This window comes from Rissa tridactyla, chromosome 3, assembly GCF_028500815.1.
Source record: "Rissa tridactyla isolate bRisTri1 chromosome 3, bRisTri1.patW.cur.20221130, whole genome shotgun sequence".
In the NCBI taxonomy this organism is placed as follows: Eukaryota; Metazoa; Chordata; class Aves; order Charadriiformes; family Laridae; genus Rissa; species Rissa tridactyla.
Window position 1 is genome coordinate 19738308 of NC_071468.1, and position 132432 is coordinate 19870739.

At 44.6% G+C, this 132432-nt stretch overlaps 2 protein-coding genes across 9 annotated transcripts; one reads left to right on the forward strand and one right to left on the reverse strand.

Moving 5' to 3' along the window:
* The first annotated feature begins 31539 nt into the window (after positions 1-31539).
* On the forward strand, positions 31540-58007 carry UGP2 (UDP-glucose pyrophosphorylase 2). Its single transcript, XM_054194455.1, has 10 exons — positions 31540-31870; positions 37454-37581; positions 38133-38240; positions 50940-51125; positions 52572-52705; positions 53347-53644; positions 54742-54939; positions 55136-55378; positions 55811-55915; positions 56886-58007. The coding sequence occupies exons 1-10, from the start codon at positions 31852-31854 to the stop codon at positions 56991-56993; spliced, it is 1527 nt and encodes a 508-aa protein (XP_054050430.1). The 5' UTR covers positions 31540-31851; the 3' UTR covers positions 56994-58007.
* Positions 58008-58910: 903 nt separating this feature from the next.
* VPS54 (VPS54 subunit of GARP complex) lies at positions 58911-112660 on the reverse strand. 8 transcript variants are annotated; one of them, XM_054194442.1, is made up of 24 exons: positions 112534-112660; positions 111975-112075; positions 101683-101844; positions 100713-100818; positions 100577-100621; positions 99065-99143; positions 94546-94677; positions 91371-91756; positions 86751-86877; positions 85591-85698; positions 81328-81383; positions 79379-79475; positions 78537-78874; positions 76510-76639; positions 75869-76050; positions 74970-75082; positions 73573-73636; positions 71712-71817; positions 67967-68054; positions 66291-66412; positions 66099-66179; positions 62356-62463; positions 61312-61406; positions 58911-59306 (listed from the first exon to the last, which is right to left on the reverse strand). In XM_054194442.1, exons 3-24 carry the CDS (start codon positions 101816-101818, stop codon positions 59201-59203), a joined length of 2805 nt encoding a protein of 934 aa, XP_054050417.1. In that variant the 5' UTR covers positions 101819-101844; positions 111975-112075; positions 112534-112660; the 3' UTR covers positions 58911-59200. The 8 variants fall into 8 exon arrangements, 7 of the variants coding, with proteins under 7 accessions (XP_054050417.1, XP_054050415.1, XP_054050416.1 ...); XM_054194440.1 differs by adding an exon at positions 96026-96060 and having other exon boundaries at positions 100577-100818; XM_054194441.1 differs by lacking the exons at positions 111975-112075; positions 112534-112660 and adding exons at positions 96026-96060; positions 109939-110971 and having other exon boundaries at positions 100577-100818.
* Between the last annotated feature and the right edge of the window lie 19772 nt (positions 112661-132432).

Sequence of the window (132432 nt, forward strand, 5' to 3'; positions counted from 1 at the left end):
GACCACTTCCAATAACTTCCTGTTCCTCTATGTGTTTGGAGACGACATCCAGAATGAGTCGCTCCATTACCTTCCCAGGGACAGAGGTGAGACTAACCGGCCTGTAGTTCCCTGGGTCCTCCTTCTTGCCTTTTTTGAAGATTGGAGTGACGTTAGCCTTCCTCCAGTCCTCAGGCACCTCTCCTGTTCCCCATGACCTTGCAAAGACAATGGAGAGTGGTCTAGCGATAACATCTGCCAGCTCTCTCAGCACTCGCGGGTGCATCCCGTCAGGGCCCATGGACTTATGAATGTCCAGCTTGGCCAAGTGGTCTCTGACCCGGTCCTCCTCAACTAAGGGAAAATCTTCCTCTCTCCAGACCTTCCCCCTTGCCTCCAGGGTATGGGATGTGTGAGGGACGGCTTTATCAGTGAAGACCGAAGAAAAGAAGGCATTCAGTAACTCTGCCTTCTCTGTGTCTTCCACCACTAGGGCACCCGTCTCATTCATCAGTGGACCTATATTTTCCCTAGTATTCCTTTTTCTGTTGATATACTGGAAAAATCTCTTCTTGTTGTCTTTAACTGCAGTGGCCAAGCTGAGTTCTGATTGAGCTTTGGCCCTTCTAATCTTCCCCCTGCATAGCTTTGTTATATCTTGATAATCCTCATAAGTTGCTAAGCCCCTTTTCCAGAGAATGTAAGCCTTCCTTTTTTTCCTGAGGTCCAGCCAAAGCTCTCTATTTAGCCAGGCTGGCCTTCTTCCCCGTCGGCTCGTCTTTTGGGACATGGGGATGGCCTTCACCTGTGCTTCTAAGAGCACCTGCTTGAAGTATGACCAGCTTTCCTGGGCACCTTTGCTCTTCAAAACTGCCTCCCAAGGGACTCTCAACCATGCTCCTAAACAGGCTAAAGTCTGCCCTTCGGAAATCCAAGGTGGCAGTTTTGCTGGCTCCCCGCCTCCCTTCACCAAGAATTGAAAACTCTATCATTTCATGGTCACTCTGCCCAAGATGACCTCCAACCTTTACATCCCCCACAAGACCTTCTTTGTTAACAAACAGTAGGTCCAGTAGGGCATTTCCCCTAGTAGGTTCCTTCACCAGCTGTGTTAGGAAGTTGTCTTCCACACACTCCAGGAACCTCCGGGACTGTTCCCTCTCTGCTGTGTGGTATTCCCAGCGGACATCTGGGAAGTTGAAATCCCCCAAAAGAACAAGGGCAGATGATCGCGAAACCTCTGCCAGCCGCTTATAGAATACTTCATCGGTTTCTACATCCTGATTAGGGGGTCTATAACAAACTCCCATCACGATATCTGCCTTGTTGGCCTTCCCCTTGATTTTTATCCATACACACTCAACACTGTCATTTACAGTGTTGAGTTCCAGACATTCAAAACCGCCCCTAACATAGAGGGCCACCCCACCACCTCTCTTCCCTTGCCTATCCCTTCTGAAAAGCTGGTAGCCATCAATTACAGCACTCCACTTGTGTGTGTCGTCCCACCACGTTTCCGTGATGGCAACCACATCATAGTTTCCCTGCTGCACGATGGCCTCCAGCTCGTCCTGTTTATTCCCCATGCTGCGTGCATTAGTGTAGATGCACTTCAGTTGGGTTAATTGTCCTACTACTTTCTTGGGGGGACAGGCCCTGATTTGCACCTGATCATTTTCGGACACTACTGTAGTTACCAAGTTATCACTACTCCTTGTGTCTATGCTGCCACACAATTCACTATCCCCCACCATCGCTGGGACAGGCTGCAAGACCTTGGTGTCACTTATACCCATGAGCACTGCTATGTTGCTCCCAGGCACCACTTTTGTGATCCTGGTTTCGTCCCCATCCCCCATCAAACCTAGTTTAAAGCCTTATGGATAAGCCCTGCTAATTCTTGTCCCAGTCTCTTTCTTCCCCTTCGGGTTAGGCTTCCCCCGCCTGATGCCAGCATGCCTGGTTTCCTGTAGATCAGCCCATGTTCAAAAAAGCCAAAGTCCTGCCGGACGCACCAGTCGCGGAGCCAGGAGTTAATTTGCTGGCTCCTCCTATTTATCCCCTCGTCTACCCCTGCAAATGGTGGGATAGAGGAGAACACTATTTGTGCTCCCGATCCCTTAACCAGCCGTCCCAGGGCCCTAAAGTCATTCTTCATTGCCCTCAGACTTCTGGTACCTACTTCGTCACTGCCTACCTGAAATATCAGTAGCGGATAGTAATCTGATGACTGGACCAGGGAAGGGAGTTTCCTCCGTATGTCCTTAATTCTGGCCCCAGGGAGGCAGCTGACTTCCCTGTGGGATGGGTCCGGTCTACAGATAGGACCCTCTGTTCCTCTCAGAAGGGAGTCACCTACTACAATAACCCTTCTTTCTTTCTTTGTTGAGGACGTCCTGAGGCGTGGGGGTGAGTGACGAGCACTGTGCATTTCACTGGATGGATCAGCTTCTCCATCCTCAATCGCCTGGTCCTCAATTTCCAGAGCCTCATACCTATTACGTAAGGGCAGTTGTGATGGTGAGGGGGGCCGTGAGAGGTTTCGCTTACCTCTCCGAGGAGGGATCTGACTCCACTCACCCTTATCCCTTGAGTCCTCTCCTTCTGCCTGGTGACAGGAGGGAAGTGGGTCATCCACTTCTGATAGAGCTGATAGAGATTTCTTCCACTTTCTTATCAGACTCTGTTAGGCACACAGGTCTCCACAGAAGAAATCCTTGTTTTTTTCCAAATAAATCACTCGGTTTAATTAAAAAAAAAAAAAAGGTAAATCTTTGAGGAAGAAACAGCAAGAACAACAAGAACTTGAAGTCGTGCAGAGAAAGGGTAAGCAGCCTCCCCTGCAAAGGCTGAGTTTACACATACGTCACCTGGCTGGGCCACCTCCTTGACTTGTGTTGATGCTCTTGATGTGTACAACAGATCAGCTGCGGATGTGTGGGTGGACTACTCTGGTCCCCATCATCAGCAGGTTAGTTTATGAGCATGATGGTTCCTTAATGCCTTTGACAATCGCAGACTGCACCTCTAGTTGACTCAGGCCAAGGTCCATCAAACACCTGGGACCTGCCTTGGACCCATCTCTCCTCTCTGAAGCCAGGAAGGAGCCTCACACTGCACCTAACTTGATCATGCAATGTTGTGCCCATGAGAAAAATGCCTGTGGAAGTTTTGTGCAGGGAGGAGAGACATCTCATAAAAACAACGTGTGGTCCGAGACAATTAGTCTCTCCCGTGCTAAAGAAAGCAGCAAGAAGAGTTTGGACAGATGGGCTTCCACTAGGAGGCCAGCATGACAAATGCACCAGAAATTAATAGCATGTCACCTCTCTCCAGTATAAAAAATAAATAGGTTTTCTTTCCTGTAAGTCATCCCAACCTTTTCTTCATGCTCAGCATGACAAGAGTGAGTCTTTCACAGGTCTTCATCCCGATTGTATCATACCCCTACCCACTGCTGGCCAGCAATGAACACTTGTGCCATTGCTATCTGGGATTTTACAGAGGCAGGATGTTACTGCAGAACAGGGCTCCTGTTGCTGCTACCATCTCAGGAAAGCAAGAGTCCACTGTCAGGAGCAGGACCTCTCTGTGTCAGAGGCCAGCCTTTATCACAAACGCATGGCAGGCACAGCTCCAGGAGAGAAAAAATGTCTCTAGACATGCACAGGCATTGCTGATGCCGGAGGGATGAGTGCCTCCTGTAAACCCTTGAAGAAAGGGAATGTGTTCTGCAGGAAGAATACTGAGGGCTGTTCTTCCAGAAGGACAAAATGAGGGCTGGGATAGCTTCGAGGTGGGCAGGAGTTCTAAACACATGCAACAAGGGGAACGGAAAGCAAAAATAACATTTCTCCCTCCAGGTGTTGGAGTAATTAACTTCATTTTCAAATTTCTATCAGTGAAGAGCCCATGTCCTTGTCTGCTTTTGATCCTCTCTGGCCTAATTGCTCATTTCTCAAAGATGCATGTTTTAAAACCTCAGGAATTTGAAAATAACGGGTTCATGGCCTTATTATCCAGCACTGGGCCCATATGCCATGTAGCCATAGAATCACCCATGTTGGAAGGGACCTCTGGAGGTCCCTTATCTAACACCTGCTTCAGAGCAAGGATGACAGCAAGATCAGACCAGGTTGCTCAGGGCTTTATACTGTCAGGTCTTGAAACCAATGATGGACGCTGGACACGCTTCCTGGGCAACCTGCTCTGGGGCTTACTTAACCTCTTTGTGATACTTTTCCTCTAACAACTAGTGAGAAACTCCCTTCTTACAATTCACGACTGTAATCTCTCATCTGCTGCGCACCAGTGTGAAAAGCCTTTTTAGCATCCTCCTCGTAGGTGTTGGAAGACCCCATTTAGGTTCCCCTCTTCTTCTCCAAGCTGAACAAGCCTCGGTCCCTCAGCCTCTCCTCACACACCGTCTTGGTGGTCTCCTCTGAGATCTCTTCAATTTATCAACATCACTGTTGTACTGAGGGCCCCAAAACTGGATGCAGTATCCAGATGTGGGCTAACGAGCACCAAGTAAAGGGAAACCATTAAGGAAGCCCTCAATCTACTGGCTGTTTGTTTGATCTAAAAGTAATGAATACTTAGGGAGACCACATCTCTCATGCAGCATTTTGGGTTTTGTCTGAAATGGGCACTAGCTGCTAAAAAATCGTTAGGATAAGAGTGGGTATTTGATGGAAATTATAGATTAGACTTGTCCCCTTTAGCTCCCACCTCCAATTTTGACTTCACGTTTCACGTCCCAGCTGGCACGCTGGCAATTAAAATATTTTGCACGGATCGTAGCCCAATGAAGAGGTGCTGTTTCTCTGAAGCCAGACACCAGCACCCAAACCAAAGGTGCCATTCGAACCACGAGGTGTCCCCACAGGGCAGCTGCACGGGCTTGGGGAGGGCTTGCAGGGAAGCCACAGGAGAAGACACAACCCTGCGGTGCTGAGCATGAAGATCTGCCTCTTGACATTTCATACTTCTTTTTCTTTTTTTCTTTGTGTTGTTTTGGTTTGTTTTTAAATGGTGGATGTTTACTTTTTAGCTTATGGTAGAAACAGTGTCCCCCTTTCATTTGGAGAGAAAAAGACCCAATTTTTCCCAGTCTCCCTTGGATCCCTAACTGGAGCAGGTGCAATGTAGGTGCAGGAGAAAACAGAAGTGCCATTTACCTTGTCCTCCCCTATTCCCACTGCCCTGTTGTCTCAGGGTGCCTGCCAGGTGGAGGCAGAGAAGGGATCTAGAGAAATTATGCTTCTTGGCTAAACAGTAGCTTCACAGAAAGTGATCATTTTGGTGCAGAAAGTCTCCATCCTAGTTCACGGTCTTTTGATCCAGAGAGTAAAAGGTTGGCATAAGTCTATTTAACTCCTCAGGGAGATTACAGGAAACGGGTCTTGAGGGTGTCAGCTCCTGCTGCTGTATGATTAGTTCTACAAGGTGAGATTAGAAGTTCACTTTGTGTCCCAAAGTATGCGGAAGTCAGGGCATTTTCCTGAGCAGTTCAAATCCTCTCAGGCAAGAAGCAGAAGCAATAGCTCTTTGCAAAGCTTGATGGACACATCAGAAAGCATCACCGTGATGTGAAACTGGCCTTTCCTTTCTCTTCCATGTCACCTGAGCACAGAAACAAAATGCTTCATTTTGGTTCACAGAGAAACTTTTGATGATATAAGAAAACTCCAGAGATTTCATTTCTTTTGGTGAGTGGGGGGAAAAAAAAGGTGGCTCAGAGTTTCTACACTTACATTTCTACACTTCTACACTTCACTATCAGGACTCCCACCCTTACTGCTATTAATTGAATGAGGCTGTTATTCTAAAACGTAATACAGGATTTGGCTGATATTGATCTCTTCACAGTGCTCTTCAGCACTGATTGTTTTCCTTTCCAGACTAGAGAAGACAACAGAAGGAAAGTCCTGGCCAAAAGATACCTGCTGAAAGGTCTCTCCAAACCTACAAGCTAGCCGCTTTGAGACATGGCTCAGAGTAACCTGCACTGAAAGCCCTTGATCTTTCAACCAGGTTTTTTTAACCTGGATGATGGCCTTGGTCATGCGATGAGTAGGGAGTAACCTCTTATCTTGGATTTTGCCTGGGGAGTAACCTCTTATCTTGGTTTTTGGCACGGAAATCGCTGATGGTGTGTTCAGTGAATGCAGGGAGTTGGATAGTGTACGCAGGGTCACTGTTTTCCCATATTGGCCGTAGGGAGCATAGAGGTACCCCATGGCGGAAGGGCTACTGCAACTCCTCTTCCAAATTCCAGGCTGTCTTGTTACAAGCCACCAATGACACCGACAAAACTCTGGGAGCTGACGTTTGTCCCTCTTGGGGCACCCAAGCAACGTGCCTCATTGACATGTTTGTCAACACAGATAATCTTGGAAAAACTGTTTGAATTCCGTGGGGAAAAAAAAAAAGTCAGAAATACTGCTGACGAAGTTTACCTTACTATGTATCTTTATCAAAAATACTGGTCATAAAATACCCAAATACTTCACCATGGAGAGAAGGGCTGTCACATTCTGCACCCTCATTGCAAACGCCATAGCCTTCCCTTATGTCATGAGCCAGCTGGTTCCTGCTGGAAAGGAGATGATAAGGGGATGATAAGGCCCACACCTACCCAGGGGTATAATTTCTCTTGGCAATGAGAGTGATACCTGAGCAAATAAATGGGCCTCTGACTCATGGTGCTTCTACGTGATGCTCCATTGCCTGTGACGTGGGCAGCACTGCGGGGCTGCAGAGGCAGGAGGGAAATGTCAGGGAAGTGACTGCAAAAGAGTCACCCATCCACTTGTATCCTCAGGCACACAGTTTAATAAATAGAAGAGCAGTAAAAGAAGTAATAAATGATTACCCAATGTTTACCTCGGCTTTTCTTTTTTTTTTTTTTTTTTTTAATTTCTCTGGAAATGTAAACATTTGGAGTATCATAGCCCAATGGGGCTCCTGGATATTTTTTTAAGAAAGTTGAACTGAAAAAGGTCAAGAAACGCAGTTTGAGTGACCTCAAACAGAAAATCAAAACTACAGAGATGCAAGCTGATCAAAGCTGTCTTGTGGTTTACCAACCACTTTTGCTATTGATTTTGACTGGGGTTTGGTTATGGACTTTGATAAAAGCAGGGCCAGGCACAAAATCAATGCTGCTTCTCACTCTTATTTTCAGTCCATTATGTGCTATTGTTAGCACACAATATTTTTCAGTGAATCATAGAACCACAGGATGGTTAGAGTTGGAAGGGACCTTGAAGATCATCTAGTTCCACCCCTCTGCCATGGGCAGGGACACCTCCCACCAGACCAGGTTGCTCAAAGCCCCATCCAGCCTGGCCTTGAACACCTCCAGGGATGGGGCAGCCACAGCTTCTCTGGGCAACCTGGGCCAGTGTCTCACCACCCTCACAGTCAAGAATTTCTTCCTAATAGCTAATCTAAATCTACAAGTTTTTATCTTCCCCTGGTTATTTCATGAGATTCATCTTAAGATACCTTTTGCCTGCCCAGTCGGTAGACACTGTACTGTCCAGTCAACTTACATGTAATGAGAACCCTCATTTTCAGTTTTAGCATCCTTCCTTTCCTTTTTGCATTGTGTGCCATCATCTTCCATTTACTTCACATAAAAGATATGTTTTTTTTTTTTCTTTTTAGAATGGGTTGAGAATAATCTTTTTTGTGTGTGCTTAATACAAGAAGGAGCTTTCCTGCTTGTTTTTTTTCTCTCAACAGAAGGTGTGTTTTTGATTCTAGCACAGGTTAACCTACTTTTTGAAAGCAAAGTGAAGGAAGCTAGTCAGGAACGGTGATTAACGGTATGAATTTCAAGAGACAGGAGAAAATGAGCAGATGAGTCAAAGGAACCAGTAGCCTGAAGCTCACAAAACCAGTGGCTGAGCCCCAAAGAGAGGGGACACAAAAAAGAAGCATGTGACACTGGTTGAAAGACAACCTGGCCAGGTGGACGAGGAGGTCACCTCAACCTAGGAGGAGCTGATTAAGTGGAAACCAGAGGATCGGGAAGAGAGCCAGGCTGGTCTGAGGGATAATCACAAAAGCTACCGAGTCTGGAAGAAGGGGAATACAGGCAGAAACAGAGAGAATTTAGGGCAAGGGAGAAGGAAGGATGGATTAGCCCTGCGGTAAGGAGAAAGCAGGCGAGGAGACGGGACAGAAGGTGCCAGTGGGAGGTGGAAGTAGAACAGAGAAGAGGTCAGCGTGTGGAGGTGTTGGGTGGATGGTATCCATCTTTCGACCCGACCCTCTGCTCGGACAGGCATCAGACAAGCAACATCACGGCTGGTGCGTCTTTGAAGGAAGCCGGCGGGCCACCAAGGTCCAGCCAAAGCCGTGAGGAGACAGCTGCGAGAGCACGTGGCAGGAGAAGTGCCTGTGCCACACCGCGCCTCTGCCGCGTTTTCTTTGGCATTGGCGAGGCGAATGAGATTAACTGGGCAGAAAGCAGAGCACAGATGGCAGCCAGCGAGGCCGGGGAGGTGTGGGGGTGGGGTGGGTTATCTTGCCCCGCTGGAGTCACGGCATGGGAGCAGGGACAGAGGGGAAAAATGTCAGGCAACTCTGACTCTCGCTGCCATGAGGAAGTCTGGGCAAACGCCAGCAATTGAGGTTGCAGGAAAGGCTTAGGAGGAAATCATGCAGGTCAAAAATCAAGACTGAGGCAGCGACAGCAGGAGAGCCTGTGCTTGGAAGTGATCCTGGGTGCAGAGCTGGGTCAGGGCCGATGAAATGTTCCCACAAAGACGTGAAAGAGGATGTTCCTCTCATCACCGCTGAGCCAGCCCTTTCAGTTCAGTCAGGAGCACATGGGGTCTGTAGGGTCCCTCTGCGCCAGAGCAGGCCCTTATCCCTGTCCCCACCCGGCAGGATCCCTCTCTGGACCTAGCAGGGATCCAGCACAGCTCAAGGTGAAGGTCTGGAGGGGCAGAGGACACTCACTTCTTCCCTTTCTGGGCATAGTTTCAACAGTCAGCCGTCCGTGTCTAATGGCTGATTTCATCCGGGGGTGCAGCGGCACTGAAGGCGAGCAGCAGCCAGCCGGCTCCTTCTCCGAGGAGTGAATGCGTGGCGCATCCTACAGCAACCCTTGGAGCAGTGGCTTGCTTGGAAATCCAGCCGAAACCCCAACTTCAGCAAAAAAACCACCCTAGTGCACGGAGAGGCAAGAGTCCAAGTTGTAGAAAATAGCATCAGGCCGACCGTGCTGCTCCCACGCGATTTTCTACCGGTGTTTTTCTAAGCCAGCTCGTGTCCTTGAAAACCTGAGGAACACGGAGCAATCAGGACATGCCTCACCTTTTCTCCTGACTCATATCCTGCTGTGCGAGTGGGTACACAAGAGCAAAAAGGTTGGGATATTTTTCAGGCCACCGTCATTTAAACAGCTTCATCCGAGCCCGTGAGCTGACCTGCCAGAAGTCTGGAAAGCAGGCAGCTCCCAGGGTACCACGTTTCCTGAAAACACGGGCTCATTATATCAAACGGAGGGAGTGCTTTGGTACTTAGACTTACAGGCTTTTCTTCCATTTATGCCGCTTTGATGGAATCAATATTATAAAGATAAATTGTTTGGCCAAGCTAGTGTTTCCCTCCCAGCCTCCCCAGGGTGAGCACATTTGTGTTAGCTTTTGTACATGAGCATGGATTTTTAAGAGATTTATTACATTTATTGAAGGGGGGGGGGAGCAAATCGTTAATCCACACCGTACCCGCCTCTGTGCCACAGAAGATAAAGATGGGGCTGGGAAGTGAATTTGCAAAATCCTATTCTGTTTCTTCTCTCTCAATAACTATTTTAACATCCTCCCTGCATAGCTGTATAATTGCCACTAAGTTTGAGCTCTTGAAGGGGTCATCAATTTTCAACAGTGCAGAGAAATATAAAGATAGAAAGGCCTTAGCTATGATTGCATCCAGCATCTATCAGTGTTGAGTATTGTCAGTATATTGTCCCTTTCCAAGTGTTTCTTTCTTCTCTGTTTTTTATGATTTGATCCCAAATTCGCTTCATTGAAGAAGTGACTGTTTCACAGCTGATCCAAGTTTTTCTTTGCCATACATAGAACTGCAAGTGATGCTTTGGTGAAGCACATTAAAAGTGCTGTAAGGGAAATCACGCCAACCGGGGAAAAAGGAGAGGTTTGTGTCTATCTCCCTGGATAGTTTCATTCAAAGGCATGTAACAACTGTTCCCAAGCAGTCGTAGACAGAGAGAAAAGAACTGTAATTAAAAAAAGCATAGAAATAAATTTCAAATAGTTAAATCAGAGCTGGAAGGATAGATTAGGTGTTGTTATGTTACTTATGTAGCTATTCACCTTACTCAAAACGGGAGTACAGCATCAACTGAACTGAAGGCTTTATTCACTACCAGTACCCTGCTTAAAAACCAAGCTCCCACGTCATCCAGCTTACCATAACCACAGCATGCCTGTGAGAAAGAGCTCGCATTGGCTCTAGAACAAAGTGGCAGCACTGCAATAAACGTTAATATTTAATCACCTGGATTTTGTGAGCCCTCCGGCGCAGGCAATGGCAGAAGCTGGAGCCAGGGAGCAGTTCCTCCATTCACAGTGTGCACACGCTGCCCTGCTGATACCAAGGACGAAACATTAAACTTAGATAAGTCCCTTTGATAAGATGAACCGCGTCAACCCCGGAGCTGTTGTCTCAAAAAAAAGCATTTAAAATAGCGGGTTCTGATTTTTCTGCAACAGCCCCACTTGATATCGAGCTGGGCTTGAAGACAAACCAGGGGTTTTCCTGGCTATGAAGGGGAGAAAACCTACTCACCGTAACCACCTAATGTATTTCTAAAGCAATATTTCAGCATTTTTTATTTATTTCATCTGGCCTTTCACTCTGCAGGGCTGCCGGGTGATGGGCAGACATGGTCATCCACGGCCATCTGGGAAAGGCAGATCATCCGGGGCTGAGCTGGTCTCAGTTTCCAGCCCTGGCGTCCGCCCAGCCCTCGTCAGCTCTCACCTTCAGAGGAGAAGTGCCACTGAGTCACGGGTCTCGTCTGGCGGCACCCCGGCCAAAAATACTGGGCCTGACTTTTGAGAATTTAGAGAAGGAGGGGACGACAGGTGGAAGATGTATTGTTAGAAAGGAGACGGTATTTTTATAGCTTGTTCCTTTTCCAAGGAAGCTGTTGAACCAGGTGGGATACATGATGGGATAAAAAAGGGGAGATATGAGACACTTGGACAACTACAAGCTCATGAGGTCTGGTTCACAGCAGCTATCACATCCCTATCAGGGGGCTGCCAAAGTCAGAGCAAGATTTGGGGAAAAGGCATGTCTGGAGAAAAGCGGCAATGAAGCCTGTGTTTTAAGCTTACTGTCCAGGGACAAGCCACTCCATGGCGTGGGACACAAGCAGTTGCATCCTGAGTTATTGCTTTTAAGGGGTTTAGGCTGTTTTGTCAGCTCCCGTTGAGCAAACAGCTGCTGGGGTTTGTTACAGGGCTTTTTCAAGAAGATAGTGAAAGTCAGAAACCGATCTGACTGTCTCATTTTCCCCCTGCAAAGCTCCTGTCTTTTCTGCCTCGCCTCTACCAGCACGTGAGCATCTTCCAGGATCTCGGTGTATAACCTGACGCATGGCCACGGCTGCTCCCCCTTGTCCCTTTTGCTCCATTGAGAGAGTAACGTCAGAAAATGATTTCTCTTCCAGCGTTAGCTCTGGAAGCCCTGTGAGGGCAGTTTTGCGTGCCTGTCTCGCCCGGGAGCCGCCGATTAGCAGGTGTTGCATTAGAGCTGCTTACGTGGGCTCAGCCGCACTCGCTCAGCCCTATTTTTAGCTGGGGCTGAGTTCACCAGCCGGACTCTGGCACCCTGCGAAGTGATGGACATCAACCCCCGAGGTTTCTTACAAATCCTTGTGGTCCCCCCAAAGTCATTGAACAGCATAAGCCCAAGCAAAGGCAGCCTTCGGACCTCAAACTATTGCTCTTGGCTCTCCCACAAAACCACTGTGCTTTACATTCTGTGGTACCAGGAGATCTTTGGGTTTGCTCCCCGGTGGGTGGAAGGGCTCTGCCTCTTCTCTGGTGAGACCCCCACGTGCAGTGCTGCCTCCAGCTCTGGGGCCACCAACATCAGAAGGACGTGGACCTGTTGGAGCAGGTCCAGAGGAGGCCACGAAGATGCTCAGAGGGCTGGAGCACCTCTGCTGTGAGGACAGGCTGAGAGAGTTGGGGTTGTTCAGCCTGGAGAAGAGAAGGTTCCAGGGAGACCTTATAGACCCCTCCAGTACCTAAAGGGCCTACAGGAAAGCTGGGGAGGGACTCTTGATCGGATGAGGGGTAATGGTTTTAAACTGAAAGAGGGGAGATTTAGATTAGATATGAGGAAGAAATTCCTTACTGTGAGGGTGGTGAGACACTGGCCCAGGTTGCCCAGAGAAGCTGTGGCTGCCCCATCCCTGGAGGTGTTCAAGGCCAGGCTGGATGGGGCTTTGAGCAACCTGGTCTGGTGGGAGGTGTCCCTGCCCATGGCAGGGGGCTTGAAAGTAGATGATCTTCAAGGTCCCTTCCAACTAGCCATTCTATGATTCTGTGAACCCATCTGAGAGTCCTGCACGCAGCCCGTCTCTCCTCATGCCTGCACAATGGAGAGGTGGTTGGAGGTGATCACTAGCCCAACGTGAGCTAAGCAGAATGGGTGCAAGCAAGGGCAGGTTCAGAGCTGGCAGCATCCATTAGGATGTTACATGCGCATCTGCCTGGGGCATATCTTATTTTGGGAGAGGTGGCAGGGCTTGCTGCCGCATCTCCTGGGAGCCGAGTAAAAGTCACACCAACAAACAAGGATCTATTTTAATCACAGCCCTGACAACTGTCCCTCCTCTCCAGGGGTTTGAAATGTCACCTTAAAGACAGGGGGCTTGGTACATGCTGTACAGTTTAATGTAAAAGGTCACGTGGAGCCTTCGGGATAGCAGTTTGCTGAGTTATATTAGGAAAATTAAACACGAGTCACTCTCCAGCTGGGTTTTGCATCACTGCATTTATCATATCAAAACCTTTTTTCACGTGATGGTAGTGGAAGGCCAAATTCTGTCTTTGCATAGCCAAACACACATGCTGTTGTTGAACCCAGGACACCACAGATGGTTTCACTTACCTCTGCAGGAATTGCTGCTCTTTAGGAGCAGGGCACGGTTCTTTAAAGCAAGCTGGGGTGGATTTTGGTTAGTGTCCCTTGCACTTTTTTGTGGGTGCTTGTAAATCTGGACTTGCTTAGCCCCCTAATTTCCCAGGGAAATGGAGAATCTCTCAGCAGGTCTCATTATAGTCTGGATTTACAAGCCAGTCTTGGAAAAAATATTGCATTTAACAAGAAAAAATCCTGGTAGAATTACGGGTAGGGAGCGTACAATTCAGAGGGGCAATGAAGAGTTTTGTAACTCCAGCATTTTAAAAATTAAATTCCTCTTGGTGTTCAGCTTTTTCCCTTGCCTTATGCCATTTAACACTTAGACGGCAAACGCTTATGAACAGAATTAATTATAAAGGATTAACTTTTACAGCAGGACACAGGTTCAGTCCTAGTAGTTGCTCATATACAGAAAGTTGCTTGCAAACCCTCATTTGAAGGATTAGGAAATGAGTTGTCCCTAACTGTAGAGCACTGCCTATCTAATTTCCATTTCTCAAGCAAAACTTGACAACTGCTAAATATCAAAAGAATAATATATGGTAAGAATTAATGACATATATTTAGCATCCACTCCAAATAAAGCATTTGGGGAACAGACAACTGGATAAAAAAAGGAGGACAGGGACCACATATAATAATAGTGCTTCTTAAGAACTGATGACAATAGACACTCTGTCTCCTGTGCTAGGAAAATGTACTAGTGTTTTATTGCTGTGTTTATTATTTAACCACAGGAGAACTCACAGACACTGAAAATATTCCACTGAAGGCCTGAAGCATGCTGCCGGGTCTAACAAGGATATATTTCAAGGGGGAAAAAAAAGCAGGGAGTTGGCTTCTCCTCTCCATCTGAAAGGGGTACAAGAAGATCAACGCCACTGGAGCCAGCGGGACCGGGATGAGGAACGACTCAATGACCCTCCCCTGCTTCCCTCGGCAGCAGTGAGCGATGAAAAGCACACTCAGCATGCAGTGCCGTCAATGCAGGGATTGTAACGCCACTTTCCCTCCCTTCCCGAGGTCCCTCTGCAGCCCTCCCGTCACACAGCTGCCTTTTCAATAGCCCCTGCTATTTTCGGTGCCTTTTAACCATCTTGCCAGCTCGGCCTCAGAACGCCATGGGGGACACGGCCAAGGTCTGCTCCAGGAGAGCAAAATGGGAGCACTGGATTGACCCGGAAGACGTGGAGGGCCGCGCGTGAGGAATTACAAGCCATTACCTTATTGTATGCTTGATAAAAAGGTACAGAGAAGTTCAGCTAGCCAGAGCTCCCCCCAGAACACGTACGGGAAGAATTTAATGGGAGCGACGCACTGCCAAATTCCTCCCCAGCCAGCATCCCTCCTGCCTAGCCCTGTTTTTCTAAGAACAGGGCATTAACTTCCCTTCCACCAAGCATTATTGCCTTGTCTGGCATTTAGTGCTTAAGCATCCCATGCCCCTGAAAAGGCTGCGCTCCTGTGTGTGTACCCTAAGCTAATTTATATTTGCTCTTTATGCAGGAACATTAACTTGCCTAGCAACCCTAGATATTTTTTCCATGCTGGTTTACTATTATTTATGTGTGTTCGCAGTCACAGCTCTGCTATATACAGGTTCTCTTAGGGTTTGGCTTGGTTTTCCCCCATGCTGGCTCCTCCACAGCAGCTCAGCTGGGTGCTGGTGTATTTGTGGGAGCAGATGTAATCATACAAAACCAAGGCACCTATAAACTCAGCACCTCGTTTGCAGTAACAAGCTATTTGGCCCTAAAATATCAGTCAGGCAGGAGGAAGTTGTTGGGCTGCAGAGATGTTCTCCAGGTGGTATCCCAGGTAAAAGGGGTTTTTGGAGGCATTATGCTGCAGTGCCTGGCTGCTGATATCCCACTGGCTCCTGGTGTGTGTGGGATGTGGGACATGATTCCCCTTGAAGCCCTGCTAATGAGCCAGAGAGAAAAATGCCTCTTTTCTCACTTAGTCACTGCTCCACCTTGGCGCTTGCAGGTGGCTATTTTTAAAGTATTTCTCTTTTTATGTCAGTCCTGGGCAGGTCTGTCCCTTTCTCTTTAGGTGCCCCCACCAAAGGTACCAGAGACCTTTTCTGCATGCAAGATGCCCCCTCACTTTGCTCAGCGACCTCTTTGCCCATTGCAGAGCTAGAAGAAGTGCTGGGGAAATGGTTTGGGACAGGGCTGGTTGGCTTGGCTAAAACTGTTGGAGCTGTGCTAACCATTTACCCACAGGGGTGATCAAGACCCTGCACTTGGGAATATCCCTGGCCACCGATGTGGTATGTGTTAGTACAAGCTGGGGTAAAACCAGGCTGTGAGTCCAGGGTAGAGGTTTTGGACCTTTCCCTCCTGGGATTTTGGGTCTAGACTGGGCTAATGGAGCGGGTTCCTCCTGCAAACATGTTTTCTTGGTGAGGGAGCTGGCAGCCCGCATGTCCTCCCTCTGGGAAATGCGAAGCTGCTGGAATATTTCTGTGTCTCTCTTTCTTAAGGCTTTTGTTAGACACAGCTTCGCAGTTGTCCTGTCCAAGCTGGGAATGTGCGCTTGAGATGTTTTTTTAGCACCGGGGGCCAACTGGCAAGAAGCAGATTGTATCCACACTCTTAAACCCTTTTAGTCCCTGACTGTCACCAAGTTGCCTTGGAGGAAGGTCACCAGGCGAGCTGTGGACTGGGATGCTCTGAAGGGTTGGGATGAAGTCATGGGTGATCCACACCCTGTGCTGCTGACAGAGTCACAGCAGAACTGCAGGATTTACCACAGCGGCAGAGACAGCTCTGAGATCTTAAATTCTGTTTCCATGTTTTCTCCTTGCTACTCAGATATTGCTAGATGTCTCCAGTTTGGGTTGGGTGCAAAATCTCCCAATGATCTAAACCCTCCTGAGCTTTGGAGGAGCTGGATCATCTGGGTCTTTATTTTTAGGAGAAACCCCAAATCAGGCTCTGAGCATCCTGTGCATGGGAAAAGTACGGATTTGAATTTAGACGGCAACTTTGCCACTCTGGATCTTGCAGCTGCCACGCTGCAGGGGCTGGCGTAGCATCTGTCTGTGCAGCAAAATCCAGCCAGCACAAGGACAAGGGAGGCTTCTCCACTGTTCCCGAAAACATTGTGCTTCCCAGAGGACTGCTGTAGCTGTGGCGAACACGGAGACCACAGCCCACACACTGATGCAATGGGGCTGGAGCAGAAAGCCAAGCATGCTGCTGCTCATAAAGCAGAGGAGCAGATCTCCTGAGCTGAGGTCCAGCTTGCTAGTGACAACCTTCACAGCAAAGCTACAGGAGGTCTTGAAGTGCCTGCCAAGCTGCTCATGGTCCAAAATGCTCCTCTTGCACCTGGGACAAGGGCTGGATTCAGGACTCAGGTCCTTCTACCTGGTCCAGAGGAAAGAGGGAGGGAAGGTGCGTTGCAGCTGAAAAGGATGTGGCTACCTGGGGGAAATGGAGAAGGAAAGCAGGGGAAAAACATCATGGCAGAAGACAGAACCCAGGAAAGAGGGTTAAGAGTAGGAAATCTCTGCAGAAAGAAGGAGTGAAAGTGGGAAATCGCATGCTACCAAAATGGTTGCAGGAAGGTAGTCAATGTGCTTTTTTTATATTAGCTGCAATCCCATGAGTTCAAACATGTGATCCAAAAGTGTTTTGAGCTCCAGCTGTGCCAGTCCTTGGCTCCACTCTGCCTATCCTGGTGCAGCATTTCTTCCAGATCAGCCACTTGGACAGGCGAGGGCAGCAGGAAGGCTTCAGGACATGAAGAAATCTTTGCATCTCTTTTATTTGTTTTTAATATAAGATCGCAAAGCCATGTAAACATGGATTTTTCTTTGAATCCGAAAATGCTTGTCTACATACATACATGTATTTATTTATACACAAGCATCTTTTTCCCCATGCAGAAACAGGTTGCTTCTCAGTTCGTCATCCTACTTAACTCATAATTTCTCCCAAGAGAGCCATGGCAGCTATCCAAGCCCTAGTTTTGTTGACGGAGGGATCCACGCTGATCCCATCCCCTCCACTAACCCACGAGGCATGGGGCTGCTGCTGTGTTATCCCACGGCTCGTACCTGTTCCCCAGCAAAACCTCCCACTGCATGAGAAAGGTCCTTCCCAAGATCTCTAATCTGCCGACAAGCAGAGGTTTTCTGCACTCCCTCTTGTCCAAAACGCTGGAAGATGGAGCCCCGGTTTCCAACAGCCAGGGTCGAGCTGTTCTCCCCGATACCTGCCAGCTGGGCATACTGGTTTGGCTGGATTTTCACGTTCTTTTCCGTATCACAGGTTACCTTCATACAGCAGCTCTGCCTCCACACGTGAGAGGGCTGATCTGCCCTGGGGAGTGGGAAGGAACCTGTAGTATTTGGGCATCTCCGCCTAAACTCCAGTGCGTACCCCGATGCTGGTACCCAGGACCTTGTGGTGCCTTGGGTGAATGAAGGTGTCGCTCCCATGAGTTCAAACGCATGAGCTACCCACCCCCCCTTCCCTCCTTCCCTCTCTTCCCCTCCAAGCTCAGGGAGCTGCTGGTGCTGGATGGAGCACACTCACCGCCACAACGCTTTTCCTGCATTATTTTACTTGCAGGGAAACCTAAACCCTTGGCTGCACCTATTTGCTGACTCAAAGCCGTGACAGATGATGCTGTAATCCAAATGTCACAGCGGAGGTAATGTTACACTGGGTGACCGGGGTCACAGGTCTCATGACTATTGTCATATGTTTGGAGCTGTGCTTAGCCCAGAGGTAAAGCTTCCTTTTGCAGCTTCCTTCCCCTGCAAATATTACTGCCATGTGTGGTCCTCTGCCCTGGGACACGCCACCAGCGGCTTCTGGGAGGACCCTGTGGGTGGAGACAGAGCAGATCTCGGGCTGCTGGGGCTGGCAAGGTGCTCTCTGTTTTGGGGAGGCTGGTCCTTAATCCCTTTGGGGCCACCACTGGAACCTTGTCCCCACATGGTTGCCTCCAGGCCACGAGTCCATCGTGCACCCCTGATGCTTTGGGTTAAAAAGTCGTTCTGTGGACAGTGGGTTGATATTTATTGCTTCAAGTTATTTTAAAACAACATAGAAAGCTCTTTTCCTTTCTCTGTATCACTCATATGGAAAAGTTGAGCTCTTCTTCTCAGGCTTGCACAGAGTTTAAAATACTCCTGAAGTTTAGGGAGAGTCCATCCATGAATGTGCTGGCAGAATCGACCTGGAGGAGAGTTTTACTGACTTGTTAAGGTCTTAAGATACCCCCCGAGGCACCCGCAAATGGGCTCAGCAAGATTTTGTTATGCTTTTATTGGATCAATATCAGTCAGCTCTTCAGGTAGTTGCCTGAATGTATATTTTTTTTCTATTTGTTGTGAAAGACCTGTCTCTCTGTGACCAGAAAGATGCTTTCATCTCACTTGGGGGCAGATGGGGCCTGTGAGAGTCCCATCAGCCTCAGATGCTGGTGGTCTGTGATGTGTGCCGGTCCCTCCAAATGCAGATAGACTCATCCCATTTGCTCTAAGAGCACTTTACATCATCCCGGGGTATTTTAAGGCCAGGTCAGTGTAAAGTGGCTTTTGTATTAAGGAGTATCAGGCCCAGAGATTTTTTTGTCTCCACTTATTGCAATCCTCATAATCAGCTTGAAGTCTCTAATTAGCTGCAGTAATGACTCAGCCCTGTAGACAAAGCTTGAAGGTGAAGGGTGACATGCTAGAGTAGCTCCCTTATCTGGGAAAGGCTGAGATGTATTGTGTATTTTTTTTCTTTAAAGCAGCTAAGAAATTTACCCTTTCCCCAGGTTTCATTAATGGCATTAAAAAAGCCATTCGATATGTTCAAAAGCCATATCTGCTTCTCTTCTGACAGTATCAGGAGTCTCTCTAAATCAGCTTTAAAACATCTAATTGCCGAGCGGTCGGGCTTTCCGGATGCCCTTTGGGACACACCAGGTGAGGTCTCATTTTGCTGAGGATCACAGTTTTCGCCAGGGAACTGCACTGCCCGGTGTCCAATGGGTGATCCTGGCTGAATCCAGCTCTGGGTTGGTCCACAGAGAAGTGGCTTGGGCAAGAAAATATGCCCATCCTGGGCAAATTTGATTAAAGCCTGACATGAGAAAGGAGGAAATTCTTGACAAAGGGGATTATGAAATTTGAAGGGAAGGCTGCTTTGCCAGCCCTTGTTGAGTGAATAGCTGCTGGAGTTGCTTGAGTCCCCATAAATGGCTATAATTTGCTTTTCAACAGCTTCTACTAATGGTTTTGCAGAAGTATCTCATTAAAGTTTATGGGATCTTCCAATCTTCCGTGCCTCTAAAAAAGGCAAAATTTACTCTGTACCACCAGCTGAATTCATGAGCTGATCTCACCAAACTTCTGCCTCCAGGAAAAAAAGTCCTGTACTGATTTCCTGACAAGCTGTTGTGTTCCCAGCTGTGTGGCTTTGTGTCCCTACCTCCCAGCCATGTGGGTGAAACCTGCTGTCCCGCAGGGTTGTAACCAACAGACAGTGATGGGGTTGCTGGGAGAGACCCAAGAAGCCGATAAAGAACAGCACAATCCTTGAGGTTTTTGTCACTTGGGTATTTAGCATTTTAATGCCCGTTGCAAGGTCCTCTGCTGCCTGGTCCTATGCCGAGCAGGTAAAAAAGGATCCACAGCAGCAAAGGTGTTGCTGTGCTCAGCCCTGCTCAGCCATTGCAGCACCATGTAAAATATCCATGGGGGACTAGGCAGCCTAGAGGAAAAGTGGAAAGGGACTCTTGTTCAGGGAGCGGAGAGATAGGACGAGAGGTACCAGTTTTCAGCTGAAATAGGGGAGATTTAGATTAGATATTAGGAAGAAATTCTTTACTGTGCGGGTGGCTCTGCAGCTGGAGACAGGTTTTGGCCATGCCGTGCAGCTCCTGGAGCAGAGCCACCTTTGCATTGTTGCCAGGCAGAGGGCAAGGAGGGCAAGCTGGCACCTGCGCTGGGCTAGGAGGAGGTAGCACCAGCTGAGGAGCCGGTGGGATGCGGAGCAGCCCCTGGAGCTCCAGGCTTGTGAACAGCAATGAGGAAAAAGGGCCCATCCTCTAGAGAGGCAGCACCTGCCAGTTTAATGTCTTGCTTGGCCATATGGCTTTCTGGTCTTGATTTTTTTTTTTTTTTTTTAGCCTATTTCCTTTTAAATGAAAAAACGCCTTTTAAAAAAAACAAAAACACAACAAAACAAAAACCAAAAAAACCCACCCCAAAAAAAAAACCAAACAAAAAACACACCAATTTTTTTCAGTCCCAAACTTCCCAAAGGAGCAGAATGGTAAGCCCTGCCTTAAAGGCCAGTGTGATGATGCATGGACAAGAGATGCCAAAGGTGAGGCTAGCTTGGTCATACTATGCATATAGCCCATATAGAGCACTTTCAGCTCTGGCCCAGCCTGGCCCAGCACTGGCTCAAATCTGTGCGGTTGACAAAGACAATAGCATCGGCCCCTTGCTGCTAACCCAGAAATGTAGCCCATCACATTCACCATTGCAGTAAATCAACTTGTTGCTTTCCTTATTTGAGGCTTCCAGCTGGCAACCCTGCGAACCCCGTGGCTTGCCCTTCCTAACAAATCTGTTTCCAAGCTTTTTTTGCTGAAAGCTGCAGGATTTGGCTCCTCTGTGCAATTTGTATTCAGTGAGAGCCTCTCACTCCTGCTTGCTCCTCGCCGCCCTGCGATGCAGTGGTCCCACTGGAGTCTCTCCGGAGCCTGATCTTGGTGGCATGTGAGGTGGTTTCCCACAGCTACAGATAAAGCTCAGGCATCCAGAAGGGAGAAACTGCCCATGTTGTAAAGCTAGTCCTCCACCAGTATGGCCAATATTCCTGTAAAAGCCTCTTCACTCAAGCAGAGAATGCTTAGTGCCCTTGATAAGCTATAAAACATTTCTGGTTGTTTCTGGATTTATCCGGCAAAGTTGTGTAGTAGAAGATGAAAGTCGCTCTTGTTTCACCACATAGCTTAAGGAAACTAGGGCAAAAAAAGAGAACGTGCTCTCGGACAGCTCAGGTGTGGTTGAGGTGGGAAGCCTGGCTTTGAAACGACCACTTTTGTATGACCAGGACCCAATTGCAGAACAGCAAATGCTGTTGGCTTTTAGCAGCTGTTGATGGGGCAAAATACAGCTCTTGGAGTACACGTGCTCCCAAGGTCTCGTGTCCTTCAGTAGCTCTGGCTCTCTCCGATGCCTTGTATGAGGTTTTTCACTTGGGCTGCTCACTGGCCCCATGTTGTCCAGAAGTCACACCTTCAGGGACCTGGTTTCCAACCCTGCCCACTATTTCTGAGGTGCTGAGCAATGATGCTTAGCAATCATTGATTTCACTTACCTTGACAAGGGACTTCCTGGGGCAAGGAATACTTCTTCTGGGCTTGTTGTGTGCCTACATCAGGGGAGGTTTAGATATTGGGAAGAATTTCTTCACTGAAAGGGTCATCAAGTATTGGAACAGGCTGCCCAGGGAAGTGGTGGAGTCACCATCCCTGGAGGTCTTTAAAAGCTGTGTAGATGTGGTGCTGAGGGACATGGTTTAGTGGTGGACTTGGCAGTGCTAGGTTAATGGTTGGACTCGATCTTAAAGGTCTTTTCCAACTTAAATGATTTTATGGTTCTACCCCAATGCAATGTGATCAGGGTTGAAAATGGTAGGAGTCTCCATGAAAATGTACCAGAGACAGAAAGGTCTGGATTTATGTTTCTGATGTTTCACTTTTCACAGCTGCAATCAAAGCACAATTTCACTGCTGGGTAAGAAGCTTAGCCAGAACCTCAGGATTTAGCCTCCATTGCTACCCCTGCAAATTCAGCCTCCATAAGGACGTCCTCGTGGATACCCACTCCCGAAATTGGTCCACGGAGGTGTGGATGGCTTTGGAGAGGACGCTTGCAACACTTCCTATGAGCTGCCAGAGGTCTGCTGCGGCCAGATGAGGAAGATCTGCCTGAGACAGGCTTCCCCCACCAAGGAGGATGCAGACTGGAGCACAAACCTAATCTGCGCCTGGCTGAGTTTTAGTGCCTCTTACTCACACGCTACGTTAGGCAGCAAATCACTTGGGAGTCCTGCAGAAAACCAAAACATGTGTGCACCGGGACCATCCACTTCTGCTGAAGAAAACAGCGCTGTGCGGTAAATGATTAATGGGAAAAGTATTGTACCGCTCCCCCCCCGAGACTCCTCCGGTAATGCTGATGCCCTCCCAGACGTGATGCCGCTTGGCGCACAGGGCGCAGACGTGGTCCCCTCCCCTGCTGCCCAGCATGCAGGCAGCCCAGACAAGCACAGGGGGGACTCACAGGCCTTGGAGTCACTATTTCTGACCAAGAAATGGAAAATCCCTTCGTTGGGGAGGTGCCATTGTGTCTTCTCAAGAGGTTTTGAGGTGCAACCACGGCTCGGTCTCACCCATTTTTGCTGGAGACCTGCTGTATGGCTTTGGTTCGGAGAAGAGACTCCCACTGAGGCATGAGGCTGCTCATCTGCCCCTCTGCAGCCCTTTTCTCCACCAGCGCTGTGTCCTACAGCCCCCACCTAGCCCACCAGGAGGACCGCGATTGCCCTCAGGAAGCCTCCAGGATCTCACCAAAGGGTTGTACTTTGGTAAGCATCTCCTTGAAAATGGCTAAAACATAGTACATGAGATTTATAATCAACAGGCAGATTTATCATCCAAGAGATTTATCATCCAACATCTAAAGAACAGTACTGCCAGCAAATTTTAACCCACTCCACCCCACGCGTGGGTGGAAAGGATGGCAGCTGATGGTGCTCTGAGGTGATTTGTGCTGCCACCAGCAAAGCTTGAGCAGCTGTGATGTGTCGTCCAAACACACCTGAGACTCCGTGTTTGCCACCAAAATGGGATTATGGTGGCAATATGCGGTGTGGGCATTAGAAATAAATCGTTCGTTGACTTTTCGTCTGGCTTCTCCGTGACTATTTAGTACTGTGAAGAAAACGTTTTGGCAGGGGTTCCAGCTGAATTCTTTTGTTCCTCTGTAACTAAGGGATGCAAGCATGGCCTTAATTAAAAGGATTTACTAAGCTCTCTTTCTAGGGAGAGTCTGTAAAAAAGGATTGTTTCAGTGGAAACAGAGCAGGGAATTCTGCTGTGGAGCAGGTGAGAACTAAAAGGATGAAATCCACTGATTTCCAACAGAGAAGGGGGAAAAGCAGGGAAAGCTTTGTAGGGAGTCAGTGTCCCACCACAAAAATCATCCCAGGGGCTCTGGGGAGCTCGTGTGGCGATGTACAACTTGACTAAAAATACAAGACATGGGAGAGATAAAAAACATGCTTATTTCTAGCAATAAACACGTGATCTTCTTCCTAGCGTAGACTTCATTTTCGGAGAACACACCCAAAAACAGCAGGAAAATGAAAGCAGGAAGCCAACGATAACAATGCTATTACTTGAAATGGGTTAGCAGCTGAAGTTTCTTGCCTTCCTTCTGTATTTCCTTAAATATAAGCACCCAAAGGGACACTGGGGACCCAAAGGCCTATGCCTTCTTTGCAGGGGCAGGATGGACAGCCTCATCGAGCCGTGGCTCCAGCTCTGAGGCCGTCCTGACCTTTGGTCCAGCAAGAGCCAGCCAAATCTCTGCGAGGATGCCTCATTCCTCTGCTGTGAAATTCCTGCGGCATGACCTCACGGAGACGGTATTTACGCCATGTGTTACCTCTACGAGAAGCAGCTGTGGAGAGGCGTTTGGCTGTCGGGAAGCCTCACTTTGCTGATGAAGTTTTGGGATGTGGCAGCCTCGGTCGTGTCTTTCAATTGGATCTTCCTCATCCTGTCACCCCAACCTGCAGCCCACTAATACAAAACAAACCAGCGGGTCCGGGGTTTCTCAGCTGGCTCCCTCAAAGGCAGCACCGAGGACATGGCACAGCTGAAAACCTGGAGCTGACCACCGGCCCTTTGGGCTGCTCCATCCCCTGGGTGCTTGGTACCACCATCACCATGGGATACGGTTCCTTCAGTCAAACAACAGGGCCCCAGAAAAGATCAGGTAGCCTGGAGAATTTATTTTATGCTTGAGAATGGGTGATATTTGGTTCCTCACCCCAACAGTGGTGTATATTCCTGGCACACGCCAGGGAAGAAGGGTCAGTAAGGTGCTGGCTGGGCACAGCCATTGCAAGCAATGAAATGCAAGTGGATTTATTTTATGCATTTCAGGGGAAAAAAGGGTCACTTGGCCACACTGTGGCGTTGGCATTCTGATTGGTTTTGCAGCACTGCAGGACTAGGAGTTGGCCAAAGTGGACCATTCCCTCTCTGGGACAAACTCCATCGTGTTGCAGCTTGTGGGCTCCTGAGCGCAGGCTTCATTTTCCCTCAGAAACTCCCTGCTTCGGTAACGATGCAAAAAAAAAAAAAAAAAAAAATTAAAAAGTGTGCAAATTTGGGAAAAAAAAAGGTCACCTCTCTGGAAGGGACGTTTTTGGTGGGAAGGCAGTTGAGCAGAGCCGGGGCTGGCGCAGGAGCCCAGGGCACGGTCTCTGTTATGCCGGAGGGCAGGGCTGCTGCGCAGGTTTGGGCTGCGAGACAAACACGGTGTTAAATAACGCGAGCAGGTCTTGCCCGTGTGTTTCTTTTCCTTATTTAACTTGAGGATTAGCGTGCGTGTGTGTGTGTGTTATGAAAACTGGCAGCAGTTAGAAGGAAGCTAAGATCTTGTCTTGGTTTGGTTTTTTTCCTCTTGAAATTCGACAGCCCGTGGTTAATACGCTATCGCAGATGGAAGAAATAGATACAGAAGTGGTTGGTAAGTAAGTATACAGCCAGCCAAATTACATTTTTGTGATGGGTCAGAATAGGAAATGGATGTTTTTAGCATAGATGAATTTACTGTTCGAATTTGTGCTTAAATTTCCCTATAATTAAGGGTTATCCTTCTCTTTCACCTTAAGCCTCTGCTTCTGTTCAGCTCTGTGAGAATATTGTGTATTCCCCTTCTCATTCAGATTCTAATGTTATCTTAAATTAAACTTACCTTTAAAATAAATACTAAAATTCTGTGCACCACATTGCATGAATTATAAACTACTGTATTTAGGCATGTATCTCTTAACTACTGGAAAACGTGTTTGTTTTTTCATTGCCAGGTTCACTATGCCCCAGTGCACGTCCTTTCTTTCTGCAGGTCCAACATTTAAGACCTAATTACTTGCCAGTCAAACATTTCTTCATGCTCGGCTTGGCCAGGTGGAGCAAGAGAGGACTGGATAACCTTCTCTCTCCCCGATGCCTCCAGCTGCCAGTCAGTCACCAAAATCCTCCCAAGATGTTTCACCAAACCCCCAGGAGGAGTCACCAGCAGGGCTAGGACTTTAATCAAAGTTTCTCTGCTGACCTGACTAATCCAATGGGCCCGAACAGGGCCCTGGATGGTTCAGCATTAGAAAGCACAAGCTGTAGGTTGTGACAAAGGGCTACCAGGCCTGATAAAATCACTCATTATGTAGCGGACCTGTGAGGCCACTGTGACCCCATAGACACAGTTGCGTTGGCACACCAGGTGTCATGCCCTGCCTTGGGCTGGGTCAGGCCACCTGGGGCTCCAAGATGAGCTGTGCTTGGTAGCACAGCTGTGTAATTTCCCATCCTGGATGAGCGCTGAGGTTTGTGCTCCTTGCTGTACCTCCTGTGCCCCTGTAGTGGGTCTGCTGGTATGGAGGAAGAAGCTACGGCCGTCAAGTGTGGACACAGGGCCAGGAGGCGGCTGCCTGCTCTGCTCCTCCCCATCCTGATGCTTGAAGGGTTGCTTCCCTGACTCTTGCTGGCATGGAAATACCAACAGCCCAGCCTTGGTGCCTCCTAATATAGCCTCGTCTCCTACTTGGCTTCATCAACAACCCCAGAGCAGGATGTTTTGGTGTTAGCTTCCCCATCCAACCTGAACGGGGCAGCTAGGGATCATTGGAGAGCCTCACCATCCAGTGGCTCAGCCCCATCCCTTGAAGACATGAAGCATTGCTATCACCTCCAGACCCGCCTCAGCCCCCACAGCACCAGCATGACGTCCTCATGTCAAGGTTCACCATGCGCCTGGTTGCAGGGGACCTGCCTGATCTTGGCACAGACCCCGGGAGGTGAGTGAGCCTGGCATGGCACTGTGAGGCTCTCCCCACCTGGGATCTCTGAGTGGGTGCACAGATGTCCAACCACAGCCACGTTGTCTGAGCCAGGTCCTGGGTCCAGCCTTGAATGCGTGGGGAAAACGGGGAAGATTCTCACGCCGCCGTGGCCATAACAAGCTGTTTTCCTCCCCTCCCTCCAGTGCTTGGCTTCCAGCCCCGAAAGGAAGAGCACCGTGCCAAGAATTTCTACGGCCGTGTCCAATGGAGTGAGCTGACACCTGATTTGCCCTTAATTACAGTGCTGGGAACAAGCTCAGGGGCAAATGTGAAAGGATGATGACCGGCTGGTGATAAGGAAAAGAGTCAGCTGTCATTTGCTGTAAGGGCTTGTCCCGAGGGCTTTATTTCATAAAATCATAGAATCCTCTAGGTTAGAAGGGACCTTTCAGATTATGGAGTCCAACCATCAACCTAACACTGCCAAAACCACCACTAACTCATGTCCCTCAGCACCACATCCATATGGCTTTTAAATATCTCCATGGATGCGACTCCACCACTTCTCTGGGCAGCCTGCATTGCTTGACAACCCTTTTAGTGAATAAATTTTTCCTAATACCCAATCTAAACCTCTCCTGTCACAACTTGAGGCCATTTCCTCTTCTCCTATCACTTGTTACTTGGGAGAAGAGACCAACCCCAACCTGGCTACAGCCTCCTTTCAGGTAGCTGTAGAGAGCGATAAGGTCTCCCCTCAGCCTCCTTTTCTCCAGGCTGAACACCCCCAGCTCCCTCAGCTGTTCTTCTTTGATTAAATGTTTTTTTTTTCCTATGAAAAATCATTAGAAGGACTTTAAGTGTGCGGAGAAGCAGCTCACGGGACGGGACGTGTAGAAACCCTGCCTTCCCCTCTGCCACGCCAACCTCTCCACACCAGAAAGGTCTGGAGACCCCTCCCAGCCTTTCACTGGGAGTGACGCGTGCCGACGTGACAACAAGGTGCCAGGCGACGCAAAGTTACTGCCAGAAGGGAGTTAAAAATAGACAACGAATTATTCCAGAGCTTTTGTCCAGCCTATTTGTGAACAAAATAACCCCCCTCACCCTGTGACCCCTGAGCAGCTCCAGCGGTTCCCACCACTGCCCAAATCCTCCCAAGCCAGGAGACCCTGCCCCTGCCACCTCGGTTGTGCTCCCGGGGTGCTGCGTTACAAAAACTCTTGGAAAAAAGTGCTGCAGCTCTGAGCGGGAGCACCTGAAACCTCCTGAGAGTCCCCACTGAGGTTGTTAATGGGGGATTTTTAGCTACGACCGGGCTCGTTTCTCATCCAGTGGCTTTCGGCTCTTTCCCGACAGCCATACCGCAATTCCTTGGAAGGAATTTGAGCATGTAAAAGAAAGACAGAGAGCAAGCCATAGGATTAAAAAAACATTTTATTTTGTTTTGTTTTGTTTTAATTTCTTTATTACTTTATTTCTTTATTTTTACTTTTATTTTATTCTTATTTTATTTTTTATTATATTTTTATTTATTTAATATATTTATTCTATTTTATTTTATTTTTATTTTATTTTTATTTTACTTTTACTTTTACTTTTATTTTATTCTCTTTTCTTTTCTGTTAATTTTATTTTTATTTTACTTTTACTCCTTTCCTTTCCCTTTCCTTTCCCTCTCCTCTCCTCTCCTCTCCTCTCCTCTCCTCTCCTCTCCTCTCCTCTCCTCTCCTCTCCTCTCCTCTCCTTTTTTATTTTTATTTTACTTTTATTTTATTCTTTATTTTATTTTACTTTATTTTTATTTCATTTTATTTGTTTTAATTTCATTTCATTTTTAAAAACTGGAGAGGAAAAGCCCGCACAACAATCGTCTGAAGCACCTCAATGGTCTGCCTGGGATGCTGAGCCCGGCTTCCAGGGCTCTCCCGGCTCGCACAGCCCTGGCTCAGCTCCACCTGCTTCACCGCCGGAGCAGCCTTACGCTGCTGCCCGTACAGCCTGGATTTCTATGACTTCTTTTAACTGGGCTGCTCCCCAGCCAGCCCTTGAAGGGGGAAACTGGAGTGGGAACGGACAGTGCTCACTGACGAGCCTCTTCTCATTAGGAAATATCGCAAATGGGTGTTGGCCCCCGGAAAGGAGCCTCCAGAGCAAGCCGGGAATGTGTCCGGCGGGTGTTGGCACTCGCTGGACAAACAGGAGGCTCTGGCTCAACCCAGCCAAGGAGGACAAGAGCTTGGGTTTTACTATTTCCCAGCCGCTCACTGTCTCTTCCTGCCAAAACCCTGATTTTAAAAAAAAAAAAAAAAAGTCTCTATATAATTATATATTCTAAATATTTTATAAATTTTAATATATTAAATATTTACACATGCACATGTACATTATAGAGAATATATTTATATAATATAAAAAATCTATAAAATATGTATTATATACTTATATATAGTGATATATATTTATATGATAAATATATCTTTTTTATAAAAATATATACACACATATTTATAAAAAAATGTATATATATACACACACATCCTTGGGGATGTGTGTAGCATGTCTGCTTTGCTGGATGCCTGGACACATCACCTGGGATTCTATGTATGTAATATAAATGTGCTTATGCGTATTCCTGGATTTATATTATTTATTATAATACTTTAATATTTGTATTATATTTATACTTATAGAATTATATTATATTTATATAATATAAATTTACGTAGGTAAATTCCCAGATTTATATATGTATATTTATATTATGGATAATATAAAAATATTTATTTATATAATATAGAAAATACATCATGTATATAAAAAATATACAGTTATATCTATTTTTATATATGCACACATACATAGGCAGGAATATTAAACTGTGTGGTCACAAAGTGCAAGACCCAGGCGGCAACAAAACTGTGAGCAGACCATTTCAAAGCAAGGGCAGGCCTATAAAATTAGGAAAAATGCAAAATGCTGCAACCTTCATCCCGATTTCTCAGTCTCAGGTGCCCACCCAATGCCGGGCAACCAGGACTTTCTCTTGGGGCTGGGGATGCTGCTTTACCTTGCAGGGGGGGGAAAAGAAAATTAGCTGGGACGTCACCTTTTAGCTTAATGGGGAAATGGCCCAAGCATCGAGGTTACTATTTATATCATTTGGAGAGAAAAAAACAAATAAACAAACAAAAAACCATTTTTTTTGTGTATTATTCCCCATCAGTAAATTGAAATGTTCACACCTTCCGCCTCCTGGCCCCATTTCCCTGGTGTCTGTGCTGTGCCCTTTTCCCCCCTAAACACAGAGATTTCCTTGATCTGCAGGCCCCGCTCGTCTCGGGCGTGGCGGTTAATTGGCAATCAATGAAGTGACTGAAAAACAGACAGAAGGAAAAAAAGAGAAATGTCCCGGGTGGAAAACTTAACTGGGAGAGCTAATGAGAAGGAGATGAAGGGCTGATGCTGGGAAGATTTCTTCACTGCTTCCCACCATGCCAGAGCTGAGCCCAGCTGAAGGGTGACTGTCCCAGCCAAAAACCGCCAGCACGGAGCGAAAAGAGAGATGGGGAGAAGGGCTGGAGCAAAGTGGAGGATGGGACCAGCACTTTTGGCAGCGTCTCGCGTGGGTGTCGGCTTCTTGAGTGATGAAACTCTTATTTACGAGGCATCAAAACCAGGTGGTGATTTGGGTTTGATGCCTTTTTCTCATTGTGGTCCAGCCCCATTTTCCTGGAAGATGCTGAACCCCCTGGGTGAGACAGTGACATCAGGCAGGGAGAGATCAAAAGCTTTTTTTATTATTATTTTTTTAATTTGGACCATTTTGACCTCTTGTTGTCAGTTTTTCTACTTAATCCAAAACATTGGGTGGGCTGGACAGCCCCAGCTCTCTCAGCCTGTCCTCACAGCAGAGGCGCTCCAGCCCTCTGAGCATCTTCGTGGCCTCTTCTGGACCTGCTCCAAAAGGTCCATGTCCTTCTGATGTTGGTGGCCCCAGAGCTGGAGGCAGCACTGCACGTGGGGGTCTCACCAGAGCAGAGGCAGAGCCCTTCCACCCACCGGGGAGCAAACCCAAAGATCTCCTGGTACCACAGAATGTAAAGCACAGTGGTTTTGTGGGAGAGCCAAGAGCAGTAGTTTGAGGTCCGAAGTCTGCCTTTGCTTGGGCTTATGCTGTTCAATGACTTTGGGGGGACCACAAGGATTTGTAAGAAATGTGTTCAGCCTGGAGAAGGGTCTGGGGAGACCTTAGAGCCCCTTCCAGTCCCTAAAGGGGCTACAGGAAAGCTGGGGAGGGACTCTGGATCAGGGAGTGGAGCGGTAGAACGAGGGGGAATGGTATTCAACTGAAAGAGGGGAGATTTAGATTAGATATGAGGAAGAAATTCCTTACTGTGAGGGTGGTGAGACACTGGCCCAGGTTGCCCAGAGAAGCTGTGGCTGCCCCATCCCTGGAGGTGTTCAAGGCCAGGCTGGATGGGGCTCTGAGCAGCCTGGTCTGGTGGGAGGTGTCTCTACCCGTGACGGGGACCTTAAAACCCTCCACGACCACTCCCTCCGCCATGCAGCCCCGCTGCCCTTTCCCGCCACCGGCGGGGCGGGGCAGGGCGTGGCGCGGCGCTGGCCCCGCCCACTTCCGCCGCCGCCAGGAGCCCGCCGGAAAAACGGCGGGACCCCGCCCCCGCCGGGGGTAGGAGGGCGGAGGGAGCGCGGTGGGCGGGAGCGCGCGCGCCACCACCCCGCCCCTTCCCGCCCCCCCCCCACACCCCCCCCCGCGGTGCCGGCAGCGACGAGGTGGGTACGGCGGGACCACCGCCCCCCCCCCCGCTCCATCCATCCGGGCGGCCTGAGGGGGCGGCGGCGGCGGGGAGGGCCCTTACGGCTCCTCAGGCCCCTCACGGCAGCTCCCGGCCCCTCGTGGCTCCTCAGGGCCGCTCATGGCTTCTCAGGGCAGCTTATGGCCGTTCTCGGCCCCTCATGGCTCCTCAGGGCCGCTCACGGACCCTCATGGCCCCTCACGGCCGCTCGTGACCCCTCACGGCCTTCCCGCTGCCTGAGGGAGAGCCGGAACCGCCCTCAGGCCTAGCGGCGGCGGCGGCCCAGCCCATCCCGGCCTGTCCCGTCCGGGATCGGGGAGGAGCCGTGTGGGGAGAGCCCCGGGGAGCCGGACGGCCCAGCCCGGCGGGGAAGGGAGGGTCGGGGAGAGAGGGAGGGAGGGAGGGAGGTGGGTCGGGGGTGGTGAAACCCGGGGCGCGGCGGGTCCGCCTCTTTTCCATTGATGAAATTTAAATTCCTCGGGGTTTTGCCTCCCGCCCGCCGGCCCGGGAGGGACTGACTGCTCGGCGGAGGGGCCAGCGCGGCGGGCGGGCTGCGCCCAGCGGGGCCGGGGCCGCTGTCTCTCTGTCTGTCTCTGTCTCTCTCCCTGCCTCCATCCCTCCCTCCCCGCCGCTCGGCGGCAGCCTGCCCTCCCTCCCGGCCCTTCCCTCCCGGCCCTGGGGTAAAACCAGCCAAAACAAGTCAGCCTGTATTTATAAGAGCAAAGTATTTATTTTATTAAAGAGCGAAAATGGCATCTTTTGCGAAAGGTAAGCTGACGCGCTTTGTGATTTTTGGTTTTTTTTTGACTCTTCAGCTGTGTATGCATAGATCTCTGCTTTTTTTTTTTTCTCCTCCCTTCTCTCCTTTCCAGCAGCCCGGTAGCCTTAAGGCTTCCTCTAAGTGCTGTTATTTGGCAGTGGGGCCTTCGCTGGTCCTGCTCTTACCTGGGTGGATGCGCGGCTCTCCGGTGCCCGGTGGCACCGGGCGGTTGTAGTGGCAGAGCTCCTACCCACGGCTGGTGCACAGGCAGGATCCGGAGTACGCGGGGGGGAATCTTGCAAGTGCAAATCTCCACCACTTTCGCTAAGAGGTCTGTTAAAGTTGGGGGAGAAGAAGCACCGAGGTCGAGCGTCTACACTTTTATTTTTCCAGAGGCTTGAGTGTATTTTGGCGTTTTCTGATCCCGATAGGCTACGGCGCTCTCCTTTACTCTCCACATGTGTGAGCGTGTGTGTGTACGTGGTCTGAGTTTCAGATCCCTTTATTGCAAAACAGGGAACCAGCCCACAAGAGGTCATTTCGGGAAGAAAAATTACTTTGGTGCATTGCTGTGGGAGTTTTCTTTCCCTCCTTTCTGATATTCCTAATGGTGCATGTGTGCTTTCTGTAGTGAAATCTGTGCCTGTAGGTTTCCTCAGTATAAATCCATGCAGGCCTGTCAAAAACAGTGCCTGTAGAAAGAATATGAGTAGGTCTTTTGCAACACAAACGTGGATGTTGCAGGAAAGTGAGGGTCTTCGTGGGCTTTAGGAAATCGCTGTTGCTCATCCAGGACTGTGCAACACTTGCTGTGTGAACGCATCAACTGACTGCAAATGTCCTGTGGCACCTGGGCAAAATGCAGAGCGCTGAAGGTGTGTGTGTGGGGGGAATATTACGGCCATGCTGCTCAACTGTCTGCTCTGAAAGTTATCAAAAATAAGCCCCTTCTTGTTGTGAAATGCATTACGAAAATATGGTCTGAATTGTTCTTTTTAATTGGAATTGGCTTATCTCAGCCTACTGCTGAAGGTAGCCATCTTGCAGGCAAGTGATATTTTTTGTGAAACTGAAAGGTGGAGAAACCCATGCAAAGATCATAACCAGTTTTTAAAATATTACCAAGGATTTGACAATCCTAAAAGCTTTTTTTAAAAAAGTGTATCTGCTGTGTAAATACTCTTTTATCAAGTCAGTAGTACTAAAACATGTTGCCAATGTCAAGTGATATTTTTAGCGTGAGGATCAGCTGCTAGACTGAGAAATCCAGCTGTGTCTGACTCTAACACCTAAACTCTTGGTGCGTGCAGCTGGCAAGAATGGTGTCCTAGGTTGGAAACTTCTGAGTTAGCTCAGGCTAATGTGCTCATCCGTTAAGGAGAGAGAGAGAGTGTATAGGTTTCACTTCACGTATGCTTCAGTCCAACATAGGTTGACAAATTTTGCGTGTAGAACTAGGAAAAGAAAAATAAAGGCTGCGTGGGTATGTTCAGTTCTAAAAATCAAATGAAGTAATATTTATTAGCATTGCGCATTATAGTGTAGGTATTTAAAGAGATTTTTATCCTTGTCAGGGATAAAAATTGCCTTGAACTTTCAGCAGAGTTGGTGGAAGTTAAGGCATTCACTCTGTATCCTCAGCACAGAGTTCAAGGATAGAGCATTTAAAGTTCAGCTGCGTGTTTTAACTTACTGGTCACCCTTCTTGGGTTTTATGAAAGCAGTCAGGCTCCAAGGAGACCTGAATAATTTTCTGCTGTAAGTTTGTCTTGTATGTTACTTGGGTTGCAAAAGTAATTACAATTCTTAACCCTCAGCCCAAAAGTTTCCCAGCTTTTTCATGAGAGGGGACTTCTTGCTTGACTTGTCCCACAACTCCCTCCTGTGCTGGGTCCTCGTATACCGACTACTAAGGCACTGAAGTTCTCTTCTGGGTGAATTGATGAACAAAACTAATCAATCTTAATGCATTCTCTGCTTTTAATGTAGAATACGAGGGAGGGATGGCAGAAAGGAAATACGTGCAAACCCCTCAGTAATGGGTCACTGCTATTCTGTTCTTGTGCTGTTTTCCTGAGGACATCTGTCCCTTATTTGGTTTCCGATAGTGTAAGAAGGCCTCCTTTTCATTAGCTTGATCTGATTTACTGTATTTTATTCTTTCATATGTCAGTTATAAAGTTATGTATCATAAACCTGCAAATAGTCTGCCATACGCTGTAGCTCATGCTGTGAGGGCAGGGGGCAGGTTAGCAGTGAGAGCAGAGCACAAAAGCGTGCTAGAAATAACAGTGGGGGCAGGAAGGCTTGAGTGAAACTCTCCACGTGTCAGACACTGCTATAAACTTGATTAAAGACCTCTCTGTTCTCTATTAATTGAAGAAGCACTTTCTACTGAAGACATTCAAATAAGATATCCTGGGTGGTCATTTTTGCAAAGACCAGTGTTTTCCTGGAGCCTCAACTATTTAGTCATGCTCTGTGCTAATTTCCTGCGTGGGCTGGTCCCCCAAGACTCTCTCACTACCGTATCCCACCCTTTTCTTCTTTCAGATGAGTGTTCAAGCGTACTGATCCCATAAAAGTGGGCTTAAGCTGAAATCTGAGGCACTGGTTGTGAAATAGCTTGGAAGAGGCATTTCTTTTTAAAAATAATTTGTGAGTTTATGGCCGCATGTACCCTTAGAAATCTTTTCCTGCAATTATCCTGACACCACTGCCTCCCGTCTGAATTTTAGAGGTGCAGTAATGACTTTTCATTATAGCCTTAGGAAATTTTACTTGCCTGTAGGAAATAATTGCTTTCAGATATGCAGTTGCACTGGCCTTTCTACATCCTTGTTGCTGCTAGGGCGAAAAGGGAAATAAACCTTCACCCGGGCTGTTAAATTTAACAGTAGCTTATGTTAAAGGACTGCAGTTGTCTTTCTGCTAGCGGTAGACTGTGGTGTATAAATACCAGATTCTTCCCCAAAATTGAGGGGCAGCAACACAGGAACAACTGGCGCTGAGTTCATTTATGTTTGGAGGGGATGCACTGATGCTGTTGTTGTGGTCTTACTTTGGGGAGCCTTTAGAGAGTACCATGGATCCCATCCAGTCCAAATCCTAGTGGGCATCTCTTCAGATAAATGCTTAAAAGCCTCTGCCTTGCAATGGCATGTTAAAAGCAGAAAAGCTTTGAGTCGCTATTTCTCTTGGCTGCTTAGTTACAGTATTCAAATTCTTACGTATGCAAAGTAGATACTTTTCCTGCACCAGGCAAACGCATGTTTTTATGGACTCCAGCCATGTCCTTCCTCTCTCATTCCCCAAAATGATAATAATAATAATAGTACTAATAGCACTAATAATGCTCTCCCCAAGCAACCGTGCCCTGGCATGTTGAATCTGGATGAGAGCAAGTTGTTAAATGGTCAGTGTAAAGCCTGAATATTCTCTGTTGCCAATGCAGGTGCAGCCGTCAGCACCGGTAGCTTTGATGGTCTGGGTTTTGGGGGTAGATGGCTCATCTAGCTGCCTGATCTGCAAGCCTGGCACGTGGTTGGAAAAAAACCACCCAGGTTTACTGTGCTCCTCTTCGAGGACATTGGTGATCAAGTGCATTTAGCATTTGCTCATTAAGTTGTGGAGAATTTATAGTATAATAAAAAACCCCAACAAACTAGGACATTATCACTCATTTACTTTTATGATGGCTTTTTCTTTTGATTTTTTTGTGATGTTACTTAATCTCTAAATGCTTTTATCTGGTAGATATGAGTCTTTTGGCTTAATAGCAGTGAACAAGATTTTGCTACTTACATGGCAGCCTGGAAAGGTTGCTAGCTGGCTCTGTCTTATCTGGCCTAAACGTGCTTAACAGCACGAATGACAGTCTCTGTTGAATACTTGATATTTGCAGAGTTTCTTCTGAGATGCGTTGCATCATATTGGGAGGTTCACATGTTTTACAGGCTGATGAACTGTGAGAAATGGCCACTGTTGTTGCTGTAACTGAAGTCATGTATTACAGCATGTTGCAGAGGGAGGATTACAAACATCTGAAAGCATTTTCTAGCAGTTCTTTCCCTGGCAGTTTAAACAGGGTTTCAGTATGCATCAACCCAAAATGAGTGAATGAAAAGACAGTCCTTGTAGCAGTTCAGTGTGAAAGTATTAAGCTGGTGTAGAGCTTCTGGTTTTTCTGTAGGAGGAAGTGCTACCTAATGAAGAACTGTCCGTGTTTTTACGTGTTTGACCTGGAAAGATAGGCCTAACAGGCTTCAACTATTACCTGTTTTTACTACTAAATGAAGCATTTGATTAAAAAAAGAACCTATTGTTCATTGTACTGTTCATCTTGAGCTGGCATTTCCCCTGTGTTGCACGACACACAGTATGTGCACTGCAGCACTTGTCTGTCTTTTTTTTTTTTTTTTTTTTTTCTCCCCTACCTGCAAAACAGTGCAGTCAGGAAAATGGCTTCTGTGGGCTTCAAAGCAAGGATTAGATACTGTCACTGAGTCTGAGGCTGTGGAATACTTTGCTTAAAAGAATAAAATGAAATGAAAACTGTATTAAAATGAACTGCCCCTGGCTTTCTTACACATTCTCAATAGAACAGCCTTTCCTTTTAATGCTTGTGGTAAATAAGTAAACTTTAAACACAGGTCCATCTTCTAACAAATTTTCTGGCAGTATCACTCTGATCACTTGCAAAGTTCCCTGCCGTCCCTTTTTGCACTAGTGTTCAGGGTGTTTCTAAAATCCAGCTATGTTTGGCAATATATCACTCTCTGTGTTACAGAGAAGTGACTACTCAAGGGATTTGGCAGAAATTAAATTAACTGATGTCTTTAGAGAACATACTCAGAATGTCTTTTGAGAACACGTTCACTTCAAATGCTTTCTGGTGGAAAATAAAGTCATCTCCCTATCCTTTCTGTGATGTGGACTTCACTATATAGAGCATTTGTGTATTTACTCTTTTTCACTTTTATAGAGCTTATCATGTTCAAAATGAAAACAAATGCTGAAGTGATAGACGGACTAATTTTCTAGGTTGCTTAGTAACTGAAATGCATGCCGTAGTGTGAAAATACTCACAAGATAAAGTAAGGGAATATTTACTGGAACAAAATGAAGATCGTGTGAAAGTGCACTGTATAAATAATTAAAGCATATGTTTTTATTTGCTTGTGTGAACAGAAGGATAACCTTGATCACAATGTTCTACATAAAAGGTTTTTTTTTAAGTGAAAAACTTTTTCACACTCGTACTTGCTAAAGTATGTTGATGCAGTAGGATGTGAATTCTTTGGCTGTCTGGCAAAAAGGTGTACTGTGGATTTTCAGGCATCTCTTGAGATGGATCGTTGGCCTTTTGAGACTTTTGAGTTTTGAGAGAAGGGTCTTTTTTCTGTGGCCCCAGTTTAAGGTCTCTTCTCCAAGCTACTAAGAACAAAAACTTTAGATTCCTGGGGTGCTAGCATGGTAATAAAATGAGACTAGATTATATGAGTTTATTAATTTTTAAAAGAAAATTGAAGGCTGTTTGTAGTCTAAATAAGCTATTTTTCTTTTAACTCATGTTTTTATTTTTATTAAAGATTTCAGCAAAGCAATGTCTCAAGCTGGCAGTTCACAGTTTCAGGAAGTCATTCGACAAGAGCTGGAGTATTCCATGAAAGTAGAACTTGATAAGATACTTGCGACTGCACCTTCAAATGAGCTAGAGGTAAGGAGCATGATGTGGATGCAACTCAAAGCATGAGAAATTAGATGCAGGAAATTGAAGCAAATTTTATAGAGGGAGACAAATCACAGAATACCATGATCCTTATTTTTAAGACGTTCGCTAATCCTATGTGGAAGAGTAGCTTGGATACAATGTCAGTAGGAGACTTTCAGTTCCATATAAATTGGGTGACAGAGTTGTTATTAAGTGTTTAATCATCTTTAGTTATTAAAGTTTCTATGTAATCTTTAATGGATTACAGAAAGGGTGGGTAAAGCTGTAATCCTAAAGATTGGACCAAATCCTAACGGTTATGATTTTGACTGAAGACTTGTCTTTTAGGTATCCAAGTTGGTTTTGTACCTTGAATTTTAGTGAAAAAGAGCTTTTGATACCTTTTAGAATTTTACTTAAATTTTAGCATGTCTCTACTTCAGTGCTGGTAAAATTACTCTTGTGAATAGATTGTATGTCAAGTTTGTAGAAATGCTTCCGTGATTGAATAGGTATGCATTAAATACCACATTAACTAATGCATTTCTTCTCTATAGCACACTAAAAACGATCTGGAAGGATTTAAGAAGCTATTTCATAGATTCCTACAAGAAAAGGGACCATCTGTGGACTGGGGGAAGATTCAGAGGCCTCCAGAAGATTCTGTAAGTTGCAACGAAGTGGCAGTCTGTAAGGAACATAAAACTGATAATTGCTACTTGTAGCAAATGATGGAGTGGTCCATAGAATGGATACAACTGCTGTAGTACTGGTGTGTAAAATCACGTAGGACACCACTTTGGGTTCTAACTGAAAAATAATTATTTATTGACATATGTTGTATGTGTTCCCGAACATCAGATCCTGCTTAACATATGTGTCAAGTTGTTTGGTGTTATTTTGTTAGCTGCTCTTTGAGCAGGTGAACAGAATGGGACAGATGCCATCTTATCATTTGGTACCTTCTCTGGAGTAAATGTTAACTTGTGGTAGAGGGGAAGTAGGCAGGATTCTTCTTGTTCCCCTTTCCCTCCTGCCCGTGAAAGAAGGTTGTGTGTCTCAGATGGGACTGTTTCCAGCAATCCAGTGTGCTAAATAATTTGAAAGGGACATATGGCAAGTGGGATGGGTTATATAGCTCACTTAACAACTTCTGTAATCTACAGCAGCTCAGTAAAAGCAAGGAATCTGAAACAAGTAGTTGACTGTGGGGGTTTTTTGAGTGTAATTTTCTAATGTCAGCTATGTTGTTATAACTTACAACTTGCCATTGAGCTGCTGCTGAAAAAGCACTAAATATTTTTTTCATCACTGTTCAGTATTGAAATAAACACTTCCTATTAAACCTAACCTAATTTTATTGATTCATCTGTGGCTCTAGGCTGTCTTTTGACTCCTGCGTAACTAACGGTGTAGTCATGCTATGAATTCTTGCTTTTCCCAGCATAGTGATCTTGGCGTGTTGCAGGACTTCTGTGTCCTCACACATTTGTGGTTTCTCTTAGCCTCTCTGTGGTGATTCAATCGAGGCTCTGTTTCCAGCTGAAAGGCAGGCTGTCCTGTTACTTCCAGAACAGATGCAGTGCCGCTCTCTAAAGCGTTGAAGAATGATGCTGGTTTAGAGCAAGTCTAGGGTTTTTCCAAGGTGGAGTGTTTTCTTTTAACTTCAAAAACATGTGATGTCTCTCTCCTCTGTACTGTAACACTGAATGAAGTGTTGCTTTGGGGAGAAAAATCCACCTTCACTAAAGAGGCCAAGGTGAGAAATGGGAGTTGTAGATACCATGACTTAGAAGGAAAGCTGAAGAAAAGGGGGTTGCTTTTAGTCTAGAGGGGGTGAGACTCTGGGGAGTCATAAGTCTTTTAAATATGTAAAAAGGTAGTTGCAACAATGAAAGGAATAAACTTCTCTGGGAGGCCTGGGATTAAATGACAGCAATTTGATGCCAGTGAATGGGCTGCTTTGTGGTGTGGGAGAGCTACTGTCTATTTTAAAGTTTTGCACACCTTCAGCAGAAAAACTTTCAAGTTCTGTAAGGGATTGAAAATTACTGGGTAGGACATTGGGAGCAAATGTCAAACAGGAGGGTTATGATAAGACACTGAAATAGACTGATGGAGATTCTCAGGCAGGGCAAGCTTTTTCAAAATAAAAAAAAAAAAGTAAGACAAAGGTCTAACTTAAGGTCACAGAGGGCTGAAGGCAGGACAAGATTAGAAAGAGTATCTCTCTTCTTCCTTATGGCCTGCACTGGCTCATTCACATGTGTGTCCCTTAGCTGTGTAGCAACTTTTGACCAAAAAGGGAAAAAAACCAAACCCAAACCAGGGAGACTTTTGCAAAATTGTGTAATTTTGGCCCAGGAGAGATGCATGCGTGATGTTGAAGGAAATTTTGCTTCCTAGCGTGAACTCCAAATCAAATAATCATACTTTATAAATGTCACAGAAGAAATCTAGGGGAGGATACCCACAAAAAAATGTCCTTCCATCCCTCCTTCACTTCATAATAATTCTCTCTTGCCTTAGGATACCTTGGATAAGATGAATTGGAGACTTCCTGACCTGACAGGAGGAGGGTTGAGAGCTCTCAAAAACTGAGAGCAAATTTACCTTTCTTAAGTATTTTTTTATTTTTTTGCTGACCAGAAGAGTTCCATTTTTCTGTCAACCTCAAACCCTGCTTGTATTAGCCTGCCTCCACCACCTTTTTAATATGTCAGTCATGTAGGGGACATACTGTGGAAAGTTAAAAGTGTCTTATGGTAAATGTTTTTCAGGTGACCTGCAGTGTAACTTCTCCCAAATTATTCTTTGCTGGGGGGGGTATAAGTTGTGGAATTAATAGATAAAAATTGACTTATTCAAGACCAGAATTCCAGAATTATCAGTGTAACTAGCATAGGTAAGAACAGTAGGAGCCTTTAGAAAGGGGATAAAGAATGATAATTTTAGGAGAACTTCAGAATAAAGACAGCAGTACTGAGTTCTTTGGGACAGGTATCCACCTGTGAATATATGCAGATTTTCTGAGTGCTTTTGTTCAGCTCTAGTTGAGGTTTTTTTTCTTTTCCTAGCTATAAAAATTCAGTGTCCTTTCCTCCTGTTAGAATAGCACAGAGGACGGTACACACAAGACTCGTTTGGAAAGTTGGTTGGAAATGGCTGGTAATCTTGGAAGTGATTTATAATTGCCTGTCCGGACAACCTTGTTTTAGTAGGTGGGGGGGGGGGCTTAGCTGCTTTTGAGAATCTTGCACTACGAGTATCATGGCCTAGAAAGCAACTACCTACTCTCCCCAGTGTGGGTTTATTTGTCTGTGATTGTTTTGTAGAATTGGTTTGCTGCATGGTCAGTCCAAAGCACTGAGAATTCTGGCATGTGTAATTTTCAGCTGATACCTGGCAGAGCTCAAAGTATGTGTTTATATATGTGCATGCGTATATGTATGTGTATATATAGGTACAGACATACACATGTGTGTGTATATATTACAAAACCAAAAGCACTCAAAAAATGTGCCAAAGTTGGTTTGGTTTCTCTTTTTTAACATCTTAAAAAAAGTTCATTAATAGTTTATTGGATTTATAGGCTTTGTCTTTTAATTTTCTATTTTACATAAGGTACTTCTGAGTTCCAGGTTAAGTGGGAAAGGCATTTCAGGATTTTGCTCAATGCCGTGCGACTGTGCTATGCAGAAGCAGAATTTGTGATCAGACTTCCATAGGTCATTTAATGTGTTGTCCATTGTACTTGTTCTTTGAATATAGTTTTCTGTTCTTTCCTGAAGCATCTACTGACAAGTAAAGGCTCCTGTCAGTAAATTGAAACAGACATGATTGTTTTGTAATATTTCTCCGTTTTTCTCTGCAATGGGAGATTTCATCCCTGACCTCCATGTTTTCAGTGTAACAACTAATACCTATGGGCAAGCAAATTGTAAGCTCCAGACAACAATAACAGAAGATTGAACCCATTTCACACAGTATTGGTAAACCTCTGACTTGTTTTTTCCTTCCAGATGCTTTGCTTCCATATGTCTAAAAGCTTACAGTGATCGCTGGCATAGTTAGGACCCATTACTGTTACAGTCTTCAGAGAAGAAAGTACACTTAGTCAGAGTGCTGGTTAACACGGAGACGAGGTAAAGAATGCGGACATGGCAAGTGTAATTTAATCCTGTTGATGTAGGTTGCAGTGATCTGCTTGTTTGAGTTGGAAGCAATCACAAAGTCCTGCTGGGAGGCCTTCGAGGGAACTGCAGTTATCAAGTTAACCTCAGAATAGCGATGCAAAAACTCATCTAGGATGTAAAGAGAGTATCCGAAGCAATGTGAGTGTGAAGGGAGCTTGTCTATTAGAGGCTTTGTTTCCCCAGCGGTCAGATTCTTGTCTGCAGCTCAAGTTGTCATTTCAATGAACTATATCGTGAAGGAAAAGAAAGAATGTCATGCTCTTACTCACAAACAAAATATCCTTCCTAATCTTCAACTCTGGAAACAGGTTTTAAGGGTTCACTTGGTGCTGTTTCTAAATACCCTTGGTGCTGAGTAAATATTTCCTTGTTCTGTAAGTACATATTGACTAATATGGGTGTATTCCTTTCCAGTCTACCCATGGTGACGGCCCTGATGCTCATTTTGTCTGTCTCTGGCAAACTCTTCCAAACCTCCTTGCAGTAGGAGTATGCTTCTGAAATCTGTTAGTCAAACTCCTAACGTTGCCTCATGCAAACTGTTCTGAAAATCACTTCTGTGACATTGTCTGCAAAACCAAAAGAAGCTGGATGTGTCATCTTAGAAGAACGCCAAACCACAGTTTTGAGACATCTCAAATGAGTAACACTGTAGTCATGCATCTGTAATTCATGCCCGTTTTTGTTCCTGAAGTATTTCCCCATCAGCACTTACTTGTCAAGTCCACTGCTCCAAACCCTTAGAGCAAGAATTGATTTTTGTTACTGTGGAGCACTACTTATGCTCGTAGGTGATGAGGTAGTTCTGTATATTAGTGCCTACTCGTGACTGGAACTGCTACATGGCAGCACTGGCATCCAGCAGTCCTGATGTTGCAAGGATCCTGCTTGAATTTGAGTTCTTGACATTTGTTATTCTCTGAATTAAAGACCCTTCAAAATCCAGGGCTTCACTGCCAAGTTGTCATTTCCGATGCCTGTGCCAAAAGAAACTGAAATATTTAGCGAGGCTGAGTTATAAATTTTGTGTTGCAGCTGAGGCAACATCCAATGAACTAAATCCTTGATGGAGGGCCTGGATGGAACCGTTAACTTCATCAGGATTTTACTGGGAGCTTTCTGCATAAGCTAGTTTCAGGCATGATAGCGAAGACTTGAAAGGGTAGTTGGCACTTTAGCAAAAGCAAATGATTTTGAGGCAGTCTGGCCCTGTACTGAGTTGCAGACTTTCTTCTTTTTGGAGAGCTACATTTTGAGTGATGTAAGAAGAAAGTAGTGAGACTTGAATGGTGAAATAAATTTTTTGGCTTTTCAGACAGTGCCTGAACATTGTGGGTGTGACTTGTATCCCACCCAGCTAAAGCTCAACCCTAAATGTTTTAAGTCCATATGGGAGTGGTATTGACCTTAAAGTGGGGGGGAAGTGATGGCAGGGAGTAAGGCTGTAATCACATTTCTCTCTCTAACTGTGCCCAGCACCAAGTGTAAATTGCTCTAGGTCCTGTTAGTAGTGAATCGTTTGTTAAGCTTTCTGATGTACCTTCAGTACATTAAAATTGATGTTTACCATCTCTTTGTTAATGAGAAGAACAGTTGCTTTTAAACATGTCTGCCTAGCCTGAACAATCTCTGTTGTTGGTAAAACACAGTGAGATTCTGCTTTTTTGCAAACTTTTGTTCCTGAAAAGTTCTAGGAACTTTGGAAAGAAGTTCCTGCATGTGTCCTCTCTGAAATGGCAGCACTGTGTGGGCTTTTTTGGGATCAATCTTACATTGACAGCGTGTAGCTACCCTGACCCTTGAGTAAGCAATTTCAGTATTGACCTTTGGGAGGCAAGGTCTGGGGGTATGAGCATCATAAGGATCAGTGTAGTTTCAGAGTACAACAAAGTGCTTGGTAGTTTGGGCAACAGCCTCTTTAAATAAGAACTGAGAGAGTGTGTGCATGTGTGTTAATTCTTCTCAGTGTGCACTTGGAATGGGATATCTGCCATCGGTTCCTACATTTGTGAGCCCTTGTGCTCTATCAGCTGTCCCTGCCTTTCTGATAAATCCATGCTGGTAACCTTCAGGATCTTTTACCTTCTAGAGTTTGTTCAGATGCATCCTGCAACGGTGAAGTGCTGTATCCGTGTCCTGCCTCTCTCATGTATTCTGCGTGTTTCCTTTTGAAAATACATCAGAATAAACGAACTGTGGATAGAATGCAGTAACTATGAACAGATGGTATTCCTGAACGGATATGCATTTGGGAGGAATAAGAGAGGGATTACACTAGATCAAAAAGCTCCAGTTCTGTTTGATTTTTGCATATTAACATTCTGCAAACCTGCCCATATCAAAGATCCATGCGTAGTATCTACAAGATTGCTAAAGGATTTTCTTGTACGTAGTAGTCTTTTTAATGGAAAGGAAGGGTAAAAAGAAGGAAAGGAATGCATGAGAAGCAAAGGACTTTGAGTTCTCCTGCATGAAAATCGTTTTACCTCAAGCTTATAGAATGTGCCCCTGTTATTCTTCTCTAGCATGGCCATAGCCATTGTAAGGTCTAAATTCTCTTTCTGAGCGCTTGGCATGACTGGTGAAAATGGTGCGGTTTCCATTTGGAACTGGAATAATGCAAATCTTTGTATCCTTCCTCTCTCCGTCCTCCCCCAGTTTCCACTTAGCAATAAATCTCAAATGAAGAAAGTTCCGTCCTGTTAAAGGATCCTTTGACTTGTCCTGTCCTCTGGATCTGCAATAAGTAGATGACCAGATCTGATGTGCAAACCTGTTGCTATAGCTCAGCTTGAAACTGTGGTTTTGATCCAGGTGTTACTGCCCTCCATGACCTTCATATTCTTTCCCTTACAGCTACTTAATTCTTAATAGCCTCAGAAAACATTCATGGCAATCAGTGTGCGTGGCAGCATACTACCAATGCAGCAACCCCCCTGCTCTGGACTGCCGGAGGCAGTGATCTATGGGAAGAGATGAAGTTGCCTTATTTGCCATGTGGTCCTGTTAGGGAATGCTGAAGACTTCACACAGAAAGAGGCATCTAACATCAGAAGGACATGGACCTGCTGGAGAGGGTCCAGAAGAGGCCACAAAGATGCTCAGGGGGCTGGAGCACCTCTGCTGTGAGGACAGGCTGAGAGAGTTGGGGTTGTGCAGCCTGGAGAAGAGAAGGCTCCAGGGAGACCTTGGAGCCCCTTCCAGTATCTAAAGGGCCTACAGGCCTAAAGGGCCTCCACTCTTGATCAGGGAGTGGAGTGATAGGATGAGGGGTAATGGTATTCAACTGAAAGAGGGGAGATTTAGATTAGATATGAGGAAGAAATTGTTTACTGTGAGGGCGGTGAGACACTGGCCCAGGTTGCCCAGAGAAGCTGTGGCTGCCCCATCCCTGGAGGTGTTCAAGGCCAGGCTGGACGGGGCTTTGAGCAACCTGGTCTGGTGGGAGGTGTCCCTGCCCACGGCAGGGGGGTGGAACTAGATGATTTTTAAGGTCCTTTTCAACCCAAATCATTCTGTGATTCTATCAGAGCAGTGGATGCTGGTTTAATAGATAACTTTCTGATAGATGCAGTTGGTGCTGCTGCCCTGGCTTTGGTATGTGTTTCAGTCACGCTGGTGTGCTGTGTTGCATGAACAGAGACATCTGGGCATGCTAAGGCATCGCAGATACAAGACCAGTCTAGTGTGTGCCCCTTTTTGGTTGGAAAACTGCTTGCTGATAACTAATTGCTAGAGCTGTTGTTGCTGCTGTCTTTGTGTAGTGTTTTGCTTAGGTCAGTTGCTTCTGTTTCATGGAGGGCATGCCGTGCAGGAACTTTGGGTTTATTGGTGACAAGCTCCATAAACCTCCAGTGTTTAGTTATATTTTCAGGTCAGCTGTGGCTGATTTGCAGTCCCTTGAGGCACGGTTACATGAGTGATAAAGTTTCTATTTGTGTGTTGGGAAGGGTACAATACAAGCTTCCCTTTGATCAGACTTCATAACCTGGCCTTTTTGTCCAACTAAAGAAAGGTACTGTATGTATAATCTGTTTTCCACTTCCTCATACCCAAAGCAGCAGACTTTTATAGTCCTTATTTACTGTCATCTCTTAGTATTTTTGAGAGAGCCTTCTCTAGTTCAAAGAGCATGCTTGTGTGTGTGAACACAGCACATGCATATATGGTAAGCCCTGTACATGTATGTTCTGTTTGTTCTGTTTGTTTGTGGTGGTTGGTTTTTTTCCCCTAAATATTAGTATCCTAGTTCTCTGCATCTTACTTCCTGGAAGAAACGAGCTACTCAGCTAAGTTATAAATAAAACAACTCTGCAGACTTGAAAGCTTTCTCTGTCTTAATTTAGCTGAATAACTCTGTTGCCAGTCATACGTTTCCTGATGAAGGGCTCTAGTGTTCCTCTGTAACATAAAGCGCTTGTGCGGGCGATCTGAAATGGTCCTTTTCGGGATCGGTAGATGTGAGTATTTAGGAAATGGCTTCGACATGATGTTTATCTAGGTTGCTATGGCTGCCCCAACTTAGTAACCTTCTCATGCTGGTATTCTTTCAACAGTTGTTTATGCATGTGGTAGAATTATGTTGGAAACCAGGATAGATGCAAGTGACAAGTATTAGTAACTTAGTAACCTTTGGATGTTGTGAACACAGCTCAGGGCCATACACTCGCAGAGGAGGAAGAACAGTATTTGAGAATGCTTAGAGAAATGTAGACTCTTTCCATGGCTAAAGGGAGAACCGCCGGGAGGGATATTTCCCTCAGACCTCACAGGTGGACAGGTCCAGGTTCTCACCTCATGGCTAGTCTTCATTATTAAGCTGCTGTTGTTGACCTGCCTTTTCCAGTTGTCCATCTCCCACCACTTCTGCTGTGGTGGAAGGAAGAGTACAAGCCCTGTAGAAACAGCGCAGCCGTTGTGAGGTTGGGCCTGCTTCTGTTCCCTCTTCACCTCTTAGGGAGCAGGAAACATCAAGGCTGGTGTGTTGTGCATCTTTGATGTGGAGAACATGCAACTTCAAAAACAAGAAAATCAACAGCTACTGGTTTGTTTCGAGGTGTTTTACATCTTCCCTGAGTAAAATAACAAGTGCAAAGTCTGAGTACAGTTAAATGTTTTTAAAACATATTGTGGGTTGTGTAGACTTTATGAATTAATCTTCTGCATTAAAAGAGGCACAACAACAGACTGCTGCCTAAACAACTAAACAAACTTATTTTGCAGATCTCCTAGGATGCTGAGCTACTAACTTTACAGGCATAAACCCAAATAAAAAAAAAAATGTTAAGAGCCTTACCTCAGGGAGACCTAAGAGCAGATGCTGCTGGAGAAGCTCATGGTGAGGAACTGGTGCCTGCATCAGACCTGGGTGTAGGGACGGATCCCACCACAGCCCTGCTGGGAGCTGCTGCCAGACTCTTCCCTTCCAGGAAGGCCAGGCATTTTTGGGTTGCACCATGATGGGGCTCATCGTACCTGAACTGCTCTGGAGCCACGTTTAGCTGCTCCCAGTTTTGCTTATCCTGGGTTACGCGTTTTTTAAACCTTTGCTGAAGTAGGACTGTGGAGATGCTTCCAAAATGCTGCTGTTAAATTTAAAATGCAGAGAGGAATGTTTTGATCAGGTATACTGGTTTTGCAGTTGTGTTACTGCGCGTTGCTGTGATCTTCTGTGAATTCTCATGCCCAAGCCTGGTAGTGGAGTTTTGTACTGGAAAACTGACAGTTTGCTTGGTGTTTTATTTCCTGTTATTTCAGGTCTGATTTAGGGTCTTTTGCCCCTTTGTCCTGTGACTCCATTCATTTCTAGCTGTCACCTAATCTTCTACCTTTTTCTCTCTTATCAACCTCAACTGTCTCTTTCCTTACTTATTTCAACCTTCTGTCATCTTTGGATGATGCGGTTGAGCAGAATTCGTAATCTGGAGGCTGCGCCAGGGTTTGGGGTCTAAAAGAGAGAGTGGGAAAAGGCTGCAGTTGGTCAAAGATCATAACCAGCAAACCTGGGCGAGGGCACGGAGAGAAAAAAGCAAGGCAAAAATGGACAAATATTTCCCTTCTGCTCACAATATTTCATACCCTGCCTGTGTTTCTTGGAGTAATATGTGGCACCATCCTGTTATCTCTAGGCATTGTGTGACTAATTGTGAAGATGTGTTTGCAATTAGAACAGTTGTTTAATTTCTTGATACTGCTAGATAAAGAACCTTTTTGCCTAAAATGAATGCTGTCACACCCTCACATGAGAAAGCTGGAATTGGGGACACTTTACCTTATTGCTTTCTTAGCAAAGTGGTCCAACGAGGATACCTTTCAGTAACATATTTGGTCTGTAATAGCTATTTGCATAAATTATTCATAACAAGTTGTGAAGTTATCAGTTAAGACACATGTTTAACGCTGTCAGCCGTTCTGATGAAGGCATCTTGGAGAGCTGTTTTTAAGCAGCTGGTTAACAAGGATGGAGCCTGTTTTTAATTCTCAGTTCAAGGTAGCAGAAATCCAGAGCAATCCTTTTGATTTAGTATACCTTTTTACGTGGGTTACTCGAGTTGTGCATTATCGTGTTATGTGTTGTGTTTTATTTCATAATCTTACAACACAAAGTTAAAACTGAGACACGGTCTGTCAAACTGCTGGGACCCCCCTGAAACCTTGTTTGAAAACTCTTAGATGTGTGGATCGAATTGTGGTGACGTAGCTGAATTTCTAGGGATCAAAGTTCTGGTTGTCCGAAGGTTAGTGTTCAAGTTAAAGCCTTGGCTGGCAGAATTTCCACTCCCTTGTCCTTTATTGATCCATGGAGATTTTACTGACAAATCTGTGTGCTTATCAATGACTAAAATGGCTTGTTGTTTCTATGGCTTGCATTCTCTGCAGATTAAATGGGAAATAGCATGCCAACATCACCTGCTTTGTTTAATCAGTTAATTTCTTTCTCTAAGGAGAACTTATTATTAGCAGACGACCGCAGCAGCGACTGTGTTACTGCTTGCTGCCTAAGCCATGATAACTCCATGTTTACCTTCTAGCCTGCTAAAAGAGTGAAATAAAAACTGCTTAACTACCGTGTCTGCAGCTGTGACTTAGCTGGAAAGCGGTAGCTTAAATACAAAAGATTTTCCTTTTCATTCTTACAAGCTAAAATGTATCTATCTTTAATGCGGCAATAACTTTACACTTAGGAAAGTCTGTCAGCTCCTAGGGCTCTTTACCTGCAAATGCTGTCTCAGGGTTTTTTGGCACAGGGAACTTCTACTGCTTTTGAAAGCTCGAGAAGGACAGTTAAGTCTGAACTTACTCGCTAGGTAGGAATGCAAGAACTTGGTTAAGAGCATGTAGATGGAAACATTTCTAGCTTTAATGCGTTGGTTAAATCTTAGTATAGAGTCACAAGGAAGTCTGGATGTTACCTCTCTCCTGGGATCAGTATAGTCTGGGGATACCTGTACTCCCAGTACCTGCTAGAAACAAGAACTGGCGTTATTGCAGAATGTAGCTTTAAAAAATTGCATTAAAAAAAGTAATTCCTAGGCTTGCTCATCAAACCTCATCATTTTAGTTGCATATCTTTGTTTTGATGGGTACGTATCACAAAACTATTGAAATCTGCCTTGTTCCCCAGTAACACTGCCCACTGAGCCAAAAATTAAGTCACAACATTGACATATATTTTTAATGTTAAACAGCTAGAGTGTTTCAACAAGGAATCTGGTGCTATTCTTGTATTTAATGTTTTCATATTAGTTAAAAATATTGTAGTGAGAACGCGGGGCTTTCAAGTTAAGTTAATAACTTTTTTAGAGTCCATATCTTATGCATTGGGAAATTTTTCTAAGTGGAATGAGTTGAAGCAGTTGCATCGCGATGTTCCTCCTGGGCCAGTTTCCACTGTTTGAGAGTTTAGTTAGTCATTATGCAGTAACCCATGGAGTGATCTTATCTTTAAATATATACCATAAGCTTTCCAGATCCCACATAAGGCGGAATTTCCGTAATGTGAGGGATCTGCTCTAATCTGCTGCCTGTGGCATGCTGGAATTGCGCAAACTCTCCTCTCTACCCCGACACGTCTGAGTAAGAAATATGACTCTTGTTCCGGTACAATGTGAATTTCCATTTGAACCCCAGCCCGACTTGCTCAAAGCAAACACAGTTCTGAAAACTACTCTGTATGTATTTGTTTTTGGAAATCAGCTGAGAAATCTTACGCACCCCTTATCAGAACTGAAATGATTTCCTTGCTGCTCGAAGACGCACAGCACTGAAACACCAAGTCTTTTCTTCACAAGAAAATCTGTAGAAGGGCAGGCTAAAGAATAATTGTTTTGATTTTGCTTCAGTGATTTTGGCATGATACTTATCCTTGCGTTGTTACCTTTGTTTCTTTGATTTAGGTGCTTTGGATTAAGAGGCGAGCAATGCCTAGTGCAAGGCACGCTGTCATTACAAGCCCGATTTTGCTCTCCATCCCTAGCCCCAAATGTGGCCCATACTCTGTTTTTAAACCTGCAGAATATAGCTGCCAGCAAGGTAGAAGACTTTCTGTGAAGTGTAATGTGAGCTGAACGAACCCTTCCTGAAAATAGCAGGATAAGAACTAGGATCTCTCTTCCACTTTGTGTCACGCTATTGGGAGAGATGAATTATTATATCGGACTAGTAAGTGAAATAAAAATTGGTTTAGACTGAATCAAAGAACCAACCTTTTCCCAAGAATGTTGCCTCTGACAACCCCAAAGTCAAGTATCAGAAAAAAATCTGTTAGGTGGCTCACAAGGAGACCTGCTCTCCTTCTGCAGGACACAAGGAGGGTTGCGGGAAGTGGCATAACTGGCCTGACTTCTTCCTCACCCCTCTTCACCATTGAGTCAGTTGCTCCTACCTGGAAGAGCAGGCAGAGACGTCCGTTCATCTGGAGGAAGCTGATTGTGACTGGTGTCACAAAGCCTATAGAACTTCTCGAGAAAAGAGGTTGTTGTAATAACAAATCAGGTTATTTGTATCGTAAGAAATCAGATTATTGTTGACTCATTTTGCACATGTTCTTTAGTGTCATAAATCGCAAGTGTGGGTATTATTGACAAATTTTAAGTTTTGAATGTTTTTAGCAGAAAGCAATTTCGTTCCAAATGTCTGACTGTGTGTTTTGTTTGTTTGTTTTTACAGATCCAGCCCTATGAGAAGATAAAGGCCAGAGGACTGCCTGATAACATTGCTTCTGTCTTGAACAAGCTGGTGGTGGTGAAACTCAATGGCGGCTTGGGCACAAGCATGGGTTGTAAAGGCCCAAAAAGTCTTATTGGGGTGCGGAATGAGAACACCTTCTTGGATCTGACAGTTCAGCAGATCGAGGTAACTTTTGATGGGCTTTTCTGTCTATGTTGGAGGAAGGAAGACACACTGAGCTTCCCCTGTATGGCCCTGTAAGAAAGACCGCAGGGGAGACTTGCCAAAAGGAAGAGGAGAGGGGAAATGAGGGCTGGGCACACTGCTAGTGGAAAGAATAGGCATGAAAGGAATGGAGCGATCGGCGATTGAACTCTGTCTGCTCCACTCGTGTTAGCACAAGTGTAATTCAGCCTCTGCACGCCGAGCTGGACAGTAATGATCGTGTCCAGAAACACATGCAATCAAATTGTAGAGCTGGCCTGGCACAGCTAACTCCTGGGCTTGTTTCCGACTCCTCCAGGTGCAAGTTTTAAGTTTAGCTTTTTAAAAGCTTTTTTTAATGTGCTTTAGAACAAACCTCTTCACAGCAGTTTCAAGTTCCTTGCTGAATTAAAACGCTCATGCTGGAAGTGATTGCCGGCATTTTGCTCTGAAGAAAGTAAAGTAAAAGAAAATAACAGCTGCCAGTGTTGAGAGAGAACGTTTCAGCTTATGTTTCTAATGCAGAATATTCCTCTTATGGCAGATAATTAAGGTGACCATTAGAGTAGGAAACTGGGTGTGCCTGTTTCATAGCTTCTGGAGCTCTGACAATTTTTGCCTCTGTGGTGTTTGGAGCAACTCTCCTGTCTATGTGAGACAGTTCTGTAGCAGACTCACATTTATATCCAGCTAATGCAGTCCTAATCCTGTGGTGGTATGGGCGCTTTCTCAAAAGGGTCATTGTGGGAGTCTCTGAGGCCGGAGGTTAATGATCCCAAACACTCCCCGGCAGATGAGGGCAATCTGATACACAAAGCTTAAAACTCAATGAAGTATCTTTTTTTTCTGTACACTCTTATTTTTGGTGGAACACTGTCATGTTTTCTGATTTTTGCCTTTGCTGTGCATATGGAAATGCTTTTGTATATTTCAGTTCCGTTCTATAGATTCCCAAGTAATTAACATGGTGACGCCTCACTCATTCTGTACTCTTGAGACTATTGTCCATCTCACAGCCTGACAAGGGGGCTCAAAAGTGCTTCCTCTGCAGAGAAGGTTTTGAGACTTCACCCTGACAGACTTTAATAATTTGAGGGAAAACAAGCCTTTTGTAATCAACAGTAGCATAAAATTTAAAATAATCATTTTGTGGTATTGTGCTTTTCAAATTTTAAATCTCGATGCAGATTTAAAAACAAGGATTAATTCTACGTTAATTAATGTGGCCCTTATCTTTACTACTTACAAGGATTTGTTTTCCTTTACTTCACTTATTATTCTTCCTGTCAGCATAAGCGCATCTCTCTCTTACCTCATGCATTTATTATTTCCAGTCTGTTTTATCTAATTTCTTTCTTCCAAAATCTTAGGTGTCAGGAGTTAGAGCTAATAACACATGCTGAATTTACCATTTCTTTCCCATCGCAGCATTTAAACAAATCCTACAACACTGATGTTCCTCTTGTTCTCATGAATTCCTTCAACACTGATGACGACACTAAGAAAATCTTGCAGAAGTACAGTCACAGCCGTGTGAAGATATATACTTTTAATCAAAGCAGGTATCAAAAAAAACGTCTCCACTTGGGGTGAAGGGAAAAACTAGCCTGCATTTCTCCATGTTCCAATTGGTTTGAGATGCTGAGGTGGCAATAGTGTCTTCTGTACTGATGTTCAGTCTCTTATTTTGGGCATCCTTGAAAGACTGAAACATAAGGGTGTTAAGCAGAGTCAAAGGCAATGTATTAACATTAGGGAGAGGGGTGTGGGGGACACACAGTTTCTAAGCGATGTCTGAATAATGGTGTGCTGGATGCCGGCCACTTGATTCCTGAATTTGCTTTTGGGGTACCTGGGCTCTGGAGGGAGGCAGAGCATTCCTTACCAAGAGCAAGCTCGGAAGTGGCTGATGGTGTCAGAGCTGTGCTTGGCATGCTCTGAACCCACGTGTCTGAGGAAAGCTGTTTTACAGCACGGTCTGAGAACTGTGGCTTTAAATCCTTGAATGAGAGATTGCAGCCTGTTGTTTCTCCGTGATAGCTCAGTATTTGGATGGGTCTTTCAATTCACTACACTGATCTAGAGAGCAGAGCTTCAAAAGCTGTATGAAAAAGCCCATCTAGTTGCACCTTTACTGTTTTTTGTTTTTCTTTATGCTAGTCTGACATTGATGAGAACTTAACAAAACCCATTGCTTTCCCAGGTATCCTAGAATTAACAAGGAAACTCTGCTGCCCATAGCCAAGGATGTATCTTACTCAGGAGAGAATACGGAGTGCTGGTATCCCCCAGGCCATGGAGATATCTACGCCAGTTTCTATAACTCTGGTCTGCTGGACAACCTTATCGCAGAGGGGAAGGAATATATTTTTGTATCCAATATAGATAACTTGGGTGCCACTGTGGACCTTTACATTCTTAACCATCTTATGAATCCACCCAATGGGAAACGCTGTGAATTTGTCATGGAAGTCACAAACAAAACCAGGGCGGATGTGAAGGTAAAGGGAGATAGTTGTGGAAGTCTGTTTGAATGCCTGGCGTGTTGGTGAAAATCTCAGCCTCTTGTCTCTTCTCCATGCACGGCTCCAGACATACGTTAAGTTGTCTTACAGCTATTTCGGGCACCATTTAACACATCAGCTGTGATGTAATTTGAGATGCACAAAGTCAGCAAGTTTATGAAGTTCTAATTCATGGAACAAACTGGATCTAGGTTCTGGGCAGCAGCAGACAAGGACAGCCTGAACTCAACCGATTACTGAAAACACAAGCCACTTCTGCAGGGTGCAAGTCACAACGTCCGTACCTTCTCCAAACTGTCACTCAGGCAGGGGAGAAGTTTGGGGGTGGTAAGAGGAGAGCACTGAGGGGTGGGATACAGCAGTTGTGTCTCTACTGATGGCAAACTGCCAAAGGTACTTTACCCAGCTGTCAAGGTGTGCGCTGCACAACTCCGCCTGGCCTGGCTGCCAGTCTGCTCCTGCCCTAACCCCTTGACTTGGTACAAAGTCCAAGTTTGATGACTTGTCAGATGTTTGTGGCACGGATCAAATATTTCTCGCCTGCGGTAATTTGTCATGTAACTGGACTTTGCCTCTATTCTTTTAAACATGAGGATGGGGAGGAAACGTGGTTTTTCTCTGTATTCATTAGGTATTAAGAAAGCTCTGTATTTGGATGGGTTCTCTAGAAAACCACAGAAATGCACTGTAAGAATACAGTCCAGGTTACTGAAGTACCGCTTGTTTACCGCTTGTGCCACAGATACAGAACTATTAGATTTAATTTAGGTTTTGCTCTGTAATCTAGCAAAGTAATGCTGAAGCTGATTTTTGACAACAGCAGCAGTCACGAAAGATTCTCAACAACTTTCATTAAAAGAATTAACTGTCTTGGAATGCTGAAACATGATCATTTGAACGGTTCTGACTGTACTTTAAAGATACTCGTAACCTGGTAGGTGAACACAAGCAACATGTTTTCACTGAGGTTCAACTTTAAATGCCAACAAAACTGTGCGTCTGTTTGGGGTGAGGGGAAGGTTTCTCTGGGGTCTCATGAACAGGACTTAAAACTTCTTCTTTGACCCCCACAGGGTGGCACGCTCACGCAATATGAAAACAAGCTGAGGCTGGTGGAGATAGCTCAGGTCCCGAAAGCACATGTGGATGAATTCAAGTCTGTGTCAAAATTCAAAATATTCAATACCAATAATTTGTGGATTGCTCTGTCTGCGATTAAAAGGCTGCAAGAGAAAAACGCTATTGACATGGAGATCATTGTTAACCCAAAGGTAATCAATCAGCTAGGAAGATTTTAGAGAAAACGAACTCAAAAGGACTGATTCGTTTCTAGGTAACTTAAACAGGGAGTGCTGCCTTCAAAAAGGAGCCAGTCTGTGCGTAAACACAGAGCTCGGACTTAAGACTCCTCTCTAGTTGTGAGTGTTGTTCTCTGCAGGTTGTATTTATGTGAGTTTTCTCTTCCAGACTCTGGATGGAGGCTTGAACATTATCCAGCTGGAGACTGCAGTAGGTGCTGCTATTAAGAGTTTTGAGAACTCTCTGGGAATAAACGTACCTCGTAGCCGTTTTCTGCCTGTTAAGACCACGTCGGATCTCTTGCTTGTGATGTCTAATTTGTACAGCCTTAATGCTGGGTCTCTAACAATGAGCGAGAAGCGTGAATTTCCAACAGTGCCTCTTGTCAAACTGGGAAGTTCTTTCACAAAGGTAAACTCCTATAATTGTACTTTAGTTTTATATCTTTGAATAAAAATACAGTCCATAGCAATAAATAAGTTAAAAGTGACGTTTACTTTATCTACCTCCGTGCATCTGGGCACTCCCTTTTCTCTTTGTAAAGAACTGTTAGGCTGTTAAATACAAACTAGTTAACATGTGTGTGCATCGTGTGCTGCTGTGGGTGCCCCTTTACCCCGCCAGCTGAGAAGGCAAATTGGGGTGTGCGTGCTCTCTAGAGCTCACAGTTATCACTGACAGAAATGACAATGCTCCGTTGTTCTCAAAGTAGCAACTTTTCCATTTGTCAGGTGTAGCTACCAGAAAGGCCCCTAAAAGGAGTTTTCAAGAAGCTCCTACCCTTGTATTAATCCACAAATAGATTTTTTTTAAACTTTCCCTATTCTTTCCTCTCTCTGAAAGGTTCAAGATTACCTGCGGAGGTTTGAAAGTATTCCAGATATGCTGGAGCTGGATCATCTCACGGTTTCAGGTGATGTTACATTTGGGAAGAATGTTTCATTAAAGGTGAGTGTGTAATGGGGATGCTCGTGACTGATCTCTGCTCCTTGGTAACTGAGCCTGCCTAAAAGTCAGTGCCTTCACGCACAGTCTATGGAAGCACTCGCTCCTGGGAATTAATGGCCCAAGGATTGCAGAGGCCGAGACTGACCCTTACGAAGGAGTGCAAGGTGTTACGGCTATAGCTGCTTCTCTGCGTTAGTCCCACTGAGGGTTGGCATTTGTCTTCAAACCTTGACACCACCACAGACTTCATGACTCTCTGTTCAGAACGCTGCTTACATCTTTAGCTCGGCAAGGCACCCACCACCTTGCCTCCCAGGCTGGCTTTACAGCCACAGGCCCCTTCTCATCAGTTTGGGGTTCTTGATTTGTTAGTAAATGTTGAAGCGGAGCAAGTTAGTTTCTCTCTCAAGTGCTTCCTTAGGACCTGGCCAGTCCTAGCAGAACATTGTCATGGTCCTCTAACAGTCTAGAGCAGTTTAGCTGCTGACACGGGTGTGTGCAAGGTAGGGCTGCAAAAACCAGCCCTTGAACCAGCTTATGCTGTTGTGAACATGCACACAAACGCACGCGCATGCACACACACATCTCCCTTCCCATCTCTTGCGGTGTATTTGCCTTGTAGCTGTAATGGCGAGCTGTGCCCTGACATACTGATGTGGGTAACATTTTTCCACCTAAAAGCAAGCAGACATGATATGAGTGCTTACAGCAAGCGTCTTCAAAGAAGGCATCAGCTTTCTTGTGAGCTGATAGTATCTAGTATGCTGGTAATGACAGGGTTTCCAGTAGTGCTTGTTTAAAACCTTTCTTGTGTGCGTGAAAAATCTATGCAGAAACAAAACAACTCAATGCATTCAGAACGTATCTGGCTGTGTTACAGCTGACACCTAGCTCATCCTCCAGCCAGCACTGCTCTCGCTTGGTCCAAGTCAAAGTTTCTAAACGCTTGTTTTCTTTTCTGTAAATCCAGGGAACAGTTATCATCATTGCAAATCACGGGGACAGAATTGACATCCCAGCTGGAGCGCTACTAGAGAACAAAATCGTATCTGGCAATCTGCGCATCCTGGACCACTGAGTCAGTGACAGGGCACGGTCAGTTCTGTAGACTGCTGTGCTAAACCAGCCTCGTAATGGAAGAACCTTTTAAGCATTAGAATTATAAGTACACAGAGGGCCTATGCTTTGTCATCTTCACAGTACCCTGCAGTATTAATTTAAAATTAATTTCTCTTGCTTATCTTTTTAAGCAGACACACATAACGCAATGGATGTGCGTAAGTAATGCTTCAGTCCTTAAAGAGATTCTGTAACTCAGTTAATATAACCTTGAAGTGCAATACTGTTTGTCTTGAGGTAAGATGGACAGATCTTCTTTGACAAGAAGTTAAGAGGCTTGCCTCTAACATTTAGTAGTTTTGAATTGCTTGTAACTGCAGAAATAAAGCTGTGAAGCAATACATGTGGGACAACACGGTTAGCTACTCACGTGGCTTTTAATGAAGTGTAAGTGGCAGGCACAGTTGAAAACCAAAAGTTTCACTACTGCTAAATGGGCTGTTAAAACCCCTGTATTCCATGTGCTCACAACTCTCCCCAGCTCTAGCCCTCTCCATCCCCCACGGCCTGCAAGCGGGATGTCCCCATCCCAACTGTACGTCAAGGTGCTGGGGTAAGGCTCTCGATACCTCCACTTCTGTATTGTGAGAGTGGGAACCGGTGCTGTTCCAAACTCGCCCAAAGAATCTAATACTTGAGAAAAATGCCTCAGTATCCACGTGTGGTGTTTGCTTTTTCACATCCCATTTAAGACTGGATCTCTCGTTAATATCTTAATCCTTGATCTGCCCTCTTTTTTTTTTTTTCAATAAATGGATCATGTTGACTACACACATGTTCATATTGTCACAGCCATGTATGTTAATTTATCTTCTCTCGAGTCATTTCTAAATTTGTACAGGAACGGAAATCCCTGTCCCGATCACTATTGATTTCTTAATGTTTCTCTTGTATTTACATGCAGACAACTTTATTTTATAAGCTTAGTATAACACTGGTATGTATCATTAAAGAAGTTGGTCTTTAAAAACAACTGTGATTTTATAGCTTTATTTTGACTGACAATGAATGACATCCGTTATGCTAACAGATAAGCAAGCATGCCTGTCCGAAGGAACCCATAGGCACGCGCACGCTGTAGCCCATCACACGTAATGGTCGCAGGGTTAGGCACTCGGACTATGGTTCGGTAAAGAGGTGTGAGGTGAAATACGCAGGCACTTTGATGTAGTACTGGCATCGTCCAGTCTTAAAAGGTAGTATTAAAAAAACCTCTTTGATAAATTAATTTCGGTTGCACCTTCCTTAATGGCGCAACGTTTTAGAAGCAGCCTAAAAACTTTAAAATTCTTCCTGCCCTGTTTTCTGTGGCCTCCTCTGTCTTAATACACAGGGGTTTTCTGTTTGTAAAGTGGTGGAGCACTTGGCTGGAACGCTCCCTGTCCTTACCCTGTGCTCAGCGGGGTGGGGAGCTGCAGGAAACCAGCCCCACACCTGCCTTTCTCCTACCTTCCGATGCCACCGGAAGCCCACTGTCACGTTGTCAGTGCTAACGAGGATAGCTTCACAACTCCATCCTGCGGGTAATGGCTTCAGTCAAATGACAGATTATTAGAAAAATCGTATCTTCAGATGGCAGTTTGGAGCCCAGCTGCAAGAAATCCCCTGAAACAGGACTACTCCCTAACAAATCTGAATCCTATATATGCAAGCAATCAAAAGACATTTATTTATATAAAGTTCTGTAAAAAAATAAATTTTAGAACAGCATCGTTTCATAGAGAAAAAACATTTTCTACAGAGTTCCAACTGCAAGATTTTTATATTGTACCATCATTAAATAAGGTGGGACACCGTGTGAATTTCATTGCACTAGAAGAAATGCAAAGCATCTTTTTAATATAAAGATATACAGAGCACTCTAGACAACTACAGCTGTGTTACAGCTATGTGTTCTTTTGGATTTGGTCCAAAGAAACCTGAGTCTGTTTCCAGAGAGAATGAAAAAAAATAATAATAACATTGCACAGACAGCTGATCACTTGTTTCTTGCTGAAGGACACTGAAAAGATCACTCCCTGCAGCTCACTCTGAGTCTAGTTTTCCCCGACTATCAATAGTGCCCTTTCTCGGACTCCGGTCTTAAGTATTCACCTCACAGTCGTCCCGCTGCTTAGAAGAAAGTCGGTCTGTTGTCAGAGCCAAGCGACAGCTCCCAGTGGATCATCACCTCTTCTGCTCCCAGATTTCAGCCATGTTTAGGTCTAAGTTGTTAAGGCCTTTCAGGGCTTGAAGGTTTCCAGTGTAAAAAGCTACATCTGAAGTCACCAGTCTGCAGGGAAACACACAACGGGGTTAGCACCTGGAGGGAGCGCAGCTGCCTGGAATAAGCAGGAAAACAACCAGGCTCCGTTTAAGAATTGAGCACGCAATTACAACAATGCATGTTCAAATACTGGGCCTGCATTAAATGTTTTAAATATGAGTTCAGAATAGGTTTTTAAATATCAATTCAAAGCCCCGTACTATGGAGGTGATATATTTTACAGGAGTGACAGATACACGATTACTGCTAGCTGTATAACTATATGGCTGTAAAACTAGTTATATAGAAATCAAATGACGAGCTCAAAAAACAAAAAGCAGGAACTGGGCAGCTAAAACTTCTATTCCCTTGCTGTAATCCCACATTTATCTTGACTTAAACCCCTGCCTTCCATCGCAACTCAGAATATTAATTATTGCAACATTACCTTCTGTATTCTAGAAGGTTAAGGTAAAAGCAACTAAAGTGCAACATTGTTTGTAACATTTATAGGGAGTTAAAATCCCTCATAGGTTGTTGAAACATCAGGGGATGACAGAAACAAGATCTTGGTGGTTCCAGTTAGAAAGGAGCAAGATGTAGGCATAAAAGTTGTATTTTCACAGTAAAAAATTAACCGGGAATCACAGACCTGGATTTTTACTATTATTACAGGAAAAAAAAAAGCAGTTTAAAATAGGGTGAGGCTGAGAAAAGCATGTTAAAAACTAGGTCAGTGAAGACCGCTGGAACAGCAGCGAGTGAAATCCAGCGTTTGATGTTTCCCTTCTGAAAAGGCACCGACGCCGCGCTCCCGCGGAGCTGTGTTCTGAAGCGCGTAACTGCTGCCATAAAAGAAACAGAGTCGGGGCATTCCTGTTCCCAGCTGCAGCCGAGAGACCCTTCTGGCAGCCAGGATGGCTCTGCTGGGAAATGCAGCCCCGGTACGTCACCAGGAATGCCTGCCCCGACCCGCCGACCAACAAGGGATGCGTTCACGCCATCTGAACTGAAAGGAGCAGCAGTGGGAGGGCAGGGGCGCGCTGGGTAGGGCTGGGCTAGAAACCCCGGTGTGCGTGCAACGCTCCCCGACGCATTCCGGGTGCTCTCATTTCAGCTGGGGCTCCCATTCAGCAAGCTCGTGGCTTACAAATACCTTAGTCAGTACCAAAGGCAACTGGATGTTGTCTTGGGAATACCCCACAAGTACAGAAAACCATTTCAAATAAGCTTATTCATCCTTGTACTCTCTGAAAGAGTTTAAGCAGGAGAAGTAAGAATAAACTGGACAGGAACAAAACTCTCCTTCATTCCACAACATATAAACTTCCTTCTCCGGCTTCTTCAACCCAAGACAAGTCTTTCTTGCATGTGGGTAGGCTGACTGGATTTCACCCCTACCACACTGCAAATAAATGTCCTGCGGTCATTAAAAATTATTATAAACACCACCTTTTCAGGGGAAAATCCAACTTAAACTAGGATTGAGCCTGCAAGAGGCTGTACGCTTTCCTGGGAGGTGTGGGACGCCAGGGACAGCGCTCGGGAGAGATACCACTGACCTGGTTTTGGGCTGGGGCAGGAAAGGGGAAAAGCTCTGTCAGCATCACCTCCGTTTCAAATCTAGTTCTGCTGTAAAAACAATTCCTGTATAGAAGCTGCCCATGGCACTGATTAAATACCATTTTTCCTATTTTCATTTTGTTAGCACCATGAGTCATCATCCACGGTTCAAAACTGCTTCATGAATCACCCAATTCTTGCAAATTAAACTGTGGCTACTGCTGCCACTCAACAGGAGAAAAAGCAATCCACAAACCAAGGGAACCTCATAGAGGCAACGCATGAGCAGGCTAATTGCATTCCGAGTTACTACGGAAAGGCACAAGTCACGTCCTTTCCTGTAAGAAACCTCCAAAGGGGACATTCTAAAACACGGAGCGTGGCTGCTTTCTGCACTCAGAGCTTTCGTGCAGAAGACAAAGCCTGCTTACTTAAACCAAGCAGTAAAAAAACAAGCGCCCCAACGTACCCGTTCAGAGGTCCTCCATCATTGACCACGTTTAGGTGGGCCAGCTGCCTCTTCAGGTGAAGTTTGTAGCTTGCGTTAATTCTTAAAAACAACATCTAGAAGAAACCAGAGAACCAGAGTAAAGCACCATCCCCGCGCTCGCATCACTGCCTACAGAGAGGAAAAACGTCGCAAACACCATAAATCACTGATCTTTGGGGCTGTTTTTGCAATTCATGTGATTTTCGCCTTCTGCCCGTCCTTCCGCCTCCTAATCTTTCTGGCCACATACAACAGATAACGCACGGGCCAGGGTACACCCTCACTTATTTGTTATGTGTCGCGCTTGGAGGACACGTTGTTTGGAGCATGAATTTTCCTTCCCTGTTGTCTGAAGCATCTATCAACTTGTACACTAAGGCTAGAAGATTAAAAAAACCAAACTCCTTCCTGTACTATAACCGTTAGAAGTCTTTTTTTTTCCAAGAGAAAGCGTGAAAAACAGTTTGAAGGGACCGTTTAATTTAGCGCAAAAGAGGAACTAGAACTTAGTGTATTCAGTGACCGGATCAGTCCTTCCTGTCCTTCAATTTACAACTCTGCAGTAGCAAAAACTGCAGCAAAAATACTGAAAAAGCACATCTGGTACAATTTGGCTGCACAATACTTTTAGGGACCTTTGGAAGCCACTCAGTTTGAGCAGCGTCGCAGAAGAATTCCCAAAAAGGGCTGTACTCGACCCCCAAAGTGCTGCCATTTGTGTAGACTTTCAGCACTAATTCCTGAATGGAAGATTGACCTCTCTAGACATTAAAATTCAACTCAAAAGGCTGGAATCAGTCTTTTTTGTGTGTCTCATCGCTCTCCCTGCCACATCCCAACACTTCAGTTCAGTCCGAACTGTCTGCGTGACTGCTGCCAACCCCTTTAACGTGTGGGTTCCACAAAGACTCAAAAAAGAATTCCCGCCCCCCCCCCGCCAGCTGAAGCAGAAGTCTCTCTTGTTACCGAGTTCATGCGCATTTGCAAGGGCGGTGTTACATGAATCTCCGAAATAACATTCACCTGAGTTTGCTCCTCGGGAAGGAGATCATATATAGCTTCGTGCATCTTCGCCATTTGCTTGCAGATATTCCTGAAGCACGCTGAAGGAACGGGAGCTTTCACTTCATACTGGAAATAAAACCACAACCAGTTACTCCTTTCTACCACTTTAGAACAGTTTATATAGGAGAGTTTCCAACAGCCTTCTGTTCTCAAGGCCTGCGTCACCAATGACATCGTGAATCAAGGTTCATTTAGCAAATCACAAATTTAAACAGTCACTGGGCGTGATCTGATTGAACCGAGGACTCACACCATACAGTCTCTTAGCACTTCTCGCTTTACAAGCAAACAGTAGCATTCAAAGCGGTACGAAATGTGAGGATTTCCCAACTTTGGCTACTCTTCTGCGTTAGTTTGAATTGCTTCTCTTGCTCGTTACTTTCTGTTGGTTTCCCTTTCCCTACAAATGAGAGACGCAGCGAGATCAACCCGAGCCAGCTGCGCAGAGGCACGCTGGCTGGCCTTCTCCTCTCCTTCCGATCGGCCTGAGTCAGTGACAGACGAGCAATTCTACCTCCTCAAGTACTTCAGGAGACAAACCCTTTTGTTTAAGATCATATACACCCAAATTTCTGGAAAACAAACAAACAAACAAACAACCCCAAGGAAAGCCTAAAGAAATGGAAGCTCCTGAAAACTCAATACTGGCCATTAAAAAAAAAGAAAAAAAAACCCACAAAAATGCTGCAGAAACACTTTGGAAAACAAAGTCGAAAATTTCCCTTCTCCCAGTGACCGAAATCCAAGAAACAAGACACTGGAAACCACCAGACAGCAAGAAATTTGCTACAAAGGGCACACGATTCTTACACCCCCACCCTGGACAGGGAATATCTGGATGTGATTTCAGAAGCACTTTGAGAAACTGGTTCCAGGAGGAGCGAAGGCAGCTCTTCAGTTCCTGCCGGGGAGGCTGCGCTAGCACTGGCCGGGGTTCAGCGCTGGTAGGTGGCCTTTGGTAGGGTGATACTTGCCCGCAGTGCCTTGCACAATTCACTGGAAGAGCTGAATCATTATAACTAAATTATTTACAAACACCGTGGGAGCAGATGCTCTCTCTTAGGCTAGCCTGGGTTGTGAAACAGAACAAAGCTTGCCTGAGTGCGAGAGGAAAAAAAGAAACGGGGAGTTTTGAGAAAGTCTTTACGGAAAAGCCAAACCGACGACCTAATTTTGACGGGAGAAGTAGCAGAAAAAAAAATAGTGCTTACTGCTCCAGGAGCCCTGCTCCCCGCGTGGGACAACCGCACAGCGGACAGGATCGTGCCTCAAGACATGAGGGTTAGGCAACAAACGATTTACAATTCACCAGGACGCTGTAAAGCCAACGGGAACTGGCAAGCTGCGGCAATGGCTCTTGCATGACTTACAGACAAATCAAAACCTTCACCGTTGACAGGGGAAAAAGCAACAGCACCGCAAAGAAACATGAGCTCCAGCCCGGCAAGCTCCTGGCCATTTTTATCTCCAGCTGAGGTCAACAGCGTGGAACACCACGAGGGATCAGACAAAAATTTACTGCTCTTCTGTCCAGACAGTCACAAGATGGCAAGCTCCAAGAGAAGCTAAGAACTTGCACCGGATTTTTTCCATGCCCATTTATCCCTTTTGAAAAACCTCCGCCTTTTTCACTTGTTAATTATAGCTGTTAAATACCCTCGGTCCCATTTGATCTCCCTGCCCAAGTTACAGAGAGATGCTGGGCAGCGTCCGTGCTGCCACGGGACGCCTCGCTGGGCGCGCAGCCTCAGCGCCTCTCCCACCCAGCTCCCAGAGGCGAGCAGAGCCTACAAACGCAGAAGTCACTTGCCCACGTTACCCAAGTGCCGGGTCAACGTCCCACCTACCGGACCAAACTGCTTGTCTCCTACAAAGCAGGTTTCTAGACTGCAATGTTTGTTTTTAAAGCACTGCTATGAAACTCGCCTGCTTGCTCAGTCAGATCTACAGACTTTAAAGCAGATGATCACTTTATCCACTGGGCACTGAAACGTTTGGACTTTCACAAAAAAACACAGAACACAAAGACCACACTGACATGGTTGCACTGACATGCCCATTTGCACATTTCCTGTTTTTATGTTCTTTGCAGCCTTCGGTGCCAAGATTTCATTATTTCAGGAACGAGACGAGCCAAATTATGGGGTATGTTAGGAATGGAGGCAAATCAACACGTGGTCTCCTTTCCTCCTCTCCTCTGTGGGTTGCATTCACGCGAGCCAGGCTCTCTCACTCCAGCCTTGAAGAGCTCTAAAGGACAGGGATATTCTCAATTTACACCTCACGCCAGCTACAAGGGGAAAACGGGCTGTAAAGATGGAAGGAGAGCAAGGGATGCATACTTACTAACTACCACCAAGAACATCAACCATGTTACTGGTTTATTGTGGGCTAACTTGTTTAGTATCAATAATCGAAACTCTGGCATTTGCCTTTTATTTTCAAGAGATAAGAGGTAAAGTGACCAAAAAGCCATGTTACTTCACAGAACAAGTATTTTTATGTGGGGAAAAAAGCCCAAAAAAGCAGCAGACCACTATTTGGATCTTTAGAAAAGGGCATAGACATGTTTTCGAAAGTGTAAACACAACAGGGGATGGGGAATCCTAATTTAAATGCTTTGGCTTTTTCCCCCCTGTAAGTTTGCATAATGCTACTTGATAGCCCAAAGAAACATATGAAAAGAAAAAGCACAATGTAAAATACACAATAAAATGATAGAAACAGCAAGGAAGACAGCAATGCTGCCTGTTAGAGCTGCCTCACCGCAGCCCCCGTCAGCCTGTCCCCAACCTGTGCCCCACCAGGGAGATGCCGTCTTTTCTCATGAGCTCCTACAAGGAAGAGGGTCATCATCAATCAATCCTCTCTCTAAACAATTAATTCATTTCTCTCATGGAAGAGCTGCTTAAAAAAAATAAAAAATAAAAAAAAAGACCATCAGATCCAAAGCAAAACACTAAGCTTTAAAAGCTTGTGTACTTTATCTGTGGGATCTGTGGGCACAGGAGGTCCCCTCTTGGGGCAGCCTCTGTCACTGTATTCCACCTTGAGGTGAGTCACAGTGAGCGGATCCAGCCCAGGACCAACCTGTTCCACTGAGGAGTGCTCAAAAACCATTAAGAGCGCTTCATGGGACAGCTATTAACACCTCTACACAGGGGAACTGCTAAGTGCAGGCTTCTAGTCCCCAGGCCTGCGGCCCAAGAGATGGGCTGGTCCTTCCCCTCCAAAAACTCTTCCTCCTCAGCAGTTCTGTCGCTGTTTCCTCAGCTGCAGGAAATTACACGCTCCCCACTTCCAAAGAGGCACCATCGGGAAGAGCAGGAAATGGGAACTGGCTCAGCCTGACTGCAGACGAGAGCTGTTGGTGGATAAAACTGCTGAGGGTAGAAGAGCACTTCAGTTTCTAAACACCAGAGCATCTGCTGCAGCCAAAGCATCGCCGTTACTGCTGAAGGACTAAACGAACAGGTTTTTTTTTTTGGTGGGGATGAAGGCCAATGACACCCAGGTGGCAAATGTTAAGACAAAACACATTCACAAGTACAGCACAGAACTTTGTGTTTATACGATGTAAAGAAGTTCAAACAAGTCCCAATTAGGAAAGTTTAAGACTCCACTTGAAACATCTAGACTGCAGACGAGGAGACCTCCAATTGCAATTTAGAGAGCGTATAATTATTTCCATAAATCATTACCTTGGATAATAGTTTGTCAAATAAGCTATCCATTATGGCAACGAGCTTTGCTGAAATTTCAGCTATGTGGTCGTGATAATCCTGTAATGGAAGAAAGCAGCTTTTATTTACCAGCTAATGGCATTCATATTCTTCAGAGCACAGTTGAAAAGCAGAACTTTGCGTTTAATTAGGAAATGCCAAAAGAATTACCTTCGTAATGTGGTCAAAATGCCTGAGCATGCTAAACTGCTTCGGCTGCAGTCGAGCTTCAAAATGAGCCCTGATAATAGGAATGTAGTGTACGATTAGCTGTAGGCAACGTGAAGAAAGGGCTGTAAATCCAGAAGCCAGAGAGAGGGAAAGAAAAATAACTTAATTATTACACAGGAAGAGCAATTTTGTATCTCCTTACACATAAATAGCAGATCTGACACAATTTAACGTTTGGTTTGTTTTGGTTTTTGTTTTTTAAATAAAAGGAAGTAAGCATTTTCCACTGGGACACCCCGCCCAGTGAAGACACCAGACTAGTACCTGGCTATACACACCCGGCTTCCGTAAGATACGGGATAAGGGACTAATTTTACAAGAGGCTTTAAGTGTCTACTTGACATTTTGAGCCCGAGCACACGCAGACCTCAGAGAGATCTCAAAAGATCTGACTCATCAGCTACCTAACCTCGGCAGCCGTGTTCTCAAGGCATCGATATTTCTTCTGCAGGAGGTGTACATAAACACCCTGCCCTGCCAGTGCTGAGCTGCCCAGAGCCTGTGGTGCCGGCAGCATTCCCAAAACTGAGCTTCTCCTGTGTCCGACAGGGCCTGAGCCAGCAGGAGGACACGCGGTGCTGCCAGTGCGGTCTCCGCACCGGCCAAGCAAAGACCCGGCCCAGCTTTTCTCTGCTCACTTGTGTCTGCTCCAACACTATGGCCCACGCCCCCTGGGGGGAAGCCATTCCCTTTTAAAAAGGAAAAGGCAGGCTGGTAATCGGGACGCCCTGAAACATGGGAACTGCAAATTCAAACACCTGCTTCAACCCATCAACTAAAGGCTCTGAATTTCAGGAGATAGTTTAAAACTGGGGATCTTAAGTAACGTGTCAGACATTTCTGTAGCTGGGCACCTAGCTCTCCCTGGCTTTTCAGAGCAGCTAAAGCAGTCCAGGCGGGTAACTCAGGGCTGGCAATTCAGCTGAACAGCTGCACACTGAAAATGAGAAACTCTAATGCCTAAGTCATAGCTTGAATTCAGCACAGAGCCCGAAGTTACCTGACAGCGCTGGGACGTCGTTCAGCCACATAAAGACTAACTATTCAACTCCGAGCCACACACAGAAATCATTTAACACGTTACTGACATGCGGTTATAACCTGCAGGAGCTGTATGTGGACACGGTGTTACGGAATACAGCACCACAGGGCAGACGGGACAGCACGGCTCAGCAAAATGCAGCGGGAGACAGGGGTTTGGCCGCGTTCCTCGACCTACCTCCCTCCAATCTCAAGATCTGAACACTAAGCAGCTCCCATGTGTGCTGAAGTCACTGCTGAAAAAGTAACTACACATTCCTGCAGTCAAAACATTTTCATGGAAAACTTGCTAGCCTGTATCTTTGTTCTTACATTTCCTTCCCTGAAGCTTTACATTTAAAGTGATCCAGTAGACAGCAAAGGAATTTGATGGATTTTATTGCACCCCTTCACGAGACTAGCTTTTATACATGTTTTACCCCCTAACCAGCAAGGTGTTGTCACTGTCTGTGTTCCATGCACAGCACCACAACACAAACGTAGCTTATCATAAATGTTTAGGGCAGTTTTGTGTTTGTTTTATTTTAAACAGGCAGGAGAACAAGCTTTGACATTTTAAATATAGAAACCCATACCTAGGTTTTTTGTAGTGATTGTTTTCAAACCAACAACTTGTAACGCACCAGCTCCAAGCACTAGTTGGCAACTTCTAGAGTTGAAATACTGTGAGAAACAAAAAAGAGAGCGAAAATTTATGCTGACTCTGTAACAACTACACATAACCACAGTTCAGAAATACCACCAATAGAATTCTGCAGGATTAAACAGATTATTACAAAATAAATGAAGGCCAGTACCAGAGTTTCACATACTCCTTGCTACAGAAGAGTCCACGACTATTAACTAGTAAGACAAAAGAACTTTTCTCAGTAGTCACTGGCTCGTAGTATTTTTTTGACTCGGCTTATGCTAAAAGCACTCAAGGCAGTGTTTCAACAGAGGGAAGCAGAAATACTGTTATTAAAACCACAGTTAGCTGCTCAGTGATTTCAATTCAGGGACTAATTTCTGCTTCTCTACCAGACCTTTGGGTGAGGCTTCTCTCAGTGTGAAAGTAAAGCAGCAAGTCAGCCTTGCTGCAGACTAGCTACGTTCAGCCCTACTTTGAAAGCCATACGCAAGAATGGCATTGTAATAGAAACGTATAAAACATACTTCTCAAGCCAGGGCCTTGGGTGGAGTGAAGGGGAAGGATCTCACTAGTTTTGCTAAGTAGAGTAGACAAGTGTAATATCAGAATGGAAAATATCAAAAAAACAAGTTTCTGCTCTGGTTCTAGACCTTCCCCACTGCTGATGTTAAAGAAAACTTGAAAGCACTGAAACTCACTGCTGCCGAGGTGCCTGAATCTGTGTTTGTAACACTCCAATATGTGGAGATGAAGAAATGATGCACAGAAAAGGTCAAGCCATTTCAAAACCCAATTGTGTAAAAATTCCAGGTATAGTGGACAGCTCATGGCTTGATGTTCCTAACATAGTTCCAGGAGAAAAGAAGTTACCATTAAATGCACACAGGCCAGCAAGGTCTCTGGACAGTAAGACAATTCACAGAAGCACAGAATGGTTTGGGTTGGAAGGGACCTTAAAGATCATCTAGTTCCAACCCCCCTGCCATGGGCAGGGACACCTCCCACCAGACCAGGCTGCTCAAAGCCCCATCCAGCCTGGCCTTGAACACCTCCAGGGATGGGGCAGCCACAGCTTCCCTGGGCAACCTGGGCCAGTGCCTCACCACCCTCACAGGAAAGAATTTCTTCCTGATATCCAATCTAAATCTACCCTCTTTCAGTTTGAGGCCATTGCCCTGAGTCCTATCATAACACTCCCTGATCAAGAGTCCCTCCCCATCCTTCCTGTAGGCCCTGTCAGCATATTCTGTCTTATTACGGAATTCTGCTCCACCACCATGTCTTGAGACATCAGATACTCTAGACTGGCTCAGGTGATGCAGTAAAGACGGAGGAGCCATTGCTGCTGTCCCCGATTCCTGCTGTGAATGGAAAGCAGAAGTCCCAGGGCTCATGTTTGAACAGAACTGTCCTGTTGACACCAGGGTGGAAACTGGGAGGCAAAACCTACAGAGAGCTGACCCTTTCTCTTGCACCTGAAGAAAGATTCACAAGGAATTGTGACAAGGTTGCCCTGCAGCTTTTGTCTGCAACACAGAGCATTTCCCTCACCTAGAGCTCCTTTCTGAGGTGGCCACAGTCCTGCTTCACAGGTCTTGCTTCACGATAATGCAAGAACAAACCCAAGATTTCAACCCTCCTTGAGTAAAAACTGGAAAAAAATTTTCTGGCTATTGCCTGGAGTTAGTGACAGAACTCAGGACCAGAGAGGATATGCCGTGAACACCACACCCCCGCTCTGAGCTGCCAGAGTGGGATACCCAGGGCCAGAAAAGCGACCCAGCTACAAATGATCTGGAGCTACGTGTGGCTCCTGGCCTGAGAGCGCCATCATCTACTCTGCTCTCAGAAGAAGTCAGGATCTGAAACTCTCTGACGTTCACTTCATCTCCTCCTGAAAAGCAAGACCTTTCCTTATGCCTCCTGGTGGACTTGAGAGGTAGATCCACTGAGCCAAAGACAGATATATCCTACACAGCCTAAGCTCCTCCGAGGTGTTTAGCTCAGGTTAACGCCATCTCATTGACGGCATGGCAGATGCTTAAAACCACTCTCTAGAAAGGATGATAGACACTCGTACTCTCCCCCTGCCTTTCATAGATATTGCTGTTACCAGATGGCCTGCTGCAGTCAAAGCAGCAAAGAAGTAGCGTGCCTGAAACATCAAAAGAGCAATACCCCCTCCTTGTGACTGTGCAGAGGAAAGCATTTCTGCATTCCGGCTCTGTGGCTGCCAGCCTTCTCCTGCCTGCACCTGCTAAACAACTCCAGTAATTATGATTGCATTTTTGTTCGTACACTGGTGTAATTTCACTCTGGTTGCAGACAAAGTCCAAAATAGCCCAGAATTTCGTTAACCTGGGAACACTTTGCAGCTTCCATCACAATAAAGACTAGCTCTCGCAACCTTCAAAATTTGCTAGCTCTGACAGCTATCAAACAAAAAGTGTAGTGACTTGCAAGGACACCCTTGAGTGGCTCTTATTTTGTTCAAAGTGTAATAAACGATCTTCATTTTTGCTAGCTGTTCTCGTCACCTCTCCAATTGATGGCACCGCAATACAATAATTAAACTGCACACCATGTTTGAATATCAAGGAATAAAACACAACTGACATAGAGCTAGATACAAAATACGGAAGGGAGAGAGAAGTAAGACAGAGATGCAAATCTGGCCAAGTTTAAGGCATCTGCTGCTATTCTGCCTGCCTGTGAAAAGGTGCTGCAAGACTTGAGTGAAGCTGCTGCTGGAGAACAAGAAGCAAAGAGGGGCATGGCCAGGCCCAGGCTGACGGATCCGCAGTGGATACTGCTCTGAAAGGGGAAGGTTTGCGGATGAATCCAAATGATGACTGCAAGGAGGAGTGATCCTGCATCTGGTTATTCAGGTAAGAGCTACCAACAGGAAGATTATTTAAAGGTCTATCTCCTAGGGTGCATTTCCCGTCCCCCACCTTATGTAAAATACACTTTTGGAGAGTAGAAGCTGTTCATCTTTTATCAACTATGCTTATATTCACAACTCTAATACCTGACATAATCTTGAAATTAACCACTAGGCTTTGGAGCCTATATATATATCTATATATATCACAGTTTTAAGGTGCATTTCACATGCTCCTTTTATTATTGTTTACTTATATTACCTTGCAGTATCTGTGCTTTACCAGCTTTCCTCTTCTCTACTGAGAAGTAAATGACAAAAAGGTCCCGGTCTTTCATCATCTTTACATTTTACAAGAGAAGCTTCATCCCATACTATTTTTCATGCTTCTACTGACTATACCTCTACTGACTTGTAAAAATCAAGGGACTCATTTCCTTCCTGAATATAGATATATCTTTGTGGCATCTGGGATCAAATTGTTTTTTCTTCAGCAGCATTAATCCTACCCCCAGCCTGAAGAGCAGACAGCTCTGACAAACACTACTAGATGGGATTTCCAATATTCCAGGTGAACAAGAGGAAAGACAGCCTTCCCGAAGTCAATTCACGCAACCAATTGCATTTTGAATGCCCTTAGCTTAAAAGGTCACCTCATGGCACAGTAACAAATGCAATAATTTCTAGACAATTTATATCATTTATATGAAATCATAAAAGCATGTGAAGCATTACAGACAGTAAGACACGTTCTCCACCCTGAATACCCGATTGCCCCCCCGGTACGGTACATTTGGAGTCATACCTTCAGTAAATCAGAGAGGCGGGTAAGCATGTCAGTGGTGATGGAAGGAATGTTATCCACACACTGGCAGTACTCAAGGATTATTCTTATTAACAGCAATACTGTCCTACAAGAGAGGAAACAGCCAAATACATCATCTCAGTGCACAGAAGGTATTCAAAAATCAAACACAGGCCAGTCACGTTTATAGAAAGCTACCTAATGCTACAGATTATAGCCTTAAATAAAGTAGAAATAAAATATAAAAGAAGATATACATGAAGATGGTTATAAAGAATACCCATTCCGCAGGGTGGCACGTGGAAAAAGTACTTAACGTACATGAGAGAAAAATCTCTAAGGTTCGTTAGTATATGTTTTTAATGTCCAAAAATGCTACTGTGGAACTAGAAGTCTTCACGTAGGTGTTGGCAGGGGACAAAAAAATCCCAAACTCCTTTCTTATACTACTGTACAATCCTGGCCAACTCTGAGCAAGTATAAAAATTCACAGAATGTAGACAACAACCACCACTGAAAGGATGTAATGAATGCTAAGGAGTCACAAACAGGAAAAGCAGCTGTGAAGAAACAGCACCAAATATTCAAAGGTGCTCAACACCTGTTATTTCCCCTGAATTCAGCAGGCACTGCAGAATTTGGGAGCTACTGGATGGAATTAAGAAGGCTCCACAAAGAGCAGGTACGGTCCTTTGAATTCAAATACACAGAAGGCAGGAAAACTAAGGCAAGATCAAACGTAAATTTGATTTAACTTCAAAAATTTCAATCTCTTTCTTCCTTTAAGCAGCAGAGTACAGAAACATGAATCAACTGAAAATAAACATCTTGAGAATTTTTGGGGAACATCTAGGCTTTTTTTTGTGAATGCATTTTATTTGAATAAATACAATGAAACTGTATGTAGAAGTGCGTAGAACTGAAACAAATATTTGCACCAACAAGAAGCTGACAACTGCTTCACAGAGCTAAATATAACAAGTTTCAAATGAGCAGGGATGGATTATCAAACACGTCGTCTATTAAGTAAACTTTATCCTTTAAAGCACATTCAAATGCTCCTAGCCAACCTGAAATGCTCCTTTGCAGTGGCTGGCACAAAGTTTTGAGAGGTCAGCTTCTGTTTCTAACTGAATAATGACATATCATCATGAAGCAACTCATAAAATGACAGCTGGTCAAAGACATTACGTAAATCAGAACTTTTCAGTTTGGGGTAAATTGACGTTAGGACTCTTGGGAGTGAGATCTCCAGGTTTTACTCCCTCCCCAAAACCACTCTCATGTACATTTAATGCTTAAGCCTCACAGTCTTCGGCATCACAGTGTGCTTTCAAATGAAAGTATGTGAGTGTTATATATTTTAAAATGTCTTTGATATAACCAGCTTTAAGAAACTACTTTCCAATCCAAAGCAATCAGGATACCATGAAATAGCATACGCAGCTTCTGAGATTGCCCATATCTTACTACTTCTTCTGAATAAGATAAGCAATCATGCAGAAGTGGACTCATGTATTTTGCCAGAGATAACCTATATTGCAAAAAATAACAACAGTGTGCTATGAAGACAAACCTGTATTTTCATGACTATGTGTTTTCATGAAATAATTGGAAAAAACCCACATTCAAACAAAACCATAAATTTCAGCCTAGACATTCAGAGAAGAAACAGTTTTTCAATGTACAGAAGAACTTGCCATGTTTTATAACTGTTTGGGAACTAAGGAGAAACTAGTCTGTGGAATGAGAGGGGTTTCTTTATTTAAATAAGATCGCTGAAGCTGTTAGTATTCATCACAGTTCTACTCAAAAGTTCTTGCCAACTAACCCACTGCTAATAGAAAAGAGTGCATCTTACCCAACTGTTGCATATTTTTGTCCTTCAACAATAAGGAATTCCGTTGGCTTTCTTTCTTCAGTAGCTAGACATTTTAGCAAGAAAGGAAGAGAGATCAATTGAAGTTAAAACAAGCACAAAAAATGCTAGTTTCTAGAAATACAGTGTTCACTTGCTAAGGCTTGGAAAAAACCCACAGTCAATCTTTAAAGCACTGCTCTCATTTACAATGTTTATTTTACAGTTGCTGACCCACCATAATTATTACAACCCATGAAGTTACTTTATTATCTACTGGGATTTTTGATCAAAAATCCCCCAAAGTCCCACAGTCATTATGGACTTAGAAACTTCAAATACAACAGGTTACATATAGAAGAAGAAAAGCAGAAAAAGTCGCTAGGTTTTCTACTATACATTCTCAAACGATTTGCTGTGCATATTAATATTTTAGCTTCAAACCACTTCTTCCTCAGGCTTCATACTAGAAGCTCTTACTGATGCAGTTTTTCACGCTAAATTTGATGCCACCAGTTTCCTATTTTCTTGAAGGAAGCTGCAAGAGCTTATTTTAAGGGCAATGGTCAATGAGCTTATTTTGGTGTTGTGTTCCATAATTGGAGTGATTATTGTCTAATACACGCTGACCCCACTATATTCCTTTTTAAGGGGTCGAGGTTTCTCCACTGTGATATTACCATATTTTCTTCCTTCTCATCTATTGCCATTTTCTTTCCCCTCTGTGTATGATTTCCTCCTGTTCTAGCTGTTCCCACACATTCATCACTGCAATATTGGATGAGAATCCTCACAAGGTAAGAACACATTACGCATTCCCATTGTGCACACGGGGAAATAGGGCAGGAGCAGAAAAAAGTGACTTGTCTGAGGTCGAATGAGGTTTCTGTGGCAAGGTAAATAATTGAGCGTACATGACTTTTCACTTCCATGAGCAGCCACATAGCATTCATTTCAACAACTGGCAGATAAAGTAGTGGGAAGGAGTAAGTTTTGTTTAACACAAGAAGAGCTGAGCACAAATACATGGTCCTCTGTCCCTCGCAACACTTCAGTGGTATGTTCTGGGGAAAGACTGAATGTATGCAAAGATTGTAAGCCTCTACACTGGGAATACTTAATAAATAAAAAAGTAGCTCCCTCCCTGTGCTAACACTTAGATGGGTTTTCAAAAAATAAATAAATAATCTTTTAAGGTCAGCACAAGAACTTTCAACACCAGTAAAAGAAAGCAAAAAGGGATAAAAAAAAAAAAAAAAAGGTATCAACTTCCTCATCATCACCCAGAAGACAGTGAGCAAACAGAGATCTAGAGCGACACTGGAATATGTCCCTCAACATTCAATAGCAGCATTTGCTGATATTAAATTCAGTTAACAGTAGAATTGCAAGATACACACCTGCTGTTTTTTTTTCAGGGAGAGAAATTCTGCCATCCGACACCGAATCGACAAGATCCTGAAACTCAGCAGGAACTTCAGCTTGCTTCCAGCGCTCATTGTCCAAGAGTAGGCTAAGAGTTATAAACACAAAAGAGAGGAGGCTGAGAAAATGAAATACCTTGTCTTGACACCTCTCTTGCCTGTATTGCTGTGGAATCAAAACTACAGTAATTTCAAAAAAAGTCAGTGGCCCCAAATATTATGTTTTTCATCTTCATTAGAAAGACGTGCCCAACAATTGGCAGTAGCAAAACAGAAAAGCACTGTGTCAGCCTGGAGATCTCACAATTTGTTCATTCAAGCTATCATAGGGGACAAAAGACTATACTAGGCAATAAAGATCCTTATGAGATCGCTGCCACTGAAGTAATGTGTAAACACTGGAGTTCTAGAAGCTTTTGATGGATGAGAGCAAAAAGACTTGATGTATTTTACTGGGAAGGCTGTTCCGCAAGTGTTTTGGTTTGCGTTATTTTTAGTTGTTGTTTTTGTTGGAGGTTTTCTGCGTTGGGTTTTAGGTTTTTTTTTTTAAACAGCTGGGAGTCAATTATCCTGAAGTTACTTAACCCGAGATAGAGTAATCCTGCCCTTCAATGTCAGTCCTGAGTACTTCCCGTAGCTATCACTGTCCTTATTTAGATAACTGTAGAACAAGTCAGCTTGAAGAAATTAAGTTATGAAAACAGTAAAAGTCTAAGCCAATTAAAAATAATTGGGTTTAATACAGTTTTTTCACCCTGTGCTCTTAAGTACAACTGGCTTACTAGTGTTCTTGGCAACAAAAGATTGTGTTTGCCTGGCATATGAATTATAAAATTATTCATGTAAGAATACAAAGATCTTCTACCCAAATATACCTTAGTTTTGTCTTCCTCTCCTCGTGGAACCTATTCACAAATCTGTTGGCTTGACTCTGAAGTGCTCCTCGCAAGGACATACTTTTCCTGCCGCAGATCTGCTCAGTATCTAAGATAAAGCCTTCCATCAAGCGAGAAAGAGCAACAAACTCGTTGGAATTCAGCTTCTCTAGGAAGCCATCCTATATATGCAAAGAAAAACATTGTAAGGAGACATACCACCACAAAAATTCAGAGATGTAAAGAAACATCTAGTCAGCATGTCTAAGGGCTACTAGTGTTTTAAGAAGCACATTATTTAAGCCTACATGGGACAGAGAAGGCAGATTGCAGTGCTAGCAGCTACCTTGTCATAGATATGCATTCTCTGCATGGAACTTCAAAGACAGCAAGTCAGAATATTAAAAAGGAAAAAAAAAAAAAGTAGCAGAAACCCATATTGCCTTACAATGACATGATACGTTAATGCTTGTGCACTCTGGGCATTCACATCAAGCACCTGTGGCAGCAGGAACAGTTACTTAATTTCAAAGGAGAATGCCATTTCAAAATTTTCACTCATTAAACCAGTAACTTGGGATGAGAACTTAATTCTCATTAAGGATGAGACACCAGCCAGCAGTCTGACCCCAGCTCCTTACCTTTGCTCTTGCCATGAGGAACTTGACTGAACGATCATGGCAGATATCAGAGGCATTATAAAGTAACTCTTGAATATTGTTTGCCAGCCTGACCAGTTCCAGGTCAGTCAGCTTCATGTCATCGCCGATCCTACAAATGACAGAACCAGTTGGTTGAGCATTAATTTACAAAAAAACCCCAGTATTTCTGCTCAAGGTTGAAGGAGGAAAGAGCCTTGCAGCAACTGTCAAATGCAGACAGTCAGTTAATCACCAAAGTCACCTTGTACAAATGGGATCTTCTAAGCTGCTGTCAATGTTATGTCAGTCCCTCTAACAAGGAAACGCACAACTGCACATCCTTATATTTTGTTTTAAATCCACATTATAATTGCTATTAATGGTCTAAGAGAAAACACGAAATAGCCATTACTAATACAATAAATATTACTAACATTTACTGCACTACAACTTACCCAGCTCCTATAACACTTGAGCATCACAAGTGTACGACAGATAAAACACAGCATTTTTCTTACAATGCAAGTGTAAGGCCTAAAATAGATACTTCTGCACTCCTCACCACCTTAATCTACAGGCAGTCATTCTGTTAGATCTTTAAACTTCAGGGTCCTAAATTGGTGCTTTTTAAAAAACCTTTTGCGATTTGTCTACTGTTTTGAGGCTAGCCCATAGCACAGCTCCACCATCCATGTAATTAGTTAAGATAACAATCTTCTGGTCCAGTGTGGCTGCTCAAGGGACTGACAGTATGAGAGGAAAGAGAAAACCCAGAGCAGCAACTAGACTAATATTGTTGTAGCTCTGTAATTTTATTAGCCTGCTCCAAACACAGAGCAGAGGTGCAAAGAAAACCAGAAGAGGGATGAAGCAAGTTCATTTTAGAGCAAAGTTATGCAACCCGCCTCAGAACCAACTTCATTGCTCGAGAGATCTAGCTGGGCAGTGTATTTTTAGCAAACTTGGCAAAGTGGTCCAGACCAGTTCAGATCCAACCCCCTTCTCCTTCCCTGCTCCTCACTGTAACCCTGGACTCCATGCTGTATTTCTCTTCCAGCATATGACGGATGTTTGGACATACAGAACTTGTTTTAGGCACAGCATATTTATTTTTAAATCTATCTGTTTCAGCCAGCATTGTGATTTGAGGGGGAAGGTCTCTACCAAAAGTCACAGTTGCTTGAACACACAAGAATAGCTACTTGAGTACCAATCAGGTAGAGTGAGCAGGCCACTTGCTATCTTCCATCTTTCAGCAGGGTAACAAGTGGTATTTCAATTTTGCTTCGTAGAACTCTGTATCCAGACATGCTGGCTTTTGAAGCTGCTCCTGCCTGAGTCTCACACACGCTATGCCTGGTTCTTTTAAAAAGGTAGCTCTGATTTCCAGCCATAAATAAGGTGTGCGTAAAAGGATGCCAAAAAGGTTACAACTGTGGAGTCTGGAGCACCACAGGGCAGAGCTGCCTATGTTACCAAAGCACTGAGATGGATTTATTTAACCATGCAAGTCAAATAGGTGACAATGAACAGCAGATTTCTCTCTAGAATTTATCAAGGTGTATTCCATGAAGCTGGCTTAAAAAAAAAACCAAAAAAAAAGAAAACACAGCCATAGGGCTCATGGACAGAGAACAGAGATGCTTTTGCCTGCTAAAGGCATGACAAACAACCCGTCTTTCATGTAGGCTAGACTGGCATCTCTCCTGCTCTCTGCGGAAGTGGGCTCCCCAGCAGAACAGACAGAGAAGGGACCCTTTTCTGTAAGAAGTGACGTGATCAGTACCTGTACCACTCCAGGCAGAGGTGAGAGCAAGGCAAGGAAATGGAACACAGGTGAGCTGGGGACAGCACAGTCTGATGGCAATCTCTAGCAGTGATGGTGGAGGGCCATTCCGCTTCACCTACCTAGGAAAGCACACTCCTCCAAAGCCATTTTTGTACTGTATCATCAGAAACAACCGCCTGCACCTAACACCTTGTTACTGACACGTTGCAAAGTTGAGACAGGCAGCGCATTTACTCACATCATCTCTACTCCTCCCGGAGTAACAGAAGACGAGGTTTGCTCTTTGCTGGATGACGAATCAGTAGTGCACTCTGGTTCAGAAACCGAATCACTGCTACAGGGCTCACTGTTTGGGGAAGTGTTTCTTTGAGAGGTAGTGTCAGCTGCTACAGGTGGGAGGTCCCCTTCGCTGAACGCATCGCTTATGAACATGCCTTCATGAGTCAGGTAAGCCACTTCTGTGTCCACTGTACTGTCTTTAGCAGAGTTCTTTTGTAAGGTGTCCTCCAGGTCTCTGGTTTTTTGGTTCTTGTCTAGAACCAAGAAAACCACGCTACGGATAGTATTTAACGTTGCCTAGAATCAAATATAATGTTTATTAAAAAAAAACACACACAAAAAACCAAACCAAAACCCAAACCCCTGTGCCACAAGCTTGCCCTAGAAAGAGATTTTCTTTTACCCACAAAATTAAACTAAATCCTGGCTTTATTTTCTATTGTGTAATTAGCATTTGGAGGCAGATCCATCAGTCTTTGACCGTAACCAATATCAGATGTTTCTGAGAATGGTGAAAGAAACCTCATTTGGAGCAATCTAACACATACAAAAGTTCTGTCCTAATCCCTAGCAGCTTGAAATGGATGTAATCAGGCAACAAGAGGTATTATCTTCTTCCCACTGCTCTCTTTGTTAGCAATAATCATTTTTGCCTTGGGTGCCGATATTCGCATATCCTTCTTTCAATCAGAAGTTTGAACTCTATAAGCAAAAACAACACCTTAAGACTTCAAATGGAAAGCAACTTTGTTCCATTTCGTGTCTGAACTATGTGAAGCGCTTGGTAAATGAATGTCTTACCTTTATTCTCTTGAGGAAGATGGTAAACTTAGAAAAAATATTCTTCAGTAAATCAAACCACTGAGGAAAATTCATCATCCTCATCTGGTCTGCAAGCCTAAAAAAAGAGCAGCATTCAGTAAACAGCAAATGTTTACTGGCCATGCTGTTTACTAGCACATAAAGAAAAAAAACAACCACGCTTTAAATGGAATTATAAATGTAAGGAAAACTGCGTAGACTTTTATCTGGCGGAACAACAGATATCACCTGAACAACAGTCACGATCAATACAATGTATGCAAGTGGAATGGGGAAGGAGGTATATAAAAATAAATTATACTAAAAAAATAAATGCCTCACATTTACCATTTATTTTTTCCAGGGCACAATGCTCTTTTCCCCGGGACAAGTATGTGTTACCAACAAGGGAGGGGGGTTAATAACATTTTCAAATATCACGTGAAAAAAGAAAACACACAAAAAAAATTTAAATTAAAATATTTTGCAAGTGTTACAAAAGCCATGTTATTAAGCCCATTTTGTTGCATTGCAATGAGACCACTTCTGCTATTAAAGTGCAAGTCAGCTGTTTGTGGCAAAGGGCAGAAAAGTCATTGACAGAACAAAAGTTAAACTCTGTAACACACAGTTAGGACCCAACTGCAGAATAGTAATCATTGGAGAATGGTGACCAAACATCCAATGTTTAAAAATGACCCCGTGCCCAGTCTTTTCCCAATTGGGGTATGAATCCCATGCAGATTCTGCCACTCACTTTGCTTTATCAGCTGGTCTGCTTTTATTATCTTGGGGTAACCTTTTCCTGCGCCAAATCAATCACAGAGCTACAGAGAAAGAGAAGCTAGCATGGGCCTCAAGCAGGGACCTCTGGAGGTGCCTTGTCCAACCCCTGCTCAATGCAGGTCCAACTAGATCGGGTTGCTCTGCGCCCTGCCCGGTCAAGGCTTGATTATGTCCCAGGACAGAGCTCCCACAGCCTCTCTGGGACCGTGTTCCAGTCTTTGACCATCCTCATAAGGAACACAGTTTTCCTAAGATTTAGCTAGCACTTCTCATCTTCCATCTTGTGCCCATTGCCCCTCATCCTTCTCCTGCACACCTCTGAGAGGAGCCTGGCTGTGTCTGCAGCTCTGTTATAACCCTCCCCATGGGATAGCTGTGGGCAGCTCTCCCCTGCGTTTTCCCCTCCCCAGGCTGGAGGGGGACCCAGCTCTCTCGGCTGCTCCTCCTACGCTCCATGCTTCAGCCCCCAACCAACCCCGTGTCCTCTGCTGGATCTCAATGCCTTTCTTGTTCCTCGACCTGCTGGCTATGCTAACACGGGCCATGTTGCAGCTGCAAGGACACACTGCTGGTCCATGGCCAACCAGTTCTCCACTGGGACCCACCAGGTCCTGCCCTGCAAAGCTCCTCTGAAGCCAGCCAGCTCGCTCCTGCCTCTCCTCTTGCAAGGGGTTGCTCCTTCCAAGACACAGAACATGGCATTTGCCTTTGTTGGGCTTTGTGAGGTTCCTGCCGGACCATTTCTTGGGTCTGAAACTGTCTGGTCTCCTCTCTGGATAGTTCCTGTTCTCATTTATGTGGGAAGTACTGAAACTACTGACACCTTTTAATACAAAATGCCAGATTATGACAACAGAGAATGCCTTCAAGTCGTTAAGAGATATGTGCCTATAGTTCATGCTTCATGCAGTGAGACTCACAGAATTTTAGTATTTATTTTAAAGGTAAGTTTAAGGTAACTTTAGAAGCTGAATGGGAAGGGGAATACACAATATTCTAACAGAGGAGGATAGAAGCATAGGCTTAAGGTGAAAGAGAAGGATAATCCTTAATTACAGGGAAATTTAAGCACAAATTAGAATAATAAATTTATCTATGCTATAAAGCATCCATCTCCTATCCCCACCCATCACCAAAAAAAAATAATCTGGCTGTATACTTACTTAACAACCACTTCTGTATCTATTTCTTCTATCTGCGATACCGTATTAACCACACACTGTCAAATTTAAAGGGAAAAAAAACAAAACAAAAAAAGATCTTAGCTTCCTTCTAACTGCTGCTGAGGTTCATAACATACACAATAATCCCCAAGTTAAAAAGGAAAAGTAAAATAATAAATGAAAGGCATATTTGTATCATTTAACAACTTGTTTCTCTAAAAACAAACAAACAAAAAACCCTAAAGAAACCCCCAAATCCAACCCCCCCAAATATCTATTTGCAAAATACAGATGATCAAAGTGTTCCCAACTGTGTACTAAGCTCTGGAGGGCACACTGGCTCCACCTCAAAGGGACATGTTTTTCTGAGCATGGATGCTAAGCGCTGTTTCAAAAACGTCTCTCAGGTCAGGTACTTAAGAATAGCAGCCGTATTCTTCCCCTTTCCCAAGTGACTGACTTCGGAAAACGTTGGTTGACTTCCTTTTCAGCTTTAAATCCAAGACTCGGGAACTAACCTTCACTGGAAGGAACAGCAGCAGGGAAGTGTGGAAGCACACACCTACAGTCCTGTGCTTTCCACTGTTAAGGCAGACCCAGTTTCACCTGCTCTCCTAGGAGACATGGTATTTGCTGTCTGCCTGTCCTCTTCACCTCCAGGGCACCACCTGCCTCTGTCCCTAGATTTCTCCACGTCTTTATGGCTACACTGTGGTCTTTCCTCAAAGGACAAGTGCTCTTCAACCGGTACACACAAAACTGGCCAGTTTCTTCAGGTCTCCAAAACAATCCATTTTCACTTCAAACACACGTGTTGTTTTACAGTGATTTCACTGCTCTCTGTTCACATTACTTGCAAGCCCTAGGTACAAATCAACTCCATTCGGACCGAATCAGGGGCTTTTCTCCCAAATGCCAATCAATACCCTGATCAAATGAGTCAGCAGCATATGAACTCATCTTGCCTTTAAGTGAATATGTACAATCCAAATGGTGACTGAGGGCCGCCATCTCAAGCTACGTGGGTTTTACCTGCCTTTTGATTAACGGTGGCCAGGAGAGATGCTTCTTAAAAACCACACCTTCTTCTTGAACTCTGCAGTGTGTTCAGTGCTTGCAAACCTCTGTTCTCTCACCTGCCTGGCACCTACTCAATACTGACCAAAAGAGCCCACCAACGCATTTGAACGGGAACCACATTTGAGATGTGGGAAGGAAGCAGTTCCCTTTATTAAGGAAAAATATCTCTTAAGAGTGGAGACAATAGGCCACAATGCAAATGCGCTGCACAAACCACACAGAAATACTCTGATTTTGCCTATTTTCTCTATTCAATAGAAACTTATATTGGAAATCGACTGAACTTCATCTATTACTGAGCAGAGGTAACACCTGAAAAATCCAACATAAAGGCAAATATTCCCACCAGAATGGGAAAAGCACTTTATAATCAAGAATGAGCAGAAAAACAGGGAGCACTACTTGCCTATTATCCAACTAAAGAGAGAACTGAAAGGAAAAAATGTCTCCCCATGGCTGCCCACACAGGCGAGTGAAAAGCTAATGGAGACTGATGGGCAGATGTTTTATCCTGGTGTTATTAATTCATTAACTTAAATTGTATCGGGATCAAATAAGAAAGAGCTCGCATCATCACCAAGTCCTTCCAAGAAGTAGCTGTGCAGTTGAACACATCACTGTCTTTTAATTCTGCCACAATATTTACTAGCAACACTGGCCTGTGTTATCTATACCCACCCATCACCACCAGATCAGCAGAACTGTGGGGCTGCAATGTGAAGTGGATTGGGAGTGCCAATCTGGCTTAAAATAAAATCTTAATAATAATAATGATGATGATAATCATCTTCCTCTTCCTCCAAACTTTTGAAAGCTGGGTTCCCAACTTGGTTCACAACACAGCTCTGAACAGCACACTATACTATGATGATAGGACAGTGTCTTCATCTGCTGGCAAACCCACCACCTGACTGTCTCCCAGCCTTTGAGATACAAATCAGAGGCGGTTCGTAACACATCAGAACATGACTCCTGAAATATTTTTGTGGAGAAAAACACCCCTTGCACAATATTCTCAAATATCAAAGAATCATAGAATAGTCTGTGTTGGAAGGGACCTTCAAAGGCCATCTACTCCAACCCCCCGCCAATGAGCGGGGACATCTTCAACTAGATCAGGTTGCTCAGAGCCCTGTCCAACCTGACCTCGAATGTTTCCAGGGATGGGGCATCTACCACCTCTCTGGGCAGCCTGGGCCAGTGTCTCACCACCCTCATAGTGAAAAATTTCTTCCTTAGATCTAGTCCGAATCTACTCTCTTCTAGTTTAAAACTGTTACTCCTTGCCCTGTCACAACAGGCCCTGCTAAAAAGTTTGTCCCCGTCTTTCTTATAGGCCCCCTTTAAGTACTGAAAGGCTACAATAAGGTCTCCTTGGGGCCTTTGCTTCTTCAGGCTGAACAATCCCAACTCTCTCAGCCTGTCCTCACAGCAGAGGTGCTCCAGCCCTCTCATCACCTTCGTGGTCTCCTCTGGACCCGCTCCAATGGGTCCGTGTCCTTCTGATGTTGGTGGCAGCACTGCAGGGGGTCTCCCCAGAGTGGAGCAAAGGGGCAGAATCCCCTTCCTCGCCCTGCTGGCCATGCTGCTGAGGATGCAGTTGGCTTTCTGGGCTGTGAATGCACATTGCTGGGTCATGTCCAGCTTTTCATCCACCAGTACACCCAAGTCCTTCTTGGCGGGGCTGCTCTCCATCCCTTCATCCCCCAGCCTGTATTGATACCGGGGGTTGCTCCGATGCAGGTGTAGGACCCTGCACTTGGCCTTGTTGAACCTCATGAGGTTCACACGGGCCCACTTCTTGAGCCTGTCCAGGTCCCTCTGGATGGCATCCCATCCCTCAGGCATGTCCGCTGCACCATTCAGCTTGGTGTCATGCATAAACTTGCTGAGGGTGCACTCGATCCCACTGTCTGTGTCATTGATGAAGGTATGAAACAGTACTTGTCCCAGTATGGACCCCTGAGGAACACCACTTGTCACTGATCTCTGTCTGGACATTGAGCCATTGACCGCTACCCTCTGGATGCAACCATCAAGCCAATTTCTCATCCACCAAACAGGCTACCTATCAAATCCATATCTCTCCAATTTAGAGAGAAGGATGTTGTGGGTGACCATGTCAAAAGCCTTACAGAAGTCCAAATAGACAACATCCATAGCTCTTCCCTTGTCCACTGATGTACTTACTCCATCATAAAAGGCCACTAGGTTGGCCGGGTAGGACCTGCCCTTGGTTAAGCCACGCCGGCTGTCTCAAGTCACCTCCCTGTCCTCCAAGTGCCTTATGCATATGCATAAGCATGCAAACAAACAAGATGAGTAAAATTAAAAGTACCAAACACACACTTAAAATTCATTCTAGAGTTTTTGTTTGCAAACAAAAGCTATCATGTTACTATCCAAAATATTCCATACATTGTCATCCAAACTTTGTTCATTTGTTAGTTTTAGCTGGTTTTATCTACAAAGATTTTTAGTTTGAAAAAATAGATACCCTACCCTAAATGGCAAAAAAAGACAGCAATGTGGACAAGGATTCATTTTTTTTATATAACTTTTACAGGCAAGCACTTCTAGCTTCTTCATTACTTCACTTTGCCCTCTTAGAAAAACACAAGGATGTTTTCCAACCTTTTGTGAAGTGCCTATGCTAGGCCTGTGCTAACATTCAGACAAGAAATGTTTTCTGTAGCATTTGTTGGGAATTTGATTGTTTCAACTGGCGAGATTTTTTATTATCTTTTATGTATTTACACCAAGAATTTTGGGGTTTTTTTTTTTGGAGGGTTGAGGCAGGGGTGCTTTTTGGTATGGTTTTGGTTTTGCGGGGTTTCTTTGTTTTTTTTCGAAACAGAGTACTGACACAAGTATTCGGGAAAGCCACGTATTAAGAGAAAGAAAAAAAACCTAAGCTAAAATCAGGGTATTCTGAACAATAGTTATTATACTGAGAAAGCTGTGATCTGCTGTACTTATGCAGCAGATACTCCTTACAGAAAGTCTTTTCTGCAAACAGACCTCTGTGCTTCAGGAAGTCCTTAGTGTCTGCAAGCTCAGCTGCTCTAAACGAGAGACCATCAGCTACCAAAAAACTTAATTGGAGCTGTTCCTAACTACTCAAAAATCATTTGTAAGGGGTTGAGACAACCTTGTCAGATATGTTAGAAGTGTTTGGCTTACCTGTTTAATGATGTTCTTTGCAGTAATAATCATTTCATCTCCATATATTTCATAAAAATTTAGCTTTCTTTGTTTTAAAAGTCCAAATACTAGTGACACAAGTCTCTCCTATCAAGAAAAAAAAAAGAAAATAAAAAACCAAACCACTAAAAATATCAAGGTGAGGGCAAGAAATAATTTTAAGCAATTGCACAGCAGTAAGAAAGTTCAGGTATCAAACACACGGTGAACAGAATTTAGATCAGTCCAGCGCCTTGAGACTAATGCCATACTTCAATTATACAAAGTTCCCTGTAGCAATGCCAGCTAAGAGAGTCCCTTCCTCCCAGCCCCTTTCATGCTGGTTCCTCAGTTGTGCTCATCCAATTGTGCTTAAAAACGTGGATATTTCTAAAGACTAATGAGCTTCCTTACCCTGAGCAAGAATGACACTAAATACAATTGCACAAGCACAAGTGAGAATCTATCACAGTGCGGCATGGAGGTGGGAAGAAACTATAGGGCAGAAATGGGAATATTTAAGTGCTACTGCCATTCACCAAATTTCACGAAACCCACAGATGTAACAAGACCAAACTATTAATAGGGTCTCGCAATTACTGAAGAATGGTACAGGCAAAATCCAGACAAATCTTTTCCTGGCTAGAAAGCAATCACAACAGCTTAATCTTCAGAAGTTTACAATCTTCAAAGGAATGAGGAATATACACTGCAAATGAAGTATGTATTCAGGGCAACTGTATGCTTGATATAAGCACCCATAAATGCACAGGGAGACAGAATGAGAACAACATGCAACTATCAGCTTTCACTGCACAATTGTATTTTCACAGTCAAGTAGATATGACAGTCCATGTTCTTTTCCACTTGCATGTTAAGGTTCATGAAGTGAACTCAATATACATTTAATCAGAGAAAAGAGAACTGATTATTTTGAAAACATAAAGTAGGACTGGACTGCAGTTTCATGAGTTTAGTTAAAATTATGATTTTATCAAGCATGAAAAAAAAAAAAGCCGGGGGAGAGGTTGGACAAGAAGAGAAATAGTATAAAATTATAATGTTGCTACTAGGGACCTGAGTGAATTAATCGGTGCTAATTAAGTATGTTAAAGATGCAAACATATTCATCAGACAGTTTATTTCAATAACAGACATACCTCTTCTAGAATTTGGCAATCATCTTCTAGGGGTCTATTTAAATCATTGCGAGCATAAGTTGAAAACTCTGCAATCATCATTTTATCTATCAGCTTTTCCAGTTCACAAAGCTGTGAGCCAAGATGCCTAAGAAAAACAGCCATTGAGAGATGAGCTAAATAATCAACCTGAAAACGAATCATTAGTTCACAGTTGAAGAAAATAACCACCCAGTAGGTAAATTTCCATGCAATCAACACTGGCTTAATGGGGGGCTCAAATCTTTCATTTCTTAGAGCAGCTGAAACCATGTATTTTTCAGAGGCACCGTCACCTTGCAGCAAAACATATGGACTTGAATATTGATGGAGGGTAAAAATGGGATGTAGGGCGTTTTCTTTTTTTTGGAAGGTGCTGAGTACCTTTCTTCCCAACGAAGTGAACCAGAAGCAAGAATACTCAATGCTTGTCAGTATATTGGTGTTAAAAAGAAGGAATACTTCTATTGCTCATCCAGTTCCTCTGCTCATCAGTCCACAAGTTCTTCCACTTCAAATGTTTGAGCTTTTAATGTGGTCACAGATTTCATTCACATGACCGATACAGTAATAGCTTTACATGACAGGATGGCTTTCTGAGAACACAGAAGAGTTTTCAAATTTATGCTACCCTAAATTAAAAATATTTTTTCCATGTATTGCAGATTTTAAACTATATTTTGCAGACTGTTGTTATACAGAACCATGAGGGAATTTCTCACGTCAGACCTGTCGACCAGTCTTGAAAAGTTGTGCAGCTAGCGAAACTTTTAGCAGAGTAAAATTAAAAGTGGGGATTTCAGAGATGCCAAATGCTCCAGGCTTTCCAATTTCCACCAACAGCTGAGCGCACCAAGTACCTGTAAAAATCAGACTCTTTTTCTTTTTTTTAAAACAAAAAGGACAAAGACACTTTGCCAATGAGAACTACCAGGAGCTGTGATAACTTAGATAAACCTGGATACAAAATGGGGATGTGAACCTGCATGGGTCACTGGCTTTAATTCAGTGCTGGTGTAGCTGGACCGTCAGCTTGCATAGAGCAGCAAAAATGTCTTAGCACTCCCCTGGAGAAGCACTGCTGTACCGATGCGAAGCCCGCAGGATCCGACCTCGCAGCCCCTGTAGGGTAAAGTCAGTGCCAGGGTAGCTCCTCCCTACAGAACTCCACATGGCCAGTGCAGAGCTGAGCGGAATGAATCTTGCTGGATCTGAGTCAAGCAGATTTTATTTGTTTTTTGTAATTTGAAGATGACCAGGGACATGTCTGCTTTTGAATTTGTTGGTCAAGAATTGGCTGGAATGGACAAAGTGGACACATTTCAAATACCTAATTTAAGCAAAAATGGCCTCTAGAAAAATCCATGCCAGTTGCATCATGGACATTTCAAAACAAACTCAACAGAAAAAAAATAAAGATTATTATTTGCAATGTAATGACGAGTTGCAAAACTTACTGCAGGACTAATGCCCTCAACACAAAGGCTCTTACTTAGGTAAGCACAAAAACTTACTCTTCGGCAAATTATTTCTGTAACTGTGTTTAACTACACTGAAATGCAACGCAACCTACTCTCTCAAACCTCAGGTATGGAAATAGTCCAACAAGGATTCACAGCACTTGCTGCCACCACTTTGCCCGAGATGTTCTAGCCTCTAACAACAAAAAAATGACTCCACCCTGAAACACGCCAGAATAAGCCAAATCTGAATTCATACTCCAGCCAAACACCTTGGCACCGATCTCTTAAGAGGCTCCAGTCACAGAACAGGTCCTCTCAATGACTGAATGCTACAATTATCTTCTGTAAAATTATGAGTGCAGGGTAAAAATTCTTTTAAAATACACGGATGAGACTATTTTACCAGGTGTCTGTGCTTTGCCAGTGTACCTGTGCAAAAAAATCACCAGATCTCCATCACCCCCACAAGAATCGTGAAAACAACGTACAAATCTGTACTGCCAGTTTCTAATTTAGTTAACGTGTAAGTTTTTTTGTGTAAAATTAGAAAGATGTACTTGAAAAGGTTAAAGAGCTCTAAAACTTTAATTCTATCCTATAGCAGTAGCAAGCAATAATCATACAGTTACGACTGATACATATAATCACTGCGGATATTAACCTAGATTAAAGACAGCAATTTATTACTTCACAGCACAGGTGCTTTCATTTTTCACTATAACTAGAATCAAATTACATTTTTTTTCTGTGTAGCATGACAAGAGGAAAAAAATTTTTTTATATGGATGATCTGAATAGTTTTCTTGCTGCTTTACATTGAATGATTCTGCAACATGATTCAATTTGAAGCTGTCTGTTCAAAAGCAAATTCTACAAGCTGCAATGCACAACACTAAACCAACAAGTTTGGGGTTTTTTTTTAATAAGATACAAATTATTTAGGGGGAAAAAAAGAGATAGTAATTTAGAAAAATTAGATACTGATTTAGAAGCTACTCTCCTCTTAAAATAAAAGAGGTATTTAACTCACTTGACAATTGTGGCATTCTCGCTCAGAACAAAGCAAGAACATCCATTTGGTATTTCTTGGAAAAAGCTGAAGTATTTGTGCATGACATTAATTTAGATTTTTTTTTTTAACTTTATCTATTTTTTAAAAACACAGCTTCTTAAATTCTACGGAGAAGTTTTATAAAGATCTTCATCTTTCCACTGCACATTATTTCTCCAGATAGGCTATACGCATAGGCCACTATGAGACTTGAGAACAACCGTGCTGGGCTTCTCAACAGCCCTTGCACCTCTGGTGGCAGTGAAGACTTAGGTTGCATTTAACTTACCTTTAATATCCAAAGCAGTGGGGACGTTTCTGACATTCTCACCCCCACCACTATTTTTAACTCTACCAACCAAGCGTTATTCACAGAAATCACTTTTTACAGACAAGATGAATATTGCCCCGCAAGTATGTTCCGCATCTGAGTGTAATTTTAAAATAACGGCACGTTCTTGGGACATCACGTATACTAATCACAATGACAACAGAATTGCACTCTCTGCTGACATAGCACGGAGGTTACTTGATTGCAAAACACAACTAATTCTGACTGATGCTGTCACGGGGTCGTAGAATTACATTCACTATCACCAAGGTAAATGCAGATGTGACTCAGTCAAGGGCTGTGCACCATAATCAAGTGGTTGAGAGTAGGAACAGTAAAGAGAAAAGAAACTGCACTGAGGCGTCTGCACTCAGGTGTCTGACCATCTACACTAAAAGCAAAAGACTAACAGCTTCTAACAACTTTCCTCCCGATAGTTTATTAGCTCTTTTAAAAAAAATAAAACATTTTAATGTAATTTTTTTAAAAGACTTTTTCTGAGATCTTTTCTACATAGAATTTGAGTCTTCTTTCAAACCACCTAGAAGGGCTGTTAGAAGAGCAGCTCATGTGAACAGACAGGCAAGAGCAGTAACCGCATAAAGTTCTGAACATTCATATTACAGTTATTGAGCAACAACTGTGTTTTCATTACTCAAGCTGGGAACCACCAGATTGCAGGAACCACATAACCTCTAAACAAAACAAAACAGAAAAGCCTAAAACTAACTGTACAGCTCCTCAACTGGCCGATGCAAGTCTCAGAGCTGATTTAACAAACACTACTTCTGCCAGCATCGTACCACAGTGGCAGCTTTGCAATATGACACTTTTATCCTGCATACGACCATTATGATAGTGTATGTTGCATCAGCTAAAAGGACTCTACTGTAGTAATACTCTTGCATATCACAGAGGACCTTGCCCAGTGCAGTGGCATCTCACAAGTGGAGCCCTAAGAATTCACTGTTAACAGACGCAAGCCAGCAAGGGACCTTGAACTCACTAATTCCCATCCCTGTACCAAACATGGGTGAAAAAAAACCAGTGGCAACAGCAGCTTGGGCAGCACCTTCCCGCTGTTTCTGCCCTTCCCAACTTCAGCAGCTCACAGAACCGGATTTCCCAGTCAGCGGGCACTGTAAATACAGCTCTCCACAAGAGCAGACGTGGCTGCACACATCCCTTCTGGCCAACCTCAGACCACATTTTGAGTCGTGGTTTGATAGCTTTGCACTGCCAAGCTTCTTCCAACACAAGCACAAGCTGGAGGCTGACCTACACCACGCACGGTCCGTGCATATTCCTGTACCACCACATGGCTAGGTCAGTCACTAAAGACAGTGGCCTGCAGTGGAGTTGTGTAACAAGAACTGTATCTCTGTGGTGCTGCATGCACAGGGATTGCAGACTACCACTTGGCAACCATCTCTTAGCTGTGGGCTACAAGCCCTGCAAGATGAAGGTCCAGCAACTGCTTGGCTCTCATCTCTGAACCCCTAAACCACCTGTAGACAAGAATGGAGTACAGAGCATCTAGATGTTGAAAGTTCATCCCTCCCCCTAAAAAAAAAAAAATTATCTCTAGCACATGCATTAGTCACACTGCTTAAGCCACACTTACATTTTGTACCTTTTGTACTATGCCCTCTAAGAATGAACCAACAAAAGTAAAACAAACCCCTCCAGCCAACATAATGTGCTCACCGCATTCTAGCTCTTCTTGCATTTTATTAATATCCTAGATGGTTACCTACCGGAAACTGTGAATGCCTTGAAGCTCTTGCTGTAACACCTCCTGTGTTGTTGCTATTAAGTCCAAAGCTCCAACAAACTCCGAAGTGGATAGCAGCAACTGTACTGTGGGCTGTGTTTGGTGCACAGTAGCCATTAACTTCAGTTTATTGTATGCTTTTATGCAGTTATTTCTGGTGAGTGACAGTCTTAAAACTCGAAGTGATCCTTCACACATTACTTTATCAATTTTGGAGATTTTCTCTCTAAGTAATTTTACAGCCTGGGAGGTTTTCCTGAGGTAGTCCTGCAACTCATGCTGAGAGGTCATTGCATGAAAAAATGCTTCTGAGCGCAGAGAGATCTGATGAGCAATATTGACTTCCACAATGTCCAGATAATGGCTCAGCTAGAAAGAGGAGATAGAAGGAAAAACACACAGTGTTGTTATGACTTGGCAAGCTTATCACCACGCAAATATACTTTCAGGGTATTTGTCTTATTGTAGCATGAGGAAATTTTGCTAATAAAAATTAAACCTCTTTGTCAGATTAGCAAGCAAATAACTACCCATTGTGGTTTGATCATTTGTTTTTAAATGAGCTCATAATCACTTTGTGAAGGTTGGCTTGATGCCTCTCCTGGTTGAAAATTACAAGTTAGAAAAACAAATAATTTTAAAATACCCAAACTTTTGTACCACATGGTTGCACACTGGCACTGTCAAAATATGGCCATTAACCAGGAAACAGCTCTGGATACTGGCCTGCAAGTAAGAACAGTATACACACGCAAATACGCTATGCACTTCGAGTCACTGAACCTGCTAAAGACGCAGCCTGACTACACTTGATGACATGGCTTTGGAATGGCTCTGTTCATTTAAAAGGCTGTAGCATCTGCTTTGTAGAAAAATCCTCAGCATGTCTCTGGCTGCAGTTGTTTTTTGCCAACCAGTTGGAGTTCCTATTAAACCTATTTCATGTGCGCTGGCACTGCGTGATTCCCAGAGACAGAGCATGCCCACACATTGAGAACCTGAAATTCAAATTCTCTGTGTTGAACAGCTACCAGACCACTGGGTTGGCTTATTTGAGCTGTAAAAGCTCTGTGTTCTGGCTTATGCTGAATATGCAAACTCAAAGGACTGAGGCTTTAGGATGCTCATCTGAATGCTAATACTCAGATGACCTGGTTTCTAAGAGGTGCCAAGCACTCAAACCTCATGCTGAATTTCAAAAGGCCCATCCAGAGATGGAAAGAAAATCAGTTGGAGAACGTTTCCTTCTTATAGTTATTTTCATCCTGCATGTATTTAACATCGGGGATTTATACAATATGCAAACCCATCTTTTTTGTAATATGTTTAATCAAAAACATCCTCCACCAAACAGCTGTGACACACCTAGCCCACAGGAAAAGCTGAGACAGACTGTGACACAGGGATCAGAGAAAGGGTTATTATGATAATTTATTTATGTGATTGTACCAATCAGATGCCCCAGGTCCCTTCACTATGCTAAGCGAGGTAGAACAAACAGAACAAAATTATAGTACCTGCCTCAAGGAGCTTACAGTTCCAATGTTGGGTAAGACATGGAAGGAGGTAAGGAGGAAAAAAAATGTCAGGGGGAAGTTGTTCAAGTAGATCCGCAGCAGTCCAAAAGCACTAATAGCCTAAGTATGTGTGCTTAAGGCAGATTTTTCCAAATCCTGTTGAAAAATAGTGCCTGGAGCTAAGGATAATTATGGCAGCAGGGTGCCTATTTACACACAGTAAGTGTAAACCTTGTGCAGTTCAGCCTTTAAAAAGGAAAACAAAAAACGTGGGCCCATTTCAGTAACATGAAGCAGGGTAATAATTTGTTGATGAGGCATGTGGCTTTGGAGGCAGCAGAACTGTTTTATGCTCTTTAGGTATTTGTATGCCCTCTCCAAAGAAGCACAGCTCACGGCTAATCAAAGCCTTATTTTCACTTCACTGCATGGGAGAGGTCTCTGGGTCTCCTTCACTCACAGTCCACGTCTGTGTCCATCCTGCTGCTGCCAGGCTCACTTTGTGAGTTTAAAGCATGTGCCAGACACTGCTTTTTCATCTTCAGACAGCAACTGCCACAAGAAACTCCACAGAAGTATTCCTCTAACTTCAGACGTGGAGGACAACCCAATGAAGGATCAAGTTAGTCTCCAGCAGAGCCTGTCCCTTCTTACTGACTTGGAGGGAGAGCAGGAAGGCTAACTCCTGTGAATTTGGGAACATCTTCCAGAAGATCTCATGTTATTTTTTTCTTAAGGCACCTCACTACTACTATTTTTTTTTTCTTTTCTTCTTGGTTTTATTTTTCCTTTTTTTTTTTTTCTTTCCTTCTTCTCCCTCCCCTCCGCACTCACCCCCCCCCCCCCCAGCTCCCAGAAGCTTTAGTAGGTTAAACAGGAGGGAAAAGCAAAGTTAGAAAACAGACTCCAAAATTATGTAGATTTTCTATAATCATTTTATGGGTATGTGTACCATACAAATGATTCATTATGGGCTTTTCTACAGTATGACTACATAACTAACAAAAAATTTTAAAGAGACCAAGTAAAGACTTCTCCTTCCAATATGAAAGAAAGAGCTCTGCTTTCATGCTCTCCAATGTGCTCCAGTACTTTGTGAAATGCAAAAATAGTGCAGATCTGGATCAGTGCAGATGACACGATAACAAAAGGTAAGAGGAAGCTCCTGACATCCAAAAACCTTAGGATTTAGTATTTCTTTTAGCACAGAAACCACAGTGCCTTGAATCTGGAGTTTTCCTGAGATGTGAGAGTGCAATAGTCTCAGTGTTCAACCTCAAGCTTTCCTTTCTCATGGCATTGCTCTTCCCCAGCAAACAGCTCCACATCTCTGAAGCTCTCAATATATACCTGCTCCACTAAGTTTTAGCAGTCATGAAGATCCAGTTATTACGCCATATACAGATTCTTTTTTCCGGATTTGACAGAAAAGATTTATTTAGCAGGGAAAAAAAAACAGTTCTCTCTCAGTAAGATGCTTCCTGCATTGTTTACCAACAATCTGCAGCCTGATGTAAAATGAGCGATATCAAAGCCCACGACGGCAATGTCTCAACAAACAGCACAAAACAGCAGTAATGGGGTATCTTTGTATTAAGTAACAGCTGCGATGGCGAGTGACATCTTGTATCAAAGTTGTACCTTTTCTTGAAGTAACTTGGAGGAAGCTGCATCACGATTTCCTTTCCCACCAGCAGTACTAAAATGAGACCATGGTAAAACGGCATTAAATGTTAAGGAATCTTCCAAGGCAAAATCTGGTTTCATAAAAATCTGGAACAGAAAAACAAAATAAATAAATGCATCTCCCTCAGCCCAACACTTTCCTCCCCAGTTAAACACACCTCCTGTCTCATGAAGCTAACAGGGACTTTATTTGTTGATTATCAAAAACCAAATTTTCATTTATCCAGGTGAACAAATTTATTCCAGACCTTGCAACCAATTTACTTTACACCTTAAAAGCTTGTGTGATCTGATGAAGCTTTGTCTTCCTAAAAGTGTAACACACAGCACTAAAATTACATAGGTTATCAAGCACCCCAGATGATCTAAACATCCTGAGCGTGAAAATGTAGGCAGCATTAAACTGCAGGTGGGTCCTCTAAAGGATCGGAGCAAACGTCCTTCAACAGCAGGGGCACCCTACTGCTGATGTGCATATTTCTGGGGCCACGGCGTCTACCAGCCCAAGGACCCAGCCAGCTGTCAGGGTGCAGCAAGTGTTGCCTGGGAGGGAACAGAGCCTCAAGCTGATCTCCTCTAGCACAATGCAGCAAACACGCTGCTCACAGAAAGAGTCAGTAACACGTAACATTAACTACACAGCTCAGAGAAATAATAATCTAAAATTCTCTCTGATAACATTATTTTTACTTGACAAAACTGGTACAAACCTTGAGTTTCTAGGCAGACAGTAGTACCCTTTTCCCTGTATTTATGAAGTGTAATTTTAAAAGGTTCAACATAGACTATAGCATCACGCCACACTCAAACATTCTTGTTTCCTGGGTTTTAAACGTTGCAGTGACAGCTATCCAAGTAACAGCCTATATGACTGGCACAGAGATGCTGACCCACATTAACACTCTGACTTCTTAATGTACCCAGAAAAGAATTATTCGGACTGAAATGGAATCCAGAGTTGTGTCTTTTGTCAACCTGTCACAAAAACCCCACACCATATACGCTGCAAGCATATACGGAGAGGGCTTTGCTCAAGGATTCAAGTAGTTAAACCTAACGCTAAGTTACACACTACAGAATATTCAAGCTTCTATCAAACTCTTCAGTTTCCCTTTCCTCCTAGAACACGGAGTGGCTAATTTTGCCCAGCTCTGAGGTTTTAACTATTAAAGATGAAAAAAATAACAGCATTTGTATTCTACTTTGAGTAAGAGAAAAATCAAGACCATGGGAAACAACAACAACAAAAAAAAAGAAAGAAAGAAAAAGCTGATTGTTCTTAGTCTTTTTAAATTCTGAGAACTGCAGATCCCCTTGGGAATCAGTTCAAGTAGTCAGCTAGGAAAAGAATTCTACAAAGAAGAGAGTAAATTCGTATGTTCAAGACTACATGTAAGAAATCCTTATAAAGGCTTAGAGTGCACAGGAACCATACCTTAGGTACTTGTTCCAGATCTGTCCTGGATTTATCTAAAAATTAAACAAAATACAAGTAGTCAATCATGAGGAAACAATGGAAAATAATTACCTTGAACACTATTAAACCCTATGAGGAAGTTTTCAAGACAACGATGCCAGGTTCCTCACAGGGGGTGGACAGGGTGGGTGGACAGGGAACAGTGGTTATGAATTGAAACGAAACGTTCTGACTGAACACGAGGGAAACCTTTTTCACCTTGAGGACAATCAAAGCATTGTAGCAGACTGCCCAAAGGGCAGATACTCTCCATCCTTGAAGGTTTTCAAGGCCCGCCTGGATAAAGCCCTGAATAGCACGGCCTGACCTCAAAGCCTGAGCTGGCTTTGAGATGGCAGTTGCAGTAAAGACCTTCTGAAGTCCCTTCCAACCTGAAATACTCTGATTCTTTCAAACACTCTGTTGTCCTTTGTAGTCCAGGTCTCATGCTCAGAGTATTCAAAGGTGCTTGCACTTGGCTGCTTTGACAGCGAAAACGTTAGTCATACAAAGCAATCTACTTAGCACTTCACATTCCTTAATGCACTGTTCAATCAACTGGCAAGGGCCAGTAAGAGGTCCCCCTAGCATCACCCCCAATTTTAATCCTCCAGACTGAAGCTGCCCATATAATCACTTCTGCACAGCACTTGGTGGACGGATGCACAAAAGCTGGCAAGACGGTTGAAGAAGGGCTCAGGACAAAGTCCCAAGCACACTGAGCAAGTAGCACAGAAGCAGTCCTTCCATTGAAGTAAGGTGACCTGACAACTGCAGAGGGTGAGAGTGTTGAGCTGGGAAAAGAGGTGCATCGCTGTACCCCAGCAGAACTTGAAGAAAAGGCAAATTCAGACTTTTGAGGTTCAGCCAAAATCCCCTTTTCCTCCCCTACTCATTACCTAGCGTGCATTATGAAGAGGAAGCACACTGGAGGCCAAAAAAGGTGAGGAATTTAAAAGCCACAAGCCCACAGCCGAGCTGGATGGTCTGCTCATCACTGAAAGACATGGTAAGCACTACATAAACATTATCTCCCATATTTCTCTCGCCTCTTTGGCTCTTACTTGATTTCTTTCTTACTTTATTTGTATTGAAATGCAAAAGGCAACCTACGAATCATCCTGTTGTCATCAGTCTTTGGACAGACAAACCCTTATGGAAGTGAAAGGCCAAGACTTGTGGGCTGGAGTTAGAGGAAGACAGGCAACACTAATGAAAGAAATTATACAAAATAAAGAGTTTCAGTTCAGTTCATGCTTCTACTAGGAACTGTCCGTCTACCCAAGAAGCTCCCAGTTACTTTGGTGACACAGTAATTTCCTCTTTTTAAAAACAAAAGACTCTTTCAAAATGGATTAAGCTAAGCCTGAAGAAGGAACTTTTATCTTGCAGTATGTGCAGCAGACAGACTCATTCAGCAGCAGCTATTCCAAAATAAAACCAATCACAGAGAAACCCTACGGAAGGGCTTCCTTTTGCACGGACAAGAGGGAAGAAAGCTGACTTAAAAAAGGCGATCAAAAGGAGCAAACTAATGAACAGTTCTTGCTGCATTACCTGTAGACATTGATATAGACAAGCCTGATCAAACGCTGATTGGCAAATGAATCCTTTTATGCTAACATTTTTGAGAAAATACATTAAAATAAATTAAATATTTAAAGCTCGCTCCAGGTTATGAGTGTTTCTTCTCCTTTTGCTTGTCTTTTCTTTTTCATTTTGCCTCTCGCCTTCCTTTGTCCTTTTTCATATTAGCTGAATTATTTCCATAAAATCTGGAAATTTGGCCTTGCTACAGCTGCGGACACCAAAAAAGTCTGCCAGGTAGTCTTTGCTAACAGTAATCAGAGAAATACAAAATAGAGAATTGGCCAGAGTGGAACTTCATGAAGTTCAACACAGGAAAAGGCAAAGTCCTGCACCTGGAGAGGAATAACCCCAGGCACCGTTACACGCCTAGGGTGTAGTGGCTAGAAAGCACTCCTGCAGAGAGGGACCTGGGGTCTTGGCAAACAACAAACTGACCATGAGCCAGCACTGCACTCCTCCAGCAAAGCATCATGGGTTGCATTAGGCAGAGCACTGCCAGCAGGCTGAGGGAAGGTGATCCTCCCTCTCCACTCAGCACTGGTGAGACATCTGGAGCAGCGTCCCCAGTTGTGAGCTCCCCAGTACAAGAGAGACCTAGGCACACTGGAGCAAGTCCAGTGAAGGATCACTAAGATGACTGAGAGACCATTTTTCATAGGAGAAGAGGCTGAGAGAGCTGAGACTGTTTAGCCTGGAAAAGCTCAGGGTGGATCTTATCAATGTTTTTAAATATCTGATGAGAGGGTGTAAAAAAGACAGAGAAGGCTCTTCTCAGTGGTGCCCAATGACAGGACAAGAGGCAACGGGCAGAAACTGATACATGAAAAATTCCATCTGAACATAAGGTGGTCAAACACTGAAAGAGGTTGACCAGAGAGGTTGTGTAACCTCCATCCGTGGATAAATTCAAAACCCAACTGAATACTGACCCCCCAGTAGGTGACCCTGCTTGAGCAGGTGGTTTGGACTAGACCATCCTGAGATGTCACTTCCCACTTCAGCCATTCTGTGATCCTCACGGCAGAGACAGGAATGGCCCAGCGCTGCCATTCCTTATTGCAAGGTCAACAGCTGCTAGAAATTTAATGCAACAGTTTCAATAGACCTTAAATTAAGGGAAGTTGAAGAAAACGCTGTCAGGGACCAAGTGACCTCCCACGAATGCAAACATGCCGAGGAAAAGTTTAAGAGCAGGTATCACAAGCATTTTGACCTATAAAATATCAGCAGTGGTCATGAATACTTCTAGTCAATCATGTCTGGGTTTTCAATTATTGTTACAAAGAAATCAGCAGCAGCTGTTATGGCGCATGAAGCTCTCGAGCAAGTAAAGATGATCAGCAGGTTATAGCATTTGTTATTGAATGCTATAACATACTGATACAAAAAAAATTACTTTTTAATGACTAAAGGAAGGCTTTGATGTACCGTGAGTGTGTAATAGTGTCCTGTCGAAGGTATCTTTAGGAGTACAAATATTCTTGCATCTTTCATGAACCTTCTCTCTCTGTAAAAGAGAAAACATGTGAAAGAATTATTCTGAGGCTTAAAAAAAAAAGTTTTTCTTTGAAACAGAACATTCAGAACATTTCCAGTGAAACATAACTACATTATACCAGATAATTCTGACAAGTTCACAATAGTATTTTTTTCCTCTTAAAAGCTCAGATGATGTTTGTCCGGGTTAAAGGTACCAAAAATTTCAGCCTGTAATCGATATGTTGGGTTTTTCTGTATCTTTACATCTCAAGAAAAAGTGAACACAAAAGTTATTGAAGAGGTATAACAACTTCTCTACATAATGAGATAGAACCACAGATCAACTGTAATTGCACATCAAAACATATATTTGCTGTCTAATCCAGAAATCACACTAACACACAATGAATGCTTTTTCATTGCTAAATTAGAAATTGCTTCCACGTCTTCCTAATTAGTACTTTGCCGAAACCATGTATCTTCTTTCATCATGCTGAGCTTCAAATTTTATCTACAGGTTTAAACACCACCAGAGACCATAGTGGTGAGAAATTACATTACTAAAGAACGTCTATGTTAGCTGGATCTCTGCTAGAAGCTACATCATGGGTCAGTTCCCTCTTCCCGAAATCTTCTTTCATTTAGTAGTCACTGCATTACATGCTAATTTTAACAGATGAGCTCTTAAGTGTTTAAAATGTTGAATATGTGAACTGATGGCAATAGTTCAGTTACAGACAATTTGCTTTCACGTATTTTAACTATGATTTACACAAGTAACACTTCCTGCAGCCAATTCTGTACCAGCAGAAAAATAAGAAAGTTACAAACCAAGGAAGCAGAAAACAGTGGGAGACTTCTACATGTTCTTTCAGTTAAAAAAAAAGAAAAAGAGAGTACTACATACTTACTGACACCTGTATTTTAAGAGTTTGTAGAAGTCTCCTACTGGTCCTGGTGTCCTTAGATGTAGCTTAAACTTTCCTGTTACAAAAGAAATCATCAAGATAATAGACCTATTCATAGTTTAAGAACTTCACATATAAATGTTTAAATTTGTGACTCTTAAAAAATATCTCCAATCCTTGCAGCACATAGTCATGTTTTATATTTGATCCAAAGGTCTGAAAATTGCACTGTAGAGCCCAAGCATTAAACAATCCTTACAGAATAAGGACTAATAATCAGAAAGGATAAATATGAACTGTAAGCCCTGGTGCAGAGCTCAGTATTCAGAAATACAATTCAAAAAAAAAATAGAAAGAATTTAGTCAGTGTTTTCCACACTACAAATACTGAGATTATAGAGCAAGAAACGCCTAATGAAGAGTTAACAAGCACTGAAGAGCAAATTAATTATCAGCTAACTGTATGATGGACTACTAGCAGGGAAAATCTCTAATTAGAAGAGGGATCTCAAATCTCTTTCTGTACTACAAGCATCTAATTTGGGGTTCTTACCGGAGTGATTTCCTGTTGGTATAATGCAAAATGTTCCTTGGTGATCTGTGGGAGGTAGAATGAAGGCGTGACTTCAGTGTCCACAAAGTCCACTCCCCATGTTTTTGTAAAGAAATCAGATTCCCTTTTTGCTAACCTAGGATCATTTAGTGCTGCTGGGAGATTGACTTTGGAATGATAAATAGTCCATCTGTGCTGATCCACAACTAGAGATGGGCTGTCACATAAATTATTGGGATCGCCTGTGGCACAAAAGACAAGACAGTTTGTTAAGGTGAGAAAGTGAAAGTTGTATGTTTGCTAAAATGCAGTTCTTAAGCAAACCATGTTTTCACAATTACACACTGGATCAGAATTATCTATGCAAAAGACACATGATATTCTCCTCCTGCAACACTTTAACTTGCATTTTTTCTATCAGATTAACCAACACAAATTTTCAACACAGTGGTGTATTCACACTCATTAAATATATTTTAGCTTAACAACATTAGCTTCTACTGAAGAGAAGAACATTGCAAACACAAACATATTTGAAATAATCTGAACTTGATCAGAATGACAGCTGAAATTCATTAGCATTAGATTTTGTAATTCTTAAGATCCCACCCCACCTACTCCTTATAAACTAAGCTTTAGTACACCCCAGCAGCTAGAATTGCGACCAAAACTCGGATTTACGATAGCACTAGAGACTTATGACACTGTGTTAGAGACAGGTCCTGCTCTCTTGCTTCCCACTGCAAGAGGGCTGGGGTGTTTCACAGCAGTAATGCAGCTAGGCTCCAAGCGCACTGTACGGGTCTTTTACAGGCTCTGACAGAACATACCCTCTCCTTGCGTGAGTATGGATCATAGCTATAAAGTGGAATCACACAAGCCAGATCCTGTCTATAACGTGGACATCTGAAAACAAGCTGTAAAAAGGAAGGCTCTCCCATTGCTCCAAAGGGACACTGGGTGGTATAAAGCAGAATTACAGCATACTTTGAAATAAGACTATGGCTTAGTGCACTACACCCAGCATACGAGAAAATTTGATTGAACAATTGTAAATGGATTAGCAACTTTAACTGCATTTTTACTCTCCTTGACACCGACATTACCTGTAGGTTCCTTGGGACACACATCAGGCAGTGACTGCACAGGTCGAAAACGTTTTGTGGCATCCATTTCCTTTTTAAAGAAAGCATCACTGCTGTTTGACTGAGGCACTGGTGAAGAACTGTGGCTTGATGCCATTGCATAAAATCACCACTTGATAAAAGCTAAATAAGAAAAAATAAATATTGAGACTTTAATAAACTTCTGATTATGGATTGTATCAAAACAGTGATGCTCCACCAGCTATAAGGTATTTTGTTAACTGCAACACTTTAACTGACACATTTCAACAGCAACAGGGGAAAGCTTATTTTAAACACAAAAATAAAAGGCAGAATGTAACTTCGTAGTCTGTTTCCTCCCACACCTCTACATGCCACATTGAAAAAGGTAAGGGCTGCAGGCTGGAGGTTTGGATCTCCAGAGGTCCCTTCCAACCCCTACCATTGTGTGACTCTGTAATATATACAGACCCATGTGGCATATTCTGCACCCTCGCCTTCTTGCACTGCCTTAATAGCACCGTTTTCTCCAAAGGAGGCAGTCTACAACCTGTGCTCATGATTCAGCCAAGCCCAGCAACAGCTACCCACAGACACAATATATCATTAATTATTTATAGTAATTGAAATCATTGTCACATTTCAGACAAATCAGAATCTGAAGAATACGAGCATGCCATGTATATCAGAAAAGCACGAGCACATACTATGCATACAACATAGACACCTTTTATCACTTGAATCAGGAAAATTCGCAATTCAACTTTTCATGGCTGTCTAGGAAAGTAGACTATTATTTCAATGTAATTTCAATGTAAAAAAACATTTGCACAGAGAAGACAATTAAAACACAGATCAAAGAGCTCTGGAGTAAGGGAAGTCCCACTAATTTTCAGTTGAATTTTAAGCCCGCAATTTGAACATAAACATCCTTAAAATTTTACACTGGGGCTGAACAACGTAATGCATTCTTTCCATCTGTAAACAAAGCTGCATTTCCATCAACGTACCAGTTGAGTCAGTAGTAAACTGCAGAACTATTACAGGTTTGAGAGTTTATTAAAACAAGCCCATAACGTACAGCTCAAAGAGTGCCCGTTCAAAGGGACCAATCTGAATCCTCACCTTTAAGGAGAAAAAAACACATCTAGCAAGATCTTAGCGTTTAACTACCCACCCTTAAGGGACACCTAAATTACTTACTACCCTGTGAAGGAGCACAAAAAGATAAAAGACCTATTTTATCTTCAATCGCTGAAGCAGGCACCAAGGGATGACTGTACGTCACCATGTCAACTTCTAACAGCATCACATGTACTACAGCAAATCTCATTTGGAAAAGGAAAAAAAAAAGTTCTACTTTCTAAACAAGGTTGGAAGTGCCCTACAAAACAATTCTAAAGATGAGTTAAGATACGTGCAGTTATAATAGAGGATCCCAACAAATGGGCCCATAAAGACTAACAAACACGTATTCTGGCCAAAACTCGGTCTGTTGGGTACCACTCCTAATGTTCACTTGCCTCTCTCCCTTTCTATCTGGGAACGCAGCAAGACAAGGAGGATAACGTGCTTCCACTGTAATTTTTAAAAGCAACTTTTAAAAGGGGTGAAAACAGATCGGCAGAACCTTTTCTAAAAATGCTGCACAAGGACTGGAAATCTGTCTCCCAGATTTTCTTTGGAGACGATTCCCTTCCTTCTTATATTAGAACAGTTTACGAGTCAAGATAAAGAATGGGAGCACTAATGGAAGTATGGAAGTAGTCAGAAAGGGAAAAAACCTTTCCAGACATCTGACAGACCCTCCTTAAATACCACAAAGTGTCAGTCTCTCTCCCCAAAAAGCCCCAAAGAAAAACTTTTTCTCTACTACTTCTGTTCCATGTTCCTATTCTCATATTCTTCCCTTGACATTTCCAGAGCAAGTTATATCTTCATGAAGCTATTCCCTAATGTTTTGGGGTGTTTTTGTGAAAAATCTAGTTTATGATAATGACAAAACACTATCATTTTAGCATTCTTAAAAAACACATCCAGTGCTAAGTTATAATGATCAAGTCTCCTAAAGGCATACAGTAAATTTATCTGCACTTGGAACCGCTTCAAAGTTCTGTATTTGCAGTTTTTCTCCTGAAAAAGCCTCTGTAATATGAGCCGCAGTCTGCTCTAGCCAGATGTATGAGCAGCTAAGGCAATTTGTAGAAAGCACTGAAATCTTGTACTCTCGCCGGCAAGCCTTTCATTAAGCTTCTCTCCTTTCCCCATAACGAAGTATTGCCTAAAAGTATATTCTAAGACATGAATTGTCTCCAAGTACATAAATCTCAGTGGAGAAAATGCTAACTGCATTATGCCAGTCCAAGATTTATAACAAATTTAAAAGACAATTTAACACTGAAGACTAGCACAATCCCTCAGCTTTTCAAAAACAAACTATACCTACTCTTGGCACAGGTATTTTTATTACTTATCACCACAAAATATTCACATTGCCTTTGTATACTGACAAATCTTAAAATAGAATGAAAAGAGTAAAATAAAATACCAATGCAAGCAGTAACCTTCATACTATTGAGTGGATTTCAACAAGATATAAGGATTCACAGGCAGAGGCCTTCTTAAGTGGCATGCAATATGATGCTGTACTAAATTATTCATAGTTAACAGCTATTCTAGTAGCCTCATAAGTCAGGACCTTATGGATAATTAACCTCAATGAACAGGAATAAAATCATCTGCACTGCCCAAAACCAGGCATTCCTCAAACTGCAGTCCTTAAATTAGCCAAGAAAGTATAGCTTCAGAAAGAAAACTGGACAGAATTACCTAAATTAAATTCAAATTACAAAGGAATATGTGACAGGACTATATGAAGACAAAAAATCCTGACCTACACGTGAGCCCTTCTGTGTACTTTAACCTTGGGGACATCAGAAAAATAGTTTCACTTGTTCACCAACAAAACAGACATTTTAGAGAGAAACTAATCTATAACCAGCCTTGTGAACCAGCATTTTAAAATATGCAACTATATATAAACTTGCTGATTTAAACATACCACAAAAATGAAACTCAATGTTAACACAGAACAAAACTGCTACAGAATATTTTAATTCATTCAACTTTAAATGCAAGCGAAACGCAGGTAAATGTAGTTAACTGCACAAGCTGTGCAGAATGAATGATGAAATGGTGAGTCCCCTGAGTCTCCTACTGAGGAGAGCATACGTGCAGCACTAAGAATATGCAACTGTGTAACTTAATGACATCAATATTTAAATTATATACAATTAAAACTGGGTTAGATTAACTCTGTTCTCTGCAGTAATCACCATAATTTACTCACATTTTGCCTAGCAATGTGTGTTAAACTAACTCAATAAAAGAAAACTTTAGGGGTTAGATATAAGAGTAATGATGGAAATAACGTACAGGATTACAGCTACTCTTGCAACATGCCTTAAATATATTAAATTTATTTTGTACACATTGTATTGATTTCCTTAGTTTAAAAATTGACATTAAATTACACTGGCACTGCAATAACTTATATCACTGAAGTTAAACATTAAAAAAACTTAAAAAATAATCATAACAATGAAAATAGCTTTGATGATTGGAATTTACTGTATTCTTACAGTCTGAGCACATGAAAATTAATATTTCATATTCAGCAATCTTACAGCTTCCTCTTTAAAAAAAATTCTTGTTCAATAACACGCTCAGCAACTATGATATGACACAGTTGTACAACATACAGCATGGAATACAATGACTTGTAATGACAAATGGAATAACCACATGCTTGGATACTGTACAGTCAGCAAAGCAGAAGTTAGTGTTGTGTGCTTAGTAATGTATTAATCACAGGAATTTTAAGAAGTTATCTCTGTGATGACTACGCTATGACTCTTGAGTTTCACACCCGAGGTTTCATCAGTTAGAAGAGCAGCACAACAAACAACAAAGCGTATTATTCAGAAGTAATTGCACAGGACGGTTCTAACTCTTGAGCATGTGCTTGTTTTTGTGGGTATTAAGACTTGCACGGAGCTGTTCAGAAACTGCCCTTCCATATTCTAGGCGTTATTCGCACGCTTTGTTTTTCAGATGGTAAGTCTTCGCTACCAAAACACTCAGTATTATCTCTATATAAACATGGTATCAGAGAAGGTGCGAACTAAACCTTGCCTATTCATGGATATTAACTTCATATTTCCTCATTTTTGGGCAGTTTTCCATCAGCATTATCAACCAATTTTCTATTTCCTACTTAAGGTAACAGCTTTACATGAGTTAATAATTTTTACTGGGAATTCTCATGTGCACACGCTTCGGTTTGGAAAGCTGTAATTTGTATTAACAATACAAATTACAAATCTGTATTAACAATACAAATTGGAATTTATGAAGTCAGTGCAATCCCTGCAAGGTGCCTGAAGTAACTCTCAATTTACTTGCTAGAGAAACCCATATTTCTCCTTTTTCTGTGCTCTCCCCCCAAAATGAAAATAAATCTACAACCTACTAGTAATACCTTCAACTTAAATTGGTAGCTTTGATAAATTAGCTGGTACTACAAGGAACATGCAGCTTATTAGCTCCAGCCTTTCATACAATTCATAGAATCTGCTCTCTAAACTCGATTTTGGCTTCAAAAATAGTGACTTCTGAGAAGAGACACTAAGCACCTAGGGCAAAGAGCCCAGGGCTTCCACTGACCACACAACATTGAGCAAGTTGTCCTTTAAGTATTCCACATTGTCCACGATGAGCCATGCTTGGACACCGCTAGGTACTTTCCAAGAGGTACAGTCTGCATCCCAAAGGTAAGGTGAGGAGAAGCTTCTCCATGAACGTGAATGGCATGCTAAAGTCCCTGCTGCTTTTCATGGCTTTGTCTGGCAGCAACAGAGTGAAATCAAAACATTTTAAAGTACTGTTCTGGTTACCCAAGACCATCCAGAACAGAAAACCACCAGAAGTCACCCACAAGTCACACTAAAGCAAAATATTTCACCATTTCTAGAAGAAATGATAAACAGCAGAAACACTTACTAAGGAAAAGGATACCTGAAATGTAACTAAAAGATACAAATGCCCAAAGGATTCTTTCTAGGACCTCAAGAGCCAACAATATGCCTGCTATTTGTCTAATATATTTACTCTGTCCTCAAAAGTTTAGGTTTCCCACTCTATTATTATACAACTCTTTTTTTTTTTTTTTCCTAAATAAGCAGGATTTAACCCTGTAACAAGGAAACCATGGCATGAGCAAAGTACACGCCCCCTTCTTAAGACAACGTGAACCAGCCTGGACTAATGCAAACTTTCAATTTCTTTCAAACAGCTCATTTTTTGGTCTGAAATGTTCACACTTGTGCCTGTGCCCCAAGACGGACATCCTTCTTTCAGCAGGTTAGGTTTCAGCAGAAATGTTTCAGCAGTTTCAGAGAATGAGGTTAAGGCTGCGGAAGCTCTTTTGCTAACGAAAGCTCTTTCTGAACAACTATTTCCACGCTGGGGTTTTAGAGTAAGATGATTGTCAGGGGGATGATGAGGCTAGAGTCAGAGGACAGGTGTGACTTGTCCCTGTGTCAAGCCACCTACATTTGGTACACAGTCCAACAACAAACCTCCTTACACAACTTGGAGATAAGCCTGTGTCAGCCCAGTCTTTCTGAAAGCCTAATAAATATACGTATATTTGTATTCCAAGCACAATTACAGGCTGGGCAGAGAATGGATTGAGTGCAGACCTGAGGAGAAGGACTTGGGGGTGTTGGTGGATGAGAAGCTCAACATGACCCGGCAATGCGCGCTCACAGCCCAGAAAGCCAACCCCATCCCAGGCGGCATCCCCAGCAGCGTGGCCAGCAGGGCAAGGGAAGGGATTCTGCCCCTCTGCTCTGCTCTGGGGAGACCCCCCCTGCAGGACTGCCTCCTGCTCTGGGGCCGCCAACAGCAGAAGGACATGGACCTGTTGGAGAGGGTCCAGAGGAGGCCACAAAGATGCTCAGAGGGCTGGAGCACCTCTGCTGTGAAGACAGGCTGAGAGAGTTGGGGTTCTTCAGCCTGGAGAAGAGAAGGCTCCAGGGAGACCTTAGAGCCCCTTCCAGTCCCTAAAGGGGCTACAGGAAAGATGGGGAGGGACTCTTGATGAGGGAGTGTAGTGATAGGATGAGGGGTAACGGTTCTAAACTGAAAGAGGGGAGATTTAGATGAGATATTAGGAAGAAATTCTTTCCTGTGAGGGTGGTGAGACACTGGCCCAGGTTGCCCAGAGCAGCTGTGGCTGCCCCATCCCTGGAGGTGTTCAAGGCCAGGCCGGACGGGGCTTTGAGCAGCCTGGTCTGGTGGGAGGTGTCCCTGCCCATGGCGGAGGGGTTGGAACTAGATGATTTTTAAGGTCCCTTCCAACTCTAAGCATTCTGTGATTTTATGATTCATGAACACACATGTAATTTTGGTGCATTCTGCATACCTTTTAATAGTATCCCAAATCTCATGTTCCCACAGTGAGGGTGCACCTTCTCTGCAAAGTTAGAATGAGTGATGACAATCCAGATTAGTTTGTTGGGATGAAAGCAACGTGACAAGGAAGCTATATATGGGTTATCTGTGTTTTTCATCAGCCCTGCTTAGCCACACGTGCCTGTTATGATCCAGTATATTCTGTAATTCCTTGGACAGTGCTGAGATGACCCAGACTGTGCTACTTTCTCAGCAAACTGCATAATGGGGACTGTGGAAAAGCGAAAGCACTTGAATATCTTAAAGAGTAATGCCACTACCGTCCCCTTCTATCATCTCTTCCATAGTGCCATCTCAAAATGTTCTCCTCACACGGGAAACGGGCAAGGCAAAAAGTAATCTAACTACAAAGAAAGAACAGGACAACCGCATCCCCACTGCAAAGCACTGTGGGTCAACTACAAGGCCAAGGTAAAATAGCATCTGATTTTCATATTACTAGATTTTGTACTGCTTTCTTTTGCCCTCCGCAGATGAAGTCACCTGAACAATAGATTTAAAGAAAAAAAAAAACAATAAAAACAACAAAAGCTTTAGTTGAGCTTCACTTCTTTAAATACAAGAATAAGATCCTCTGAAAAAAATTACCCAAAAAAGCCCCATCATTGAACAATGTACTGTTATTTGAATGCATGCGTGCATAAGCTGTTTAGAATAATACAGAAGTGTAAACATTTTGTCAAAAATAACACAATTTATCTCTCTACAGACAAACTAATTTAAAAGTAATATTTCACTTCCATTCAGGTACTGAATAAAATAATTAAATGAAACATCTGTGATATACTCAATGTACTAAATGCACTTCCTCTCATCCAGAAATCTAACTTCCCAATGCTGAACACTAATTTGAAATGAGAAGGCAGTTTCCGTGCTGGAGGAACACACCTTCCTACAGCCATTTAGCTCATTATGCGTCAAGTTCCTCCATGCCAGGGGTGGTAGAATCATTCTGAAACAATTAACAAAGCAGTAAAAATATATGTCAGAAATATATGTGGTTAGTTGCCCACACTATCACAGAAGACAAGAGCGGAATCTCTTTGCACTTTTTTTCAGGCATCAGCATTACAGTGTGCATTTTCCCTTGGAAAATAGTGAAATATGAGCATCTCATATAGCTCCAGAGAGGTACCTGCAGCTGAGCAAAGATCAAGGAGCCCCAGCAGGCATTCCAGCTAGAAGCCTGTCAAAGGCAGAGACCACGGAGCAGTGACATTTTGAGGAAAGGCAGAAGAACTGCACCAGACGGAGCAAAATTTGTAACACTCAGGTCCTGACTTCACAAAAGGAGTCTGACAGAAGCTGACGGCAATTTGCGTCAACAGCAAGTTTCCCTGCGCGGGGTCTCCACTTGCTATCTTCAGTGGGGTTAGGCTCAATTTGTTAATCTGAACCTAATTTTCTAAAAATGTGATTTTTCATGAGAATCATGTCTTCCCGAAGCCTTGCCAAAGCCCTGAACAACTGAAAGAGCTAAATAAAAATATTTACCAGTTTTCACATTACGCAAAAATCTGAGACCAGGGATTACCCGAACGCAGGCACAGCACACCTCAGAGCAAGTCTTATTGAGAAGCCTTGACACAGGATGCCTGTCCTCTAGCAGGAGGCAGAAAGGCAAGTATTCAGCAAACAAGAGCATCCAAACTTTACCTTGGTGAGCACCAGAGAGTGCCACCCATGTTTGTTGATAGTTCTTGTGGTGTTAATACCTACCCAGCAGAAGATCACTGATCGCCTCTATTCACATCACTTCCTTTTCATTCCTCAAATAGCTTCCATTTACAAGAAGCATAAATATTTCTATAAACGTAAAAAATGAGTATGGTTATGCAACATTTAGAATGTCAAAAAACAAAAGGAAGGTCTTACAGCAAGCATGTAAAACCGATGGGAACTCTCTGCCACATTGCATAGCACCAGAGATGCTACTCCAACTCTAACAACCTAGCCAAAGTGGCTCTTTTTTTTGTTTTAAGAACCAGATTAATAGTTGAAATATCCTAGCTTTTTCCTCTATCCAAAGATGAGTATTTTGGAGCAACTGATCAGTAAATGGATCCACCATTTTTGACTATGAGGGAAATACTTTATTAACCTTTTGAGAAGATCTTTTTTTAAAACCTAGCACCTAGGTGAAGTGGGTGCAAAAAATTAAAAATATGGGGAAGACAATTCTTAAGATGTGCTGGCAACTATTTCTTTGGACTTAATCATATGAGGCCCCAGAAATATATATGTAGAACATCCATTCGTGCTCACTCTTTCTCTCTTTATGCTACATTCATAAAGCAAGACAAGGAATAAACAAAACAGAGAGTAAAACAAAAAAAAAAAAAGAAACAAAACCCCAAAGAAAACCGAGTCTCCCAACTGGAAGGATAAGATATCTGTAGCCCTTCACTCTTCTTGAGAAACTCACAGCTCCTCATTTCCCCAAAAGTCTGAAGAAGGAAAGCAGAAGTGGCTTCTATGATGAGCTGCTGCCCCAAAAGAAGAAACGATACCTACATGATTCCATTTCCCAACTTCTTCCCACTCCAACTGCCAAAGAGCAAGTCTGCGGTCTGCTTGCTCCACTCTCTCTAGTGGCTCCTGACACTTCTCAGGCAAACAACATTTCTGTCCAACCTTGGACACGCACGTCCCCTTCTCCTCCCATGAAGTTTGTGCCATCAACAGGAAGGCGAAATTCCTTCACACATGCACCAGACTCCTACTACAGAGAAAGATGGTACTGAAGACCCAGGGACGCCCAGGCCAGATGCTACTACTGGCAAATCGGATGGGAGAGAGCGAGCTGCTTCTCAGTGCGCCTTCAGAGCTCATTAGTGAGGCTGCCCACACGATGCACAGCACCTTTTGCTTAGACAGCTGTAGATCTCCTGTCAATTAGTTAATTTTAGGCATTGTTTTCCTACCCAACAGCAGCACCATCCTATGCCCAGAGAATTTCAAGGGAACCATAGGCGGTGTCATTTTGGGAGTCACACTGGCTCTCAGGCTAAATTACTGCAGCCATTATAACAATTAACATACTACAGTCAGATTTTCTAATAAAAGCATTTCTTCACAGCACAGGGTTGCACAGGACCACAGCTGCGCAGAAGTCCACAGGGTGACTTCTTGCTAAGGACTCCATCAGATAGGGTACAGGTAAGACGGTAAAGCCCATACACCACCTGCACTTTAAAACTCTCAAAAACATACATGCAAATCTGTAGTCAAATAAGTATTTTGGTGTACTTTAGGCACTTTACACATTTGGGATCACTGGATGTCCTGTAACAGAAATCCTAAATTTTTAGAGAATATAAGAAAAACCAAGAAGGAAAAGAGAATCAATAACATACTAAGGTCAAAAACCGGACAGTCAAAGACAGAAAGTTAATTTTTTGTTGAGAGTGCAGGAAGTTGGTATTTTACAAACACATATGGGTATTTCTCTCAACGGAACATACCGCATTTGAAAAATTACATTAAGGAAAGGTAAGAAGTGACATTTGTCTACATAAATCCTAGATTTTAGGACCATCTCTAAACCCAGGAATCATTGCAATCCTAAGTGGGTTTTGGAACCAACAAATCCTTCAGATCTCCACATCCCAGTCCATCCCGCTTGCCGTTAACACAGGTGTCAGGTGCCAGTGTTAGCAAAAATCCCCAAATACTTGCTCCAAACATCACTTCCTCCCATTTATAAAGGCCAAGCTGGACGAGCGTGGCTTTGCCACCCGAGGAGCCGGCCATACCTTAGTGAGAACACGACGGCGGTATCTCAAGAAGGCCGTCGTCATATCTCTCCTCGTTGCATCGTATGGAAAACCGCCCGGTCTCGGAGCTCGTCGGTGACCTGCAGGAGAGACCAGACCCCACATGAGAGAGGGCCACGATGGCCGCGCTCCGGGCGGCCCAGGAAAGCCGGGCACTTCCACACTGACACTTCCAGAGGCTCAATGCCTCCCCACCAGGGACAGGCACCGATTTCCAACACCGCCCGTTTCCCACCGAGAGGGTTACCATGGAAATACAAAACGTAAATTCGCAGAAAAAGGGGAGAAGCGGGTTGCACCCACACACACCCCCAGCCTCCAAGTGGGCGCCCCTTCCTTCACGCCCTCCTCTCCCCAGGCCGCCCCTGGCCCCGCGGAGGCCCCGAGCCCGCAAAGACAAAGGGCACCGGGGGGAAAAATTCAACTTTCCCGGCCGCTCTCCCCGGCAGAGCTCCCCGCAAGGCGGCGGGCGGAGGCGGGGAAGCACCTGCGCCGGCGGCCTAGCAAGGACCGGCCGGGGAGTTCCCCGCTGCCTTACCTGCGGCGCCGGGCGGGCGGCGCGGCCTAGCGCGGCGCCAGCGCCTCCGCGGCGACACGTCGCTCCCCGCCTCCCCGGCGCAGGAAGCGGCCCGGGCGGCGGCGGCGGCAGCGGGAGGGGCCGAGGCACCGCCTCTCCCCGCCGCACGGGGGAGGAGCCGCCGCCGGCGGAAGGGGCTGCCCCAGCCCGGCCGCGCTGGGGGTTGCGGTTCCGTCCCCTGGGGGAGGCCGCAGGGACGAGGGGAGGCCGCCGTCGCGACCCGGGTAAGGGGAGGGGTGAGCCGCAGTGCCCGCCGCCATCCCGCCGGGCGAGAGGCTCCGCCGTGCCCCACGGCCGAGGCGCCGCCATTTGAGAGGCCCCACAAGTGCCCCATGGCTGAGGTGCCGCCATTTGAGAGGCCCCACAAGTGCCCCACAACTATAGCACCGCCATTAGAGAGGCCCCACGAGTGCCCCACAGCTACAGCACCGCCATTTGAGAAGCCCCATGGAAGTGCTGACATTTGATGGTCCCCACAAGTACCCCACAGCTACAGCACTGCCATTTGAGGGTCACCACAAGCGTGCCATGGCTGAGGTGTCACCATTTGAGAGGCCCTACAACTGTCTCGCAGCTACAGCACCACATTCCAAGGGTGTAAGGGACCCTGTGAGTGACCCACAGCAGAGGTGCTGCCATTTGAGAGGTTCCACAAGTGCCCCATGGCTGAAGTGCCACCATTTGAGAGGCTCTACAAGTGCCCCACAGCTACAGCACCACCATTTGAGAGGCCCCATGGGCAAGATGCTGCCATTTGAGGGTCCCCACAAGTGCCCCACAGCTACAGCGCTGCCATCCCAGGGTGTGAGAGGCTCCACGAGCGCCCCTTGGCCAGAGCGTCGCCATTTAACAGGCCCCACAGATAAGGTGCTGCCATTTGAAGGTCCCCACAAGTGTCCCATGGCTGAGGTGCTGCCATTTGAAGGTCCCCACAAGTGTCCCACGGCTGATGTGCCACCATTTGAGAAGCTCTACAAGTACCTCACAGCTACAGCACCACCATTTGAGAGGTCCTGTGGACAGGGTGCTGCCATTTGAGAGTCTCTACAAGTGCCCCACAGCTACGGCACTGCCATCCCAGGGTGTGAGAGTCCCCACAAGTGCCCCATGGCCAAGGCGCTGCCATGCTGGGGTACAAGGGGTCCCACAGACGCATGCCAGCAGTGCCCCGGTGAGGGGAGCAGGGTCTCCTCTGTGACATGGAGGCCTCGAGGCTTCCCCCACAAGCCAGCAGAGAGGTGAGCCACAGCAGCCAGGCTCTGCAACTGCAGCTGCTCCTGCGAGGGTTTCGGTCATGGCCGCTGCGCCTGCAGTGGGGAAATCATGCCAGGTGGCCACGGTCACGCTCAGAGACTTTAATCAGGCGTCATACCCAGCAGTCCCCTGGCTGGTAACTTCTTATTCGTAAATATTTTAGGCTGTAATTCTTCATCAGGCCACAGAAGATGCTGAAATGCAGGGACATGTTAGGTTCCAATTAAGCAATAACAGCCTAATGCCCAATGGTGCCCTTAAGCACACTTCAATCCTCAGCCGTAGTCCTGCAGCAGTCAACAAAAGATATCAAAACACAGGGAAGCTCTGATTAATTAATAGCAGTAATTCCATTTGTGTTAATGAGCGGAGGCACGTGAGCACGTGGCTACAGGCCTCATAAAGGCACATGTGTGGAAATCCATGGGTTCACACCCTGGCTTGGAGCTCACCAACTCATTTCTGGGTCTGCCCCTGCGCTGACACCAGACAGACTGGTGTCACCCCAGCTCGGCTGGAGATGGTTTTTTGCTCCTTGGTAGCCGATGTTGACAGATGTTTGTTGGGTACAAATTTGTTTTGCAGTCTCTAGACCGATAAATCACAAACGGCTGTCACTGGATTCAGAGTCAGACGGACTTTTTCATGGCTTCCTTGAGAGCTGCGTCTGACCTGACTCGTGTTCACTGTTTGGCTCAGGACACTCCTTTGTTGGGTAGCAGGCTCCTGTCTGCAGCTTTTCTCTTGTCACTAATGTACTAATGGCAACAGAAAGCTGCTGACACCCATGACAACCCCGTGCCAGTTGCTGGTGTAGCAGGCTGGCCTTTTTGCAAGAGAAGGAATGAGTTGTGGATGCAGAAGAGAGAAATAGATACATACACACGTAAGGTAAAATAAACAGCAGGAAGAAAATACAAGAGCATTGTGGAGACACTGTGTTCCCCACACAACCCTGCATTAAGGACATTATTTGCTTTGTTCCAGACACTCTCTTGGGGAGGCTACATATCGTGGTTGCAGGATCCCATTTCATTCCTACCATCAGACATAGTTTGCAACATGGCAAAAGGCTGCATCGGGCCAAAGATAGGCACTAGCATCGCTGCCACAGGCTGTGAAAGGTTTATCCCAAAGGATAACCAGATTTGGTACATTTAAAGCGCAGACCTGTCAGCAAGCAAGAGGTTGTACGTCCCACGGTAGAGGCTGTGGTTTCAGGTGCGCAGACATTGTGCTCACAGGGCGAAGTGCACGTCTCTGCCTCACTTCAAGGCCGTGTTTTGCTACTGCTTTGCCTCTGGCAGCAAGACTGACCCAGGTAGTCACACCTATGTATTGCTGCTGGTATCGCACACCCGGGCTGCCGGTTCTACTGCAGTGGAACTACTCTCCCACCTCGCATTAGCGCAGACTTGAGCGCCAGGCTGAGTCACGGCTTTTGGACCTGGACGTGGAACCTCCTGGATCACAAGTATTTGTGGAGCTCCAGTCAGCTGTTAGCTCTGCAGACTTGAGGACACTGCAGAAAGGAACACCTGAGAGAAGGAGGTGGGAGGATTTCCTTAGCATTTACCCTCAGAGGCCAATGGAAATTTGTGGCTGCAGTTTTCCCGCTTTCACTACTTCATTTCACTTTCTCAGGCCACCACAAATCTGGATGCACCCGTGGGTCCCCAGGTTTCAGATTGTGAAATACTGAGTAATACTGTAGAAGATCTTAAGATGCCTACCTTGCAATTACTTCCCTCTCACTTCCCTATCTGGATGGCCTGATGCTACAAAGCCAAACAAACTCATCCACAGTCCACATGGAAGCAGGTGAACATGGTGGAGATCCATCCAGGACCCTTCCCTGAGATAATCACAGCCTCAGCCTGCATGTCTTGCAGCCCTGTTTTTGCAACATCACAATTTGTTGAGCGCATGGGGAGGGCCTTCAACTCCCTTTTATTTGCAGTATGAGTACGGCTGTTTTCCAATAAGCGAAACATTCCAGCCCTGTTTGCAAGTGCTCATTTCATGCCCAGATGGAGGTTTGGGTGTTTTTGTTGTTGTTGCTATTGTTGATTCATGTTAATGCCCTAAAGCTGCAATGATCGGGAGAGCGAAACCTGCTGCTGTGGATCCCAAGCTTTTTGCATCAGAATATTCCTAGCAGTTTTTGCAACGTCTTTGTGGCTCGCAACTCACGCAGCACCAAAGTTTTCATTGCAAAGCTTATTGAAAGCACAGCTTAATGTGCTCCTATGTGAACTGAAGTGCTGGCTACTCGGCCTGGCCGGCTGATTGCCACTCACGTGTGCGTGACAGTCTGGGAGACACTGATGTAGGCTGAAATAGCTCCGTTTGCTGCTTTGCGTGTGAAATTGCAATGAAATCTGATCTCTTGTCTTACCCTGCAAGAGGTGACTGGTTTATACGATGAGTTTAAAGAGCAGAAAATGTAGCAATGCCAGAAAGAAATACTAGTTTAATATTATTATTATTTCATAACTGTTAGCTTCAGTATCAGTGGGTATCACCACCACTGCTGCCCTCTCTTTACACCCATTATACCTTTCCTAGACATGCTTTAGAAAATAAAGATGTACCTTCTCATGATTCAAAATACCATCCTTGGCTTTCTGACATGCTGGAATTAGTATCAGCTCATCACAGCTCCAATAGGCTTTATTGGAAGCTGCAACAGCAAAAGCAGTCAAAAAACCCCACATTAAATATTAAATGCTTGTTAGGAAGCCAATGGGAATTTCCCTCCAGCAGCCTGCAAGTGTCACTCACAATATTTTCATAGCATCTTTTCCACTACCTGGAAGAAATCTTTTTGTCCCTAACAGCCTCAGCTGTGTTCGGACTGCAGGCACACATTTGACACGCTCCTCGTGGGGAAAATGTGGTGTTTGGTTGGGTTTTTTTTTTTGCTTGGGGATCACATTAGTTGGGAGTCTATCTGTCTTCTAATCCCTAAAACATGCCACTGTTGCAATAAATTGAGAAATCATGAGCATAACCTAAAAGTGATCGCTGTATATAGATCCAGACTGCAGAAAGACTGAGTTTGCAGAATTTACTCACGTAGGTAAAGTGAATGAAATCAGAGAGGCTGTGGGAGGGAGGCCGTGTTAGCTGCATTCTCCATTGCGGTTCTGTGGGTTGAGGATGGCATTCCTGCCTCCCTGCCCTGTCATTGCTGCCAGCTGGCTGGGGGTGTCCCCAGGGCTCCTGCGAGCGCTCGCAAGTGAGATGGAAAGTTTGGGTTTGCCCAAATCAGCTTCATTGTTTGCTTTCAGTAGTCTGACTTTCTGGAAAGGGACCTGGGAGTATCTACATAACCATTTTCCACTGGCAAAGAGACAAATGGGGGGGCATGGGAAGGGAGGGGAAAGCAAAAAGAAAGGGAATCCCCAGCAGAGGAGCAGCTGTGAGTGGTTATTAACTACAGCTGCTGTTTTTGAGGGGAAAGCCCTTCCCACAGCCTCAGTGGTAAACCAAGTTTCCCCTCTCCAGCCCTAGGGGTCAGCCTGAGGTTGAAGGTGGGTGCTGCAGCGTGGATAACATTTTCTGTGCCTCTCTCGGATGAGTTGCAGGCTGATACACGCGCTGCTGCAATGTGTCCGGTCCTGGTCCGCAAACAGCCAGAGCCAAGTCCGGCTCTGCAGGACTGACCTCAGTGCTCAGCTGGTGAGGTTCAGATCTCTGATCTTCAAGCACCTTCACGCGAATCAGGGAGACATCCTGCCAGGTTAATCTCAATCGATCGCTCAGCACAGCTTTAAAAAGAAATTTTGCATCACTGGCATAGCATAAAGTGACCTTTATGTAGAGCTGGACTTACCCCTCAGTTGACATTTGCCCAGGAAGTACCAATCTGGCTGAAAACCTCAGGTCTGTGTTTGTCTTTCAGCAGAGAGGTATGTTCGAATCCGCAATGATTAATTGTGCCAGAGACGCAGGGGAAAGCCATACCCTCAAAAGTGACCTTTTAGCCATGCACCCTCCCACGACCTTTAATATTTTTTGGTTGCAGCAAAGAGTCTTGTCTGCTTACACGGGGAAAGTAACAAATTGTTTGATTTTCTACTTTAATTGTTTGATTTTCGACCTTACGCTTCATTGATGTTATCTGACTTAAATGTTGTGACTGTTCTGTTGCGTTTTGTATTAACAGCAAAGCCCTCTGTTCCCCTTGGGAAAAATAAACTAATGCTGCATAATATTTGTGGACCAGAAGGAAAGGGTGACAGGCATGCAGTCACCTCCTGCTGCTTGCTTTTCTGACTGTCATCTTCTGGCTGAACACCACGGTGGCAGTAATGATGCCAGGCCAGCCTGAGATATCTCCTCCCCCTGAGACTGTAGGATATTCAGTGTGGGTGATTTCTCGTGGCTTTGCAAAGAAAGGCTGGTTTAAACCATAACAAACTTCCTGTGAACTCATTATTCACAGCCCGAACGTGCTGGAGGTTCCCTGCAGATAGGAAGGGCCATTGCTTTACCAGCAGAGTTTGGCGAGGAAATGGTGAGTCAGTCAACCATAGTTCACTTGACGTGTTGTCTGCCTACCTCTTCGACTTACAACTTGTGTCTGTAAAGTGTGCTTTTACAGTAAGTTTTCTGACTGGAGCATTTCAGTTATCTCTGCTTCCTGCCAATTGCCAAGGGCCACGTCGGCTTTGCAGGAGAGCATGACTCAGCGCTGCCAGCGTGTTACAGTGCCCCGGTGATAGAAAACAAACAACATCCTGATTCCTGTGCATGTGGGATGTGGTCTTACAAAGAGTCTCCTAGGTAAACAACTCTGACTCCCAGTCGTTTTAGCCAGGAAAATTTTTCTACTGCTACTGTTTTAGATACGCAAGTTAAATTGGCATTCTCAAAAAAAAAAAAACCAGAAACATGACAGGTTTTTTTCCTACACTCACTCTGGTTCAGGAGTCTGCTGCGGAGTCTTCCTGGAAAAGAAGCAGGGAAACAGCCGGTTTCATTGTGTAGAAAATAAACAGTAAAAAGAACAAAGTAGCTCAACGTTTTCCCAAATACTAGAGGGTGCAAGAGACAATAAAAAGTAAGGAAATGCGCATTACTGCTGGCTGGCAGAACTAGTAGCCAACTATTGTAAAAGCTGGCTTATCTCTAGTAATATCTGGGCTCCTTTCTTGGGATGCCGTAGTGGTTTAGAAGGCCCTTTCTTGCAGGGTCCTAATACCGCTAGCTTTCAGAAACTTTCACAGAGAACCTTTGCTCACCTTGTACTGCAAGTAAAAAAAAAATGAACAAGGTATTGGGATCCGTAAGGAATAGGAGGGGAAAACAACGATTAAATGTTATTAGAGGGGCAGGTCCCCCAGGAACCTGAGCATAGTGGGTTGTCTTGTCTCTAAAAGAGCAGCATTAAACAATGATTGGAACAACCAAACATTGAGGAAGAGCTCTCCTTGGAGGAAGCACGGGATATAAAAGAAATATGTAAAATGGCAAACACTGCAGAGAAGACAGATGGAGAGTTTCTGCTCTTCTTGTCTTCAGTGATGTGAAGGGATATTGAGGCTGAATTTTTCATGCCAATAGCGAGGAAAACATTTCCATGCCTTGTGTAAGTGTAAGTGGAGCGTGGCACTCAATGCCACAAGAAACCTTTCAAGACAAGAGCTTAGAAAGATGCTGAACGGGATGGCAGTTTTATAGGGCAACGTTAGTGGCTTTTAAAATGAACACATCTGACAGTTTTGAAGATCATTTTTATCCTGTCAACCAAAGGGTAACTATTAGAGCTCAGGATCCGACCCATGTAGAGAAGACACATGACTGGCCCACCTCCGTGCTCACGGGCCACCACCTGACATGCTAGAGGCAAGATACAGGGTGGGATGGGTGCCTGGTCTGACCCTGGAGGACAATACCCACAGTTTCCTTCAGAGATAAGAACTACCCAGGCCATTCCTGCATATCAGAGCACACAAAGTGTGAGAAGAAGGGGCCTGCAGGAAGGAAAAGTGGCTGGATCAGGGTAGTGGAGGTAAATGGCTCTGTCTAGGACAGTTTCTTAATAGACTCCAGCAAGACGCTGTCACAACATAAGGCCAGGGATGCCAAAACTCTCCTGTTGCTCCTAGAAGACGTGGCATTTATTCCTCTGTGTCTGCAGTTGTAGTGGAGCTCCTCCTGGCTCTAAGTGATTCCTTGGCACCTTATACGTGCTGCAGAGATGTATCTGCATTTAACCCAGTTTTCTTCTTGGTACTGTCAAGTCTCCAGTCAAGAGACTCCAGAAAATTAAAAGCTCTTGCTTCTGTATCTGGAGCGAGCACATTTTATCAGATAGCAGCTTATTCTGATGAAGTGGAGTACATTAATACCTGAGTCATCAGGGGCTCTGGCTTTTTTTATGTCAGCTTTCCAGGCTAGCTTTGTTATGTGCAGCACTCCCTTTGAATTCGGCCACTGCCACCCCGACATTACAAAAGGAGGGATTCTAGTGGGATGCTTTCAGGGAAGTGTAATGGGAAACAGTCTGGTCTGAGCGGCAACTCCAGTATCATCAACCATGGACTCAGACAGGGTTTCGCTTTTAAATTAAATGGCGACACGGGAAGTTGCTGAAAAACGCAACGGGAGATGCTCCTATTTGGCAACAAGGAATCACTGTGTAAAGACCATGTGTGTCTGAGGCGTCACCTATAGCATTTACTTAAATCACGCACAGGGATTAAGACGCCTTATCAAGCCCTCCAGCTTTGATGGGTCTATGTATGGGTTCTCCTTTTGCAGCCTGTACTCTTTCTCTAATCCTGGTGCTCTTTGAGATACTCCTGAAGAAGTTCCTCTCTCTCTCCCGTTTCTTTTTTCTGTCGATGTCACATCCTGGGTGTTTTCAGCAGTATGACCCACACCTTTGTAGTGCTGACAAATATTTCTCTCTTTTTTTATTGGCCTCTTTCTCTGTCTGCTTCCACCATTTAGGCTGGAATACCTATCATCTTGAGCTGACCATCTCTTCAGCAATATTTGACGTTAGACATCCTGACCACTGTAACAAAACCCAGCCAAAAATTAATTATTTTCCTTCCCAGACCTCACTGTTTCCAGCCATCCTGGTATCCCAGAAGCAGTGAAACATCTTGACTTTACTGGATTTTAGTGTATTAGGCACCGTCTGGCAGAAGGACGGACACACGCCTAGAAGCGGGCAGACAATACACAACCCAAATGTTTTAAAACCTACATCTCCCAAGTGCATCTTTTTCATTGCGCATGCCTGAGGGGAGCTGTTTGACTCTTAAGGGACTCCAGGAACATGCCAGAGTCACCACCCCACAGCCACGCAGGAAATTTTATTTTACAAAACAAGCAGGGTGTCAGCAGCTCCTGTCCTTTATTCCCACCTTTTTCCATTTTCTAACTCTATTTGGAACAATTCTTTCCGGCCTCTCGGCCTGTCTTTACTCAAGCAAACTAAAAGCTCTTGTTTCTGAGCTTACTTGCGAGTCAAAATGTGCAGGTTCAAAGCAAGTGATGATGTGGAGTGAGAAAAAAAGTACAGAAAAAGCAGACCAAGTTGGTGATGTCTGAAGAAGGTACCAAGCAAGAGGGGCTGGAGTCTCAGGGATTTCCGGAGATAGGAATTGGATTCTAGTTTTACTACAGGGTTCAGTACAGGTTTTATTTTAAAGATCAGAGATAAAGCCCCTGAATTATAGATGTTTTTAGACATTGCTCTATGTCGCAAGGTCCACCAGCAGAAGGTACAGCCACAGGAATCCCAGGCAAGTGATGCAGAAGCGGCAAAGCTAACTCCTTGCTATCTTAGGTATCACACACATAACCACTGAGAGGAAAACCACACCAAAAAAACCAAACCAAACCTTTGTACATTTTAAAATCCTCCAGCTGGGAGGCTGGCGAAGTACCACGAGCACCTGGATCAAACGGAGGCAGCAGCACACTTCAGGTTCCCCCAGCCTGAACGGTGCTACGCGCGTGGCTGCCTGTCCCCCTCTGCCCATCTCTGCCCTCGACTGGAAATAGCAGGGATTAAAGCAGATAGGGATCACAAGGCTGCTTCTTTTCCTCTAAGGGCATGATTTTGTAGGGATAGGTAATAGCTTTTCCTAGGAGAGTGATCTGCGTGGAAAGCATCAACAGCCTTTAAGCGCATGGTTCGTCTTTGCTTGTCTTACCTTCCTTCTATCCTAAACTCATCAGAGATTCAACATGACTATTACGATTTGATTTAGGTCAGATTTATTTCCAGCAACCGCTTTGTATTACAGCAGATGGCAGCCTTTCCCCAACTTTCCAGAAATGAAGAGAACCTGGATTTCAGATAAATATATGTCTTTTCTTGTCTCCTGGTGTCTGCTTGCTGCCAGCAGAAGCCTCAGTAGGAACTGAGCAACTGCATCAAAGAAGCTGGAGATAGAAACAAGACTGAAATCACCTCCTTGTGTTTGCAGGGCTTGGCTCCTCACCAGAGGGCTGATCAGCTGTTGCACCATCTCTTTATTCATCTAGGACGATGTTTCTCTTCCAACTCCTATCAGAGTTCAAGATCAAAGTCATTAAAAATCCATGCTAATTCATTTCTTCACCTTGACAACAACACATAACAGAAAACACATCATACTTTGTGGTAGTATGTCAAAATCAAAGTGACTTTTTCAGTGCTTGGTTTAATAAGAGGTTCGTGCCGTATTAAAAAGCACCTCTGTTACACGACCTACAGCAGCTGGCTGAATAAACTACGGTGTGGGCGAGGCCTCAAATTACTTCATCTGCTGGTGACTGTTCAAAAGAGCCTCAGATACATTCTGTGGATTCACCCAGCCCTGAAAAAGCGAGGAGAAAAGTGATCAGCATTCTTCTGTCCTGCCCCTTTTTATTCCCTGCCTGCGGAGCCAGAACAGGAATGCTTATTGGGACAGGGTTTTACAAGATGACCACAGGCACGCCAAGCTCTTTCTACTGCCCTCTAGACCCCATGGAAGCGTTTCTTGTTACCATGTGCCAAGTCCCTTGTCCATACTGTGTTTTTACACCTACCTGAGTGGTATTAATCAGTCCTAGTGGTCTGTTTCACAAGCTCAAGAGGTGCAAAGGTGTCTTCTTCTGGGAGGTTGTTCCTCATGCGATCACAAAAGACCACAGATTTACTTCTATGTAGGCTCTGCCTTCAATTCCTACTCTTTATCCTGCTTCTGTTCTCACAAAATATGTTAAAAGCATCCAGATGCTTATTAACACGTTTCATACTAACAACCAGAGACAGGAAATACAGGCCAGATGAGGAAAAGAACCACTTAAACAATAGTTAAGAGAGATGAGAGGAATTCAGAGTCAGCAGGGCCGAGTAAAATTTACTCTGGAGCCTTCAAGAAACTAATCAAACGGTTGTCAGTGAGCGTCTTTATAAACTCTGGGGGACAGGAGAGGTCCCGCAGGACCAGAGAACCTATTATCCACATCTAGGGGGACATCCAAATAGAGCACTAATTAATTTTAAAGACGCACGTGATCCTAAAGCAACCACTACAGGCTTACAAAAACAAGCCGTGTCTAACCAACTCCATTTCTCTCTTTGATAAGGGAAGCCACAGATGTGCCGCGTCCTCACTTGAATAACGCTGGCTCATGCAGCCACCAAAGGAAATGGTCTAGGCAACGTTACTATGAGGTGAACAGGCAAGCAAGTTGTTGTTTATGCTCAAGGTGTAACATTTATCACATCCCCGGCTCGGTGTGCCCCTTACAGCCACTGCCATGGGAAGATTGGCTCCCGAAATCCGGCTGAAGTGGCAGGAGGCTATTTTATTTGCGTGCGTACCACCAGCAAACGGGAGACATGGGGAGAAAGAGTTAATTTCACACAGGAAATCACCATCAGCAAGGAAATGACCCCAATTCCCCATGTTATACTCAAGGTCTTGGCATTCCCGATCATCTTTTCCTTACATGACGTGCGTGCCGCCCACCCCCAGTTCAGCTTTTAGTGATAGAAGCACTTAAAATACTCTTTTCCCAATCCGCCCGGCCCGCAGAGACTGTTGCAGACTGCTGCTCACATCTGTCCCTCAGAGGAGTCTTTTCATCCTTTCGAAAGCTGCCCTCTTCTTTCCCAGCTCTGTAGAGAAAATCCGGCTAACTAGAAATCTCGAGGCCATTCTACTGCAGTTCTCCCATCTTCACGGCTGCATTCATTATTAATAGCTCATCATTAAATTTTAATAAATTGAATATCAGAGGTTTAGGGCTTGTTAGGCACCTTGCCTCCTCTTTTTTTTTTTTTTTTTCTTCTAGGTTGGACAAGTTCACTCGGGTCAGGCAGGGGAAGTTCTGGATTGATAACTTTTACAGAAAGTTGTAATGTCTCTATTTCCAAACTCTGCACAAGTGCTTAGAATACAAAGTCGTTGGGTTTGGGCTGCTGTTTCCTTTAAGAAAACAAAAATCCTACCCAAACGGTAGGTAAGGCTTTGGTCTCAACTTGCTCTTCAGTTGTTGGAGTGGGAGTTGACGAGTTGTAGCTTCATTCGTTAGCGAGTTGGTTTCATGGGGGAGATGGGAGCCGCCTGGCTGTGTGAGGCTGTTGGGCTGTGTAGGACCCATCCTAATGCAGGATCTGTCCCCCAAAGAGCAGTGAATTGGGGATGCTCCAGGGGAAGCACAGAAACTCATGGCAGGGGGAGGGAGCATCTCCATGTTTTTCAGGGGGCTCTACCCCCATCCTAGGGGTGCACAGCCCCACTCCCGCGTGCAGCAGTGACACTGCCAGCAGCACTAATATTTGCTCACGTGGGGTTGTTTTGGTGCGGATAATCCCCCTCACCTTGTGGTTAGAACCTGAAAGGAGGACGCTGTAGAAGATCCAAATTGCTCAGTGTTGGGGGCTCGGGCACCCAAAACTGAAATGCTTCTCAATGGGTAGAAACGTACTGAAACGAAGAACCATCAGAATATTTTTCCCCAGTGGAAGAGGTGGGTAAGAGTCCTTGGAGGGACATACAGCATGCCAGACTTGGGCAGGGACCTCCTCACGTCACTCAGCAAGTGGAGGGTCTCAGGGAGGACGTGAAGTTGAAGGCAGAAACCGTTACCCCTCATCCTATCGCCACACTGAATTATGAACAATACATTTTAAAAACAGCCAATGCAAAGAAGCTTGCATCTAAAAACTCATGAAAAAGTTGTTTGATGCAATCTGGGAACTCTAACTGGTTTCTTTCCCCCCCTCCCCCTTGAAATAGCAGATAAATTCCGGAGACACTAAGATCTGGTACTCTAAAGAGAGGCAGAACTACAATTTTAGACTACCTCATCCGACATCCCTACTGAGCAAAATAAAGAGAAAGCCGCTCAGAGCTCACACATAAAGGACAATAACACAATGCCAATCAACATAGGCTTTTTGTAAGAAAAACCTCATGTCTGACGAACCTGCTTTCCTCCTTTGAGATAACAAGTTTGGCAGATAAAAAGCAGTCGTAATGGAGTTTTGTAAGACATTTGACTCAGTGTGGAGCGACGTTATGATTAAAAGATTACCACTATCCAAAAAGCCCACGTTAAATGCATTTAGCTGACAGCTCCCTGCTGGAGACCCTGCCACAGACAGGACAGAACAGCCCAGACCTGACGCTGCTTCCCCTCAGGATCTGGGAACAAACCTAAGGTCGTCTCTGGCAGTACGCACATGGGATGTCGGAATCAGCCGGGTGGCAAGCCGGGATGAGGGAAGGCTTTTACAAACCCCTGCTACACAGAATACGTTGGATGCTTTACCATTTTATTGGATGCCAAGAGCAAAGCTGGGTTAAATACCCGCCACCCTGGGGACTCCCGCAGCCACTCTGCTCTGCCCCTGCTGTGTCCCGGGGAAGCCAACCTCCGACATCCCACCCGTACACTTCTGTAGTGGGGATTAGCCCCTAAATTACATTGTTCAGGGCCAGCAGAGCCTGAGCCTCTTGCGTGACACTATTCAACATATTGTTTGCTGCAGAAACATAAATAACAGCCTGCCTTTAGTAACCATTAGCCCATACAGATAAAAATATAACAAAATGCAGACACGCATGGTCTATAAATATACGTATGTTGTTGTGAGGAGCACTAAGCCCAGGCCTCCACAGTATGAAAAATACTCCGCTGTATAAACACTGTGCATTTGGCAATATTGTTTTTTAAGGACAGAGGGGCTGGGGTGTTGTTGGTTTTTTTTCCTTTGGGGCTGGCATGGTCTCTAGTCAAGCTCCCCCTTTTGCAAAGGCACTTGCCCCGGCTCCGGCATTCCCTGCCGGGAGCTGCCAAGGAGGGCGACATGAGCAACTGATTCATCCGACGCCCAAAGGCGCTTGCACACACCTTCTGCTCCTCCTGCTCCACAACAGGCAGAGTGAGATTTCCAAGCGATAAAGAACGACGACGCTGGCAGAAATGCTGAGTAACACTGAAAACACCCGGAGCAATGGTGGAGCTGATGTCTTCGGCATTGCTTACCCTGCCTCTCAGGAAAGCTGCTCTGAATCCACTTTTAATGCGAATAAGTGGAAAAAGCATTAAATAATCTGTGCTCTGTGCTGTTGTGCTGCATTTAAAAGACCTTCTGATTGATTTAGCTCCCCTTTAGAAGAAAAGAAAGCTAATTAAATGAATGGAGGCCCCAGCAGCTTTGCTCTGCAGAGCCTGGGACTGGCTTTACCTGGACGGCCACCATGACCATAGGCTGTGGGGAACAGGCAGCAGATGGGAGAGGTGCCCACATCCCCGTGACCCATCTTGGACAACGTTTCTCCTCCAGCAATGGTGGAGGGTGGCACCACAGGTTCATACTGTGGTGAGACCCATGGACACTGGTGAGGCCCCACCTCGAGTGCTGTGTTCAGTTTTGGGCCCCTCACTACAAGAAAGACATTGAGGTGCTGGAGCGTGTCCAGAGAAGGGCAGTGAAGCTGGTGAGGGGTCTGGAGAACAAGTCTTGTGAGGAGCAGCTGAGGGAGCTGGGGGTGTTCAGCCTGGAGAAAAGGAGGCTGAGGGGAGACCTTCTCGCTCTCTACAGCTACCTGAAAGGAGGCTGTAGCCAGGTGGCGGTCGGTCTCTTCTCCCAAGTAACAGGGGATAGGACAAGAGGAAACTGCATCACGTTGTGCCAAGGGAGGTTTAGACTGGATATTAGGAGAAATTTCTTCACTGAAAGGGTCATCAAGCATTGGAACAGGCTGCCCAGGGAAATGGTTGAATCACCATCCCTGGAGCTGTTTAAAAGACAGGTAGATGTGGTGCTCAAGGACATGGTTTAGTGGTGGTTTTGGCAGTGCTAGGTTAACGGCTGGACTTGATGATCTTCAAGGTCTCTTCCAACCAAAACGATTCTATGACTCTACAACACGTCCCCATTACAGGACAAGTCTCCACCAAAAGGCAAGCTGGGCAGGTGAGACCACGACCTCTCAAACCCACTGCTGTTTGGAGCCTTCCATCCCCTTTAAAGTCCCATTTTAGGTGATTGTTCAGGCAAAATGGAAGTGGGCACATCTGCAACCCAGTTGTACAGAGACTTTTGAAAATGTCAGCCCCTGTGCCAAACTGGAAGCACAAACCAGAGAAAAAAAAAATAAAAAAAAATAAGAGGCCAATAAAAACGGCAGGTTGTCTCTGTGTTGCTCAGGGCTAACAGAACAGATGATGGCATCGCTGGAAGCTGCGTTTGCTTTTAATTGTCCTCGTTCCACTGAATAACTAATTCCCTCCTCCTCCTACACGACAGAAGAAAAAAAAAAAAAGCATGGGTTTTTTGGAAAGGATGAGTTGACTCAATTCTGTTCCTACAGCGCATGACAGCAAGCTGCAGTTTTTAGCTTTGCATCCAGGCAAGTTTAGAGTATCGCTGCATGCATTTGTTCCGTTTCAAGTCTTCTGGGATCAGCTAAAGAAAAATATATTCTTTTGGAGAGAAGAGGACACGGAAGCACTGAAGGCATTGTGTGCATTCAGCTCCTGCATTGCAGCCAACCAAAGGGAATCCCATTTGTAAGGTGGTCCTATTTGTAACTTATTTTGCAGGTATCGGAGTGCTGAGACGTGGGAGGTGCTGGGAACTAGGCGAGATCTGAGCGCCACATCAGGGGAAGAAGCGGATCTCCTCAGCCCAGAGACGAAACGCTCATCCTTTGTGTGGCTGTTTCCCAGGAAAGGCCATCACTCTTCCCTTATCCTTTACCAGCTCACATTTCCAGCATTTCCCAGGAGAGACTGAAGGGAAACCCTATCTAGGCTGAAGAACAGATGACCAAAAAAAACCCCAAACACATTTTGCAGGGCCTGAGTCCAGCCAACATGGTTTGATGCGTTAAAAAAAAAAATAATCACATATTTCAATAGAAATACTTTAAAAAAATCATAACCATGAACTGACTGAGAAACTGTCGGATTAAACAACTGCAGAGGGAGAGTGAATCTGATTTTTCCTTTTTTTTTTTTTTTTAAAGCAGAAGCAAATACTATGGCAAAGACAGTGGGCTATAAATAAGACAACAGGATGATCATGGGAGTTATTAAAGAATACACATAAGGAAGCTTCCCCCCAGCCCCCCACCAAGTGATTTAACTGTGTACTGCGCTTTCACCCACTGTCTGAGAATGTGAGTTATCGTTTCCTACCTACCCTCTCCGCACGGCTTGTGCTTCCCGGGGAATCCTTCGGAGTGTTGTGCCGTGCAAGTGCTGTGGAGGGGAAGCCTTTTAATGAGACCTTTCCACTAGGAAGAGGAAAAACAGACGATCTTGGTGGGAGTTGTAACTCCAAAGGACTCTCCTCTCATCATTTTTCTGAAAGGGAGCAGATCTCCAGTAGCGATCTCAGTATGGAGCTGTTATTACATCCACAGACAGGGTAGAGGAAGGAATTCAGAGCAGGTTAATAATCTACTCCTGCCTCAGAGCTGTTCAGTGACACTAAAATCAGCAAAAGCATCCAAAATAAAACCACCACAATATTGCAGGCGTTGCCGAATTACAAAGGAGTTGCCCCTGTGCCAGCAGGAGAGCGCTTCTCTCGTTGATCCGCAAGGTCACCGGCGCCCACGCAGAGGATGTGAGATGTCTCGACCCCCTGTGTGGTAGCGCTGGGCCCTCGGCAGCAATGGCAGCACCGAGTATTTGCTAGTGCCACCAGCGCCTCCTCACCAGCACAGCCAGGCAAACATCACAGGGCAGAAACCAGGGCGATGGTGGTGCTACCATTCCCTCCTGCCAGCCCCACAAGAGGGGCAGAAGGACAAGGACAGCCAGGCACGCTAGCAGCAAAATCAAGAGTGGCAGGTAAAAGGGGGATGGGCAATGGTTGTTCACTGCCTCTTGTACCACAAGAAATTGGGTACAAAGCAAAGTCATCAGGCAACAAGCTCAAAAGAAACAAGAGGCACTTTATGGTGTGTGGCTGAGCCTTGGGTCTCCTTGCCACAAGGATTTCAGGTGCTAGAAGCCTGTTTGAGCTCAAATGAAGTTACATTAAAGGAAGAAAAATCCAAGGATGCCACCTCTTACTCAGATAGTCTCTGAGGCACAACTTGTATGAGGCATGGGCAGCGTCGTATCTGCTCGTCCTGTTCTTCTTCCTCCCAGGCACACACTTAGATCCACCGCCAGAAACCAAACAGCGGGGTTGGATGGACCTTGCTGTATAAAAGAGCAATTACTCTGGATACAAATGCTTTTCATGCAGGAAGACCTGGAGGACCACCGTCAGCTCTCCTGCTCTACACATCCGACATCAGACTGAGGGTCCACCCGCCTTTTCCACAGCGGGACCTGGCACTGTGCACCCAGTTTGCCATGTCCCTGCTGCTCCGTGTGGCAGTAGACAGGATGCTCACGAGATCCTGGGGAAGGGCTGGAGGCAGGGAGTGGGCAGGGATGGGCCACACTTCGCCTCTGGTTACTCTTCTGCTGCGGCCCAGCCGATGCCGAACCTGATCCCACACAAGCCAGTGCCAGGCAAGGCCAGCTTCTGCAAAGTCACCTGCTTGCTGCAGCTGTGGAAAGGATCATCTCTGCCAGGGCTGGAGGGAATCATAGAATCTTCATGGTTGAAAAGGACCTTTGAGATCATCGAGTCCAACCATACACACACAAAAAAACCCCCTACAATCTCTGCCACTAGAGCATGCCCTGAAGTGCCAAATCTAGACGTTTCTTAAATACCTCTAGGGATGGTGACTCAACCACCTCCCTGGGCAGGCTGTTCCAGTGCCTGACCACTCTTTCAGTAAAGGAATTCTTCCTAATATCTAATCTAAACCTCCCCTGCCGCAGCTTCAGACCATTTCCTCTGGTCCTGTCATTATTCGCTTGGGAGAAGAGGCCAACACCCACCTAAAACCTCCTTTCAGGTAGTTGTAGAGGGCAATGAGGTCTCCCCTCAGCCTCCTCTTCTCCAAACTAAACATGGGAGGAGGAGGATGGACAGCAGCCTGCAGGGGAACCAAGGCAGGAACATAAAAGATTCAGGCACTGGGGCTTATGGCTCATGCTGTCCCCTAACGCTGCACTGATGCCCAGCCTCAGGGGTGTCTGAAGCCACCGGTCCCGCTGCTGCATGCTTTGCGGTCCCACAAGACCGCATTCGGGCTGCCTGCTCTCCCAGGGTCACCTTAGGTTTGAGGGAATAAAAGCACTTTTTGTTCCGCCCTTTAAATCTGTCACCTTTTTGCTTTCAGAAGGGAGACAGAACCAGACGGACAAGAAGCAGCCGGCTGCTTCTTGTGCAACAGCACATTGGTGTTTCCCCGGCGCGTTACCATGGGATACCGCATCCGAAGCCGGTTTGGCACAGCGCTGTTCACTGAGAGCAAAACAGGGTCCTGAGCTCTCGCTGCTGCCCTGGAAGCAGGACCTGGGAAGGGGCAGGCACACTGCTGCCCGCGCAGAGGCCACCGCTCGCCCAAGAACCCCGACACCAGTCACAGGAACCGTCACCGCTCCCGCAGCGATGCTTTCCCAGATCTTTTTCGCAGGATGCACAACAGCCTGCCCTATAGCCACGACAGAGCCTTAGAAGGTGCATTTCCAGGATGATCACAGCCCTTATGTTAAAGCTGAGCGCTACAATTAAAAAAACATGAGTTTTGCCCGTGTTTTTACAGAAAAGGAGCAGGGATTGCACAAGCCAAGACTCAGACCTGGAAATCTGGTCTAATTCAACAGCAACCAGGCCTAATCCAGGCTGAAAGAGCATGCAGGCAGGTACCTGTAGTCATCACGATAGATTTATATTGCAACACTGAAAATGTATTTTTAGAATCAGGGCCGGAGTGTCTCTTCAGAAAGAGATCAAGCATGCCACAGCAGGGTCATTACGGGATTTGCAGAGCACCATGAGATACAGGGGTGACTTCATCACGTCCTAAAACCTTTCAGGATACTAGCCTTATTCTTGGGGGTGTAGAAAGCCAAGGACAGATGGGATTAGAAAACCTCATCCCCAGCCTGCACCACATATCTCGGAGCCGCACCACGCGCCGATGGGACTGCTTGAACCCAAAGGCTGAGTCAGCAAAGGGAACAGGGTACTCCCCGCCGCCTTTCCCAGGGAAAGCCCCCAGCAACCTCCCCATCAACATGCTCCTGCCGTGCTGTGAGTCAACACACTGAGCTGTCCCGCTTCTGCTTTGGGGAAAAAAAAAGAAAAAAAAAAACCACGAAACCCCACCACCAAAATAAAAAAGGGCTTTGTTAGCCAGCTGCTGTGCCAAGCTGCTGCCTTTTACCAGTGTTAAATCCCTGCAATTTCCTACAGCTGAAAAGCAAATTAGCTCATTAAATCACCTGCATGGCACATCAGACAAGGAGCTGCACAGAACACAGCAGCACTGCACAAAGAAATTGCAAAAAGGTACTTGCTGACTTCCAGTTGCACTTCTGCAGATGTTGACAAAACGTCACAGCTCGAAAAGGGCCTACACTTACCTCATTTCCAGATGCATTCCCTCATCTGTTCCATGTACCTGCGGCCATCTCCCAGGGAACAGTCCTGTCCCATCTGCCGGGTGCATCATTGATGCCTCTTTCCATTCAAACAAGCTTTGAAAGCAGGTAGAGGCCACAGGTCTCCTTCAGGGCTGGTTTTTGCAGGTACAAGGGGCTGACTTAGGCTGCACACAAAGCGGAGCTGTCATCGTCTCAAAGCCAGCACAGTGCAACCTCTTGCACTTCTCCCAGCTCCCAAATTCATTCAGAAGCAAAGGCCTTACAGTTCTGAGTGCTTCAGTCAGCTGGATGAGTCAAAGGGATCACTTTACTTCTAATCTGACATTCGTTTTACAGTTCACAAAGCACAAGACCTTCTGTTCAAATTGTTTATTAAAGAACAGAAGCCCACAGTGGGAACTCAAATAGGGAACCACAGTCAAAGCTACTGCTTTTAGTTAGCTTGCATGTTGTATGGAAATTGTTCCTCAAACTATTCAACCGCTGCTATCCTGCTTTTGACAGTGGGATTTCCATGTCTCAGGCATTTGAACACCCATGTTCTGCCCATTTGAAAATGGGATTAACAAGCCCGGCTTGAGTCAAGAAAAGTACACAGTAGGCAGAGAGCACGGGGTCGCCTCC

Excerpts from the sequence above, each read along its gene's own strand:
- VPS54 (XM_054194440.1), bottom strand. The coding sequence starts at position 101,818 with ATGGCATCAAGCCACAGTTCTTCACCAGTGCCTCAGTCAAACAGCAGT. Across the intron at positions 96,061-99,064 it reads GACACTATTACACACTCACG|ATAAATCCAGGACAGATCTG; the intron begins GTACATCAAAGC and ends TTTAATTTTTAG. Across the intron at positions 66,180-66,290 it reads ATTTTGACCACATTACGAAG|GATTATCACGACCACATAGC; the intron begins GTAATTCTTTTG and ends CTTCCATTACAG.
- UGP2 (XM_054194455.1), top strand. Across the intron at positions 38,241-50,939 it reads AGAGGCCTCCAGAAGATTCT|ATCCAGCCCTATGAGAAGAT; the intron begins GTAAGTTGCAAC and ends TTGTTTTTACAG. Across the intron at positions 55,379-55,810 it reads TGGGAAGTTCTTTCACAAAG|GTTCAAGATTACCTGCGGAG; the intron begins GTAAACTCCTAT and ends TCTCTCTGAAAG.